Source organism: Trachurus trachurus, assembly GCF_905171665.1.
Source record: "Trachurus trachurus genome assembly, chromosome: 9".
Taxonomy (NCBI): Eukaryota; Metazoa; Chordata; class Actinopteri; order Carangiformes; family Carangidae; genus Trachurus; species Trachurus trachurus.
The window spans coordinates 29768719-29912897 of record NC_139895.1 but is presented as its reverse complement, the minus strand read 5'-3'; the positions used below and the strand labels follow the sequence as shown (position 1 = coordinate 29912897).

The window sequence follows — 144179 nt, the reverse complement described above, 5'->3', positions numbered from 1 at the left end:
AGATTGAAAAAAAACGGCAATTCCCCTTTAACTTTGATAGCCCCTTTCTGCCAAGTGACAATGTAAACATGCCAGTGAAGCAAGGTGATACACCTAAAATGGACAGATGGATGGACAGATGGACAGACAGATGGATGGATGGATGAAGGGATGGATGGATGGACGGATGGACGGACAGACGAACAGATGGATGGATGAATGGACGGACAGACAGATTTATGGATGGATACATGGATGGAGGGATGGATGAGCCCATAAGGGAAATAAAATTTATGGTTTACAAACAAAAAAGCAAGCCATCTACGTGTTTTTTTTTTAGCTACAGATTTTTTTTTAGCCCTGCAGATACACAATTATGCTGTAGATACTGTATGGTGAATCTTGTATTCGTCTTTTGCATCCTCCAGAGCTTTACAAATCTTGACTATAGGGAGAAGGACTCACACTTCCCCTTACAAAGCAATTGAATGCACTGGAAGCTATAATTCCTCTTAAAGCAGAAGTAAGCGGAATTTTTGTGTTAACATAAGTCTTAAATAGTTATATCTTCCGACGGCAATCACTTACATAGAGTGTTTGGTCTGAAACACTGGTCTGTCAGTCACTCTGCTCTGCTGTAAGCCGAGGAGACCTGTCGAAAACCTGTCGTTTTCCAGCAATTACACACTGCTCAAGACAAAGTCCCTATCACTTTGCTGTGGCTGCTCATTGTTATATCACCGCGATAAGCAAATGCCAGTCAAAAGGTAAGCTAGTGTGTCATCAAGTATCTACAGCAAATAAATGTAACGTTTGACTTTCTTTTTTGTCATCTTTTCACGTTTGACTGACCTGGTTCATCCAGTGCCTCAGCCTGGCGTACTGTAGCTCCTCCGGTGCCAGTCTTTAATAAAGTGCCTTTAATAGCTTGTTGCTCTGTGTCAGTTTGAAGGAAACCCACTGAAACCCCTGAGGAAGCTGTAACCAGGCAACTGAAGCAGGCTGTGGGCTAAATGTTTTCTTCTGATCAAGGAAAATGGAGGGTCAGACACAAGGGCCAGACCCTAAATTATCAGGCCAAGAGTGTGTGAGAGAGTTTGCGTTTCCCTGCCTGCCTGCCTGCCTGCCTGCCTATCCATCCATCCATCCATCCATCCATCCATCCATCCATCCATCCATCCATCCATCCATCCATCCATCCATCCATCCATCCATCCATCCATCCATCCAGTCTGTCTGTCTAGTCTTGTTTTATCTTTTGGACAGTGTTTCACAAAACTAATCCTGAGGAAAAACTGGTTGACACCAATCAGGGGCTTGCTATTCCTGGCTGTCAAGTCTACTTGTGTTATGCAAGACAAAACTGTGTGTGTCTGTGTGTGTTATTAGTCCTACAGAAGACACAGAGGAAATTAAGGACCAGAAATATCTTCCAGTATACAAGTCACATGTCAAGATATTTCAAAAGCATTAGACATGTGGAGACTGTCAATTTATTCTAAAGGATTATTGTGGGGACACAACATTCTTGCTGTTATGATCTCCAAAACCATAGATAAGTCAAACCTGGCAATACCCCTTGAAATAAACACTCCCTGACACATCTGATGAATCAGGAAATATCTGATACAAGGCAGAACAATTAGGGCAATTCAATAGAAAGATAAGACGGCAAGGAAATTATTGACTGAGCTGATCTATGTGTTGGACTCTTCTGTGAGCTACCTGCCTGTTTCAGTGTGTCCTGAGATACACTAAGATGTTGTGTGTATAATAGCATGATTAGCATTCCAGTGTCAGACTCCTTTGACCTTTTCATATGCCAAAACAAAAAAGATTAGCTCTCTCTCACAAGGGATCAAAGTGCATGAGGCCGATGAATATCTGTTTTTTTAGCTGAAAAGTCATTTTGTATTCTGCATTCAGACTCATTACATAACTTCTCACCATTCTTCAGGCTCAGCACAGGCCCTGCAGATACACAATTATGCTGTAGATACTGTATGGTGAATCTCGTATTCGTCTTTTGCATCCTTCAGAGCTTTACAAATCTTGACTATAGGGAGAAGGACTCACACTTCCCCTTACAAAGCAATTGAATGCACTGGAAGCTATAATTCCTCTTAATATGGGAACAAGGCAAAAATGTGATGAATAATCTTACAGTAATAAGACAAAAGACGTGACTGGAGAGAATTTAAATGCTCAAAAGAACAGCTTGAGTAAATCACAGACCATCTATGCCGCTCATGTTGTTCCTGCCATCTGCAGAAATTGTTTATTGTGTTTGATAATCACTCTTAAATTACAATGCACAGAGCCGGTATGCTAATCTTTCTGGAACTGTTCCACAGACAAGTAGAGACTGGCCCTGTGGAGTCATTAAGCGTACGTCTCCAGCTGAGCTTCATTTCATAGCACATTAATGTGCCCATAGTCTCTTAACAGTTACTTGAGAAACAATGTTCAATGGCACCATTTAAGTTCCACTCATTGTCAAGTATCACTGGAGTCCATCAGCACCTCCGGCATCTCCAAAACCATAGATAAGTCAAACCTGGCAATACCCCTTGAAATAAACACTCCCTGACACATCTGATGGATCAGGAAGTATCTGATACAAGGCAGAACAATTAGGGCAATCCAATAGAAAGATAAGACGGCAAGGAAATTATTGACTGAGCTGATCTATGTGTTGGACTCTTCTGTGAGCTACCTGCCTGTTTCAGTGTGTCTTGAGATGCACTAAGATGTTGTGTGTATAATAACATGATTAGGATTCCAGTGTCAGACTACTTTGACCTTTTCATATGCCAAAACAAAAAAGATTAGCTCCCTCTCACAAGGGATCAAAGTGCATGAGGCCGATGAATATCTGTTTTTTTTAGCTGAAAAGTCATTTTGTATTCTGCATTCAGACTCATTACATAACTTCTCACCATTCTTCAGGCTCAGCACAGGCCCTGCAGATACACAATTATGCTGTAGATACTGTATGGTGAATCCTGTATTCGTCTTTTGCATCCTGAGCTTTACAAATCTTGACTATAGGGAGAAGGACTCACACTTCCCCTTACAAAGCAATTGAATACACTGGAAGCTATAATTCCTCTTAAAGCAGAAGTAAGCGGAATTTTTGTGTTAACATAAGTCTTAAATAGTTATATCTTCCGACGGCAATCACTTACATAGAGTGTTTGGTCTGAAACACTGGTCTGTCAGTCACTCTGCTCTGCTGTAAGCCGAGGAGAAAACTTTCCTTGTATCCTACAGCCTTTATCCAATGAGGAGAGAGAACGGCATAAAGGGGCGGTCCTCTCTGTGTGTGCAGCCAAGGGATGCGCGTGAATGTGGTGACGTAGGGACGAGGGCGGGGACTGCTAACTCCATCGGCTGACAAGAAGTTAGCCAAAACCACCGGAACAAGGCAAAATGTGATGAATAATCTTACAGTAATAAGACAAAAGACGTGACTGGAGAGAATTTAAATGCTCAAAAGCTAGAGTAAATCGCAGGCCAACTATGCCGCAGCCAACTATACAGCAGAGCAGAGTGACTGACAGACTCATGTTGTTCCTGCGATCTGCAGAAATTGTTTATTGTGTTTGATAATCACTCTTAAATTACAATGCACAGAGCCGGTATGCTAATCTTTCTGGAACTGTTCCACAGACAAGTAGAGACTGGCCCTGTGGAGTCATTAAGCGTCCGTCTCCAGCTGAGCTTCATTTCATAGCACATTAATGTGCCCGTAGTCTCTTAACAGTTACTTGAGAAACAATGTTCAATGGCACCATTTAAGTTCCACTCATTGTCAAGTATCACTGGAATCCATCAGCACCTCCGGCATCTCGGGTCCTTCATTCCACACAAAATGAACACTGCTACTTCATTCAGTGGCGTTTGAAAAGGAAAAGCGGTAAAGGAGAGGGGATTGACAGCCTGGAAAGGTCGGATGGGCCGAGGCAGCAGAAGCACACAGTCAATTATACCGACAAGGACCTCTGAGAGCTCTCTTGCCCTTACCAAACAGGTTTGACTTTCTCCAAGGTGTAAAACCGTCTTACACTTGACCTCAACACACATCAAAACAGCAAAGTCTCAGACAGCAAAAACCTTACCTTCTCTTTCCCGCTTCGATGATGTGCTTCTTATTTCAGGGAGATAAAAGCAGAGCTGTTAGCATTCATTCCCTCAGAATGAATATTTAGCACAATCCTCATTGATCTCTCATCCAGTTTTTTTCTTCCTCCTCCCCATGCTGTTTCACGTCTATGGCACCAAACACAACACTGATTTATTCAACACTACCAGCCCATCTAAAATGTGTTGTGATCTCAGACTTCCTCCTGAATAATGCACACAGAGGCAGAGCACTGGATTTGACCTCTGACAGAAACAATACTTCACATATCAAATGTTAAGAAGTTTTTTTTTTTTTTTTTTTTTTTTTTTAATCCATCACATACTAAAACATTGGCATGTAATACCAGTCTGGACTAGCTCATGTTTTAGCACAGCAGTATATGGATCCCACTCTGTTTCCTACTGAGGATGTGGTGCAGTCTGCTCTGAATGTGCCATTTTGTCTTTCATGGGAAATCAATTATCAGTTAAAAGCTGAGAATTATGTGGGTGAAGTGACCTACAAAGTGACAGTAAAAAATCAATTTTGGTTGAACACACAGACACTCAGACAGCAAGGTGGACATGAAGTTTGCCAGACAAAAAGAGAATTGTGACACATCAAAACTAAATATCACAACACAGTTAAAGACAATAGTAAATATTTTAATTTAGTTCAATACCACAAGGTGAAGTGAGTAACAACAGGTTTCCTAGGAGATCTCCGCTATGCTACACAGTGCTCTTTATTGCCGACCACACCATAGACTGTGTCATATCTTCTACAGGCCATACATGTATTCAGTAATGTTATATACAGCAGAAGAGCACTGCTCTGAAAAAGTCATTTACTGATGCTTTTATTTTATTTCATGGCACTTGATATACGGTTGATGTATGTAACATTTTATGAGAAAACCATCCACGCATACGCACACGGTACACTGGAACGCAGACCTTGGCAGACAGCAGAAATGTATATAGCTCAAGCCAAGGTTCATTGTAAAAGATCATTACATTGTTTCTGGTGATTCTAGGTAATAAGAAATGCATTAAGATGATGCTAGTAAACCGAACGAAACCCCTGGAGCCACATTTAATGCACTAATGTTCTCTCATTTAGTTGTGTATTAAGATACTCAGTCAGTAATCACTAACACATCACGGTTTACAATCCCTTAACATTTTCATCAATACTATTAACATAAAAGAGCAAAACTGAAAAACCCATCCACCCCTTAACCCTTTGTCCTCTCAGTACTCTCCATCATTCACATTTACAACGGACAAAAGTGTGACAAGCAAAACTCAATACATCTGATAGCAGTTGAGAAAGAAAACATGTCATTTTTATAGCATATCAAATACTTTCTCTTCATTCATGTGTCCACAGCACACAGGGAATGGACTGTACAGACTGCAGTTTCCACTGTGAAGTGTCCTCTGTCGCCCAACAGTACTTAAACTTGTCCAACCTTTGCACCATCATTTTGTTATCTACTTCCTCTTACATGTGAACTTGTGCTGAATTGAGGGCACTGCGCCACCGGTGAAGTATCTTCAGTCTGCTCCCTCTGGACTGCTATTGTGAGGTTTATAACTTTGTAAATGTCAACCTCGCTTTTGCGCGCAATGAAGCAGGAAAAGCTCTAGAGGGTGACACAATGAGGGCTGGAGAGGCCCCAGTAGTTTTTTTGTCTTTTGCTGAATAGGCTTGGAGTTAAGTATTGATGCTAATAGATCCATTGCTCAAGATCGACCCCTTGGTGACCTCCGTGCTGACGGTGGAGAGTGGGACCGTCTCGTACCTCTCCGCCACCCCCCAGCAGCGGCAGCGCAACAGAGTGGATTTGAGGTGTTTCTGGAAATTGCTGTTGAGGAAACCATAGATGACGGGGTTGATGCAGGTGGAGGCCATCGCCGTGAGGTGGCAGAATGAGAAGATGACGTCGTGGCTACAGGACGGGATGGCCTCGTGGTTCCAGTCAAACACTGCGTTGAAGACGTTGAGAGGGAGCCAGGAGAGGCTGAACGCCACCACGATGGAGATCAACATGGCGTTGATCCTCGTGGAACCCTTGTTTTTCTTTTGAGTGGCGTTCCTGCCGCGCTCCACCATGTCCTTCCTCCTCCTCAGACGCAGGTAGATGTTCAAGTAGCAGACCATGATGAGGACCAGCGGGAGGAAGTACTGGAAGACCAGCAGGGAGGTGGTGTAGGCTCGCCGTTCCTGAACCGACGGCCACCCCTCCATGCAGACGGGGTGATCGTTGACCGGGAAGGGCATGCTCATGTTCTGGAAAGGCAAATTGAGTACGCTGTATAAAGGGAAAGGCACTGAGATCACACAGGCCACGATCCAGGTGACAGCCACGGCCAGGTAGGACTGGAACACCATCGGCTTCCATCCAGTCGGGTGGACAATGAGCTGGTAGCGCTCCATGGCGATAAGGACGAGGGAATAGATGGAGACGGTGACTGATATGCACTGTATGAAGGGTGTGAGTTTACAGAGGGTGTCTCCAAGGATCCAGTGGTCCATCAGAGTGTAGATGATGGTGACCGGCAGGCACACGATGCACATGAGGATGTCAGAACAGGACAGGTTGACGATGAAGATGTTGGTGACGTTGCGCATCTCCTTGTGTCGCGTGATGACAAACACCAGGCAAGAGTTCCCAATGAGACCCACGGCCATGACCGTGCTGTACGCGACGATGAGAAAGGTGGTGCCGCTCACCGAGAGTGAGCAGTCCTCTGTGAAATCCCACGGTATCTCTTTCCACAAGGCTTGGTTGTGGTTGGTGCTGTGCTGCAGCTCCATGTTGGTTTTTTCCTTGGCTCACTTCAAAGGCTGGGAACTAATTAAACTAATTTGTTGGGTCACACCTTCTGTAATTACTTTATGAATAACATTTGCATTTTTTTCAGCTTTCCTTCATCCTCAATCTTTGGCGGGTTTTACAGCAGTCTTCATTTTCTGCCTGAAAAGCAAAGAAAAAGAAATGATTTACCTTCAACAGTTTTCCAGGTGTGAAAGGTTTATTTCTAAACTTACGAACCTCTTGAGATATTTAAGTTGGTTTATCATTTAAATTGAAAGTGTGGCTCCAGTGAAAGCCGCAACATGAAAGGAAAGTGACCCTCACTTACTGAAAAAGCTCATTTCATCATTAAACTAACTCCTTTTAAATGAGAATGTGTGGCAGAGAGTGATTCTCTTGCTGCGGGATAGGATTATAAATTCACAGCTCTTCTCCTGGATGTAATTCCACAAGTTTCTTTTTGTTGGCGAGATGTATTTAGTGGTCCAATTTCACCTTTGCGCACGCTGACTGTGGATTCAAAATTACAAAAACAGAGATTTATGAAAGGAATAATTAATGTGGATATGCAGATATCACAAGTCTGTTGGCGGAGCGCAGATGATCTATTTCCTCAAATACAGGCTATAAGAATAAACGATGCGCTGATGGCATATAATCAAGAAAACAGCACAGATCCAGACTTTGTGGCATCACTATAATGGCACGCTGGTTTAAATTTCCATCACAATAACGGTGATAATGACTGCTCCTTCAGAGACAATCATTCCCTCTCACTGTTTTCTCCCCTTCTGACAGCAGGAATGTATTCTGTTTCTGTCCATAAAGGAACTGACACCGCTCGTCGCCACTGAACATTCACAATAGCCGGCTGGATTCTAAAGCACATGTGGTCCTTACAATGTCTAACAAATTAATGTAGTGGAAAACAGAAGCACAATGTTGTTACACCAAGACCGACACTTTGTGTGGATGTGTGTGTAGATACTCGTACGTGAGTGTGTGAGTGCGTGAACACACTACAGTGAAAGCAGCACTGATTAACTGAGATGTTGTGCCCATGGCTCAATTGCCCAGAAATTAGTTTTGCAACATGGCTACGCAAACAGACTGAAACCTACAGGATATAGAGGATTTATCATTTTTAATTGACACCTCCTTAACACTGACAAATACTGATAGGTAGGGGATTAATTGCTTGTGGCTGTCTCTGTTGTGTGCAGTAATATTATTAAATTGTGCTGTTTCATCCGTGCTAATTACAAACAAAGCGAGAGCATTCATAATAGAAGGAAAGACTTGTACATGGAGCTAAGTGTGGTAATGCCACTTAAATTACAGTGTGTGGATAATGAATCTCCTCCTGGATGTGTGCCTGACTAAAACTGGCTGCTTTTCTGTATATGTGGCCTGAATATCTCGCTGATGCTGCAGCCTTGATGCTGATCATCTATGGCACAAATTAGACACTTAAAGTGATGCATTGCTTGTGTTGTGTCTGCTGGTAGGGGACAGCCCAAGCAATGTAACAAGGAAATCTACCAAGGGCATTATTAATATTTAACATGAGGCTTGTTATAAATTATACTGGTCATCTGCAGATTATAAATAATAGCCTACGGAAACATTAAAAATACACTATGTGAGAGGAACTGTGAAAAACCAGACAAAGACACTACAGCTCATGGGAATTTGTCTCATCTGGAAAAAAAAAATGTTGGCAAATTGTAAACAACATGTTTGATCCTCACCATCAGCTCTGTTCAGTCTCCACCTTTGCCATGTCACAACAACATGCAGCCACATAGTTAGACATCACGCGCCGGCGGGTGAAAAACACATGAATGGATGCAAAGTGTTAGAGTGGTTAGTGTTGAGTGTGTCTGCAGCTGTCCTGGATCCACTGAGGCGGACTGACTCTCAGCTCCGGACAGGTGGAGGAAGAGACTCCATCCACCGTGTGCGCTCTGTGCTCCATCCTCACTCATCTCTCGCTCAATGCCCACTAAACAGCGCCACTTAACACTTTCAGCATCTCACATGCAGAGAGTGGGATACTCTAAACCCCACAGGGACGACTCCCACAGCCTCACATACCAGCACGCGCGACCCGGCTGTTAAAACTCATTATAGACGCATTAAAACCCAACAAGACACATAAGACTGAAACATTAGAGTCTTTAGAGCTCCGGTCAAGAGAAACACTGCAGACCCCATAAGAAAATCTAATTTCTTACTTTCAGGTAACCAAGCACCTTCATGAAAAGAGTTCCAGCACATAATGCCGTGTATCAGTCAGCAGACATCAGCCATCGTTTCTTACCGGGATTCTTGTTTCCTCTGGGACTTGGAGCGCTGCTCTGCATCAGGTGAGACACCACAGAGTTTTTGGTCGAGGAGACGGTAGGAGGTGTCCTGCCTGGATCACTGATAGCAGCTGATAGCTCTTAAAGCGACCTTACGCCTCACACTCAGGCAGGGATGAACATGTTACATAATCATTTCTCTGCGACTCGCACGCACGCACGCACGCACGGACAGACGCGAAGGCACGCGCAAGGGGGTGGGGGGGTTTGAGTTAGCCTGTTTGAAATTTGCACACATGGTCTCACTTCACCCACCTGAAGCCCGGAGACGCGTGAGTGGGCGACATGAGACACTTTATTTAGTCTGCTGCAGTGGGACATGATGAACCTTCATCTAATGAGCCAAGTTTCATACGTTCCACGCGCGAAAATATCATATGTAATATGATCATGACGTATTAAATGATGGTAGTGCAGTACCTCCTATGGGGGTTTCTAAGGTTGATGTACATTATGGTTTCTATAGGATATCAAACCTGTGAAACACACTGAGTCCTGGTTTCCAATAGGGAGCATTTTGAACTGCAGTGAACAGTGTTAGAGAAATTCAGACAGATTTTTTTCCTGTAAGTTTTCACACCCTGTGAGAGTTGGTGGAGCTCTCATGAATAGCTGTTTGTTGAAGAAGACAGACACAGTGTCTCAGTTGCAGATGACTTCTTCTTCCCATTTCACTTAAAGTATAATTTATCACCCAAAACACTATGATGCATAAATCAGTATAAAAGAGTCCAAATCATTTTTTTTCCCTGCCAGCATTTGATAATGAATATTGATGGATACTGACTAAGTGTGCATGTTTTCTCACCAAGACCATATATGGACTTTCTATTGCTTTTAATAATGATAAACATTGTCTCTAATGTCTCAAATACCTAAAGCCAGGTCTCATGTTTTCTGCTTAAACTATACCAAACAGCATCACGATTAAAATCCACATCCCTCCACAGATAACACTTGGAACTATTTTAAACCTGTTTTTTTAGCACCTCTCTTGCTTGAGCAGCAGATTGTTAACTGCTTCTTCACACTGTCCCCACACACTCCTGTTTCAAGTGGAGGCTGCTTGAGAGAACAGTGATAGATGTTTTTCTGAGAGGCAGAACAGTGAAATGACTTACCACCACCAACAACAGCTCCATGGGTGTTTACTTGACACAGAGACACGGGTGTCACGTCACTCAACGTGATTAATCAATGCACATATTTTTTCCTGGAAAACCTGGGTCGCTGAGAAATTTGGATGCACTGTACCTCAGGGGGAGTTCTTTTTTCTTGCCTCTATAAAATAAAACTATTCAATAAATTGGGACTTGGAATGGATGTTGTACCTGTCCCCTTGTGCAATCTCCACTGCTGTCACTCACATTTTGATTTTCCCTTGGTCTGTTTTGACAGAAGGAGAGCGGAAATCATTTCTGGGAGTATGTCTGAAATGTCTAGACAACTGAGCACCATGGTGACAAGAAATTGTTTTTTTTGACAGTGTGTCCACCAGTTTAATGTCACTGATAAGTGACAAGTTGATGGGCTCAAGGATGTTGGTGCATGGAAAAGGAACGAGGTCTCCAAAACTAACATTTCTGTTTAAGAACACATGCACATAAACAAAGAGACAGCAGATTAGTTTTGTTCCATCTGAAATGACAAGGTGGAACCAGAAGAGATAACATGTTACAAACATTTTGGAAACATTATCTTGCTTGAGTTCTTTTATTAGGTACACTCTATCAACTGTTTAGACTCCCATCCTGTGATCATTTACACAATACAGTACATAATGTAGCTTTATTCAAATATGACCATATTTGGATTCAGTGCGAGACTCATATTACATAATGAATTTGTACAACTTGTTCTTGTGGGAAAAATGTTAATAGTTTTATGCCTCGGTGACAGTGTAAATCAATAAAGTACTCTGCCCCATTAACAATGAATTGTCCCCCTGCTGTAGCTCACCAGATCCATGTTTAATAGTATTTGGGGAATGATCGTTCCTGTGTATTTTTAAGCTCAAAGCCTGTTTTTTTCTGATATATTTGTGTTGACAAAAACTCTCACTTTCACAGACTTTTGATATCGTCTGCACTGCAGTGGGGCTTCAAAATAGATTTTAACACCAGCCAGGCAGAACATGGTGGCTCTCTGTAACTTCACACTTAGTTCAGCTGTGTTTAGAGGAGGTGAAAGAAAGAAAGAAAGAAAGAAAGAAAGAAAGAAAGAAAGAAAGAAAGAAAGAAAGAAAGAAAGAAAAAAAGAAAGGATATTCATTTTATAAGGTTTTTTATATTTGTAATGAACAACAGTTTATTGTATGAGTTCAAGGTTGATGGTTCTGTTAGGATGGATAACACATGTCTATCAATACTAGCATTGATAAATATAGGCATAAAGACCCATTTAACAATAATCAATGTAAATTAGACGTTGAGCACCAAGGTCAAATATTTCCTAGCTGAAGTCATGGATAAGGGAGATGCAGCACACATTGTGATGACATTTTGATAGTGACAATGTTATTAAATAACCTTTGTCACCATTATGATTTATAACCCGGTGAACGACAACTTTATGTAAATGTTATCTGTTACACTAAAATGAGGTCCGGGTCTGTGCTCCTGTTTCTAGCTCATTGTGTTGGTGTAAAAATGTCAGTAAGAAAAGATTTACAGCTGCTAACCTCAAACATAATGCCATGGGGATGAGATTCTATGCCAACATTTTTTTAGTGCTATATTGGTTGGCATGAACGTAGCCATATGTCAGGCAGTGATAAGGAGCCTTATGCATACATGTATGTGCAGATTGTATGAGCCAGAGAATATCGTAATTACACTAATCAATCAAAACCTGCTCACCCTGTCCTTCAGCCACAGTCTCTTTGTTCCTTTGGAGAACAGCTGACTCGGACCTTTATTTAGTTATCCATGTTTTATTGGGATGAGTTTGTCAGTGTGAGTATGATTTATGATTTTTATGTGATGTGTAGGCTATGTGTGTGATATGTATTCAGTTTGATATTTACTGTTTCACTACTGGCCCACAGGAGACACTGTACGATACTACTTGACAGGGATTCTTCATGAAAGAAAAGAAAGAAAGAAAGAAAGAAAGAAAGAAAGAAAGAAAGAAAGAAAGAAAGAAAGAAAGAAGAAGGGTTATTTATTATGAATTATATGTTTGTGTCATTGTTCACCATGCTCACCACATATGAGCAGTAAAACGACTCCAGGAGACAAAAAAAAAAAAAAAACCCAGAACATCTGAATACGGCTGATGTTGATTCCAATTTGTCAACTTTTCAAATCAATGAAAATCAGACACTGGAACATGGAAAACCATATTGATCAGGTGGCTCTTTTTTTTTTTTTTTGCTTCCAACTCCCTTATTGCAGAGCCATTCATTGACTCCACTGCAGTAACAGCCTCTTACATGAACCAAGTTGAAGTGATCCCTGACACCATCACTGCAGCACAGTCCCATAAATCCCCGGGGCTGTAAATAACCCCAGCCAAGAACAAATGCCACGATGCCTCAGGTAGCCGTAGATGACAAACAATCCAGTCAGTTGCACAGATCACATCTGACACAGAAGCTCACCCTGATGCTCTTCTCTTAAATGTGACTTTTAGGAGCAGCACATAAGCTACTGGTGTTTGTTACAGAAAAAGAGTTCATATACAGTGAAATTGCATCATTTTTCAGTAGTTCTTTTCACTTTCACATCTGATTTTGATCCTTTGAGAGTAGTTAAGGAAATATTCAACAATATGTGTGGCTGAATGGGTACCACAAACATTAAGCCCCCTTCACTTTTTTTGTGTCTAGATCAGATCATTGTTTTGGTTTTGTAGCCTATATCTTTTGTGTTTCAGTTCATTCTCACCACACCTATAAACCTTGTTATTGTCTGCATTTGCAAGTTGATACAAAAGCGCTGATAAACCCTGAGAGATAAAGAGCTTGATATTTCTATCAATTGTTGGTGGAGACCATTAATGGACAAATAGGAGAGTTTTCATAGGGTTTTACATTCATCAGAGGGTAAACATACGTCTGAATGAACACTAATGTTTCTCCATATCTGCTGCATGTGTAGCCACTGTAAATAGGTAGCTGTTTGCTTTACTTAAAGGTTGAGTGCTAGGATTGACTGGAGTGTTGCTGACCTGGTTCCACTGCCCACAAGTAGCTAAAAACTCAATCATTGCAGATTTACAGCTTAGCCTAGTACCTTATAATTGTGCTGAAAGGAATAATTTGGCAGTTTGGGAAATATCTTTTCCTGTATTACTTTTCTGTAGTCTGATAAGTATATAGGCTACTAATGTTTTTGATTGTTTAAAAAACCCTTTTGGGTAACACTTTACTTGACACCTATCTATATAACGCATTATAACCATACTTATAAGGAGTTATAATGCAGTTATAGCACTGTATAACTAGAGTTATAGACACTCATAAATGATCATAATGCTTTATAACAATAATCATAACACACTATAAAGCATTTTATCATGACTTATAAGGTCCGGTATTATAATACGTTATAATTGTTAGTAACTGGCTGACAATGCCTACATCGATAATGCATTATAAATATAGTTATAATGTGTTATAATTGGCTTATACACGTGTATAACTATCATTATAAACACTCGTAAATTATCATAAGGATTTATAACAATAATCATAATACATCATAGAGCATGTTATAATGTGCTATAATGTGTTTTGCTGTTGTTATAAAGTATTATGATAACTTATGAGTGTTTATAATGATAGTTATATACGTTTATAAGCACATTATAACTATATTTATAATACATTATCAATGTGGGTATTGTCAGCGAGTTACTAAAAATTATGCATTATAATACCTGACCTTATAAGTCATGATAAAATGCTTTATAGTGTGTTATGATGATAATTTATGAGTGTTTATAACTATAGTTATACAGTGCTATAACTGCATTATAACTCATTATAAGTATGGTTATAATGCGTTATAGTGATAGGTGTCAAATAAAATGTTACCCAATTGGGTACTGAATATCAACAACTGGAACATTTTAGTGTTTAACAATCACCAGGACTTGGGACCATCTCTGACAAACCAGACCATTTGTTGACACAATCAAAGACTGGAAATTGGGATTGGCTACCTTGGTTCTTTACAAAGTCAACAAAAAACACTTACCGACAGTGTTTTGTACTGAACAAACAAGATAAAATATGTTTATTGCTGCATTAATTTAGATGTGATGGAAGGCAGATTTCATTACCATTGGATAAAGCCATGTTTTCTTTTCTTTTCTTTTTTTCCAAGCTGTCTCATTAACATTTACAGAGATGGGAGTGGTATCAAACTTCACATTTATCTTTTTTTTCTTATTACCAACATGTCATACTATTTTTATAAACTCAGTGTCAAAACCAGATTTCTCCACAATCATTCCTAATGTGTTTCCAAGTCATGGTCAAAATGAAAACTTAGTGTTATCATTTTGGAGCATGAAGTCTACCAAGCATGAAATGAAACAAAGGTGAAAAAAAGAAAAGAAAAAAACAATTTCAAATCTGGTCTATGTTATTTCAAGAATTACATTCAGTAAAGTGGAATAACTTGATTTCAAGTAGAGAAAAGAGAAAAGAGCAGGAGAGAGAGAGAGAGAGATAGACGAGATTGGGGATCTATTAAAACGCAATTGCATTAGTAGACCAAATGGTAGGATCAATTGTGCACTAGACCTGCTGACCTTGATTCTTTAATTCATATAAATGTTCTGTATGTCCTTCCTGCTTTCTGAAGCTCTGTTGAGATTCTGCTCAACTCCAGTCACATCTGTGAGCTGCACAGCCAATCCTTTTACTGCCTCACTTCTCCCTCTGTGTTCCTCAGTGACGGCGTATGATTCAGAGTTTACACTAACGTTGTCACAGCGAATAAGATGGTGGATGTCACACACCAAAATAGCCCTTATCCCAATAGCAAGAGGTGAAAACAGAATTCAGAGGCGGCAGAAACGTGATAGAGGGAGGACAGCACGTTGCTATTGATCCCCAGAAGTCCAGATCCACTGACACATGGCAGATATGACCAACCACCCACGCAGGTTCTCGGTCATTGTAGCTTTATCCCAATTAAAATTTGATCCGCCATCAGTCCCATTCTAGTTGGCCTCATTGCAAGGATGGCTGTTACCACGGTTACTGTACATGGGTATGTTTCTGAAATCTCTTCTGAGATCTTATAGAAAATATTTACTAATCCTGCGCTGAGGAGCATACTAATGTAAATTAGTAATTTCCCCATCAATGTCAAACTGGGGACATTAAGCTATTTCCATCACCTCTGGTATTCCATTAGCAGCGCAGGCAAATGGTGCACAATGCAGATGAGCCCTCTCCTTTGAGAGCAGCTGTCAAAGCACTGTCCAGCGGAGCTATTTGGTGTTATCATGTCTCTGCTTGTTGTCTCGTGAAATCTTTTCCACTGGGAAATGCCAGTTTCCTGCCATGTGTGGGCCATGTGAGAAAAAGACGTGATGATCTACCTTCTGTTTTTCTAAGCAGGAAGCTATAAAGTTGTGTCCAGCCTTTTACAATCTTTGAATAAGCGCTGACAAACAAGCATGTGGAACAACGGGACAAAATGTGATTTTACTTCCCGTTTTCCTCTTTATACCAACACCAACTGATAATCTCTGCTGTCATGTAGAGCAGCACATACTGTTGGGAGGCTTAAATATTTCAGCAACATTGGTTTGTTGTCTCTAAGTCCCCAGTGTGGTGGGAAAATCTCCCAGCGTTTTCCAAAGATGACTCTGACCTCTGAGAGAGGAATAAAGAGTCACTGCTGCAGCTGACTTGGGAGTTACCATTTTAACCAAACAATAAATGTCAATATTTTCCAAGTGGTAGGCCTAATTTGAATTTCCCTGATTCCTTATTGAATATAGAGTGCAATCACATTGTGGTCATTTCCATTTCACACAAAATGATTCATAATCACCACAAAACGTAACGAGGCAGATCTGTCCAAATCCTGTAACAGTGTGAATGACTCCCCCACCCTCTGTTTATCATTTTTTGGAGAATTATGTATCACCCAGCAGCTTCCATCTTACGATGGCTGGCAGCCTCTATCTAACAACAGTACTGGAAGATGTTGTGTTAGAGGATTTTGGTGCAGAGGAAAATTGATTGCTCGCTCCACAATAACCGAGCAGCCACAGCAGAATTGCACCTGCCAGGACTGTACCTCAGCCACTCTGCACCCATCTATTCAACTTCACAGAGCTTTCACACAGCTCCTGTTCCTGCATGATCCGTCCAGTCTTACAAAGATTTGCAGTCTTTCAGCTCAGTGTTGATACATTCTGCTTTACCCCCCAAAAATGAACAAACATTGAGGATATTTAAGATTTCAGCTTTTTCAAACATAGCACAGATCTGTAGATGAGAAGAGGTCAAGTACAAATACACAGAGAGTGCTTTTTTCTTTTTCTTATTTTATTCTATTATTAATTAATTTTTTCTTTCTTTCTTTGACGTTCAAATTGCCTGTGCCACACTACAGATGACAGACAGTTGGCATGGAAACCATCTTAGGTGGTGTGCGAACAGAATGAATAGCACCACTGGAGCTCTGCTGTCCCAATCTAATCAATCCTATTGTCCCCTGGTCTGCCAGTTTCTCCTCTTATCAGATGAAGGATTCAAAAGCCATGCTGGGGAGCATGGCTTGTATGTTCACTTTTTACCAGCAACCTGCTGCACTGCACAATTCATTGTAAGAGGCCATTGCATAACCCTCCTTGCCACTCACAAAACCCACATCAATGGCCAGTAATAGCATCATAAGATGGTCTCCTTCAGCAATTATTTGAATGAAGGTCAAGCGTCTTAGTAATTGCAGGATTTGTGTAACAGGGATGCTTGTAAAAGCTCAAGGTCAAGGATTATTTCATGTCTTGGAAACTGCAACTGCCAACATGGCTTTGTAAAGTCTGTTTGCAGCTTATGTTGAAAGTTATTCTGTAAATTCAGCCCACCTTATTCTCATTTGATTATCATCTCTTCCTGTGGCCTGTGGGGCTCCTGCTGTTCAGCCTTCCTCCGATAAGATGGGACGGTCTGCTGCTAATGTCCTGGAATGCTCCGGTCTCAGAAATAGAAAAAAAAAAAAAACAAGCTCCCTGTGACCTTCAAGATACCCATTCAGGGAACATGGAGGGAACATGCAGGGAACATGGAGGAAACATGGAGGAAACATGGGAAACATGGAGGAAACAGGGAGGGAACATTGAGGGAACATGAAGGATACATGGAGGAAACATGGAGGAAAATTTTAGGAAATATTGAGGGAACTTGGAGGGAAGATTCAGGTAACAGTAGCACAACCCTATTCATGTATGCGGATAATATATTACTCACTTTAAATAAACCAGCATCCTCTATACCAGCAGTTCTTGAATTGGTTAATTCATTCAGCAGTTTTTCTGGTTATAACATTAATTGGAGCAAAAGTGAGGCAATCCCACTTAACTCCTATACATTTAAATCTGATTTAAAGGACGCCCCCTTTCTTTGGAAAACAAATGGAATGAAATACTTAGGCATTACTATATCACTAAAATCTTCAGTCTAAATGGTCCCACCATTCTCCAGTCCATCAAGAATGACATCATCAGATGGACAGCTCTGCCACTGTCTCTGTGGGGCAGAGCTGAAATACTGAAAATGAATGTCTTACCAAGACTTGCTCATACCATCACCTCTATTCCTCTTAAATTCCCTCACAGCTGGTTCAGTGACATTGAATCCCTTTTCATCCGTTTTCTTTGGAATAATAAAAAACCTAGAATTTCTTTCAAGAAACTAACTATACCCAATGGTTGGAGGAAAATATTCTTTCATGTAATAAGACCATATCATTGGCATCCCTATGGTACTATCCCAATCCCCCACCACAGCTGGACAATATCATTATCAGGTTTTCCTGCTTTATCGTGAAGCAGCTGCACAGGAGACTTGGTATTGAGGGGCTCTCTCTCCCATCATGCCCAATCTGGTGTAACCCCATTTTATCAACCAGAGATGGCACCTTAAATAACAAAAGCTGGCAGCAACATGGCATACTAACGGTTGGTCAAATCTTTAGTGATTCTCTTCTATCTTTTTAACAAATTGAACGGTAACACTTTACAATAAGGTACACAAAATTAGAGTAGTTAATGAGGAACTAATGAGGAACTGATGAGTAGTTAGTGAGGAATTGAGGTACACAAAATTACAGTAGTTACTGAGGAACTAAGGTACACAACATTAGAGTAGTTACTGAGGAACTACTGATTAATTAACTATTAGTTAATGGTCAGTTCTTCAGGAACCCCTGATCAAATTTCAGAGGAGTAGTTACTGAGGAACTAATGAGTAGTTAGTTAGGGAACTGAGGTACACAAAAGTAGAGTAGTTACTGAGGAACTAATGATTAACTAACTATTAGTTAATGGTCAGTTCTTCAGGAACCCCTGATCAAATTTCATACGAGTAGTTACTGAGGAACTAATGAGGAACTATTAATGATCAGTTCTTCATTAACTTGTGATCAAATTTCATAGATAGTTAATCACAACTTGATGATTAGTGAACTAGTTACTTCATCAGTACAGAATCATTACTCAATAACATGTCCAGTAGTTAACCTTTATGACCTAAAGTGACACATAATGAGTGGTTTTTCATTTCTTCATCTTCATCTTTACATTAGTAGCCTAGTTCCTTAAAAAAACCACAGACAGCAGGATTCTTGAGAAGATTTTATTCATTAATTTCAGACCACATACACATCAATATGACCATCCATGTTGCCTTCGAAATAAATATGATGTTTGTCACATGTTTGGTAGGCTAAATGAATGTATCATGGGGCTGTGTGTAAAGTAGGCTATACTGTATACTGATCACACCGTGGTTCACAGTAAAGTTGTTTGAGGTGCACAAAATTTAGAGTAGTTATTTACTATGAAACAAATTTGGAATGAATGAGGAACTCAATATTAGTTAATGGTGAGTTCTTCAGTAACTCCTAATCAAATTACTGAGGAACTAACTATTACTTAATCATTAGTTACCCTTTTTGTGTACCTTAAGGTAAAGTGAGACATCAAAATGAGTAGGTAATGAGTACTGAATCATTACTTAATACTTAACTTAACGTGCTGCTGACGTGTCATTTATCAGCTATTTATCGGCCAGCCGATACGTCAGCAGCACGTCGGATGACGCTTCTGAGGAAGACTGGAGTCACAGTCGAAACTGTCAAGCAGGTAACATCACCCTTGATTTCATTGTCTGAACACAAGAAAAATATAACTAAGGGTAACTAATGATTAAGTAATGATTCAGTACTCATTACCTACTCATTTTGATGTTTACCTTAAGGTACACAAAAAGGGTAACTAATGATTAAGTAATAGTTAGTTCTTCAGTAATTTGATTAGGAGTTACTGAAGAACTCACCATTAACTAATATTGAGTTCCTCATTCATTCCAAATTTGTTTCATAGTAAATAACTACTCTAAATTTTGTGCACCTCAAACAACTTTACTGTGAACCACGGTGTGATCAGTATACAGTAGCCTACTTTACACACAGCCCCATGATACATTCATTTAGCCTACCAAACATGTGACAAACATCATATTTATTTCGAAGGCAACATGGATGGTCATATTGATGTGTATGTGGTCTGAAATTAATGAATAAAATCTTCTCAATAATCCTGCTGTCTGTGGTTTTTTTTAAGGAACTAGGCTACTAATGTAAAGATGAAGATGAAGAAATGAAAAACCACTCATTATGTGTCACTTTAGGCCATAAAGGTTAAAGCAGAAGTAAGTGATATATTTGTGTTAATATAAGTCTTAAATAGTTATATCTTCCGACAGCAATCACTTACATAGAGTGTTTGGTCTGAATCACGGGTCTGTCAGTCCCTCTGCTCTGCTCTGAGTCGAGGAGAAAACATTTATCGTATCCTACAGTTTTTATCCAATGAGGAGAGAGAACGGCATGCAGGGCTGTGTGTGCAGCCAAGGGACGCCGTGAATGTGGTGACGTAGGGACGAGGACTGTTATGGTGCGTTCAAGGAAACTCGTTTTTTTCCGACCTGTGAAGTCGTACCAGTTCGATCTGGTACATAGACTGTACAAAAAGACGTACTGGTACGATTTCACGGGTCGGAAGTTATAGTGGCCGTTATAGTGACTTTCACCGGTAAAACAGGTCGGAAAAACAGGAGTGGGTTGCCTGGAACGCTACAAAGTCGTAAGTTGTGACTTGAAGCTGTAATTTATGATTTCAAAAGCCTGCCTGGAACGCAGCATTAGCGAAAACGACCGGATCACTCACTTCTGCTTTAACTACTGGACATGTTGCTGAGTAATGATTCTGTACTGATGAAGTAACTAGTTCACTAATCATCAAGTTGTGATTAACTATCTATGAAATTTGATCACAAGTTAATGAAGAACTGATCATTAATAGTTCCTCATTAGTTCCTCATTAACTACTCCTCTGAAATTTGATCAGGGGTTCCTGAAGAACTGACCATTAACTAATAGTTAGTTAATCATTAGTTCCTCAGTTACTACTCTAATTTTGTGTACCTCAGTTCCCTAACTAACTACTCATTAGTTCCTCAGTAACTACTCCTCTGAAATTTGATCAGGGGTTCCTGAAGAACTGACCATTAACTAATAGTTAATTAATCAGTAGTTCCTCAGTAACTACTCTAATGTTGTGTACCTTAGTTCCTCAGTAACTACTGTAATTTTGTGTACCTCAATTCCTCACTAACTACTCATTAGTTCCTCATTAGTTCTTCATTAGTTCCTCATTAACTACTCTAATTTTGTGTACCTTATTGTAAAGTGTTACCAATTGAACATTTATTTCATATCACAAAGTCCTCATTTTTAACATATGCGCAGATAGCATCCATCATGAATAGGAATTGTAAAGAAGGCGCTGTTCCTGCCTCCTGCCCTGATTGGGATGCACTATTAAGGAAGGCAACCCTGTCGAAAGGCACAGTCTCCAACATCTATAGCTTACTGTTTAGACCTGCCCCCGGTGCCTATGCTCCTGTTCAGATGGCTTGGGAACATGAACTTAATACATCGTTAACACCTTCTCAGTGGAATGGTATCTGGAGATCTGCATTGTATGCTTCGAAATGTGTGAGATTTAGAATTGTAAAGTACAAGATTTTATGCAGAGCTTACATTACCCCAGTTACATTATCCAAAATGATAAGGAACACCAAGACTTATGCTGGCATAACTGTGGCACCCGAGGCACACTGCTCCATCTACTGTGGCACTGTCCAGCAGTTAAATCTCTCTGGTTAGACGCTATATCATATATGTCATCCCTTTTCAAGGTCAAGTTCCCCATTTGTCCAACAATCTGCCTACTTAGTATGAGACCAGTCAACACTGCGGGAGCCACAGTGGACTGGCTCTGGACTTTGGGCTGTCTTACCATCAAAAGACTTATTCTTATGAATTGGAAAGTCCGCAAAACCGGGATGTTTCACCAGAGAGTCATGGTTGGGAAAATTCTTAGATCCCCTGAATATGGAAAGGGCAGCATGCCTGCTAAAAGACTTTGACAAAAAACTGGATGACCACTGGGACATTATTTATAACAGCCTCATGAATTGATTTGCATATCCTTCTTTATTTCTTTTTCATTTTCTTCTTTATGAACATTGAATGACACTCTTGCTACCCCCCCCCCCCCCTTTTTTTTTTTTTTTGAGTCTGAGTCTGTCCTGTAGCTATGTGAAAATGATTTAAAATTCATGCTGAACAATTTAAAAGTGAGGTTGATCTCTGTGTGTTGTGTATGATATTCTCTACTTTGATGGTTTGACAATTCATTTTTCAGGGTAAGAGTAATAAAGTCAGTAATCAAGAATCATCTTTCTGGTCAGTTTTCCTGTCAGGTTGTGCCCTTGGATGCATTTAGCAAATATTTTCACATTGATTAATCCTTGTATGATTTTCTCAATTAAAAAAGTAATTATCTGGTTTATGTCCATCTGTGTTCTGTGTGCTTATTTTGGATTATTCATAATGGCATTAGACCAAAAACTGGAAGAAGAATATATATCTGTAATTTTCACTTTCAAAAAGAATTATCAAGATGCATTACCTGATCATATACTACTCAAATAATGAAGTAATAGTTTTAGGTCCAGCTTTCGGAAAACCTGATATGAAATTATCGAAGCAAAGTAAGTGCAGTGCATAGTAGTGCGTTTGTTTGCCAATTTCGGAGCTGCATTAGGTTCTATCACTGACGGAATTATGGGAAGGCATTTCTTCTTTTTTTTTTTTTTTTTAAACATATCTTTATTAGTTTTTATATTCATACAACAACATATAACACTTTAAACATATGGCAGTAATACAAATAATAATGAAAATACAGAAAAAGTAAATAAATAAATTGTCATAATAAAATAAATAATTAAAAAGGGATAAATTAAATAAAAATTGGTCAGAAAAATTACTGAGCAATAAATAATTAAAAAAAAAAAAAATCATATAAAATAGTAATAATAATAATATTCTTAATATAGGTTACATCGTATAGGTACTCCTATCAACACATTCAATATTTTTATTATCTCATTCTCCCATTGCTTCCTCTAAATCTCCATCCTTCATGGGAAGGCATTTCTCAGCCAGATGATGAAGTGGTGACAATATGTCAGGGGGAGACGTATTATTTTTTTTATATGAAAGGGCACTTCTGCACCCAAGACGAAAAAAAGCCAGGGGAGATTTCCCCTGTCAATTCTCTATGGTTTCTCTACTGCAACATATACATTAGACTGGGAAATAAATCAAGTGATGGATTATTCCAACAGTGTTTTTGCGGGTGGAAAAATCTCTACTCTTCATGTCAGGAAATGATGTATGCAAATTGAAACCAGCGGAAGATGAATGAGATTGTGAAATCATAAGCAAAACAGAAGCTTCAATTTTTTTTTTATAAAAAAGAGCATCATAACTGCATGGCTGCCTTAGGAAATCCATCTGGCAGTGGTAAAAAATCAATCTGAAAAGTGTTTGATTAGCTGGAGACCAAACACTGTAGGGACAGAAATGATAAATACAATAGGAGTTGGCAAGAATGATACAAACTTTAGTCCCTGCTAAGTTCTTGTTATTGATAAATGCATTATTTAAATACAAAGATACACTGAATATACTTGTTTATTTATTGTAATAAACAGATTATACCATTTGTTGTTTTTATAGGCACCAGTAAGTGGAGAAAGAGAGTAGCAATTCACTAACATTGTACTTCAGCACTACAAACAGCTATTTGTTCCCTATATTATGTAAGCAAAGTAAGAGTGGGCAACTCATCACAAAGAAACACCCTTTTACAATGTGAAATTATTTGAGTGTGATTTGTTTCAGTGTAGCCCACTCAGGTGGTCCTTTGCCTAATTACTTAACTTGTTGTGTTGTTAATTAGTTTGTGTAATGACGAGTAAGTGGTGATCCTAATAAAAAAAGACAAAAAAATAAATAAATAAAAAGAAAATAACATTACTTACCCCCAACTGCAGTGGAATCAAAAATGAAAATCACTCTCTCAAGTTAAGATCCAGTGCTTACAAAGTTAAACACAGGCAGAAAATCGGTATTTGGGGTTACTTTCAAGCTCTGGTGCTAGTAGCCTACCGCACTACACGCAGACACAGAGAACCTTTAGAAACAACCTTACAGACAATTGAGCAGGAAGCAGCGTCCTCTTGTGGTTGACAACGAGAGTCACATTAGATATCTGGATTCATTTCACTAAATCGTCAGATTTTATCAGTGTAAATCACCAGAAACTAAACAAGGGATATATCTAATAATATCGTCAATTGTGAACAATTAGAAACACGGACAAAACTATAACTATCATATTATTCACCTGCAATGTCACACGCGTCTGTGATTGGCTCGTTCTTGGAGACTGGGCGGGACAATAGGCAGCCACGACCAATAGCGTTTGAGCTCACCGCCCTCACACCAAAAAGTAAACAGACTTGTTTTGATGTGTCAAAAATCATACGACAGTGAAGAAGATTGAACAACGGAGCCGGCGGTGTCAGTGTGATAAGACAGTTCGTGTAGGACGGTTTGTTTCCTGTCAGCACTAATATACTGTTTTGCAGCCGGTTAGTTTCAGTTTTTAAGAGTGTAACTTTCTGTTTTGATAGTGCGTTACATCGGCTAGCAGGCTAACAGCTGTTAGCACTGTTATCTGACTCCGTGTGTAAAGTTCACATTAGCCGACGGCTCAGCTAAGTTACGCACTGGCAGCTAGCGGTAGGTCGACTGTAGGACGTGTGTAGATAAACAAGTATTTTCAGTGGCACGTATTTCCTGTTGCTCTGTGCGTTGAGCTGCAGCGGTAACTAGAGGCTCTATGTCTGTGCAGTGACATTGTAAACAACCCCCCCCCCCCCCCCGGAACCACCCTTGGTTTTTAGCCGCTAGCTGCAAGCCGAGTCTTCCTCCTCCACATGTCGACTGACAAGCTCTGACAAGTATGTGAAGATTCTCCTTTTGCGCGATGTTAGCACTGGGCAGATAAAAAAGCGATGAAGCCTGAACAGCAGTGTCTCGCCATGGCTGAGGATGGAGAGCTGAGTCCGGTGGTCGGAGGCGCCGGAGCATCAGGCCGTCCGGGCCGACAGACCTACAGAAGTTCAGCCCATTTCCGCAGCCTGCTGGACGGCCTGCTGGCTCTCAGACAGAGCGCCATCCTGTTTGACGTGGTGCTGCTGGTGGAGGGTCGACCCATCCAAGCCCACCGTATACTACTGGCAGCCTCTTGCGATTATTTTAGGTAAAATGTCACAACAGGGTGAATTGTTATTCACTTTCACTTTCTGTTTTTAATTCACTTGGTTTATTTGTGTCATAGCAGCACAACAACAACAAAAATCCAAACTTCTTCTATTCTTTGTTTTCCATTCATGGCACCACAGCAATTTAAAGAAAGTATTCACATGCATACAATAGACAGTGTCCAAATGGTAACAGGCCCTCAGGCTACTAAATCTCTCCCCAGCTTCACTTTTCCACACATTTAACATATTGTATTCCTAACTTACATCTCCATACACAAAAGCACAATGTAATCAGTGAGTACAAGTGTCTTCAGCCTTGTGTCACAAGACCCTGACAGCTCGGTGCGGACTGACTCAAAGTTGACTCTCTTGTGCACTCTCCTGCAGCTTCTCATTGTCATATGATCATCAGCCTCTACTTGCGTAGTGTTTGTTTACTTGTGATGTCTTTGTATTTTCTAATCTGATTACATCATGACTACATCAACCTTCTGCACTGTGAAATTGGCCCACACGCGGCCAGCAGTGTGCGTGACGTACAGATAAGTGTATTGATTGAATGATGAGCGTAATGTACCGTGTAATGGTCTGCAGGCTTCTTTACCAAGGGGCAAGAGACAGTGTTTCTATGGGATGTGGTTTAAATTGTGCTGGTAAACCAGAGCTCTGCTTTTGGTAGGTAGCCCTACAATCCCATTATGATGCTAAAAGTAGGTTGAGACAAGGTACTAACATCCCTTCACACACATGCCTTTAATTTGGGTGTACTGTTGGGTGTGCTTTGTGCCAGTAGTTAAAGGGAATAACAACTGAAGCTCAGTGTGTTCAACACAGATTTGTGTGAAAGCAAATGAAGGTTTTGTCACGGCTACAGGAATCCCTTTAGGGGGATTTGTCTGCTTAACATAAACCCCCTCGTGTGGGGTTTTGTCTTCATTGGACAGCTCAGAGTGGAAAATGACACCACATGAGGGAGAGAGAGGTGGACACTGCACAGCAAGAATGTGGCAGAATCTGTGTTATGGATGATGTTGTTGTCACTATGTTATTCTTCTCCACCAGGGGGATGTTTGCAGGAGGCCTTCGGGAGATGCAGCAAAATGAGATTCCAATTCATGGAGTATCCTACATGTCCATGAAAAAAATCCTTGACTACATCTACACGGCAGAGATTGAGTTAGACCTGGAGTGTGTTCAGGAAGTCCTGATAGCTGCCACACTGGTACAGGTAGGCTCTTTGTTGACCTCTTCGCTAAATTGAATTGTTTCATGTTTCACTTTTTTCAGCTTGACCTTTGTCCTTCGTCCTTTCATGTTTTAAAGCTGGAGAACGTCATCGGCTTCTGCTGTGATTTCCTCTTCTCGTGGCTGGATGAGAGCAACATTTTAGAAGTGCATAATCTAGCCGATCTGTATGGACTGCAGCAGCTCAATGCCAGTCTGCGCTCCTACATCCTCAGGAACATTCAGACTTTGTCTCGCGCTGACGTGTACAGACAGCTCCCCCAAGACGAAGTCTTCAAGGCGCTGAGCAGCGACGAGCTTCAGGTCAACAGTGAGAACGAGGTGTATGAAGCCGCACTTCACTACCACTACAGTCCTGAGCAGGTGGAGACTGACCAGGTGCACTTGCAGGTCAGTCCTAAGGTGTGTCTGCATTTTGTATTCATCTCACTTTATCCACATACAGTACGTCCAGATATATAATGCCGTATTAAAGCAGAAGTAAGCGATCCAGTGGTTTTGGCTAACTTCCTGTCAGCCGATGGAGTTAGCAGTCCCCGCCCTCGTCCCTACATCACCACATTCACGCGCATCCCTTGGCTGCACACACAGAGAGGACAGCCCCTTTATGCCGTTCTCTCTCCTCATTGGATAAAGGTTGTAGGATACAAGGAACGTTTTCTCCTCGGCTTACAGCAGAGCAGAGTGACTGACAGACCCGTGTTTCAGACCAAACACTCTATATAAGTGATTGCTGTCGGAAGATATAACTATTTAAGACTTATATTAACACAAACATTCCGCTTACTCCTGCTTTAACTATAATAAGAACAGGGAATGACTGTTACTGATGATATATGTTGTCATCTTTATTTATAATCCCTCTGACCTCAAGGACAATCTCAAAATGCTCGATGCTGTGCGTTTCTGCCTGATTGAGAAGCAAGTGTTGCAGAGACTGCATAGCAGACTGAACCAGTGTCCGCTGAAGGATTCGGTTGCAGCTGCCTTGCAGTACCACGAGCAGGAGATCTGGCAGCCAGTCCTGCAGACTGCCCTCACCCAGCCGCGCTCCACCTTCCACTGTATATTGGGCTTCGGGGGGATGTTCAGCAGCTCCCACACAGACAACGAGCACTTGTTTCAGGTGTTCCACCCGAGCTGGCGGGAGTGGAGGACTCTCACTGCAGCTCACGCACCCAGAATGTCCAACCAGGGCGTCGCTGTGCTCAACAACTTTGTTTATCTTATTGGAGGGGACAAGAACACCAGCGGATTTCGTGCAGAGTCTCGCTGCTGGAGGTGAGATCCCGACAGAACATTTGTGCACTTGAAAAGAGCAAAGATTTGACATTGTTATACATATACATTATCCATTTACCATGCTGCTCTGAGATACATAACAGGCTCAGCCTTCAGAACCCACCATTGCACTTTATACACACTTACAGGATTTTCTTCCCTTAATACTCGAAGGGTATTGCACTGGTACACCTTAATTTACAAAGCTATTTTAGGCAAGCTGCCGCATTACATCTGCTCTAAGTTTATTGCTGTCCAGTTGACACACAATCTTAGAGCCAACAGTTGGCTGCGATTTAAGGTCCCCCATATGAGGACCGAGTTAGGGATGAAGACCCTCTCCCATTTTGGGCCATGGTCGTGGAATGACCTACAAGCCAGGCTGAGATTGGGCTCTCTCATCCCTCTTTCTTGCATCAAATGCTCAATCTCAGAACTTTTAGTCACCAGCTGCACCTGTGACAATTAACTTAATTCTGTAATTGTGCTGCTTGTTTTTGATGTCTGATGTCTCTTGTTACCTTGATCTTGTTGTGTATGTTTGCTTGTATCTGTATTTCCTCAGGACATCCTTGAAAAAGAGATTTTAATCTCAATGGATCATTCCTGAATAAATAAAGGTTAAAAAAAAAAAAAAAAAAAATTAAAGGCTACAAATATCAAAACATTCCATTATTGGTAACTTTTTTTAGCTTAATAAAGTAATTGTTGAGTCCAGAGTATATAGTCAGATATGACACAGTGTCCAAGAGCCCACAGTGCCTGGACCTCAGATACATAATGTTATTTGTAACCAAAGCTATGGCCTTTGATTGGTTGATCTACAGTATGTAATTTATTTGATTGTCTAATTGTTGTAGCACAAATTCTTTTCCTTTTTACAAAATGTTCTTTAACTCAATTTAAAGTTGAAAAGAAAACAGTGGGAACAGCAGTTTAGAAAATAACCTCACCTCAAAGTCCATTTGCTAGCTGTTCTGGAGCTTTTGATTCAATCACTGGATCCTCTCCAAGTGAAAAATTGCTCAGAAAATAAAAAGGAACTTTAAACATCTGCATTTCTAAAACTCCATCTGCTGATGAAAATAACACGGTCAAATGCTGTATTGACGCATTTCCAAATTTCCCAGATACGACCCTCGTCACAACAGGTGGTGCTCCATCCAGCCTCTGCAGCAGCAGCATGCCGATCACTGTGTTTGTGTGGTGGGGGGCCACGTTTATGCCATCGGAGGGAGAGACTACAGTAATGAACTGGACTCAGTGGAGCGCTATGATCCACACACCAACACCTGGGAGTTTCTGTCACCTCTAAAGAGAGAGGTATGAGATGAAAAATTAAATAGAAATGCATGCAGTACCTTATACATCCACATGATGGTGCTCCATACTCACCTGAGTACTATTCATGGGACTTTCCTGCTGTACACCTGGCATTCCCCCATTGAAATTCCTTTAATGGCGCTCTAACTTCCCCTCAGGTGTACGCCCATGCTGGAGCAGTGATGGATGGCAAAATCTACATAACCTGTGGGCGCAGAGGACTGGCGTACCTCAGAGAGACCTACTGTTTTGACCCTGCAGCCAATCAATGGGGTGGGTGTGCAGAAGGGCCGGTGGAGCGGGCATGGCACGGCATGGCTGCTGTGAATGGACGCGTCTACGTTGTTGGTGGAAGCAATGACGAGCGTGGATATCGGCGAGATGTCCTGAAGGTACAGTGGTGTTTAACCTGCACAATGATGGCAGTGTTTCCATTTGTAAAGAGTCTGTCCTGCAGTTTTTTCTTGCTGTTACAAGTTTAAATTAGAAAATGTTTTATAGTCTGTTAAATCAAACCTTATCACACATTTTAATGCAGGCTCATGACCTGACTTTGACTTACTGAATTAAGTAAATTGGCTGTGTAAGAGCCAGGAGGCACCTTTTGACAGAGGTTATTATTATAGACAGCACTTTTATTAATTAAAGCCCTCCTCCTTTTTTTTTTCAGGTGGGATGTTTTGACCCTACAGCCAACTCTTGGTCTTTAATGACCCCACTCCCAGCTGGACATGGAGAACCCGGAATAGCCGCGTTGGACAGTCGCATCTACATCCTGGGCGGACGCTCTCATGACAAAGGCAACAGGATGAAATATGTCCACGTGTACAACACCGACACAGATGAGTGGGAGAATGAGACGGAGTTTAAGGAGCGCGTCTCTGGCCTGGCAGCCTGCGTGGCGCTCATGCCTCCTGCTTTGATCGGCCAGGCCAGGAGTTGGGAGCAGCTCACCAAGGCCTCATGGGAAGACGTGGACATAGAGAACTCAGAGGACTCTAGTGAAGACTGAGGCAACTGTGAACTGAAACTGTGTGAAATGAAGTCTGGCACTGGAGACTGTCACTGCACTGTTTTTTTTAATGGGCATGGTGAATTTGGTTATGGCAGAATTGTGTCCTTTTTTGGATGTTGACCCTTTTGAGTGCCTTAGTAGGGTTCCTGGACACTCAGTCATTTCAAATTGATGCAAAAGTTTCGTTTTCACTTCTAATTGGAAGATGAGGGTCTAAAGAACAATTTTGGTTTGAGTGTCAGATTCAGATTGAAAATTATTTTTCAAAATGCTCACAAAAGAAATATGAGTCTTTGAAAAATGCCTTCATTTTCACACAATTGCTGTGAAATATTCTTTTAAGTCAATGTTGTGTTTTTTTTTAGAATTATGCTTAACTTCTATCCCATTGAGCCTAAAATGGTGATTTGGTGCCTATACCTATGTTTTCGTGAATGAGTAATTGAATAAAAATAAAATAAAAATGATTGGAGCATATGTTGATAAACAATATTTTACACAATTGAGACAATATAGCAAATATGTAGGGAACTATGCGAATAAGATTAGACTCTCCATGTTTTATTTTGTATTTACATTTTATAATGTACACTTATTCTGTCACTAGAGAACACTGTAATTGTCCTGGTTTGGTAGCTTGTTAGTTAAAGGGATATTGAAACATTTTGGCGACTCGCAGTAGCAGTAGGTTCATTACCTTTAATTGTCGTTGCATGTTGTTGTAGATCGGCGGGGCAGAGACAGAATCGCACGGTATTTCCACGTTCGTACCGTTACGAGACAGAGTTGTTTTCGAGGCAATTACCATAATTTGGTAAGACTGGTGGGACTTTGGGAACTGGTGCCCACCCCAGGGGCCAATTTTTAGTCTGAACATTTGACACTCGAACCAGAATTGCTCTATAGACCCTTAACTTCAAGTTAGAGGTGAAATCAAAATTTTCACATCAACATTGAATGAAAACTACAAATTACCTGGCCCCCCACTACAGGACATTACAGGGTTCTACTGGTAGCTCCCAGGTGGCCAGGGAGGCCTTGGTTTGCGGCTCTTCTCCGTCTTGGAGGAGTTAGATGAGACGGTGTTACAAACCATACGTCGTGCTCAAGCTTCTTCTACACAGGCTAGCTACAGTCAGAAATGGAGTATGTTCTCTAACTGGTGTCACAATCAGCAAGTAGACCCTTTCACTTGTTCTGTGCACCTAGTCCTATGCTTCCTTCAGTCCCTTTTGGATTCAGGGAAGGCGTCTAGCACTGTTAGGTTGTATGCAGTGGCAATTTTTGCCTTACATGAGTCGGTGGGGGGTGTCTCGGTGGGGAGACACCCCTTGGTCTTGCAGTTTGTTAAGCATACCGTTTGCATCCGGGCAGGTTGCTTAGAGCTCCATCACTGACTCAAGCCCCTTATGAGCCAACGGAACAGGCAGATTTGAAGTCCCTTTCTCATAAGACATTGTTCCTTTTGGTGATCTGTTCTGCCAAAAGAGTCAGTGAGTTCCATGCTTTGTCCACAGTGAGCAGTGTTTGAGATGGAAGGCCGGTGACTCAGGGGTGTCATTGTGGCCTAATCCTGCGTTCCTGCCTAAGGTAGTGAACTCCCAGACAGCGAATCAGGTGATTGAGATCAGCTTGTTTCACCCAGACCCAACTTCTGATGAAAGGGACATCGCCTTGCACATTGTGTCCGGTGAGGGCATTGAGGGCCTACTTGGCATGCACCCAATCTTTGAGACACTCACACTCCCAGCTGTTTGTCTGTTATGGTGGTAACTGGTAACAAGCTGGGGGCTGTTGTGTCTAAACAGCGCTTGTCACACTGGGTGGTGGACACTGTCTCACAGGCTTATCAGGGACAGGGTCTTCCTGTTCCTGGTAATCTGGTGGCACATTCTACCAGGAGTATGGCAACCTCCGGGGCTGCCTGAAAGAGAGTGTCTACTGTGGAGATTTGTGCTGCAGCATCTTGGAACACCCCATGGACATTTGCTCGGTTCTATAAGGTCAGCCAGCGCCTCGGGGTTTGGCCGTGCTTTCAGCTGCTGGACGGAGCCGTGATGGGGTGGAGTCCCCAGTTCTTTCACAACCCTGATGGTATGAGTCATCCAAGGTGAAGGCCATGACGGTCTGAGTGAGGTCGAAATAGATCATAAGTTATACCTATAACTATGGTGTGATTGTTTGGGATCGTAAGTTAAATGTTTGACTCCTCTTGAAAATAGCACAGAACCTGCCTATGTGAACTTGTCACCATCTAATGTAAGGCAAGATATTTTGTATAGTCTGCACTGGTGTTACTGAAAGGATCGTGAAGCCCATGATGGTTTTCCACCTTGCACTGTTGTGATTAAGACCAAAGAAATATGAAGGGGGAAAAAACAAAATCACTGAAGTGAAACAGAGCATGAGTTGAAGTGGGGAAAAAAAATTATAAACCAGTACCAAATGATTTTGAACTTTGACCAACATTAATTGCATGATGTTGATCTGTAGTAGACACTGAAATGTGTTGCTGTCACCCTCTGAAGCTCCGCCTCCTACATAATGATTTTAATTACTGCATTCTTAATTAACAGAACTACAGTAAATAATATCTGATAAGTGAAATAAATAATATCTGGCAAAGTGCAAATTTGTTCCAACCAGCTTCCTCCAACACTGTTATGTCGGTGAATCTGTCAAGTGAGATCGCTTACACTGTCAGCTGCGGAAAAAAAACTATGAGAGCTTTGCAGCCTTTCAAATGCATTAATTACCAGTGGTTCTTTTTATTTTCATGTGTAGAAATGACTTTAATGAATAACCACAGTTGTCTCCATACATATAGTGAAAAAAGTGAGCCATCAAAGAGCTGCCTGGATTCCTATCAGCCTTTTGCAAATACCCTAATAACATGACAGCGTGGGTCTGAACTTTTTCTCTCTTTATAGTGAATATTTTGATAAATACTACTGCTATCAACTTTGTGGTTTGTAATGCAAATGCTATATTGTATTTTGTATAAAGTCAATTCATGATTTAAACCTTGAATCATGAATCCAAACCATTACCTATGTTATTAGGTTGGGGCCCAATGACACTTGCTTCACTTAAAATGTGTAACAAGACACAGTTTCAACATTTTGGTGATTTTAACAACAATAAGTTATGTGCAACTTTGAAAACCGCTATGCATCCATTTAAGTACCATTTAAATGTCCCACTAAAAGCCATGCCACCATGGAACAGCAACTTACATGTGATCTTGAAATAGCAGGAAAAAAACATGCCTGCTGTCAGAAAGATGTATAACTTGAGGCTTGAGTTGCTTTTTCTTAGATTTGAGGGAAATTACTAAACTACTGTTGTCAAGGGAAAGTCTTCTTTGGAAAGGATTGTTACACCATCTGCTGGTAAAGAGCTGCACTTTTTTTTTTCTGAACACACGAGTGGCATCAGTCTGCCTCATGTCCAGGTGTTGTTATGTAGCTTCCTTATGTCTGCAAATTCCTGCAAATCTGGTTGTAGTGTCAATCATCAGGGCCAGAAATGCTCAACAGAGAGTTATCTAAACTTTCCAATTAATTCAAATGTAATGCATGTATTTTTCTTCCCATGACGTGTCTCAGTATCTGCGGTGAACAAGGTTTACTACTGGTTTGAGATCAGACGTCCTACCCTAGACAGAAATGCTGTCTTTGTGTGTGTTCATAGTGTGTATTACTGCTGTACTACCACCACACAGGGACACATTGCTTACAACCACAATGTGATTTTTTTTTTGGCCACTTGGGGGCAGATGAACAAGCTAAAAACACAACACTAAGATACACACAAAAAAACTTTGGAAGTTTGTGAGTATCTCCTGGAACAAGGTATGGAGCAATTTGCATTAAAGTCATGTTTCTGGCAACCAGATAAATGTAGGCCCACTTTTTGCAGGTGTGTGCTATGTGGAGCTGTGGCTATTAGATGCTCTACGTGAATCCCTACCTGCTCCAGTGCTGATGCTACTTCTAGCCGCTGAGCCCATATTGTTTCCTGTCACTGTAGCTACTTCTGTGTTAATCATGGAGAAAAACCTTTTAGTGTGGAGGACTCATAGCTGCGTACGTTTATTCTTTCAAGACTTACTGGCAGAGTTTCTTCTGAAGTTTTTAGTTTAGACTTTAGTTCATCAGGCAGCTGTCACCCTGTTATTCTACAAATTAGTCACAAATCGTTGCATCGAAACTACTGAATAATCATTGGGCTTTGAAATCTTGTGCCTTTTTGTGGTCACACTGAAATGTGTGTAATTTGTGTATCAATGTATGTTAAGTTGCAGATGAGACTTGTGCTTCCAATATCACAGATAGTTGACAACAAACAACAAAACTGGTGCTGCCTGTTGTTGACCCCATCTCTGTGTTGCCATGTCTGTGAATTAGTTAGAACTGTCAAGTCTTGATATCAGTGTGAAAACCAAATCATCATGGTAATGTTTTTGTATTGATTCTTCTGCCATGCTGTGTTTTAGTCCATGGAAAAATCCAAAGAGCACAATGAGTAGTTGTAGGATCCCTGTTGGCAAGTTTTAGCTTTGCTCTGTGCTTCTGTTTGTTGCCTCAGTTGACTGTTAACGCTGTTTAATATAGTCAGATAATTTGTTAACCCACTCCTCCACCATCTTTTATTTCTGACACTAAAAAACTTCAGGTACAAGTCATTTTTAAAATGTAGGTTGTCTTTTTATTAAGAGGGAGTGCAACACACTGTCACTGATATGTAATAGTTATTGCAACAGTTTCCTATAATGAGATAAGCTTTCTGATTTAATAAAAAGTATCTATGGCATATCAGTTTTGTCACGCATGTGCATTTGGGGTCAAGGATGCAGCTCTACCATAATACTTGCTAAAGTCATTTGCTCAGATGTTTTTTTTTTTTTTTAGGGCAAATCTCATGCAGTGATATTACAAGATTAAAAACCTACATGTGTTGGGTTTTATTTATTGTTGTACATTTTTTGTTGCTTGTGAGTAGTAAAAGTCTTTCCTGCTGCAGATTTAGAAAAAAATGTGCAGAAAATATCACTGAAAACTTAAATAAGTATTTTTTTCTTTTTTGCATGGATGGGTTTGAGCTGTGTCTCTAAAGGTCTTGCTAAGACCTCAAAGGTTTTTAAAGTCATGTCTTCACTCTTTTAGAAAATGTCCATATTCATTTTCATTGTGTTTGGGTAACTCAACATAATAGATGTAATGTTAACTCTCCACAGGTGATTGTCCTCCTTTGAACTGCTTACTGGAGGTTCCTGTCTTGTGCCCTTTATTCCACCCAGTCTCTACCAGTTCCTCTCCATTTGGCCCCATACTCCATCAGCTTTATGAAGGCTGACTGCTGTTTCATCTGCATCTGTTACCCCCTGCCAGCTCTAAGTGAGTGCCCCTCCACCCTTCTCTGTTTCACACTCTCCAAGTTGTCTGGTTGGATCTGCTGACACCAGCACTGATCATTCAGGATCAACAATCTGCTGTGTTTATGCATCACTCTTTTCACCCTAGAGCTGGAGTACCACCTGGGGGATACTTAAGACATATGTCGTGCACTTAACCACTTCAGCAGCCTTTTCAGAGTGCAGGTCGATCCGCTGCTCTTTGCTGGACCATTATCAGAGCAATTAAAAGCTCCAAATCACTCATTGATGTGCAGCTATGCAGATTAAGCCCAGAGGAGTTGTGGACATGCGTGTCGAGGGAATTTTACTAAGTGCTCGTTTTCATTCTCTTTTCTCCTGCTGCATAGGAGGGGAGGACAATGTCTAAATTCCAGCAATGAGTCAATAAAGAACAAAGGGAGTCACGTGACTCAAAAGCACTTCTTTTCCATAGTGTGTATTTGCTCCATATGTTATCATACATACAGTATGCAATATGTTTTCATCACCATGTGATCAACTGATCAGAAGAAACTATAACTTCTGTCAAAAAGCTCAGAATGCATTTTATCCATTGCATTATAAGTTCCTCAAGTAAAGCATCACTAAATACGCTCATTTGTTCAAAATACTGTGATCAAAAAAGTATTTTTCAGCTCTGAATTATACCCTGAAGGATACTTCACTTCAGATGTTTCATTTAATGTTTCACTTGTCAGTTTTCATCGGAGTGAGTTCCTTCATTATGCTTTGTGTCCTCCGAGTACAGCTCTACTTTAAATTATTCAGCAGCTGTATAACCAATTCCACAGCTGTCCATTTCATATCTTTATTACACTTGTCACACCATATTAATGTATATAACTTAACTAGGTGGTGCGAATACTCACAATACACCATACAATGTAATACAGACACAATAAGCTTCACTCTTACGATCAAATATACCAAAAGTAATCATGAATAAATAAAACGTGTAAAAGGAAAATCAAAATGAAATAATTCAGCCAAGAATATCAACTGAAACTTTCCTCTGGAGTACTAAAACAAAATGAATGATATGACTGGGTAATATTTATGGAGAGGTCTGAACATGACATTTCAAAAAAAGTTACGATCTTGCCCTTTAGATATTTGTTATCACTCATTTAAAGGGCAAGATCGTAACTTTACATTTCCAGTCACCCCCCAATGATGATGAGATTCCATTAAGTACAGTTACAGGCAATTATATATTTCCCCCCAAAAGCATCATCACTTTAATAGTTCTGTTTTGTCACCTGCTTCAAGTGAGTTCAAACTCAAACCTCTATTCTCTATTGCACTGAGACAAATATTACCACTTGTTTTTGCATGTCTGTAAATACAGATTATATGCGTATGGGAAGTGGTGACAAAGTCCCTCATGTATTACAGTGTAAGATAGTAAACACTGTCCTCTGGCCAAAGCTCTTTTACCAGGATTGTATTTCCCCATTTCTTCATGATATGATTTTTACTGCCTCAGTTTAATTTTAAGAACCAACCTCTGGGATATAACACCCCCTCCCTCTCAACCAGCCATAGAGAGTCCTGCATGGATACCTCTGCTCCTATGCTCATTATAATGAATAAATGAAGTGTGTGCAGAGCTGGGGAAGTCTGGGACTGGACACACTGGTTCAAGAAGCCTCCAAACTAATGAATCACACTGAAACAAATCCACTCCAGAATTGTTCCTGAGGGATGACCTCCCCGTCCCCGTCCCCCTCCCCCCTCCTCCTGCCCCTTCCTCCCCCACCCCCCACCCCCTGGACTTTACAACAGTCATTAGCAGCTCATATCCACCCGGGGCGGAGGCGATGGGCACAGTCTGTGTTTTTCAGTGGTGAAAAGGAGCCAACAGCCCCCGTTTTCATGCTTTTTAAGGCTCATTGAGATGGAGAACGAGAGTCGTGCAATGCTTTATGATGTTGGTGGGTAAACCTCAGCAGGTGAGCTGGAGTCACAGTAATACAATGCCTTTAATGCATGCTGGGCCTGTCGAAACTACTCATTAGATCGACAATGAGGAAATACAAACAAACGCCACCAAAGGATGTGCTGCTTATCAGAGGTGGCCAGGGTACAACGCACACACGTGTACTCACAGACAACACTTCCACAATACACTCACTCACTCACTCACACACTGCAGGATGTGGATTGGGCAAAAATCAAAATTATAGGCAGGTATTTGAAACTTGGTGGCTGGCACAGCTAAGGTAGCCCACTACGTGGATTTAAGATAAGTAAAGATATTAAGACCTGGGATGTAATGGTTCTGTTTTCTTTGTCTCTTAAAGAAATGAGAATCACAACTTGTATTGAAAGATAATGAGTAAGAAGGAAAACCACCTTTAAACCATCCAGTCCTGTTATAAGTTCTACCCTTTCCAGTGTATCTTGTATTTCATTACTGTCTGGCCCCATATATCTGATTTAACACACACACACACACACACACACACACACACACACACACACACACACACACACACACACACACACACACACACACACACACACACACACACACACACACACACACACACACACACACCCACACACATCCTTGTAAATCTATCTTTGTGAGGACATGTCAATAATGTAGCCTATTCCCTAGCCCCTTACCCTAACCTTAACCATCCTAAACAAATGTCTAACCTTAACCATTACTCTAAACCTAATTTAAACCTAATTATAACCTAACGTCTTAACCCTCAAACAGCCCTTGGAAAAAGTGAGGACCGGCCAAAATGTCCTCACTTCCCAAAAATGTCCTCACTCTGTTGGTTAAAAACTCGTTCCGGTCCTCACAACGTAGCATGTACAAGAACACACACACTCAGAGAAGAGTTACATTACTTTCAGGCTTTTATTCTTAGATCACATCACAGTTTGAAGACAAATATAAATTGCACACTTATGTTTTATTCTTCCCTTTTTTTTTCTTTTTCTTTTCTTTTTTTTTTTACAAAAATAATATTTACACTGGAACATGGGATGAAATACAAAATAAATAGACAATTAATAAAACAATCTCTCAGTGTGGCGCGAATAACTGGAGTCTGAATCCTGCCAGTTTGAACAGAAAACAGAGACAGGCTCCTTGTAGCTACTTTGTTTTTCATCTTTCAGTTGTTCTCTTCTTGTGGCCGGCCTCTGGCCCTCAGCCGGGTCTGGACATGCAGGATCAGCAGCCTGGTATCAGCATCAGCATCAGCATCAGCATCAGTTAGAGTCACTCTCAGCTCTCAGTCAGTTCACACTGAAGATCCCTTCACCAGCACGAATAAGAGAACAGTGGGTACTGGCTCCACTCAGCCACGTTGCCATGGTGATAGCCGTGGTGCACAGCTTGTGTGGTGTAGTCGGCGGTCAGATGGTGTGGAGGGGGGTACTGGGCGGGGCCGGGGCCGCTCCACTGGCCCAGCGGCTGCTCGGCGCCGTAGGGGCTGTAGATGTGGTGGCCGATGACGCCCGGCTTGCTGGCCGGGGCCATGGTCATGTTGAGGACCCCGGTGTAGTCCTGAGGGCCGGGGTGGTGCTGGGGGCCACAGGGGGATGGGCCGCCGGCCTCGTGCGTACGGGGCTTTGAGGAGTCGTGGTCGGGGACGGTCGCCACATCAGGGACTCTGGACTCGAAGCTGCTGCGTCCCGAACTGCTGTTGCTGCTGCCGATGCTGGAGGACGGAGAGGGAGACTTCCCATACTCATGGAACCTGAGGAGGAAGAAGGAAGGTGGTCAGCGCTTTGGTTGTCAGGATATCTTAAGACGATTCTCTGAAATGTTACATAATCATCAGTATTCACCTGTAGGGCTGGTAGGAAGCTGGAGCAGGAACAAGCTGCTCTGCGTTGTACATATCTCTGGTGTCTGGCCCGGCAGGTGATTCAGTCCTCACTCTGTGCTCCCTCTCGGCAGCCCACGGGGAGTAGCGCTCCTCTTTGACGCCATCGGCCTCTTTCCTTTTAGGCAGCTCTCCTTCCTCTCCGTCATAACTCTCGTACGATGACTGGCAGAAATCTGGGGAGACAGAAATCATCAGATAAACTTAGGGAAACAGGACAAGAGAGTAAAAACAAAACGTCAACAGGCAGAGGAGGGAATGGAGTCTGTACCTTGTGGGCTGTCGTCCTCAGAATCCCTGTTCATCATGTCTGACATCTTTGCTCGCTTCTCAAGGCAGGCTGGGTTCTTGTTTGTACGCCTGTAGAGAAACATGAGGTCAATCAAAACTTTATTCCACACAGAAGGGGAAACTGAACGTTGTGGGCCCTCTGCAGCCGTGGAGCCATGTAACTGCTGTGATACCAACCTCTTCTTAGTAGTGCCTTCATCCCGGAAACCCTTGGCAAATGGGTTGTGATCGATCTTCAGCTTTGTAATCTGCAAGGGTGAGAGTTTAGGGAGTTGAGTTAAAATCTCAGTAGTGTGTGCCATGCTACCAGCAGCTGGTGTTGGTTTAAAGTGTTGTGAACGGACCTTGGTGTTCTGGTAGGCGGTGACCGCTGTGAATGAAGTCTCAGGGAAGGTGAAGGTCTGGAAAACACTCCAGCGGACGCTGAAGAGGTCGTCTGCCTGGACGATGTGGAAGCGCGGGTGGTACCGATGCATGGAGTGCAAAATGATCTGCAGAGGGAAAGAGAGTTGTTAATTCTGGGTAATGCATTTCAAACACTTGACGCACGCAGCCAAAGTGTCCAGTTAATTATCCAACACCCTTCAAAAAAGTGGATGTCATTTCAAGCGCTCTCACTTACATGGCCGTGCTGGTCGAGTGTATTGTTGGTGAGCTTGAGCTTGAGGAAGGAGACGGACTGCTTCATCCAGTGGCTCCCCGGGGCGGGGGAGTCTGGGTGGAGGTAGGTCCTGCAGGGAGGCTGGGGCTCCGCTTTTCCTGCCACCTCCCATTTCTCTTTATTCCACTGTAGGAAGGAGACAGGTAGTCAGTCAGTCAGTCTGTCTGTCACAGAGCAAGGTGATTTACAGAGTCGGGAGTAGATAGAGTGGAGAGTGATGGCTGTGCCAGCACCACCCACAGAGATAGGGGGTAGTACAGTGGACTCCCAGCAGGGGATAGAAAAACAGGAAGAGATAGCAGCCTTTGATGTACAATGTCAGGAGAGAGGAGGGGGGGTGTTAAACTGGGGGTGTCTTGTCTGGAGATAGTGGTAACCACTCTGGGATATCTACAGCCAAAGCCATGATGGTTGTGAGTCAAGGATACTTTTTTTGTGTTGGAAATTATTCTCAGGTAAAAACTACTGAGTCAGCATTATCCAGAGTGAAGGATAAAGTGCTGCTGTCCTACCTTATACCTGAAGCCATCCTCAGGAACCATGTCAACCAGCAGGATGTACTTGGCACATGGAATAAGGCCAGAGAGATTCACTTTACAGTGTGGAAACATCCTCCTACAAAATATGAAGGAAAACACATCAGTGTGTAAGAAGGACATGCAGACATGAACTCAGGGCACAACTCTAAAAAAAAAAAGTGCATTAAATCTACATATTTATGTCGTCTTACCTTCCTGGTTTAGTGATGATCATCTCTGTTCCTATTTCATGAAAGGTCTTCCAGAGTTCAGGGTCCTCCAGAGTCAGCCTGATGTTACCCTGGAGATAAGCATCTGGACCCGCAGCCATGGAGGAAGGAGGAGGGCCGTTGAAATTGGGCTTCAAGTCTAGAACATGATAAGATTCATCAGCAATGCTCCACCAAAAATGACAGATAAAGAATGCTGTGACACGATAGACAAGATTAAAAAAAGAAAATAAATAAAAGACAAACCAGTTTGGAAACTGGAGTGACTAGTTGAAAAGCTCTGTGTGAATCTAAAAGGAGTCAGCACTCACCTCTGATTGACTGCATTCTTCAGGTTCAGGAGTAGCACAGGAAATGTTTGAAAGGGTTCATGCACTGGGGGCGAGTAAGAAATCCAAGTAACAGTGAAATCCAAAGTGTTTCTTAAGCTCTGCTCTCCCTCCTTTGTGTGTAAAAAAAAACAAAAGCCCAACAGATATCCAGCAGCGCGGGAGGTCAGAAGCTTAGTCAGTCTTGTTGCAGCAGGTAATTCAAAGATCTTGAGTCCTGCAGGACGGGGTGACCATGACTTTTAAGGGTAGCCCCGGAGTGGGTGGGGTCAAGGGAACCATTCCCAGGCTTTGAAGTGGCACAATCATGAGTCAATGTTCCACTGTGATTGGAGGGTGCTGGAAATCAAAGAGACTTAACAGAGCGTTGATACCATCCCCACAGGAAGGGCCACGGAGGAAATGCATCTTTATTAACTGCTAAGAGACTTTAAAACAAATATGGACGGACTTCTCCACTGCGGATCAGGGCTCGCAGCGGCACCACAGTCTGTGTAAATATCATTCACACAGATATAACCACACACGAAAATGTCATTTAGTGTGTTTGTGCAATGTAGTAAATACCCAGTGTGATTCATTTGACACAGCAGAGACAACTGCAGTGGAGGGTAGATTTAAATGGTTTGTGTTTGCACCACAGTAGTTTTCAACGGATTTCTTACATGTTATTCTCACATTTATCACTGTACATATAATGTATTAACCCGTGATTTAAAAAAAAAACAAACAATAGAAATGTGTCATTTTTATGTGATTGCCTTCATCCATTTCAAAATTCTCAGCTTTCTCCGTGACAGAAATTACACAGTGGGTGGGAAACACTGTGTAAACCCATAATGGTGATAATGATGATAACACGCACTCTTTCCACAGGTAACTTTTACCTGGGGGCATCGTCTGCAGGGCCGAAGGACTGCAGTCAGTGGTGGGGGGTGGGGTTGTGTATTGGGGTGTCTAGACAGGCCCCTGCTCTGATAGATAATCTCATTAAGCCAGTTTCCCTTGAAGGAGCTAGTTTCTGCATGTGGAGAAAGCCTCGTGTATGGCCAGGCAATTAACAGCCAGTTAGCACCACAAGCCCAAGTCAGCCTTGAATGGGACAGGAGGGGTCTGAGAATAAAAAACACCCCACCCTGCCTCCCACCATCCCACATCCAGCCAGAACCCACGGGCGTCAGTATTCATGGGCCCGTCTCGGCCTGCGGCGTGCCATGTTACCACAGGCAAAACATATGCTAAACACTGACAACATTAGCATAGAGGGAGAAAAAAACAAAACAATAACCAAAGCAGAGTTCCTGTCTACTTTCCACTGACATGAACATTTGAATTGAGGAGACTTTCACATGTCATTCAAGCCGTTTCCTAGCACAGACCCACCACTTCCATTTCCACTTCTCATTGTATGCTCATGTCTGTGTGCTGCATACACTGCCCTCTGTGAGCTCAGCTCTCTAGTACAAACACAAAGGCTTGTTTTGCTATTGTGTGATTGTATGGAAAGCAAACTAAAACCAGTGTATAATGCATAGTGTGGAATTTTAAAAGCCATGTTTGCCGCATTAGAAACCCCCACGGTGCTCAGTATAGAATCAGCACTTAAGTGTGCATAAAGATTTTTACTGCAAGAAAGTCTTTCCTGTGAATATATTGACTGGCTTCTTTGTGTCAAGTCGATGTTAAATAAAATGGTTGGTAACATTGTGGCTGTAATGATGCACTTAAAGAGCTTGGTGCTATCATTTTAGAAGGTTAAATGCCGGATGATGCAGCTCCCTCCCTCCATCCACTCTTCTTCCTCCCCCTGTGGAACGTGGTGGCACAACATTGGCCTTGAGGAAGTGTGATGTGTTTTTATCCTCCTTATGTGAAACCAGTTGTTGTGGAGGAGTTATTAATCACAGGTTCAGTGTTGCTGTCCTCACTTACCCGTGTGGGGGATCGCCTCAAACTGTTTCATGGGTCAACAGAGCTCACACAACTTTTTTTCTTTCTTAAGAGCAAGATGGCACGAGAAATGAAAAAAGATTGTGTTGATAAATCCTCTGCAGGTCGCCTCTGCTCTGGCAGTGGGAGAAAAAAAAAAGTGTGTCAGTGTGAGAGCTGAGGTGTACATTTCAGCAGCAGCAGTGTCAATCCCATTACACACCGGGTCTGGAGGTGACAGGTGTGACTGGTAAAAGGACTTGGGACATGGCCCGGGGACAAAGTCCTGGGATGTAGAGGGATGACAGTGAGCAATGTCTTATGTTAAAGCCAGTCAGGATGACACATCTGGAGGTTGTGTGGAGAAAACTGACAGAGAGTGGAGTTGCTTACTGATATTTACCTCGTGTGAACGTTCAGGGCTGATTGTAATGATCAGACACAAGAAACAAAACACATACTGATCAGTTTCCTTCAGTTATGTAACTCTGCTGACATCTCCTGCTTCGTTCCACTGGTGCTCTCCTTCCACGGTGATGTTCAAACCTCCCAGGTGTCAGTCTTTGGCCATTTGCTTTAACTGCACAGATCCCCTTGTGCTCAACAGTTAACAGCTGCCAATATACAGCCAGAGCCCAGGGATCAGACGGCTCTCCAGCAGCCCAATAAAGAGCCCCTGGAGTGGACTGACGAGAAATCTCACACCTTTCGCTCACATTAGCCATGCAGCATGCCCTTTTGATGCTTAATTGGCCACTTTGAGGGGTTTGTAGAGATAGCAACCCCATGGCTGGAAACAACGTGATGTCACAGGAGACTGAACAATCTCACACGGCAAGAGAGCAGGTCGATTTTAGTTTTACTTTGTATACTTAAAAATACTGCTGCATACAAATAAGATGACACCAGGCCTATATCTATCCTATATTTGTCTATTTTCTTACTAATGAGTCTGATTTCATTAGGTATAGCTCAGTGCATCATTTATAATTTGTAGAAAATATGAAAAATAAGAATATAACAAAAAGGAAGCTGAAATGAGAAGTCTTGTCTGGCCTCCCTGTCCCCATCCCAGAGTGACTGTGATCTCACATGCAGCGACTAGGGGCCGGGTGAGCTCACATTTGGTCGCCCGCATAGGAAAACAAACCTCAAATCTAGCTTGCCTGGCAAAGGGGGCAAATGACAACTTCACAGCACTTCATAAGAAACTCCTGGAAGTTGCTAATGAAGACTAATGACTTCCCTCGTGTCGGAGACTTCACACCAGAGTGTACAAGCCCTTTGAGCACAAAGTCAATGTGGTCAGCAGGGTGGTCTGGCTACAGGACCAGAGACTCCACTGGAAACATGGTGACTCCAACCAGAGGCTTTTCATCATCTTACGCCTGGAGTTCAAAATAATTGAAAAAGGATAGAGATTATATTAAGTCTCTTTTTGAATTGTTTAAGGCTTTGTCAAAGCTTAAATCATCATTCTTTTATTTTGACAGTATGGACATTTGTTCAGTGTTTCACAATCAGGATTTAAAAAATGCCCTTTACTGAATATGTGTAAATAACACACTCAGTAAATTAATGTAAATAACATTTCATTTCATGTTTAATGTTTTTGCCACATGCAAGATGAGAAAAAATGCAGTTGTATGTTTTTATTATCAACTCTTATGATGCAGAGGACAAGCTGCATAGATATATATATGTGTGTGTGTGTGTGTGTATGCATGTGCTGCCTTCTGGCTAGTTTTTTCAAAAAATAGAATTTGATTTCCTTGATTAAATGAAGGAAAATCAGTCAATACAGTAAAATGTGATTGGTGTGACAGGTGAGCAGTGACACTGTTAAATAACAGAGAAATGTTTTCATTCAGAGTGAAAATGTCTAAAGAAACACTCCAGCTCTACAACACTGGTTCCTGTCGTGTTTATAAAAGCATCGCTGTCAGACTGGAGCTTTAAACTGTGACTAAAGAAACTGACTTAAATTGTTCAAACTAGCAGTAAATCCTCAGCCATGTCTGCACTGAGTAAAGCAATGCACTTGGTTTTTTAGGTTCCTGAACACAACACAGGTAACAAGTGTCTGTGCTTCATATGGACACACAACACATCTGTATCCAATGAGGCTGCAAACATGCAACAAGGTATTATGAGTGTTTACAGGATATGAAAACTTCCTGTAAGTGCAAGATAGTTAAGCATGTTCTGGTATCCCTGGAGACGTAATGTGTTGATTTTGCAGCATCAGTGTTGAATTGTGTGTTCTTATAATAACCCATAGTTATAGCAATAACTGACGGTGCTATCAAACCTCTCAGACCTCGCTGTTCTTCTGCTAACGGTTCAGACACACAATAAACAAAAGCGCTTTTATCTGATGCGAGGACCCCTGAGGGTTCATGTTTGAAGTAGGACACAGAACAAATATGTTTCTCAAATATATTTTTGGTTTGACATCTATAATGCATTCAGTCCAGACATAGAGAACAGTTCTCCTCCAGCAGCCAGGGGAGCCGGGCTGAGCTGAAGCCTTTCACCCCGATTCCTCTTTAGCTGTGGTACATTCCCAAAAGCTCAGCAGAACAATAGAAAACCATCTTACAGCAAAGGAGAAACAAAGAGAACTAAAAAATAAGGAAAATAAATACAAAACATTTTTAATCAAGGGTGATAGTTTACAATTATTTGTGTCTTTTTTTAAATTATCTTTAGACATCTTTCAAGAAACATAATCAGTAAATATCTTTCTTTTTTTATATAGAAAACAATCTGTAAAAAACATTCTATTGTCTTCCTCTGAGTTAAGCTAGAATTGTGACAAATTTACCAAAATGGTTTTGAATGGAAAGGCATCTGTATTAGAAAGTCCTCTGCGCCATGCATTTCAATTCCACTGAAGCCAGGAAAGATCACGGAAAGTGTCTTGTTAACGGTGAGTCGTTTCCTGAGTTGATTGGAATCAAAGCGACCCTCACCTTAATGTTTACACTCTCACACATGCACACACTTCTCCAGCTTAATACTCAACCCATTAAAGCCAAACACATTGGAAAGATATTTGGATCATGATATGTACAAAAGCTAAATTTCTAATAACCGAAGCCCCCAAATTTCTGTATCATTCAGATCAGTGCTGGTGACAGGACGTCTTCCTGGTAAGAACTGTTCCTCTTAGCTACAAATGCACGCAAAAACCGAAGAAAAATATATAGGACAATTATTATTACAAGAAATACATTGAGTACAAAAATAGCACAAAGTTAAGTGCTGACTGAATAACATCCCAAATGTTAAGTGTAAACATTTCCAATCTGCTACAGGCTGTGAGGCCGTGTGCGACCGGCGGCCACATGGACGAACCTCGATTGCAGCCGATTGTCCTTATACCACGTCATGTTGGTTCAAATATCTCATGTATCAAGGTAACGTGCCTTGCAGGTGAAAATCTCATGCCGAAGGAAAAGATGGAAGCGGAGGACAGCAGGTTCATGCTGTTCAGCGTCAGTCCAGACTGAGGCACCTCAGATTGGCCAGTTTCTCGGGGGAAGGGGGAAGGGGGTTTAGCTGCAGCGTCGAGATAAAAGTTTCCACACAACACTGAAAAAGATGCATAAACACAGGACTGGTTCTGGTTGGCTGTAAAAAGGCGGACAGACAGTCTTTCTGGCCAAATCCAGTGTACAGTTGGGTGCACGCAAGCTCAATAAGCCGATGTGTGATATGCATAAAATGGCACATTACAGACATGCTGTGAGACTAAAGCCATCATGGTCTGTCATGCACACCATCACTGTTGACGAGCACAGCAACACAGTGACATGACAGGCAATGACAATACTGCATTTTATTCAATTTAGGAGTGTTTCTACTTTGTAATGCACGTGAGGGAACAAAAGCATCAACAAAGACGGCTGCAGAGACATGTACCATTCCTTTTTTTTTTCTGTAAAGACGGGCACAGGGATTGGCAGAGTCAGGCCAGGTAGTGAGTAGAGTTCAGTGTGAGTGTGCACACCGGCTCTCAGATGTCCATGTAATCGTCCTCCTCGTCCGACTCGCTCTCCAGAGACGACTCCTGGCTGGACGTCTCCTGCACCTCCAGCGCCGGCTGACTCAGAGTGTCCTTTTTGACTGTGGCTGCGGACTGAGACGACAGGATGACGTTCTGTACAGGAGCAGACAGCAGGGGGCACTGTTTAGAGTGCTGGACAGTTCAAACACATGAAGTTCTGTGCTGCACGGTTAGTTACACACTCACTCACTCACAGGCATTGGCGTTTAGAGGCAGACTGCGTACCTTAAGTCTTTGTTTGGTTTCCTCTGAGATGCTGCCTTTGGGTGAGAGAAGTGTGGGCGTCGGAGGCGTTACTGTGATTTCTGGTGGGAACTTAGTGACTGTGGAAGGGATGAAAAGCTTTGGCATGTTGGCTGGAACGCGGGAGCGTATTCGGCTGGGGTCTGGAAGCTTCGACTGTTCATTGCTGGCATACTGCTGCTGGTCTGAGAGAGGAGAATATAAATATTTAAAAACCTTTTCAAAGCAGATCAAGTCTCTTTGCTGTCACACCTTGGACACAAAGGGTCTGACCTGGGCACGGTTGTGCGGTGCTACATGTGGCAGTTTCCTCCTGGAACCATCCTGCTGCTGCTGCTGCTGCTGCTGCTGCTGCTGCTGCTGCTGCTGCCGCTGCCTCTTGCCCTTGAGAAACAGTGGCAAGTTTCATCTGCTGACAAAGGTGTGACTCCTGCTGTCTGTATGAAAGTCCCTCCGACAGCTCCTCCCGCTCCTCTGTGGGCAAAAATGATACAACAAAATACATGTTACCAACATTGATACTGAGCTGCCCAGGTATTTTGGTGATTTTGTAAATACAGAAATAAACACAATTAATTCAGTTCAGTTTGATTTTTGTGTCATGGAACAACATTTCTATGCATTTTGTCTGTGGGACCTGATTAACAAAAGACATTTAAGACATTCAGCCTTGATTCTCAGTATTAAAGTTGAATACAACCTCTGACTTTAACTGAATCAAGATGTTTGAACTGTGTTCATGGATAGGACACCATACAAAAAAAAATCTCAATATATTTCTACAAGTGAATGTCCAATGTACACAAGTCACTGTGTACACCCACGTAAGACATAACCACCGAGGACACACTGTTTTCCAGGACACAGTAGAGGTTACAGTATTTTATGTAAGAATATAATAGAAATACATCCTGCACATCATTTTCAAGTCACTATCGAATTAATTTACAGGTCAGTGTTTGTGTTGCTGCCATGTGAAATAACTGCAGCTCAGAGTGACACAGAAAAAACAAAAATGATCTAATACTCTTCCAGGCTACTCCATTAATGTTGCCAAGGAAACCATTACATAACAGACATTGGTGCAGTATTGCTTGATGTTAACCTGTGTGTACGTGTATGCGCGTGTGTGTATGCAAACTTGCTTCAGCATATTTCTTCACAGATCCACACAAATTCAAATAATTGACGTAATGAGTGAGTATGGATTAAAAAAAAAAAACTTTTTTCTTCATCCGACGGGTTCAGTGAATTTACCACAGTGTGGATGTAAGGAGGAGATAAAATTGACTTTTCTCAAAGCTGAAATTATGCTCAGTTCTGTTCTGACTTCCCAATTAAGAACAAAAACAAGGCTCTGCAACGTTGCTGTGCTCTGACAGCTAATTCATTAAAGGTTTGGACTTTCCACCCTCGTATAGCCTGATATAAATTCTGCTCAAGAGGAAGCTGAGCCACAAACCAAACCATGAAACTAAAGTAACTCTGGTAATAAATTATAATGAGACATTCGTTTGTATTGTGGGATCTGTCCACAGAAAGCAGCCTCACACACTCACTGATTTCAAGAGATTATGTCAACGTGAGGACAATCATTGCTTCAATCTAATCAAAAATAAACACATAATCTTGTTTCCTGCCACAGACAGAAACATCTTGTTCTTCTTATCCATAAAATAATCATCAAGAGGCCAATCACTCATCACACCTGTCACTAAATTGCAAGTATATTTTTTGTAAGACGGTTCTGCCTGATTTTAAGAGTTCAAGTTAAGGCCTCATAGCAATTATTTGGGTCCAAACTCAATCTAAAAGGAACAGCTGTGTCAAGTTCGTCGGCTACAAAACATCTGGAGAAATCAAAGTGGTAAAATTAAGCTACGGGTTCAGAGACTGCAGTAAAAAGCCAATGTCCATTAACTGAAAATGGACAAAAACAGAAGAGGCATCTGGACGAGAGCCAAATGCAATGGCTCCACTTACTGAGCACTTAGCTGACAGAAAAGAAATGAAAGCTGCCTCGACAACAACAGCAGGACTGACTTCAGTGTCTCTTTGTCCAATAGCCACAGTGACCTCATACAGGAAACAAAATAATCATGAAAACATCATAAATATCAATTCAATCTAATGACAAGAAAGAAGTGGTAGAAATACTAGAGTGGAACACAGGATAGTGAATGACTGAGATTCAGGCTCTGTGACTGAGCTGGTGGTTTAATGTTTCCATTTTAAACCTTAGAGAATATCAGAGGGACTATTTCTCTGCAGAATATTCATTACGAGCATCAGCAGTGATTGTGCCAAACCCCTCCAGAAGCTCATGTGGGCAGAAAAAGAGTCACAATCTGGTGGACACTGATTTCTAAAACTCTTGTTGGGGGACTGTCAAAACCCAAAAGGCAGAATATAACAAGGCCAGAGTCTGCTGTTATGTAATAGATCCATAGAAGTCCACAGGCGCCCCCTGCTGGTCCCCTGAGCCATCAGGACCACTGCACACTAAACTGACAACCTCAGCAGCAGTTCATTTTAAACACAAAGAGCATTCCAGTTTTTAAAATCAGTGTAGCATTAGAGGAGGCAGTAACTATTGTTAGGTGTGTGAGGATTTAATTGTGGCAAAAAAACACTTACAACTCTGGAAAAAATAAAGAGACCACTCCAAAATGTTAATAAATCAGCTTCTCTATATGTATGGCAGCCATCGATTCCAATGTCTATTGAACTCCAACACAAGCACATGTCACTCTACTGAGCTGATCACCTGAACCAAATCATGGTTTGGGATTATTCCACCAATTTTGATTTCTAAACTCTTCCTAAGTTTAAAAAGTAGTGTTGTGTTGTTTTAAAATGAATATGAACTTGTTTTATTTGCATTATACAAGGTCTGAAAACACCAGAACTTTTTTGTTATTTTGACCTGTTGGCATTTTCTGCAAATAAATGCTCTAAATGACAATATTTTTATTTCAAATTTGGGAGAAATTTTGTCAGTAGGTTACAGAATGAAACAAGTGGGTATGGAGTACAAGTGTTCACTTTACCCAAACACATAGCTATGAATAGTAAAACCAGAGGAACTGATCATTTTGAAGTGGTGTCATCTGTATATAGTGCTGAGAAAGAAGGTGTGAATGCAGGCCGTACCTGTGTGTGGTAGGAAGGCCATGGCTGCAGCCGGGTGGCCGGCTGGTCTCTGGAAGCTGGAGGCTTGAGGTCTGGACAGCTTGCTCAGGGGCTCGTACAGCACTTTGGCTTGGCCGTCCGGGCTGGACAACGGGTGGCAGGTGGAGTGGCTGAGCAGGACGGGCGTCTGCAGGGAGGCTGGGAAGAAGATGTCTCGGTGCTCCTTGGTGTACTTCAGTGCGGTCGGGGCGTCGCCTGTAGACTGCTGGAGACAGAAGGACAGTGCTGGGTGTGAGGAGGTGGGACTGACCTTGGGGATCCATCTGCGGCCAGAACCATCCTCAGGTAGATCTCTGACAAGTACACATCCTCTTCCACACAGAATAAATCTGGTTTGAGACTCAGCGCCAAAAAACAAAAACGGAGTCTTTTCACTTTTCAAACAACGCACATCAGCAGCATTAGCCTCGGCTCTTGCGTTAAGTACGGATATCCTTCAGAGAGGTTCGATGCCGGTCCCCCAGGGGGGTCGGAGGCTTACTTGTGTACAGGACTGTGTGTGTTGGGTGCTGGCGAGGAGCACGGCTCTACACCACATCAAATCCCTCTGAGCCACTTTCCTGGGTGTCCTTTTGAGGACCACTTATAAACACAAGAGCTGCACAAACAACCTGTGACAACAGCCGCCCTGCTCCCACGGCCGCTGTCATGGCAACAGAGGAGCACAGTTAAAAGAAGTGAATACACCTTCTCTAGTTTTCAGTTCAAAATGGATGAAAAGTTGGATGGAAACTCGTCCTTTCAGCCTTAAAATCCAGCTCTTCCAGTCTTATTTATCAACTGAGGGGAAATGTATTGAGCTCAAGACATAATGAATTTTATATGAAGTCAAAGGCGACACATAACTGCATCAGTGCAATTATATAGATATATTAAAAAATAAAATGACTTCATATTTTCCATACAGACTTTTGAGATCAAATTTCAAAAGCCTTGAGGCAGCGTTCAGGAGAACATTACAGTCCTGTCATGACAAGCAGCCTCTGACAGATGTAGTATGTCAGTACCAGATACTCTGGCACTAACACAGCTCTCACACAGGTTTTTTTCTCAGGTTCTCTCTGCAGGGAGCTGAAGTTAAATTGTGCTCTGATGAAACTCCCCGTGGGATTAACGCCGCCGAGCGCACGCAAATCAAACAAACAAGAGTAACCTTCCGAAACCTCAGTCGGCAGCGGATCATTCGGTCCAACAAGGAGCTTCACAGCAGCTTGGAGCATGAACCGGCTCCAGAGCAGCTCTCTGATGATTCACATCTCATGAATTATACATCACCGACAAAGACACCAACAAGTCAGCGGGACCGTGTGCATTAAGACTCACACTGTACCTGGGGATAAAGCAGCACATGGCACGCAGCCGGTCTTCAGGGTCTTTAAGTTGCTCAATGAGAGGTGTGAGTGGGCTGCTGGCAGCCAACCGGAGGCACAATGTGAATTGAAAGACGCTTCTTTGCAATTATCCAGATTGGGCTTTAAATCAGATTAGAGCAGCTGTAGATGCCGTGTACAGGTTGGGTCATCTTTCCAACACAATTGAAAGACCGGCCAACCGAACATTTTAATTAAATTGCCTGCCCAAAGGGAACCGACACTGGAGCTGTTTGTGGAGCAGAAATTCATATCGAAGAATGAGACCTTAATAATATTGTTCCAACTCTGCTGATATACAGAGGGCAGACTGCCCTCTCAGTGTTTTAATGAAGTACCTCCAGTAAAAAAAAAAAAAATATATATATATACACATATATATATTTATTTTTTTCCAGACCTTGGCTGCTTGACAGTAACAAAGAGCACAGGTCAATTAGCCCAAACATTATTCTTCTCTCCTGATGTGGCATCAAACAGCACCCAGAGCACAACACAGCTGATTTTCCGCCTCAGCACTCGACAGCCTCATCTCGCTCTGCGCTTGTGGGGGCTCCAAGGAATGTGTGAATCTGTAAGAATTTTTTATGACCACGAACTGAGAACGCCAACGTGCCTGCTCACATTTCCTACTACTGTATATATACAAGTGTAACCAAACGCAAACCATGACATGAGCCTGTGGTGGCACAGTAATTACACTAAAGCAGCAGTTCAATTAGACTGCAGAGTGAGCTTGTGTATGGAGGCACCCTGTTAGAATACAGACCAAGATAAATATCAAATGAACAATGATGCTACTGACTGAAATAACTGCAGTGAAGTCATATTTATCCATCCATGTTGATAAGTAGAAGTTATTTCTGTCAAAATCTTTCCCGGCTTAGCTATTTGTGAATTGATTGCTTGGTGACACTTATTTCTATTTAAGTGTCTTGAATTTCTGTCTGACTGCAGAAAGTGTTTAACTCTAAATGGGAGTTAAATGCAGTTTCATTTGAAACAAAACAACACAAACCCTAAGAGTCGTTTTAAGTTAAACTAGATTGTCGTTCTAACCAGGTTTTTACACATTTGAGAAATGTGGCTCGTAGCTCTGTGTCTCATCCACGCCATTATCTCCATGTGGCGTGTTTATTCATGACAATTAGACAAATGAATGAGAAGACGAAACGAACAAAGGAGACAAAAGAATCATGCGGAAAATAAGATGATATGACAAGTGAACAAGAAAAAGGGATTTATTTTGCCCATAGCTACGTCTCATGAGCCTGAGGTTTCGGGGAACATCACCGTGACAACAGGATGTGGGCAGAGAAACCCTTGATGACTGTGTGGGCAGGGGGGGGGAGTCACCGACACAGGATGAAGCAGCGCAATTAGAGATTTGATGACAAATATGAAGACAAAGCCCACGCTGAACTGAATTACATTTACTACAGTTAGACACACTTACTTTGTGTTTTTTAGATATTTACAATCCGTCATTTTGCCCAAAATATCTGTGCAAATGAGCTGCATGCATACCAGTGCTCAGTTATAAAAATGATGACAAGTTTGGCAACTGGCATGTGAGGCTGAAGAGACAACAGGGTGCATTCACATCACGCTTTGGGCTATATTTAGTACTGGCAGGCTGGAGTAGGACAGACATGAATAAGTCTGGGAATTACCAAGTTACTCATTGGTTTGGCACATGTTACTACAGATGCTGCATGTCACTTTCCCACATACGACAGAACATCTACGCTTTAGCTGGTTTTAATGAGTAGCATTTAACCTACTTGGATTGGCAGATGGGTGGGATTACATGAGGACAATTCAGTGTAACAGTCAGTTACACAGCGGTAACATGTCGTATTACACTTAGACAAAATCTATGCTCGATTTGTTGGAATAAATGAAACCCAGCGTCTGTGTTCACCTCTGAGGGATCCTCATTATAAAGGGGGTTTGTTTACCTCTCCCCGTCTGAGACATCACCATCAGAGAAGTTTTCTTGTGTTAGCTTTTCTGTTCAGAGTTCAAATTGTCGGCTTAACCTTATTATACAGTAATATGCTAACGGACCAGATCATGTTAAAGTTAAATGGTCACAACTGACTGGAGGATTTTGTCATTTACCTCTTTCGACAGGGATGCTTCCTGTGTTTTAATAAACTCAACACACAACATGCCCTTTTTGCTGTAGCGCTCCATGGGAAACAAAGTATACAACGACATCCTGCCCTTTTCATCATATCACAACGCACACAACAGTACACCCCAACCATCCATCAATATTGCTTATCTGTGCAGGGTCACATGAGGCTGCAGCCAATACTGATACCGACATAGTGTCGGCCCTAGTCTGCACGTCTTTGGACTTTGGACCGTGGGAGGCGGCCGGACTACACTGAGACAACCCACGTAGGCACAGTGAGAACCAAACTCTACACAAAGTCAGGGATCGAATCCAGAACGTTCCTGCTGTGCAGTGCTAACCACTGCACCACCGTGTCGGCCCATCCTACCTAGTAGTTATATTTAATGGATCATTTTATCTTGGTTGGCCAAGTATAGATTCTTCATGCTGGAGACCAGACATTTTAAATAATGAGTCCTGAGTGCATCAGTTTAGTTCGAAGATGGTTTCAGCTTATCAGAAATGATCTTTACCAGCTGCGATCAATAACTTTATTGTAATGATAATTCCACAAGGACTTTTTTTCCCCCTCTTGGCATCGGTTTCAAGTCAAATATTGCTGTTGTATCATGAAGCCTTAAAGGGATAGTTCAACATTTTGGCAAATTGGCCCATTGCCATAATCAACTCTGTCTGGTAACGTTCTGTTATTATCTCATATTGTGGTGAATGTGCAGGTCACAACTTGTCCACCAGAGCGTTTTGGAGTTGTTGGATTGTGTATTTGATGAGTTTGATGAGGGAAACAAATAAATCCCATGAGCCTCCGTAGTGTAGCTCTGAGCAGCTCGCGGCTCTGCTCCGCCGTTCTAAAAATAGCTTGCACCGACAAATAAAGGTAACAAACAAACTATAGGAATTATGGCAATGGGCCAATTTGCCAAAATGTTGAACTAACCCTTTAAATAGCTGAAGATTTACATTGCAAATCTGCTCCCATTACATGAGTGATAAAACATAAGTGGCATCAACTTGGATAAAAAAAGAGGTATACAGGGAATAATCATTGAACTGTAAATACATAAATGCACAGGAGGGAGACAGACATTGCCTTACCTGTCTTTGGGCAGAAGTGGCCAACTGTACCTGGCAGAACTTCACAGCTTGCTCCAAAGCTACATCCTCATCAACCTGGAGAGAGAACATGCAGAACACAAGGGCATTAAGGCACAGCAACATAATTATCCTCATATGCCTGTGGGTTATATAACCCACAGCCTTCAATATTTTCACAATCTTTTATTTCAGAAAAAAAAAACTCAATCAACACTGGTGCAGCACGTGTGCAGCTGCAAATTGATCACACGTTTCTAAGGCGACCTCGCCTATGATATATACCATGTTACATCCCCACGCTGCTGCCATACCAACAACAAATTCTTCCGATTCTGTCTGAGAGCAAGTGGGATTTTCCTCCGAGCCTCTCCCTCTGATCGTAGCAGCAGTGAAGAAAGACTCACATTAAGGCCCCTGTTCAATGAGTGGGTGTGTGAGTGCTGGCGAGCTGAGCTACGGCACAACATTGTACATTTAGCAGTAATCTTGTTCACACAGCTGTTATGTTCTCTCCAGCAGCTTGTTGTGTGCAGCGGTTCAGGGACCCCCACAGGGAGGGGTTTTACAGCAGCCTCATTCCACATTTCACATTATTCCGATTGTTAAATGGACTGAGTCAAGCTTGGGTGCGTCACAGAGGACGGCCCCTCTGCTTTCAGCTCATTCTAACCCACTGCAAACTTTCCCTTTCAACCCCCCCCCCCCACACACACACACACACTTGCCCATGGTGTTTTCTAAATGTCACATAGTGATTACAATACAACAGGACATCTCCATCACATCTCTCTCTAAAATGGAACCACTCACAGGACAGGGCACACTGCATTCAATAGTATTTTGTATTTGAATTAGTTTTTCTCGTTAGTCCCAAAAAAGGGGCTCAGTTTGGAGGACAAACGTGATTTTTCAGAGATGGAGGAGCTGCTTTGCTGTCATTAACACCCCCGAGTGATTTGAACACATGCTGAGGCGATGCTTTGGGCCATAAAAATGCGGGAAGGGCTGGTGGCGCGATGATATGCAATTGAGCTTCTTTATGGATAAAACTGAGTAGCTTTTATGCTTCACTTCAGGTCGAAAATACTGGCAATGATGATGGCAGGAAATGCTGTGTCTATGTAGAACACACAATTTAGTGGCTCCTTGAATTTTTTTTTTTTACCACGTTAACAGAGATGTGAAATAAAGAAAAACATCAGACTGCATAGACATAAACAAAAAAATGAAAATGATGCATGGTACAGATTTAAGGTGCAATGTGTGTGCAGCTGTGCAATGCAACCGACCACAAAACCACAAAGCATCTGCTGTTTGTGCAAGTAGATGCACACACACACACACACACGCACACCGAAGATGCTTCTGGAAGATGTCCAAACATATTAATTGCATAACTCATCTGGTTGTACAGTAGGAATCATGTCAGGGCTTATTCTGGTTACTCTATCTCAGGGTGCGCCTGGGAAAATATTCACTTTGCTTTCTCTTGAAGAACACAGAAAAACAACTTAACCCAAGTACCTAAAAAAAACAAAACAACTGCTGCCCAATCTCTTTGGATTTCTCCTCCTCTGCTGTCCCTCGCCTACCGCCCTCCCACTCCAACTACAGCTCTTTGGCATTACACAGCCAGTGACATTGCAGCTTCTCTAGGGCCAGCATTGATCTTCAGCTCAATATGGCTATACAAGCTGATGTGGGCTGCTGTGCAACTACATCATCAGTGCCAGAGAAACCACTGAAGTTGGACTTCATTTCAACAACTGAGGAACTTTTGCTGTGGAGAAACTTCTTTGACAATTCCTTCACAGGAAAAGGTTAATGTAATGATTTTCGACCAACCTCTTCCTGCCTCGTCTTTAAACTATGGGCAGTAGTACATCATTAGAAAATGTATAATATGAAATGTATAATATAAAGTTTTCAAAACATATATGCTTAGAAGATATAAGGCCTAAAACTTTGCAATAATCTTATAATACAGATTGTGTCAGACCTTTGCCCCTGCAATGGCACTATGCCACTACACATTTTTACTCTTTGGCACCAGATCTCACCATTACATTAACAGGGCTTTCACCGTTTCATTTGGGAGCAAAAACTGGCTGACATCGACACTAAAATGATTCAGCACTTGCTTTTGAATTAAATCTCTGTGCCAATAACTGCAATTTCTAAATTACGTGACTGCAGTGGTTAGATGCATAAAGTTCACAAGCTCAATTTAATGAATCAACTGTGACTGATCCACTGCTCCTCACTTATCTGCAACAAGATTTAAAAAACTATTATTTATCTTTAAAATACCCAGTAGGGGCTGCATTTAGAGTCAGCAACTTGTTTCACAACTACCAGCAGAGACCAAAGTCACAGAGGTCGAATGTGGGTTACTGACAGTCAAAGCAAAACCACATTATTTGTGCTGGATGTGCGGCTGTGTTTGAAAGAGGGAAAGTCCCTTTTCTACAGTGGGTGTTGTGTTTCTAATTCAGTTAGAAAAGGGGTTTCTCAAGTCAAAATTATTTTAGGCGGGCTCATGACAAGCATGTATGACTTTGCAAAAAAACAACACTATATTGTATTGGCAGCACATATATTTAAAACAATATTGTTATGTGTATGCAGACAGCACATATGCCCCATCTGGTGTGACACATCTTGAAGAAGTATACCTGTTTTATGAGCATATACGTCTCTGACATGATCTTCTCAATGCGTGCCAGGTCGTAGGTCATGACTTTCTGGCCTTGCTGCCACACCCTGTAGGCATCAAGCAGGAGGGTTTTTCCGGACTCGATGTCCTCCAGAAGCTTCCTTTTCCTGTTTGGCCTTCGTAGTAAACCCTGATCAGCCCCGCTCGCTGCCAGACTGACTTTAGGGGCTGATGCTTGAGGCTGCTGCTGCTGCCTGGAACTGATACTTAGCTCCTCCAGAGATAACTCTGCTGTCCGGCTGCTGTCAGTCACTTTTGGCTGAGGCTCCGCGGCGGCGCTCAGGGAAGTCTCAGCCTCCGTTTGGTTGCCCTGAGAATCTGTGGTAATAGAGGGCTTCCTCCAGTGGCTGGTGTCCAGCTCCATGGGTTCCTCTGGCCCCGTTTTGTGCTCCTCGCTCCCTGCAGTCTCAACCTTCCCAGGGTAGCCCTCCTGAACCTTACTCCCTTTATCTGTGGATGGTAGTGGTGTGGTGAGCTGTGCCTGTGAGGCCTCCCTGGGTCCTGCGTCGGTGGCGCAGACTCCCTCGGTGAGCCCAGGCTTCTTTGGCAGTGCATGCTTGCTGTCCTCTGAACTGGGCCTGTTGGATGTGTCAGTTGTGGTCATCTCCCCCATTGAGGACGCAGGCGCTTTGAGAAGCTGCTCAGACACCTGAAAGAGAACAGAACCTGTCAAAACATGAAGTGGGTGCATGCCAGACGTCTAACACACTGAGCGCTGCTCGGCTCTTAGTGTGCGTGTCTACAACGAGTTGTGTTTCCTTACCCCAGTGAGACTGTTCAGATTGTCCTCCAGGACTTTTACAGTGAGGAAAAATGCTCTCTTGGCCAGAACCTGGCGATCAACATCCCGTAAATACTTCCTTCATGGATGAGAAAGAAGCGAGGTGAGAAGTCATGGAACAAATGCATAATACGGAACAGAAACAGCAGTATCATGCGACACTGGTCCTTACTTTCCCTGGTCAGGGGTTCTCTGCAGCATGAAAGAGACTTTCAGCAGAGTGTCGTGATCCTTAAGCTGAGACAGCACCTCCAGCAAGAGAACAATGGATCGGTTCATATGAGATGCAAAACTTCCTGGGCGATCAATCTCATCTACTGGAATACGCCAGATGCCCTGGAAAAGTTGAGGGGGAAAATAAGGAAGAAGGACAATTAGGAGTTAGACTGTGCAACCAACACATAGGAAAAATGTATTTTCTAAAAACTGCGGTTCAAACACTGGTTCAAAACATGGTACTACAGTTACAAATCTCAACTGGACAAGAAGGCCAAACGGAGGAACAGTCCAGTTACCTGGTTACACATACAACAAAGAGCAAAAAAGCCAATGTGTTCATTCCTGAACGTTTACATTTTCATTGCTATGCTCTGTTGCTACGCTAAGCTTTCGAAGGCATATGGAGGGGATGCCACACAGAAACAATAAGACAAACAAACAAAACAGAAAGAAAAATAAGTAGAGAAATTAGTGTGAGTTTCATGGCATTCAAAGCAGAGATCCCTAATGAGGGTATGGAGAGGCTGCAAGAGAGATCTCGCGAACTGGCTGGCCATGTAGGAGGTGGGAAAGGAGGGAGGGATGGGGGGGGCGTGGGGTTCTCTCTGGGCACACATGATAGGCAGCCTCATTAGTGGTCAGCTCTGTCCAAGCAATGCAACAGACCAGCAGACCGGCTGCCAACAAGCAGTCCTCGTTTGCAGGACGCATGATGAGATGTTTTTTTGATGGAAAAGTCCACCTTTTTCAGCGAGCACATGTCCTCTCAGCAGGTGAGGGCGAGGCCAGGTTCTGCACTCTGAAGCTACTGATGCGAGTGCAGATGGTGGCCGGGCTATGTGCAGCCACAAAGCACATGGCACAGAGTACGGCTGCAGCGTCGGAAAATGTGTGAGAAACAGAACGAAGATGACCGTATCAGATCGGAACAAAACAAATGAGATGGCTCTATCAGCCGCTGAAGGCACCGGGGAGGCTGATGCTCCTCCTAATAGACAGAACCACATTATCAGATGACATTTTCAAAGCCACTGGAGAGGAAGAAAGCAGGAGAGAGAGAGAGGATAAATAAACCAAAACAAAACGCATTCCTGAGCATGGACTTAGAGCCTGCTCACTGAGAAAGTGTGACCCTGGGAACTCCAAACCTCCCTTCCCTTCCCCAAGTTCTCACTCAAAGATGTTTCAAGGGGGATAGCAAGGTTTTTTTGTTGAAATGCACTTCTTAAAATCCATTTCTAAAATAATATATACATGAATCACTTCAATTATGTTACTGGATCCAATTTAAGAACGTGGAATGACCCCAATTTGGAGCCAGTGGTTCTGAGGACCGAGCGTATGGCTCCAATGCCTGTGAAAATCAGAAGATTATTATTATTATATGATGATGCAAACAGACAGGGCTTGGGAGGGTTTTAACCTTTCAATGCACAGATTACCAAAAGCCTCCAACAAGAGTGGGACAAGTACGGGGGTGAGCTCGGCTCACTTAGGAAGACATCTCTAATGGAGGAGAGTTATTCTTCATCAGACTACCATCCAACCACAACAAATCTGTTTAGGGAAACCAGAGCCATGGCTTTATACAGATTATGCTGTAGCACAACAGCTAAAGCAGATTTGTAAGACTTAAATGCAATGATTTTAAGCAACCCCCCCACCCCCCTCCTTTTTTTTAAATGACTGAAAAAATATGATCACTGCTTGATATCTGGAGCAACAGCTTTGGCACAGATGTGGCCAATACATCACGCAAGAACCAGACAGAGATTAAGATGCACAAAAAAAACAAAGGGTTGAACAAGAGATAAATATACAACAAGAGAAACCCCCAGGTTCAAGAATTTCTTTGTTTGTTTGTAGAGAATAAAAGGAGGGAAGATAGTCAGTGGACAAGCATCATCATAAAGTTATCACAATAAGTTGGTATTACAAAGGGATAAAGAAAAAAGACAATGGAAAGCATGTACTACATTCAGATTGTCTGATTACTTCTTATTGTGTCAAAACAACATACCGGTACTGGCTGTTGCAGGAGAAACATCAACTCTTTGTCTCACCTACTTCATCTGCTCAAGTCCTAACATGCCACCAGTGACAGGAAAGTTTCTGGCCCGAAATTTGCATCGCAGGAAAGTTGCATAAACTGTTGAAGCAACCAGCAGCCGCTGCTGCGTCTTTCATGCAACTAGAATTTCACAATTGTATACAACTTTAAAGTCACTGTCACCGATGGCTTGTTACTCACTTTTGTTGCCACTATCTGCTAGGTGGGTGCAATAACATTTAATCCCCAGAGCAGTAGGAACCTACAGTACCAAGCAAACATCAGAACAACCCTCAAAAGGAACTCTTTCAATGTGCAGTATTGTAGCGATGAGTGCCACTCCAAGTACAACAACAACAACTCGGCTCACTCGAAAACCAGCTGAACTTGTGCTCGATCAGTTAAAGTCTGAAGTAAAGAGAGGAAGCGACTCACCATCACCAAAGAAAGCTACTCCACAGGACCCGTGTTAGTATTCTTTTGGACAGTTTCCTGCTGGCGATAGCAGCACCAGCAGCCCTAGCAGCGCCTCCACCCTGAAAAAGGTTCACGCTCTCAGAGCAAAGGGTGGGCTGCATTTGGGTGCTAGGGCAGCGACAGCAGCGGGAGAGGAGAAGAAGAGGGAAGCACAGCTGCACACGGGAGGACAGGAATAGAAGAGGAGAATGGCAGATGCCTTGGCAAGAGAAGAAGCAGCTCTGGAGTCAGGGCCTATAAGCTCACTATGCCACTGACAGACAAGCTGACTCGTTCCTCTCCTGCTCTCAAACACAGCCATCTCAAAACAAAAACACCCACGCACTCCATCTCCGCTCTCCCCTGACCCCAGCTCGCTGGAGTTCTTTCTCCCACCCCCCTCCCCTCCCCACGCCTCCCTTGCTTTCTCTCGCACTATACACAGCACGCAGCCAATCGTTGTTGGCTTCTGCCAGCCAATCGGAGGCGAGCGGAGAAACTCCCGCCCATTAGTGCACACCCACACAATACACACACAAACAGAGGAGTGAGAGAGAGTAATGAGGAAACAGAGCGAGTGCAACAGAGAGAGGAGATGAGCAGAGCGAATAAAAAGCCAGGGGGAGGGGTAGAGCGTGATCACCCTGAAGACGGAGCAACAGGAAAAGAGCTAGAGAACATTAACTGGCTGAAAAATGAACTCAGCGCAGCAATGCCAGTGTAGTGGGATGTATGAAGAGGATGGCAAGGAGGATGGAAAAGAACCACACAAAAAAAACCTGAGGGAAAAAACACAGGTTTGCATAGATAAAGCCTTCATTAACTACAAAAGACACAGGCTGAAGAACAGATAAGATTGTGGTGTTCACACATAAGGTATTTTCCTCAGGCAGCAGTGTCGCAACAACAGCCCTCACCTTCTTCCTTTCCTCTCTTTCAACTCTGGTCGTGTCTCTCCTGCTGGTCACCATAAACATACTAAGCAAACACACCTTGTTTTTCCTGCTTCCTGTTGTGTGAGTGAAGGAAAAAAAAAAAAAAAAAACAACGGCTGAAAAATGTCAAGCTCAGTCGAACACAGAGCAGAAGAAGCCAATGGAAAACAAACTGGCAGTCAGGGTTAACCCTCCAACATGCAAATCAAAATATCAACTTCTGTAAAATGTATTCATTGGGCCAATACTCCTCCCCGAAGGGAGAGAAAAAAACAACAGAAAAAAAAACAGGTTGAGTGGAGCTCCACCTACAGCAAATTGCACAGCTGAACACACAAATGTTTGAGTCATGCATCACAAAAAGGCACGTAATGCAAGTGTAAAAGCTCCCCAGAAGATTTCCTGACCTAATATAATGAGACGCCGAGCCCTACCTACAAGCAAAGTTGCGTTAAAGCAGTCAAATCAAACATGAAAGCTTGTTCTGAATAGACACCATCAGTGCAAAACGTGTTCCACGAAAAGTTACAAGACCAGAATGGATTTACGTTTGTCTGAAATGTAGCAACAAGGACATCCATTTTCTCTGGAGCTTCGTAGAGAGTGAACAACGTGTGAGTGGGTGGAAGAATATGTAAGCAAGAGTATTGTGTGCGGTGTGAAGGGAGGAGGTAACGCTGTGCCTGAGTGAGTGCACGGGGACTCCTCACGATCACTCCACAGTAGTCTGTCTGAACTCTAGCCTTAGCCGTTAGAGGCTTTGGCAGTATGACAGCAATATGACCAACAACATTAGATTCAGCCTTATATTCTTAAAGCCAATAATTGTGTTGATAATTCCATTGTAAACAACAATGGATGTATAGCTTTACAACAATAACTAAAGCAGGGAGCAGAGCAAGGAGAGTCTAAGCCTTCTTAAAGCACACACTGGACAGGATTATGAACATAATATGCCATCATTTATAACGTCAAATAGCCAAAGCCACTTCCTCAGTATCACCATAGACTGTACAATAACATAATACAATATTCATTACATGTCCCACGTCTGTCTCTTCAAGTATCAACCTCACTTCATCTACATTAACTTTATTAACCCAGTGTGCCTATTATTAGTTTATCATCAGTGTAAAAGGAAGCTGGTCCTCCTACAAAGTACTCGTACTGACAACCACATCCATAAATTATGCAACACAAACTCATGTGGATCATTTATAAACAGCAGTATATCGGTTATATACTGTAGGTCCCAGTTAATATAACCCAGCCAAAGCATGGAGGAAAAGTAGGCCATCATGACCTACATTAGGGAAGTCAGTATTCACCATCAGGCTCAGTGAGGTGGGGATTCTGCTGACAGTCAAGTCTCCTTGACATCAAGGTGAAGTTTGTCAACCCATACAGATGTTACTGGTTCAAATTTGCGGGGTTTGTCCTGCACTGCAGGATCGCGTGATCGCGTGACTTTTCACCACAACTGTTTTCCTCTAGGTGGCAGCACCGTACTAAATACTGCTCAGACGTTTTGGGGACAATGCTGACAGCCTGATAGCCGCGATTAGGAGTGGCGCTGTTCATGATACAGAATACAAGAGGATGAAAGGAGAACTAGCTGCAGACAGTAAATAATATAGTAGCCTCGTTTTTCAATGACAAAATGTAACGACGGCAGCTACAGTAGACTATAGCCCACGTCTCACTCTCTTTTTTCGGTCATCTGTCTCGTCATCTCCAAAATGTGTTTTTAAAATGAGCCAACTACAGTACTGTGCAGTAGTGCCGCAGATTTCTCACTCCGCACCTTGTTTGAGAGTGCAGCTGGATGATTTCTTGTGAATGAACGGGTCTGTGTCACTTTGGGGCTGGGCGATAAAACATAGGATAAATAACTTTCCCTCGATAGAAGACGCGGCCGATACAAAGTGACACCGTCAGCCATGCAGCCGGCCTGGACTTTTTATTTTTAATTATGAAGGATCATCTACGCAAGGCAAAGATGATAGCATCAACAAAACACGGCGTAACACACGCGGCTGTATGGGACAGGCTTTTATTTAATTCAGAACAAACCGCTTAGCAAAAATGGAAAATATAGTCTATAATAATTAATTGATCTGTTGTTTGGCCACTGTTTGAAAATAACCCGAATTATGAGCAAATAATCTGATCCAGAACAGCAGTCATAATCAGACTTCTTCTAAATAAACCTAAACATTAAATAACTGGGTCAGGTCGGACCATGGGGTTATTTTTTCTCTTCTTCTTCACAGGAGAAGAGGAGGCTATGTGCAAAGTACCACATTAACATCTCTATTCATATAACGCCCATCGAAACAGCTGATTTACATGTCGGCCGTTAAGGCAAGGCAATTTTATTTGTATAGCCCGTTTTTACAAACAGTTTGTCTCAAAGGGCTTCACATGGCATCGTAGCAACATCCTCTGTCCTTAGACCCTCACATCGACTGAGGAAAAACTCCATGGAAACCCTTTTAACAGGGAAAAACAGGAGAAACCTCAGGGTGAGCAACAGAGGAGGGATCCCTCACCCAGGACGGACAGACGTGCAATAGATGTTGTTACAGACAAGAAAACAGTTTACAGTTTGTCACAGAATGTGCGGAATATGGAAATGTTAACACATGGCGATTGGCCATTCACGCGGCTTTGTTCTTGGTTTCGGCCAATCAGCTTATAAGCACATGGCTAATTATCAGCTTTCAACCAATCGCACTGTTTTAATGTGTGTGTGTGAAAGTTATTTTCTTTAGTTCATTTTCGTTTCTTTTGGATTTTTTTTACAACAATGTATCAATATAATATTGTTTTCGTTTCATTTCGTTATAAAAATCAATCCATTTTCTTTGAAACAATGAGATTGAGCAGCTAAAACTCAATAAACTCAACCATGGCTTGTCTTATTGTTAATCTGAACGCACATGTATAAAGGGCAGAGTCAAGGCAGCAGATAAATCACAAAACATCAACGCGTCCGTGAGCGCAGCGCACCTCCTCTTCTCCTGTGAAGAAGAAGAGAAAAAATAACCCCATGGTCCGACCTGACCCAGTTATTTAATGTTTAGGTTTATTTAGAAGAAGTCTGATTATGACTGCTGTTCTGGATCAGATTATTTGCTCATAATTCGGGTTATTTTCAAACAGTGGCCAAACAACAGATCAATTAATTATTATAGACTATATTTTCCATTTTTGCTAAGCGGTTTGTTCTGAATTAAATAAAAGCCTGTCCCATACAGCCGCGTGTGTTACGCCGTGTTTTGTTGATGCTATCATCTTTGCCTTGCGCAGATGATCCTTCATAATTAAAAATAAAAAGTCCAGGCCGGCTGCATGGCTGACGGTGTCACTTTGTATCGGCCGCGTCTTCTATCGAGGGAAAGTTATTTATCCTATGTTTTATCGCCCAGCCCCAAAGTGACACAGACCCGTTCATTCACAAGAAATCATCCAGCTGCACTCTCAAACAAGGTGCGGAGTGAGAAATCTGCGGCACTACTGCACAGTACTGTAGTTGGCTCATTTTAAAAACACATTTTGGAGATGACGAGACAGATGACCGAAAAAAGAGAGTGAGACGTGGGCTATAGTCTACTGTAGCTGCCGTCGTTACATTTTGTCATTGAAAAACTAGGCTACTATATTATTTACTGTCTGCAGCTAGTTCTCCTTTCATCCTCTTGTATTCTGTATCATGAACAGCGCCACTCCTAATCGCGGCGATATGTGATACATAATCATCAAGTCATAAAGCAAGACAGGCTTTATCATATTACAATAGTTTCTGTGATTTAGGCAGTGTATACAGTAGTTAGTTCTAGTTTAATAGCCTAGAGTTTAAGCTGTGGATTACTGCACAGATCACTGAGTCATCCGCCTGTCGTCCTCCGTTCTCACAGATGCCACCTGGCGGTTGTTTTGGCACATTGAGGCTTTTCATTAAAACCTCTTGTCTCGCCAAAGAAAAAAAATGCATGAGTCTTGTGCCGTCTCGCGTGGACCACGCGTGAAGTCCGCAAATTTGAACCAGTAACATCTGTACGTATGTTTGATGTGATCAATGCATTCACATTCGTGCCAACTCCTGGCTACTCATGTGGTCAACATCTAACAATTATAATAATAAGGGTCAAATGTGTGTGCAGGTTAGAGAAGCTGGATTGAAAGATTCTGGTCCAGAGACAACACCCACCTGGCAGAAAACTGGGTGCTGAACAACTTTCTCTCCAACTAGATTTGAGAAAAAAACCCATACCTGATGAAGGCTCTTATCCACTCTTACTCTCGAGGCTGACGATGTTAAAATAATAATGTAGTGTACTGATGTGCAGTATTAACAGCCCCGAACTCATAAACTTTCTGAAAACAGGCATGTTTGGTGAATTTTCTACAAAGGTTTGCATTGTCCTATGGTAGAGAAAGAGGACTTGGTTTGCAGGGAACGGTAAAGCTCCAACAGTTGGCATGTCAGGGTGGCAGGTTTGCCTCCAGAAGGGGCTCTGTGAGAACCCAGTGGGAGCCAGAGCGCTGCAGAGCTCTCCTCCAGCTCAGACCTGGCCCACATCACTTCTACAGTCTGTTACCACCAGCTTTCTGGAGTCCACGTTCCACTCTGCAGCCTACATATACGAAATAATGTACACCGACAAAATCTGCCCTGACAGTTGAGTGATATGAAGTGCTAATGTGATGTGACATTCTAACTGTATGAGCTGCTCTGTAACAGAAAAACAAGAGCATTTAGGCCTTGACAAATCGCTCATGGAACAAATTAAGAAGCCAAGCACTGAAAAGACATTATCAGCGTCAAGTGGAGAGAAGTAAATAAATTGAAATGCAAAACAGATGACAGGTTGAGACAGTAATCTCCTCTGCCGGAACCCAACAGAGGCCTTGTAATTCTGAAAGGCAGATTATTCAACAACCTCACACTGTGCGACTCCATTATAGCAGCACTTGCAAGTAGATTTCCATGTTTTTGGATATTATTGATTTTGTGTATTCCATTGAATTATGTAGATGATATGTATGTAAAGTGTAAACATAGGAGTAGTATAGCAAACATTCATGCACAGCAAACAGAGAGAGTATTAGTCACCTACACCTCCGATTTTTATTTTAGGCTACTCTGATGCCACATTAACGATGATATATACCAAAACTTTATAATGTCACAACGATGAAACCAAGAAGTAAACGATTTCGACATTAACATAGAACATGAGAGAAAATTATCCTAAGTACAATAGAATGTTTTCTTTTGTTAACATTTAAGAACACTCTTGTCATTGCTCTTGTTAAGTCCATCAGGTCAGTCTTAAAACTGACTCAGCATCGTTTTGTCCTTCAGAGTTAATATTCAGGAAGGCTGACATCCCAGCTCTACAGTGCAATAAGGTTTTAGCCATAAGACATCTTTGGTTCATTATGAAAACATGGCAGGACAAATTAGACTGCAGCAGAGTGTGTCAGTGGGCGGTCCTTCAGTGTAGCCCGAGACACATTTGCATTCGCCACATGTTGCCCACACGACCTGCAGTTGTGATGTTCCATCTCAGATGTGTCAATGTGTCAATGCATCATAGCTACATTAGGTATGTTCACACCTGTACTTCAAGCTGTCCACTTGTGATGACCTCACCTGAGATGGATGTTAATAGCTGGTCTGAGCAGGCCTCAAACACAGGAGGTACTACAGATCTGAGGTGGTGGCACTGTATATTAATTCTGGTATTGGTCTAAACCAGAGACCTGATAGAAAATTAAACTTAATTATGATACATCTGTGGCTGTAGAGCTTTTCTCTTATAGGGGAACTAGTCTGTTCCCTGGTCACTTTTGTCTCTGTTTTGGTCGTCTTTTTACCGCTTACCCTCCTTCCTCCCCTCCTGGCCATGCGCATTTGTTTCCAACAAAGCCGGCGAGAAGGCAATCCATGGAGCGATGTCTACCAAGGTGGGTAACGTTAAGATTACGGATGTAATCGGGAGTGTTTGTGTCGTAGTGCAGCAAAGCATTCTATGTTTCTTGCGAGACAAGATCTAGGACACCGGGTCGGAGGTGCTGATCTTGCAAACTTGGTTTTTGACCAAGAGACCCGAGGTGGAGGGCAGAGAGCCTCCATTCTCCCCATAACAAGTCACTTAAAGGGATAGTTCACCCTAGAATGATATTTCGCTCATTATCTACTCACCCTCATGTTGACTAAGGGCTGGAAGAAGTTTCGGAGCCCACCGTCCCTTCTCTGAGTTACAGGGGGTCTTAGCGTAGCAGTGCATTTCAATGCCACGGTAGCAAAGGGACACCAGAGCTCTTCGTAAAAAAAAACACACACAAAAAAACATCCAAATACCTCCATGATGCTCGTATGTAATGTCCGTCTTGTGCTGAAGCCCCAAATTGCGGAATTGTCCCGAAAAAAATTAAATAAGTCCACATTCCAAGCATGTTTGTAGCATTAGCTCCCAGTGTTGTTGTCCGGTCTTCCGCTGCCAGCGCGCATGCGCAATGTTCGCACTGAGACTCGAGTCGGTCTCAGTGCTCTCATGTGCTCTTGCTGACAGCGGAAGACCGGACAACAACACTGGGAGCTAATGCTACAAACATGCTTGGAATGTGGACTTATTTAATTTTTTTCGGGACAATTCCGCAATTTGGGGCTTCAGCACAAGACGGACATTACATACGAGCATCATGGAGGTATTTGGATGTTTTTTTGTGTGTGTTTTTTTACGAAGAGCTCTGGTGTCCCTTTGCTACCGTGGCATTGAAATGCACTGCTACGCTAAGACCCCCTGTAACTCAGAGAAGGGACGGTGGGCTCCGAAACTTCTTCCAGCCCTTAGTCAACATGAGGGTGAGTAGATAATGAGCGAAATATCATTCTAGGGTGAACTATCCCTTTAACCAAAACAAAATTACTGAAGATGTTTAATTAAAGTGCAAATCTTGCAAAGTTCCCATTTAAAGGAACTGCACTTACATTACAATATGGAGTTACATTAGAAATGATGAATTTATTAAACATAACTGCTTTAGGCCCTGAGCCAATTCAGTCAAAAATTTTCTCTTACTTCTGTCTCATGTGAATAATGTTAATGAAATCTTAACAATTATAAAATTGCCAATAAATACAGTGATGACAGGTGTCAAGAGAGGTATTGAGCAATGTGTGATAACATAATGATATATGCAAAGTAGGGATGTCACAATTACTCGGTTACACAATTAATTGTGATATTAAGTGCTACGGTTAACTGATCGTAATGTTTCATGAATACCGTCAGGAAATATAATGACGGAACCATAGTTAAGTGCATAAATTTAACATTTGGTATAGATGACAATTCATGACTTAAATAATTTAAACAATTCTCCTGGGGGATTAATGATCGGTCCTATATAAATAGATACTTAAATATATAAATACAAATAGTGAGTCATATGACTAGGAAGGTAATTATATTTTGACAGTTGACATGACACAGCCCAAATAAAGCTCAACTGGGTGTTGGAAATTAATTTTCTCTTTTCTCATTCACCGACACCTTCATAGTGTTGTGAAATCAATTAACGCATAATTAATTATCGTGATTATCGTAATATCGTGATAAATTCTCTGACAATAATCGTACCAAGGAAATCTGTAATCGTGACATCCCTGATGCAAAGCAGAAAAAACACATGTAGGCATGTTGATGTCTGACTTACATTGAACAGGTTTGTCTTGTTTCTTTCACAGAAAAGTCCTTGTGCTGGCATGTGCTTCAGCTGTTGCCATGGGACACTGCTTCCTAGCAACACATCACGGGCCCACTGTAGGTTCTGTGTCAGGAAATAAATAAATAAATGAGAAAAAACACATATAATTTGAATGTACATTTTTACATACACATCACAACAGAATCCCTAGGGGAAAAAACCCAGAGGACTTCCCTCCTTCGCCAGAGGAGACTGACAGATGCAGAATTTAATTTCTGCTGAAAAAAGGATAGCATGACACTCATTTACAATCAGGAAAATGCAGACCTCCTTTTGCAGTGGGATGACTCACAAATCCATGTCTACACAAAATACCCTGTTTCAAACGATAGCTAACTAACGCCACTTCATGTTATCTCTGACAATACCACTAGTCCATAGCATGAAATTACAGGGTCCCTCTCCCTCCATCTCTGGAGCGGGGATAAAGATGGCCAGTCAGATGTGAGTAGAGCGTTTGTCCTGAGAACAAAAGGAACACAGAGGCTTTTAACACTGGATCTGTCAGGTTGCGAGGAAGCAACTGAAGTCAACAGGATCGCATCAAGCGACTGTGTCATCATCTCACTGCCAGAGAGCGCTGGCTTTCATCCAGGCAGGCTGCTGAAAACACCACTGGAGGCAAAAACTGAGGGAAACCTCCCCAACTGTCTGAGCCTCAATCAAAAATTATTCTGCATTTAATTGTGTCTCATGGAAATTACTTACTTGAACTGATTTTTGCGCTTGTGACTGCTGATAGAATATAATGTAGAACAAAGAGAATGAAGAAGACACTATCCGTGTGAGCCATAAAGTCAATGGTGCTGCTAAGACTGCACGCTGAGGTCAAATGAGCATTTTAAAATGTGAGCTTGGACCTTTACAGGCTCAATTCACCCTCACGGCGCAGAGTAGAGTAGAAACATAGGCCAATTTCAAAAGGCTCGACAAACAGAGTGCTGACAGAAGGATGCCACCACAGTAAAGCTCAACGCAATCTCCCTGTGCCAAACTGGCTGAGAGTGCACTGTGCTACCACCCACACACACCTCTGCCCACAGAGCCTCATAGCCAACACAAGCTGTTTCAGCAACTCGTGCATCACTGCAGAGCGCACAGGCCCCCTGAGAAAAATCCAAGACAGAAATACGTAATGGCCATCCAAGCTCTGATACACTTTATTGCTACTGAAATAGACAATGCATGTGTCTTCTGAGGAAATAACAGGGAATCTTCAGTGGCACTCATATTCTCTAAAAGTCACCGTTAATGGCGGAGGGATACTGATTGTAGGTGTACGGCTTTGGTTTAATGGATGACTTGACCTTTGAAATGCAATGAGAGTGGACTAGAACCGCCAGTTAACAGGGCTGGACTGACCTGGTGAGACTTGCTGTTGGTGTAGAAGAAGGCCAGGCGATAGAGACTCTTGTAGTGCTGAGGGAAGCGGCCGAGGCAGAGGAACAGAGCGCGGTTGCACATTTCCACCAGCATGCGCCTCTGGTCTACACAATCTGCAGGCAGGGCCTTGGGCACCTCGATCACCTCGGCTGGGGGCTCTGGCTTCCTCTTAACCTCACTGCCTGGGGTCTGAGAAGCAGCCTGTTGGGCGGGGGCTGACTTCGGAGGGGTGGCCGGGACAAGAAGAGGAAAGGGGTCCGCAGAGGCCTTGGGGGTTGAAGTCTCAGGGATGATCACCACCACAGAATCTACCGCTTCCTGAATAAGTTTCTCTTCAGTCTGGATGCCCGTGTGCTCTCCATGGGATGCTGGAGTTAAGACACATTCAAATATTAAAAAGCCTGTGCATCACACGGAACACGTCAGAGATATAGAGCAGTTCAGGAGGAGGAAAGGGTGTGCAAGTCATCCTGTGCATGCTCAGGTGGATGAAGTGTGAAGATGAGAGATGTTTATTACATGTAGCCATTTTTGTGAAAGGATAAGGAAGCATACATGAAACAGAGAGACAGAATGTAAAAATTGTTTGTCTAAATGGATTAGAGTTTTATATGAACAGTTAAACATTTGATTTATCACAGAACTTCATCTGCAAGTTCATATCAAATATGACTTTCTGACTGCTTATTGTGAAGCATGAAAACAAGTCACCACTTTGGATGAATCCTCGTGTAGCCGTGTCCTCAGATGCTTGTTGCCCATCCTTCACCGGGGTTGTACTTTCTGATGACAATGAACTGACTTTCCCAGAGGCAGGTTTGTGGCTGCTGTCTTGTGAGCTGGTGGGGTCTGTGAAGGCATCCTGGGTGGAGTTGGAATCAGAGAGCATCACCACCTCACTGTCCTGACTGCGCTCTGCCAAAACAACAAGAAACAACATGGGTCAGGCAGCCAAATGCAATGTCACAGATACAGAGAAAAAAAAAATCCTTTGGAATATTATGGATAAATATACATAACTTTTCTTTCCAAAAAGTTGGGTTTACGTTAAAAAAATCTGTAAACTTAAAATTTCAAATGGGATCATCTTTCATTAAGCAAGTACGATTTTCACCAGTAATCCAAAATGTGTAACTTTAAAATGTATAGCTCACTGTGTAGGCCTCTTGTGTCACTATTGGTTGGTGACTTGCTTAGAAATGCCCAAAATTCCAAATTGTAATAATATATATATGTGTAAGTGTACATGTGTTGGGGGGCAGGGGGTAATAAAAGATAATTATGGAACAAAAAATAGGTCATGAGCCACAAATACTTAATAGTCCATTACTAATGACTCATGTTCAAAAAGACAATACAGTTTGTTTTTGTAAGTGGTCCAAAACCAAAATGCCAGCATTCCTCTTAAATGCCATTTTGGGCAGTGTCAGCAAAAATAAATGGTCCTTGGCAGAGAACTGTAAATAACAGAATCAAGGGGGCAACAGTTTTTGTTATTTCAGAGAATAATGCACACATGGGACTTAATAAAAATCACAATCACAAGTTAACAGCAAAGTTACTGTGGTACAATAAGATTTGTATGAACTGTGTATTCAGTAGTTCCTATGAGAATACACTTCACTTTGGATTAAAAACATAGCCTCTTAAAGAGTCTGGTGGGTTTGAAGATCAGTACCATTCAGGGAAGCCAGCCACATTGAAGACCTGGGCAGGCAGTAATCATGGTCAAACTCTGGTGAGGCTGTTGGAGATATGGGGAGCTGGTTTTAAAATATTATCAAGCAAAACTGCACCTCCAAACTTGTTAAGAAATAATCTGCAATTGCCTTCAAAAATCATTTACCTTTTCTTGACAAAGGAGCAGAGATTTAATGCCACTCCCTTGAATCTGTAGAACCTGATTCAGACACGCATCTATTTCTGAGACCACACAAAATGTGCAGTGCATGCGTTTCGATACCATTTCAACAGTTTGGCAGAGTTCAGTTTTTCTCAAAAATCTATATTCCCCCTGCAGCCTGAAATAACTTTCACTGTGATATGATCAGTAAATAAAGCCTAGAGTTGCTTCTGCAGGAATGTGGCAAATACACTTAAACTTGTGTTCATAACCTCAGAAGAGGGGGAAAAAAATCACCTTGGCTTCTGTTATTTTGCCCAATGACGGATCTCCTGTTTAAATGTCAATAGAGAGGCAACATAAAGAAAAGCCATGGTACAAATCCAGGAGAATTTCTAAGATGTATTTGATGAACAGGAGATCATAACAGGACTATCTTCTCCCATAATGATTTGATCGATGCATGTCTGAATCTGGCCCTACAGTCTTACCACCGTGATGTGCTTTAAGCAGGACTCAAGCCAGAGAGACTGGACACCTACAAGCAAACATGTGCATGGTGGGGTATTTTCTGGTTGAACAGCAATAATAGGCTAGCCACATTCTTCCTGACTTGACATTTTCTCACTAATTGACCATAATTGGAAATTATAACCAATTAGTGGGAAAAAAAGCAAACACATGATTCAGGCAAGAGTTTGAAATATCTCCAGGGAGTTTGACTTTTTGTCAACTTAAGCCCACACCAAATAAATGCGACCACATGATACACCAGACAATTAAGTGGATTGTGATTAAAGACTGACTTTGTCCAGTTGTGAAGACATTCACCCCATTTGAACTACATGCATATACATGGCAAAGCAGGTGGTAAAAGCAAGCAGGCAAAGAGGTAGCAGGCAGGTAGGTAGGTAGGTAGGTAGGTAGGAAGGAATCTGGAAAGGGTGACAAAACTGGCAACATGGGCAATATGGCTGCGTTATTTGCACATTCAAGCTAAACATGACACATGGGGCGGGTGAACAGATGTCCCTGTTTTTGTCATATGGAAAGAATGGCCAGGACTGTTTTCTCCAAACAACATTAAGGCTTCTGTTTCACAAAAACCCTACACAGGTACAGTTATTGACACTTTCAATTACTGACATTTTAATCCATGCTGCTTTACTCTGAGGATACTCAATATGAGAGAGGATGGTTTTTGGTTAACTCACTATGAAACACAACTAAAACTTTAACAGGCATACTGAAAAGCATCTTCTCAAACTCAAACAAACACAGTTATGACTGCAACACATTAAAATAAAGATGTGCATGTTTTAACATGGTGCACAGTGTACTGGATGAATACTGTGTTAGTCATGTAGAGTTCTCAAACATGAAGACAGTATCCTTGTCATGAAATGCCCAAATTGTCATTGTTTTGCTGCTTTCAGGCAAAGTTAGTGTGATCAACAGTTGTAATGCTACAGGTAAATACTGACATAGGCCAAGATCATCTTCTATCACTTTTCACAATTTAAACTGTTTCATTAGTTTAAATATCATTAAACTAAAATAATTTTAACTTTTAATTTTTAATACATTTGTAGAGATGTCTGGGATGGTTTCTGATGCTGTTTGTGGTATGTGCTTGTGTGTGGCTAGTCTGTTTTCCTATGCTGTACACTGTAGACTCTTTCTTGATTTAAATAACTTACCTGTACAAGTACAGGCTGTTATAGTAACGTAGGTGCCCACTGATAAATTTGTAACCAGTTTGTATCACCATTTGGCTGCTACTGGGAAACCTGATTAGAATCAAGGACCTCTGTAAATGCAAACCACTTTGTTTAATCAACTGAGCTTGCACATCAGTAGATTTCAGCATTAAGGCTGAAATCTACTAAAATCTAAACAAGCCAGTGATACTGTAAGTGTCCCCCTGTGAGGTTATAAGCTTCAGGAAGTTACAATAAAGACAACTGTAACATATTAGGAGAGCAAGATGATTGGTAAGGGAAGAAAATTAACACCAGCAACAAAGCAGCGAATAGAAATGGATGTTATTTCACACACACACACCTGCACGCACTCACACATACACTCACACAAACAGGCCTTAATGCACTCTGCAAAACTCAATCTTGAAAACCATTTGTTTCAACACAGATTTGTCATGCATAGTAAATCAGTCAAATAATCAGTAGCCATATTGCCCATTTCACCACATCACAATCACCCAAATGCATGGGGATCCTTGGAACTGAAACCAAAGCCATTAAGCATGGTGATTAGCAATCTGAGCGCTCCCCAGTGGGCTTCCTGTCCCAGTGCAGAAAGGTCAAAGAGCCCAACCCCAGAGACAGTGTCTAGGACTGGGACTGTACCATCAGCCTGCTGCTCTTCATGCCGCTGCTGCTGCCACTGCTGCCGTCGAAGTGTTTTGCGTTTGGCGTAATCATGGTCAAACGGCGTGGCCACGTAAGGAGGGGATGTCAGACCTGGGGTGGCAGCTGACGGGAGGGATGAGCTGTGGACGTTCCCTATACAAACTGACGAGCAATTAAAGTCTTCATCCGTCATGGAGGGAGGTTTCTCTCTGCAGTGAATCAAGAACAATGTTCAGAATCAGTGATTGGCCGTAACATAAAAAAAAAAAACCTTTTTCATAACTCATGCCAGGGTGGGTTTCTGAAGCTTACTTTTCGTGGGACCTTGGCATGCTTGGCATACTCTTCTCTTCACCCCTCGCAAACGGCCCTGTGGCTGCCTCCACCAGCAAACCGAACAAGCGCTCGTGTTCCAGATCAGGAGGCTCAACAGCCTCCAGCAGTTTTAGGATGGAGGCGCTCAAACGGAAATGCAACTATAGGAAATAAGGAAGAGTTAGAATTTGAATGGTCCACAGTATGTGTGCAGTGTCTTTAAGTGTGATTGCATCTTACATAACATCGCATGAATGTAATTGACACATATCAGATAGATATTACTCGAGCTGCCAGCCACAGGTCATTTACCTCCAGGGCTTCCATGGCGAGGTCAGGAGGATTATGGTAATGGATTTTCCGAGGGTATCTGGCAGCTTCTTCATGCAGATAGTTTGCTGCCTAGAAATATAATACATACAAGGAGGGAATCAACAATTCAGCACTATCATCTGGCATCAAAAAATCAACTCCTAAAATCGAAGGAGGGAGAGGTATAAGGAGGAGATGACTGATATGTATGCTTGCGTGAGTGTTCGCTACGTTCTCACTGACCCGCATGACACAGTGTTTCATCCACGGTTCGACTCCACTGATCTAATCAGAACTACAGAGCTATGACTAACTCCATACATTGTTCTTGCTTGGAAAACAACATCTTGTGAGGGTGGAAGGGCAATGATCTTCCTGTAGGCAGATTATGAAACAACTCCATGTAGAGCAAGCGCAAGAAAAATGTCTGCAATCAGCTTAAGCATTATTACACCTACATCCAGCTAAGGATTTTATTTCCCTTCTTTTCATCATGAAAATATCATTTAATTTTCCTTCAACACACACACAGGTTTTTAGCTCAACACACTGTAGTGCTAAGAACGTATCTGGTTTTCATAAGGGAAAATTTGGAGATAATTAAAAACAATGGTGTGCAGAAAGCATAAGCATTCCTTGTTTAATGAAGACCTTCCAGGAATGGATTGATTTCAAAAGCACAGACACAATGTGCAGCTCACGTTGTTCTGTGTATGTTAGATGTTTTTATATATACTTGTATTTCTACATCTGACTTTGTGGCTTTATGGCACGTCAAGTACAAATCCTACCAAGATATCCTGCACTGCAAAACCAGTGAACACACCTTCTAATGATTTGTTAGTAACTGACACATTTTACCTGCTGTCAGAGCAAACAAACACCTCAGCAGTGCCAAACTTTGTTATCAAAAGCTGAATCACTGACTGAATTTCTTGAATATGTGGCCTGAGGTCTTCACAGCTGTTTACCTTTTTGTAAAGCTGCAGATATTCCACTGGCGGATGTTTGCGTTTCTCAGCTATTTTCCCCAGCATGTAGTGAATGAGCCACTCTTCTTCGTCACTGTCACCCTCACAACGGGAAGCCCCCTGGAAACACTGGAACGCCGTCTCCAACATGGAGTCTCTCCTCTCTTCCATCTGAAAACACACACAAACAGAGAGTGGAGGTTTAATGAGAAATGCAGCTGAAGGCGACAGATCAATTTACTCTACAACAAATTCACACAAGTAACAAGCAAAAGAAACTGAATGTGACATCGGCTTTCACTCTCTCACACAAAAATCTTGACATTAAAAACATATAATGTGAACTGACAGGGACTAATGATGAGCACCGAGGTGAATGTTCGTATTAACATGTGCTTTACCTGTTTGACCACCTCTGGAGGGAGCTCGCTGTGCCACTGCTTGAGCTGCCGTGAAGCAAACGAATGCAGTGCATACGATATGGTACCGTATTCGATCCACAGGGACAGGTTGGAGGTGTCTATCTCCAGGGCCCTCTTAAAACAGTTAAGCACCGCCTGGGAGTGTTTCCATATAGGAACGTCACTTTTCAGCTCATTGGAGTTGAGCTTGTCCTGGATACGGCTGGCCCTAGCTAAAGCCATACCTGCCCAGGAGTCAAACCTGAGGAAAGACACACACTTGTGAAGTCAGTGCACTCCACACATGGACATTGAATCATGTTCATTGCATAAATCATGTTAAAAAGTTTGGTTACTGTAGATAAATAATAATAATACCTTTATTTGAATAGGGACAGTGCATATTAATGTACAATAGTAAATATGCCATATTATAACAGTGTAGTTAATTTACATCCGCAGTCCCTAATAAATAAATAAAACACAAATAACAATACACTACATAGAATGAAAACAATTAAAATACAGACAGACAGAATAAGAATGAAAAATGAGTTACCTGTTGGGACACACACAGATGTCATGCATATAGAACTTGATGGCTTTGCTCTGCTCCTTGTTTTTGAAATGGTAATCAGCCAGCAGGTAGTAGATCTCATTTATGATGGCAGGTGCAGGAGCGCTACCCTCAGGAAGGCATGGGGCCTAGAGAAAATAAGTCAACATTTCTCTTAACAGTCATGATTCTCAGTGCAATCGGGTAAAAGTTAAAGGGATAGTTCAACATTTTGGCAAATTGGCCCATTGCCATAATCCTTATAGCAGTGTTTTTCAACCTTGGGGTCGGGACCCCACGTGGGGTCGCCTGGAATTCAAATGGGGTCCCCTGAAATATCTAGTAATTGATAAAAAAAATTAAAAAAATACTGACAAAAATATAAAAATATTATGATTAAAAAACACCACACACTATCTTAAACAGCTGCATTATATACTTAGTCTATACTATGAATCGAGTTCAAATAAAATGCAGCATATAAAAATATCTGAGTTGGCGCATCTTGATTAAGGGCCACAATCACGTGATGCGGGGTCGCCAGAAATTTGTGATGTCAAAATGGGGTCACAAGCCAATAAAGGTTGGGAACCACTGCCCTATAGTCTTAGTTCGTTACCTTTAAATGTCGGTGCGAGCTATTTGCTACAGAGGCTAATGGGATTTCTTGGTTTCCCTCATCAAACTCATCAAATACACAATCCAACAACTCGACAAGTTGTGACCTGCACATTCACCACGCGATGAGATAATAACGGAACGTTACCAGAGTTGTTTTCGAGGCAAATGCAGAGAAAAACTACCCCTGACGGCAACACGCATCGGCTGTTTTGCATGAATTTGCCTCGAAAACAACGCTGTCTCGTAACGTAACGTTCCGTTATTATCTCATAGCGTGGTGTATTTGATGCGTTTGATGAGGGAAACCAAGAAATCCCATTAGCCTCCGTAGCGTAGCTCTGAGCAGCTCACAACTTGGCTCGGCCGTTCTAAAAATAGCTTGCACCAACAAATAAAGGTAACGAATCTACTGCTAATGACTATAGGGATTATGGCTATGCCAAAATGTTGAACTATCCATTTAAAGGTGACATAAAGGCAAAACAAGAGTTAAAAAGAACACCACTGGAACAAGAACACTGTTTAGCATGTATGACTCACTGGAGCTCGAACATGCAGCGTGTGCCCACTGACTGACCTTTTCTGCCATGCCCTCGATGTAGGCTGCCACTTCTTCCATGGTGAGGGTGGGAGTGTCACTTGAGGGGGCAATGCCAGCAAACCTCCTGAGCAGATTAGCCAACTCCGCAGATACTGTGCTGGTCTTATAGCTGTCAAACTCAGGCAGTGACTTTGGTTTGAAATACTGAAACATGAAGAGGGCCTCACTCCACAACAGCTCAACCTGCAGAACACAGATTAAGTCCGCAGGAAACATGAGTGTTATAGTCTATTGTGTAAGAGCGTAACACACTGCACCAGAGCCAGTTAGTGGTAACAAGGTCTCCCAAGGGCTTCTCTCTCGCAGTGTGATATTGCATGAACGCAGTCACAGGGTAGTTTATCTTAATGCAATAATGTACAGCAGTGGGAATGACACCCACCTGGTGGCTGGACACATGCATTACAAAAATCTAAGGACACCATAGGGTGTAGCAACAAAGATTCCAGCTCGCAGGACTCTTATGAAATATCAGACTCTTAGCACATTGTCTCTAACTTTTATTTTCCAAATACGCATCAAATTTAGCTGTTCATAAGGAAACAAATGCTAGATTAAGAAAATGTTTTGTTTTTTGTAATCTCATTTTCTTTGAAGAAATGAAAAGGCTCTAAAAACATAGAGACAGAACAGTCGTACAAATACAAAATGAAAATGAGATACTAAAGTGATCCAGAGCAGAATTTTGTGGGAATGGTGTTTGTGGTTAATTTAAATGCGTTCCTACTTTTCACTCAGTAAATTAATGCCATTATGCCATTAATGCCATTTCACAACCTCATTTATTTCAATGACACCTGACCTTGTAAGCCTACAAAACAACATTAATGGATGAAGGACACGTTCTCTGTGACGTGAGGGTCAGTGACGGAACATGTTTGTTGTTAACATTATGCTGCTGTTCAAATGCAATTCATGTATGTTTCCCGCTATGTGTGGAAAAGTCGTCAGAGCAATTGTAATCACCTCTTCTCTGTTTTACTATTGTACCTGCTCAGCCACATTCGTAGTTTTTCAGTTTCACGTTTTTAATTAAATACAACACTGGTGAAAAACAGTTGAACTAATCTTTGCTGAGACTGACCCTGTGGCTTTCTCTTGATGAAGTCACTTCAAGCTAATGCAACAAATTATAGTAAACTGAAGCAAATGCATAATAAGAAATAAGAAGACAAAAAACAAGAAAGTATTTGACCTGTGGAGATGAGTGGTCCTCAAGGTAGCGGGCCTTGCTCTTCTTACTGGGGTATCCATAAAGGCAGAAGAAGCACTGTTCCAGTGCCATCTCCAACTCCTCTTTGTAGGGATGCGCCACATTGCTGGGAGAAGCTGCAAACTCTTTTTCTAGGACTCGAACCTCCAGGGAAACAAAAGAATGAAACTTGGTCAAACTGTTTAAATGGTCTCTATACAAATTCATGTAGTCACATTAACAAAAAAACATAAGTTACGGTCTTTATTTGGTATCCCAGAGCAGGAATATATGACAGAGCTATGAATATAGAATAGAAGTAATCTTTACATTTGTTCTTGAACTTAAAATGAATGCATGTAAGCTGTGCATCCATGCATCACTTTGGACATAATACAGTAGAGAAGTCTGCAAACAGACTTACAAAGAACTTGAGGAGTGCACCGTCAGAGCTGCAGCACAAGGAGCGGCGGCCAAGATATTCATGGGCTGTGTTCAGAAGCATCAGGGAGGAGGGCAGCATCGGAGTGTCTGAGTCATCTGAAAATGAGACTTGATGAGGTCATTTACTGTAACAGCTACCATGGTATGGACACCAAGAGGAAACCAGAGGCACGGAAACAAGTCAACAAACCTTCATCATCCCCTATAGACATATGCTGTCGAAGCATACAGTCAAAAGCTGCCTCCTCATGTTTGATAATGCGATACAGTATAATCCACGGCAGCACAGAGAAAAAATAAGGCTCCTTGGGATCGTCGGAAACGGACATGCTGAGATCGATCAGCTGAAAACATAATAGAAATCACACAATGACTTAGAAATGTCTTATTATAGGAGCAGTTCTTTGTTAGTCGTGTTGTTTTCAGCTCTCCTCTTACCTGAATTAAATTGTTTGCCAGTCGAGCCATACTAGAGAAGTGGGGGACATTGCTCAGAAGCTCCAAGTCTTTGGTGAAACAGACCTCGATGCCATCCAGCAATTTTCCAATGGTGCTGACCCATTCCTCCTTACTAGGGGGAGAGCCGCTTGAAGCAGAGTTGAGCTGCTGCAGGGCTTCATTCAGAGCCAGCTCGCTGCACTCCAAACACTGCTGGTAGTCCTGCAGCTTCAAGAGCGAGTTCTAGGCCAGACAGTTACAATTCAGAGGATAAGACGTGTCAACCTTAGTCCATTTTTTGAAATATAGTGTATATACAGCAAGTTCGTTAATATTACTGTAGCATATCTAACCTGCAGTAACATTAGCTGAGCAGGCCGCTCTGGTGCTGAGCTCACAAACTCCAGGGGTTTACTCCTGCTGCCATAATTAAGAGTGGGCTGCAGCAGACGGACGACAGATTCAAAGTCTGCAGATTCAAAGAGTCGCTGGATCTCCTCCAAAGACTGACAGCGCTCCAGAGACTTCAGCCTCTTGTCAATCTATCAAAGGGGACAGGAGACACAGAAATGAAATCAATGTTAAAGCAGCAATGGTTCTCAAATATTAAGTAATCAAATTATTATTAATTATTCTTGCTTCTTCTTCTATCACACATGTTAACAGTTTTGTATGGTACAATATAAACTTTTTTTTCTTTTCATAACTCATGAAGCACTGACCTCCTCCACAGAGATCGCTGCATCTACGCGAAGGTTTGGCAGGTTGATGGTGTAGTGTTTCCCTTCAGGAGACTTCGGTTTGCTCTGCAACAGGCCTATACACACATCGTAGCTCTCCAGGGCCAACTCCATGTCTCCCTGACAAAAGACCAGACAGAATTGCAAGTCACATCCGTCTGCACTGAGCGAAATAAAAAAAGTTTTCAGAGAAAAGCAAAAGAGGAGATCCTACCTGTAGGGCCAAGAATCGTGCCTTGAGCCAGTAGACACGCACCATGACATCCAGCCAGTCATCCTCAAACAGGTCTCTTTGGGATGAACCTAAGGCCAGGAGAAATAAATCACCCTGGAAGTGCTGCCCAGGAAATTCTGAGTCAGCCGCGTCATTACCAGGACCAACGCTGCTTCTTCTTGGAGATACTAGACGAATGGAAAAACAAAACAAAACAAATCCATTGAAAGCATGTCATTGTGACATGTGATCTAATAATAACTGATGAATCCCATGTGTCATTTTGCTTAGGACAGTTCAGGCCCATCAGTGGTATCTGTGATACGACATAAGACAAACACTGCAGCAGCTGTGGTTTCCACAACAATATAATACATGATTCATCTAAGCTTTGTGAGTTCACTCATTGTTACTCACCAGTCTTCCCTTTTTTGTGTAACCACTGCTCCAACTGCAACTCCATACATGCTAAGCTCATTGCCAGCATTTCCTGTACGTGGCAGATTTACACATGTAAGAGATCATATTAGAGATCAGTGGGTTCAGTTGTGATGAAAAGCTAGGGCTGTTTTCTTGGTCACAATGTAAGATCCTGGAAAAAATGATCATTAAGAAATTCATCCTTATCAATAATGATAATATTGATAAAATAATAAAGCCCTTTTTCAAAGCATTGTTTAAAAAGCAGTCGACATCCTCTGTACATTTCAAAAACAAGACACAAAAAAGCACACATAAAACATAAAAGGGGAGGGCGATCAATAAGGAAAATTGAAAGCATGTCATACAAAAAGATAAAGGGCGAAATCATAAAAGCACATCTATAACAGCAAGTTTTTAAAGACTTAGAAGTGTGTTCTGAATCTGTGAGCCTCAGATCCTCTGGCAGACTTGTTTTATAAAAGCCTGGGCGCCTTTTTTTTTTTATTAGTCTGGAGTTTTGAGCAGTAAGTACAAATGCGCCAGAGGATATAAGGCTGCTCACTGGTTCATTCGTACAAATTCCATTCAGTGGTGTTTTTCTTGTCATTTACCCTGATGTGTTTGTTGCTGCAGTCCCGAAGCAAAGGGTTTGGAAGACCACAGCTGTACTTTCTCCAGGTCTGATAGACTTCCATCACCACAGCCGCCAGCCCCTGTGGCCACTCCTTCATGAACTTCTGACCCACTGCTTTCAGGTAGTGCAACATCAGGTCCAGTATACCGCCGTTGGTCATATTACTGAGCAGGTAGCTGTGGACATCCTGTTGCTCTACAGAAGGGAACACATGTTTCATTAATATGACATAAAAACATTTTTCAGCAGTGTAAATGTATATACACATACTGTAGCACTACATACCAGATTCCATGTATTCAACTGAGTCAACAGGCAAACAGCTCCCAAGAAGAGGCTGTATGCTCTCCTTCCCATCACACTGTGTCTCAAGATTACTCAGACTCTCCTCGTCATTATCAGGATCAAACTTCTTTAGCCTAAGACAAACCAGCAAAAAAAGCATTTGAATCTAAAGAATTATAACAAGCTGCATATGCATGGATATTATCTAGGGGTGAGCTACCTGGAGGGTAGATATTTAAAGAGCAGTTCCTGAAAGTCAATCTTCTCTTCCTTCTTGCATTTTGTGTTACGAACACGTGCTGAGCGTCGCTTGGCCGTCTCCCCACTATCTTCTATCGCACGTTTCCTCTTTGGGGCTTTCTTCGCTTTATCTGTCAGGGAAACATCCATTGCTGTAGCTGAGGAGATACCGGGGGATTTAAAAAAAAAACAAAAAAACGTTAAATTCTGCAACAAATAATGTTTATACAGATGCACTTTTAATTACAAAAACTTGTCTAAACAACTAACCAACAGGGGGAGCAGAGGTGGTGATTTCCACAGTGGTCTGACTGGTGGTAATCGGCAGTTGAGTGCCACCCTGGGAAAGCACTATTGGCTCAGAGAAGGTGACTGGAGGCAGAGATGAGCTGGGGCTGCTGCTCAGCACAGTGGTCTGACCCGTGCTGACAGGGCTGCTGGGCTGGGGAAGGTTCTGGAGGAAGTTGGGGTCACTGTACTCCGACAAGTCAATCCTGTGGCCCAGGCTCGGCCGCGGTGGCTCACATGTGGTCTGATGTCTGTACATTGCGAGAAGGCTTTCGCCTACATGTTTCCATCTGAGATATTAAAAACACAAAAAGAGTTCATTCATGTTAGAATAAACTGTCTTACCAAACAAACGACAGATCAACCTGCCTTCAGTGGTTACAGCTAGAAAAAAACATTCAATTCAAAGTCAGTGGAGCTCAAAGAATTTCAGTGCAGTATATGCCGTTTCTGCATTTTCAAGCATTGTAAGAAAACTTGTGTGAGTGTTAATTGATCCATCCTCAGAGAGGCATAAGACATGGTGAAATATTGACTTTTATTCCAACTTAAAATAAAAAGTGACAGGCTGGTTTCAACTGATCTACCCAAACAGAAGAAGAATTAATAATTCCCAGAGACATAACAGCACAGTACTCACGACAGGCAGCGGATGGGCTGAATCAGGACAAGGTCTGGTTTTGGTTCACAGTGAGAGAGCGCCTGTCTGCGTTTCCGAATCTCCAGGGCCTCTTCCACAACGGATTTGCGCTCCTCTTCATCCACTTCCACATAATGAATAGACATATCGCTGCAAACATCACAGCACAGAGTCATTGATGTGAAAATATGGAGCTGCAGCTACAACACATTCCAGACAGGAAAAGAGATAAAAATGTGAGCGGGCATCACCATTTTGTGAACATCTGCATTGTGTCCCTCTTCAGACATGGCTGCTCCTCAAAGATTTTCTCCTTCAGTACCAAGCCTTTAGTGTAACAATGATCCTTCTCCAGGGCTTTGGCGATGAAGTACAAGCACCCTAGAAAAATGTACACAGATGCCAATTACATCTCTTTCTTTACCTGAGCTCTCATACTATTGATGACATGCAAAAAGCTCATGAGGATGTATCACTTACATGTGTAGTCACTGAGTGTGTACAGGATAGTTATGAGGTTGTCAAGGCAAGGCCAGTGGTCTGGGTTACAGTTCAATCCCTCCTCAAAAGCATGTCGAGCCAGAGGAATGCGCACCAGTCGGACGGCCACCTGACCGATTTTGTACCACATGTTCACATCAGTGGAATCCAAAATAACAGCCTGAGAAAAAACAAGACAGGAAAGATTATATTGGCCTTCAGTGCAGTGTTATTCATGTGTTTAACTAGTATATAACTGGCACAGTTTTGTTGTCTCACCTCCAAGTAAAACTCCATGGCAGTCTCCAGGTCATCCCGCAATGCAGACATGGTGGCCAAGTTTTTAAAAGTAGAATATTTCAGCATCAGTCCAGGATGCTTGAGACCCACTCTCTGATCATCGGAGGGCATGGCCTAAAATATCAGAGGACACATCAAATTTGGCACCAACCAGAGTGTAATGCAGATTCATCCTGAGCCAAAACAAGTGATCCTCCTCACTAAAAATGGGCATATAACCAAAATATTGTGAGAGTACACTGCTCTCAATTACATCCCAGATACACAGCATTGTGGATGGTACAGGTACATTAGCAGATTGTGATGAGACTATTTACTGTGTGATGTTTTACCTCTTTGAGCAGTGGAGTTTTGAGAAGCTCATGATAGGCCTTACTGGACTCCTCAAACTTGTCATGTTTTTGAAGATCTAAAGCTTTGTGGTATAAAGCAAAAGCCTCGGCTTCCTGTGGACAGAAATAAAAAGCAACATCTTGATACTTGCACATAAGAAAATAATTGCAAAGTAGAAGATATTGTTGACTCACTATTACATACAACATACCTGAGCCTCTTTTGTCTGACTTTTGCTACTTCTCAAAGGGTCTTGAGACTCATCTGCAGCTGCTGCAGAGGCATTCAGCGCTGCTATGCGAATCTGTAATCGACACAGAGAACAGAGGTGAAACACTTTAGCAAGCAGATGCATGAGTAAGGGAGTTCAAACGTCTGCAGGTCTGCAGGATCATGAGATGTACTGATACAAAATGAAGAACTTGCACTCGATAACAGAAAAACCCTTACCATTTTAATATCAGGAAAGGAGAGCTTCACTCTCACGTTTTGCAGACTATGATGGGATCTATGGAAATGTGGGGAAACCACAGAAGCACAAAAGCATTGCATTTATCAACTGGGCGACTTAATATGAATCATGACATGTTGTGTCTCGTAACCAGTCACCTCCTGCAAACACTGACCCAGGCTGCGGAGCTGACAACAGTTACTCTCTCATTTACCAAAGCCAGTCTACAGCCTCGTCTCCAACAGCCTGTTGTTCGTTCAGTTTAGGCAATGCTACTGAGCCTCTCGGGTTGAATTAACCCCAAATCATCGGAGGATGTCGAGAGGGGCTCCGGACAACGAGCGTCCCTTCCCCAAATCTTACTCTAAACATAGCACGGTTAGCTTAGCTCTATAGTGGGACATTGCTGTAGCTTGTACAGGTGAATATTGTAACCACAGCTCCGGGCAGCAGGTGGTAACTGTATGTTTCTCATGGGCTAGCAGAGACAACAAGCTAACGGCTCTGGTAACTGCCGCAGCTCGTTGTTATCCACTGGCACGTCAAATGAGCTAACATTAGCTGCTGCTGCACCGGCTTGACCATCACCTGCAAAGCTGGGTGACTGATGATGACCTACCGTTTATTCCGGTTTCAGCTGCATTCGTAACGTTGTTATTGCCGCAGCATGGCACAAAGTCGCCCACACACCGCAGACATTAACAGACACGAAGCACAAAGCGAGTTTGAAACTTCATTTCTCCATCATCCTTTGTTGTTGTCAACGCTGGGAGCGTTTGCGTCACAGCGCGACGTTTGCTACCCGCCAAGGAGTAAGGTCGTCTCTCATTGGTCAATACACTGAGGGTGTACTCAGGTGACCAATAATATGTTCCGATATTGCTGTAACACACTAACGTCATTTAGCACATTGGTGAATGATGTTAAGTTACCTGTTAGCGACAAAGACTTAGGTAACTATTTTAATTATGTAGACATAATTAACAAATTAACTATTTTATTTTATTTATTTATTTATTTTTGCCTTAACTGATGGATGCACATAGGCTACTTCTATGAATATTTTTATTAGGCTACTAAACAGGTCACAGCAGCCTGTGTAGGGCAGTTTTCACTAACGTTGCAGGTCGCACCCATCCATCCATATATTTTTCAGAACTGTAGGGTGGAAATAATATTGTCTTTTTTTCCTTCTCTTTTTAATTCGCAGAGTCATGCAACCACATTAGCTACACTGTCTCTACAGCACAAGGGGCACAACACTACAGTAGACTGTGAAACGTTAGGTTAATTATGCAAAAATGTGTAGGTTGTACGCATGGTACAGTACTGTCAGCACTTGTATGCAACTTGCAAGATAAGCGAATCACCACTAGAGGGCAAACTTTTATTATAATAATGTAAAATTGTTTCTTTGATATTTAGGGTGTTGTTTATTCGCAGGATTTTCCAAAATGCTACATCTTCTGCCGATTTGCTCTGCATTTACTTCATGTAGTATTGTAGTGGGATATGTAGAGCATTGCAATGGTGATTGTCAACAATATTCTTTATAACAGAAGATGACCAGACATTTCAAAATGGTGCAAAGCAATGTCATCTTTTATAGTGGGTGTTTTTCATCCCCTCCTCCATCATGCAATATTTTAGAGCTACATGACAGACATACTGTGTCTTTGTCAGGATTTATGGTGGCAGAATGTAATAACTTCTGCAGTTTTTAGGAGTAACACTATACTGTTTTTGTCCTCAGTGACCCTGGCCGTTGCAGTCCCTTGTTGCTCGAGCGCATATCCCCGCCTCCTCCACCCACAACACTGAGTCTTACCCCACCCTATCTTTCCTTGGCTGAGACTGGCTGGCTGGCACCATTATCAATTCCTTCTGTCAGCATGCCTGAAGAAAAAAAAAGCTGACGTCACAGTCATTACTGGCTCTATAAAAGCCAGAGTAATGCAGATTCACTGTGCAGTCAACCCAGCTACATTCCTAGACACAGAACAGTCTGTCTCTGAGTCATGACTTCCATCGGCTTTGACCCTTACTTCCCCTCTACCTACAAGAGGAGAGTGGTGGTGCGCAGTACAGGATATGGAGGAGGAATAGGCTCTAGGTCTGCCTACTCCAGCCACGCCGCCCCATTAACTTCCTATGCATCCTCTCGCAGAAGTTATCCAACACACGCCCGAGTTACCTCCAGCTACTCCTCCGTGCTTTCTGCTCCAGTGTCTGCAGCTGCCACTGAGCTCCGCCTTGACCAAGCTGCCCAGGTCAGCTCTGAGTTCAAAAATCTACGGACCCAGGAGAAGGCTGAGCTGCAGGGCCTGAATGACCGCTTTGCAAGCTTCATTGAGAGGGTCCATGAGCTGGAACAGCAGAACAAGTTGCTGGAGACCGAACTCCTGCTGCTCAGGCAGAGGCAGACGGAGCCATCCAACCTCAGGGCCCTGTACGAGCATGAGATCCGCCAGCTCCGTGCCGCTGTAGACGAGGCTCGCCATGAAAAGCAAGCAGCCCAGGATCACAAGGATGAGATGGAAGATGTGCTGAGGGACCTGCAGCATCGCTTTGAGGATGAAGTGATGGGCAGAGCAGAAGCAGAGGGCAGGCTCATGGATGCCAGGAAGGGAGCAGCTGACGCTTCTCTGAACCGGGCCGAGCTTGAGAAAAGAGTAAGAACCCTGCTGGATGAGCTGGACTTCCTGAAGCGCCTGTGTGAGAGCGAGATTGTAGAGCTGCAGGCCCAAATACAGTACAGAGCCGATGTGTCTGTGGAGATGGAGGTCGCCAAACCTGACCTATCCGCTGCTCTCCGTGACATCCGAGCACAGTACGAGAAGCTGGCACAACGCAACCTCCAGTCAGCCGAAGAGTGGTTCTGCGATAAGATGAATGTGATGACAGTAGGCACCGTTCGCAACACTGAGAGTGCAAGAAATGCCAAAGATGAGGCAGCAGAATACCGCCAGCTCCTCAAAGCCAGGACACTGGAGATTGATGCCTGCCGTGAGATGAACCAAGCACTGGAAAATCAACTACAGGATGTGGAGGAAAAACAGAGCGCTGAGATCTCTGCACTGCAGGTGTGGAACAGATTGACTCTAAGTTACAGGAACAGGACAGAAAATATCAATAAAAACACAAAAAAACGGAAAATTGATTTTAGTGAAATGAATTTCTGTTCATTGACAATTCAAATGAATCACTCTGCATGATCAATTATCGGAATTTGTATCTAATACAATTATGCTCTAATGTATGTCATTTTTTCTATACAGGATACAATAAGTCAACTGGAAGATGAGTTGAGGGCAAACAAGAATGACATGGCTCGCTACTTGAAAGATTATCAGGATCTCTTGAATGTGAAGATGGCCTTGGATATTGAAATTGCAGCCTACAGGTCGAGTAAAATCAATTTAGCATTGAGTCTTTCCTGTGTTTGCCTACTGTACCATATCCTGGCTTGAATCTCACTCTGCAAAAAACTCACTACTTTCTTTCATGTCCTTTGTTCCAATAGGAAGCTCCTTGAAGGAGAAGAGAATCGTTTGAATGTGGCAAGTCTGGGCTCTGTCACCTCTTACTCCCAGGCCATGTACGCTGCTCCATCCTATGGAAGAACACAGATCACCATGCAGGCTGCAGCTCCATACCTGCTGAGCTCCCGCTTGTACACTTCATTGATCTCAAAAGAGGAGACAATAACCGCAAGCCAAGCGCAGCAGGCGGAGGCCAGCGCCCCTCAAGAGGAGGAGGAAGAGCAGGTGGAAGAGGAAGAGGAGGAGGAGCAGGGAGAGGAGAAGGAAGAGGAGGCAGAGGAAGAGCAGGGAGAGGAGGGTGAGGAGGAGGAGGAAAAACAAGAAGATGGAGAGGAAGAGGCAGAGGCAGATGAACAAGGTTAGTGTTGTAATTGTTTAACATGTGCATCTGTTTAGTTGTAGACTCAGTCTAACCTTTATCCTTCCTCACGTCTTTTTCTGATTGAAGGAGGTGAAGCAGAGGATGAAGCTAAAGAAGATGACGAGCAAGGAGGAGATGAACCCCAAGAAGAGGACGACGCTGAGCAGAAGGAGGGAGAGGGTGATGATGAGGATGGCGAGAAAGGGGAGAAGGAGGAAGTGGAGGCTGAAGAGAAAAAACCAACAGATAAAAAAGTTTAAATTTACCTGCTTAAAAAAAAACCTGCTAGCTTGTAGCTAAAGGATCTCCGGTGCTTTAAATACAGAGATTTTTTGTCTCGATGAAACCTCAAAGAATCTCTTGAATTCAAAAGAATGTCAGTGAACCTTACCCTGTGTATGAACAGTTTGAGTGACATATAGCATGTATGTACACATGCAAACTGTGCCATCAAAGAAACTTAAAAGCTAATTAATTAACTGATGAGGGCAGGATGTGTTTGGAGTAGAAATTCTGCTTTGTGGAGATGTGTTTGCAAAACACCTGTGTGCTTTACTACCACCAAAACATGCCTGTAATTGACTGTCTGTATGTGCAATATCCACTTTGAAATGCCTTACTCACGGAGTGCTTTTAGTCCTTGATGTGCTGCACTGAACTCCAATAAAGCCTTGAAGCCTTGACAACCTTGAGCTGGCATCAGGATTTTCATTTGTATTTATGAACACTTGCACTGGAGTGTCAAATCAAGTCATATTTAGCACAAATAAACGCATTAGCAGAAAATGATATTCAATGTCCACGCTCTGTGACTCAATTTCACAAGCAAAGCGAAGAGATTTTATAACTAGCTAATTAGCCACAGGCTCCTTTTTCACTCAGGGTTTATAACAAAATGTTCCTCTCTCGACAGAATGTTAATAGGGGTTAATGGAAAAAGTCCATAGATGGCTGCCAAAGAGCTCCTGCTTCTATCCATATTGATAAATCTGTCTGGAAGCGAGGGCTGCAGCGAACAGCAAAGTCAGCAAGACTGGCTTGTTTTTATTATTTTTCAGTAAATGATACCAAGCTAATGAAAAAAACATGAAAAACAAGTAATGAAACAAGAAAACACTGCATCAAACCGAATTTAGTTTCACGCCGTCAACATTAGATTTCGCTTGACTTGGCTAAACCGAAGTCTAGACTGAAAGAGATAAATTACAATGGCGTTTTTGTCTTTATCTCAAGTCAGCAGGTCGCCTCTGCTCTGATGTGCCCACAGTCTCTGTGTGATCAGTGAGCTGACACCAGTGTTTTTCCTGCTGCCTCACCCTCATCCACATCACTGTCCATAAATCAGGACGCACTGAAACCTTTATGACTCAGCTAGTCTGCTGCACCAAAGAATCTGGCCAAGTGTCAACTCACGCAGGACAGCAAGAGAGAGAGAGAGAGAGGGCAATTTCATTATGCCATTAAGGAGAGAAAGAGAGATTGAGGGAGAATCAGGCGGGAGAGCAAAGTATCTCACTGCATGAAACCTTGGAAGAGGACAGACTGATTTTTTTTGTTTTTTTTTACTCAGCAAAGAGGTGGAGATATGGGAGCTTCCTTTAAGCATCTGCAGAGATGCAATCCCTATAACACCAAACACTCGTGGAGAAAGCACACTCTGAAATGTTGAATCATCTTATGCTAATACCTGCACTTTCTGCACATTTGGTACATGAACCATATGCATCTCCTCTCTCCTCTCCCCCTCCATCCACCTTGCCCTTGGTTTACCCCGCCTTGAGTTAGACTACATTATCCTGCTGCCACGGCTCTCAGCTGCTACAGTTAGACTTGAGCCAGTCCAGTGGAGCACTCAGTTTAATCATTAGAAATTCTACTTTGCAATGACTTTGGCTTCGCTTACACACACCTCTCCCCACTCAAAGTGGGAGCAATATTGTAAATGTTTTCTTATTGATTAAAAGTGCACCAGTGATATATTGCTGGCTGGATTTGAACACAAACTACCAGCAGAGAGGATGCTGAAGCAGTGACAGAGCGCTTCATAATAAATACTGTGAACCAGCGGTAGGATATATGCTGTAGCTAGATACTCCCCAGGGTGCTCATATGTATCACTTGTGTTGTGTCACATGCAGTTAGGGGAGAGTTGCAGGTCTCAACATGTGTGTGTGTGTCTTTGTGTGTATTGGGGTGTCTCGGGGCAGAGCGGAAAACTGATCTCCTGAAAATATCATATCACAAAAAGCTGTATTTTTCTTTCTTTCATCTTTTATTGAGTTTCACCCCCTGTTTCATCTGTCACATTTGGCCTGTGAACAGAGTGGTATATAAATCTTATAACTCTCCCCCTCTTGTGGACATGCACTATGTGAAAGGGAGGGAGGCCCATCACCCTCAGAGATCCCAGATCCTTTGATGAAAACACAAAGAACAGAAGGTGCAGCGGGAGACGCTGACAGCTGAGTTTCCTGTAAAAAGCCAAAACAAAAAGTGTTGTACAGTAAGTATTGTACAGTAACCCTAAAGTAGATTTGATTGTTTTTAGTGTTAACGCTGCTGTTTTGGTCTCACCACACTAAATAGCTATAACACTTATGTTCCAGCTGTACCTGTGGAGATATTCATATCCATAAGATCTCCATATCGGACGACTTACAGCATCATCAGATATAGAAGCAAAAACAAGAATTCAAACCTAAAAAGTCATTAAACACTATATCTTCATGAGTACAAGAACATAAAGTTTCAATCAGAACAAACACATATTATATTTTGGGGCAGGGTTTTGGACTCAGTGTCAGGAATCGAATCTGCAACTCAGAGTGTCAGCAAAGCCAACCGTTATTTGCACTCAGGCCCACATGACAACCTTTAGCTTTATGACCGAGGTGATGATGAGGTGAAATCTTGCACTTCAGTGTACACAGATGTCAGCACCTGCAAAAGACAGCATATATTTGCATCCATTACCTTTTAATTTATTCATGGTGATTAGAATCAAAAACCAGAATTACTGCTATCTGAGTCTTTAGACAGATGATGACGTCTTCACTTTGAGGAGAGTGATTGTTGTACCAGTTCAGTTGTGCTTTTTAAACTGAAGTTGGGGTGTGTACCCTCCTCTTGGACTCTAGGCTGTGGTCCAGACTGCAGGCTGGGTGGTCACACTGCAGTCTGCCTTTTTTCTGTTGTCACACAGCAACGCTTTGTCTGCACAAAGAAATGGAAATCTCAGATAAGAGTTGTGGCTCCCTCTGCTGATCTCAAAGAACCACCTAATTAAAAGCCTCTGTGGAACGAGCCTTTGCATTGGCCTGGCAGACAGCGGGCTATTTCATTTAAAGATGTGGCGCTCTTACTCTAAAAATAGACACTTGTTTCTCTTGGTGTACATACCCACTACAGTGCTACAAAGGATGCTTCACTGAGTCAGATGGAGACAAATGGGGGAGCCTCAGGGCACATCCTTTGTCGTACATCACAACCTAGATATTAGATGTTAGACTTGTGGGAGTAAATGTACTAACCCTAACTTTCCTGCAGAGGACTGGCTCTGTGATCACATGCATTAACGCTACATATGTCCCACTGCTTGCATTTCTTCAGGCTGGGCTGCAAATGAAACCCATCTGTGCAAAATAACTGTGTTTATCTGACCATAACATCAGACGATAGATCACAAGCAGAGCAAATGTGGATGAATTCATGTAGGTGTCGAAATAACTACAGAAAAATACCGACAGCTCGCATCATTACACAGTGACCATGGCGACTTCACGCAGCAAGAGCATGAAAAAGGCATCTTTTATTTATCATTCTGCAGAAGTAGAAAAGTTTGAATATATGACTTCCAGCACCAAAAGTCAACTGCAAGTCAACTTCTGCCCCAGGAGGTTGAGTCCTTGTGCAGAGATAGTGCATTGATCTATCTGCATGGCATTGTAGGAGCGCGCTATATTACCTGATTCTGCTGCCAGACAGTCAGGTGGGTGTTATGGCCCAATTTGCCTTTGGCGTCATGCGGTCCTGGCAGTGGACCCATAAATCCATTAGGGCCTTTTGTCTGCTTTTGTCTCAGGAACCAAACACCTCGGTGGGGGCTACGACCACAGTCTGACCACTCAGAAGTCTCTTAAGCGCTGTCGTCGTTGCCCGCACCGTGGAAGTCACAGTTGACTGAGTTTGTTAATGTCAGTAACAATGGAGTCAAGTCAGGTCAAGCTTTATTCACATGGTACATTTCATACATATAAATGCTTCACTTCATTTTTATTTGCATCCCATGAAAATAAAACAAACACACACACACGCAAGCACGTATACCTGCAAATACTGTGCGGGAAGATATTATTTCAATTGTCTGTCATGCTAAATGTTTATTCATAGCTTGTTATGACACACTGAGAGACCCTCAGGCAAAGTAAACAGACTCTACTCTTGTTTCAGGACAAAAACACCAGCCTCATCTTATTTCGAACAATAACCACAGCCCACACTTCCTCACTTTCATGTGAGAGCTTCAGAATTTTACATTCAGCTGTTCTGACTTTGTGTCCACATGCACCTTTACCCCCCCACAACGTAGGAGTTTTCTTTTCTTCATTGTTTTTACCAATGGTGAACCCAGTTGGAGAGTTTTACTGTAAAAGAAGACACAATCTGGTCTGTGTTAGAAGACGAGGGGAGCAGATTTTCTGTTAAGACTTAGTCACAGCTGTCACACATTGATGCAAAACACGCAGAGGCACACAAACACCGGCCCACCACCATGTGAACTGCAGATTTCCCTTTAAAGGCTTTAAAGACAGGGGATGAGTTCATTAGGTTATAGATGTAGATATCCAAAACACTTTGCCACTACTCCAGTTTACTGTTTGCAATAGCACGAAGCAGTCAGGTGATGGCAATATTGTATTCCTTTTTGCAGATTTGATTGTTTTTTTCTAACTCTTGATCGCCTCAAAGAATCTCCTCACATTTGATATGACGGGTGAGGGAATTTTCCAGAGATATGAGGAGAATTAGAGGCAAGCACCTACAGCTTAGCTCAGAACTCGGCCACAAAATAACCATGTGAAACAGCTCAACTTATAAGCTTGGAAGCTGTTCAACTAGCTGCAAAATGCATCTCTGGCTTGCAGAATAAGGCCAGTCAGTGCGTTTCAGTCCTCTAGCTCTGTTAGAATTGTCAATCACAGGCTAAATTACGTAAAAGACTGTGGGTCAGAGAACCAGTGATGGAATAAAAACGATTAACGTTGCCTTGTAACTATTTTCAATGCTGAAGTTCGAAATCTTATCTGAGGGTATAATTTCCAAGAAGAAGAGAAAAAACGTTTTCTTGATTATAGCTTTGGCCAACAACAAACATCTCAAAGTGCTGTACCCCTATGTTCAACAGTTCTGTATTTTTCTAAATAATAAGATTCAATAATGGCTTTCAGTCACGGTGTTGTGTTGTACAGTGCTAAATTCACCACAAGCTGCGTTTTAAAGCAGCCACATCACAATAGGTGGAGAAAAAAAATTATCATCCTGTCAAGGAAAACAACAAAAGCATTGGATGGCTGAACATTATTGACAGCACCATTTGGCTGACCACGCACACACACAGACACACAACCCACACACACATGATGGGCAAACACAAACAAAAGGCTAAGTGGGCTACCAGGTGTCAGCCAGCAGCTGTAAATTACTTCACTGGGCAGAGAAGGAGGGTGGTGCTCTATGTGTGATATACTGACCATGATGAAACCACAATAAAATCAAAGCCAACGGCCTCATTGATGGATTTTCAACACAACTGATTCCTGCATATTTATGCTTTTCTGATCAGTTATTTGTGTTGTTTGCATGAAGGGTCCACACAGCCAAATCATATAGCTATATTCAGTGGCATGCAAAAGTTTGGGCACCCCCGGTCAAAATTGCTGTTAATGTGAACAGTTAATCAAGGGGAAGATGAAATGATCTCCAAAAGGCATAGAATTACAGATGACACCTTCCCTTTACATTTACTTCTTTCTTTTTTTTTCATCTTTTACATTTTCAAAATGCCATAAAAGTAACCGTGGAAACTATCACAGCATGTAAACAGTAAAAAGATTGTCTGATACCTTGGTCAAAGTTATCTGAGAGCACAAGTCTCCTGGGTTTCCCATTACTTTGCAGGCTGCTTTGTTTCCTCTTTTCACTCTCAGATCACAGAAAACACAAATAATACATTGCTTAAAATATTGCAAAAGGGTGTTCCATATTTAACTTTTATGCCCTTTGGAGATCATTTAATCTTCCACTTGCTTCACTGACTTACCAGAGTTTTTTATAAGGGGGTGTCCAAATTTTTGCATGCCACTGTGCCAGTCCCAGGTCTACTCTCTCAGAGTTACTGAGGGTCTATTTAAAGTCTGCAGTGTGAGCAGCAGCAGCAGCAGCAGCAGCAGCAGCAGTTTTCAATTCAATCTCATTTTAAATTAAAAACAATAACCTGGTGATAATTTATTTATGACACGGGTGATTTAGAAATCGGGTTTAGATTAATTATTCTCCTCTAGATTGTCAAAAGCGCGTGTCAGTGTAGTTCTGAGACTGAGGTGAACACCATCAGGAGTCCTTGAAGCAAAAACGACGGAGAGTTCACTCACTGTAATTTCTCTAAATTCAATTTTAGCTCATTTGAGGATTTATGAGGAATTGTTACAGGTATCGATTGACTGGCGTCTCGGGCAGAAGAAAGAAAAAGCTCCTCGGACAAGGTTCTCCCAGACTAAGCCATGATGAAGTGAGTGTCTGCTGGTGCTGTAATGTGCTGGACGTGTGTTGTTGTTGTTGTGTGTGTGTGTGTGTGTGTGTGTGTGAGTGTGTGTCTATAGTGAGGGAGGAGGAGGGGTGGTGGTGGTTCACGCCTATCCCCTTCACTCCTCTCTCAGCCGTGTGTGCCCTCCTCTCCTCTCCTCCCCCCTCCCCTCCCCGTTCACAAGTCATGATGGCGGAACTCTAGACCTCTCGGTATGAGCAGAGTGCACCGCCCGTCCTCGCGTAGAAACTGTACATAGTTATTTATTTATTCAGCCGAGTTCATATCTTTCCGCCACGCAATGACCCGTTGGATTCCCACCAAAAAAGAGAAGTACGGAGTCGGTAAGCTCTTCCATTTCTCCAGAAGGTGTGTTTTGTTGGGGGGTGGAGGGGGGGGAGAGCTCGCCGAGTGAACTCCCAGCAACTTCACCAAACAACTTCAAAGGAAAAGGGGCTCGGTCCAGTTGGGAAAGAGGCGACTTTGTTATTGTTGCTGTTGTTATTGCTGGGACATGGCGGGTAAAGCACCAGTGGTCCAACTGGTTTCCACTAACTTTTCCCTTGTTCCAGGCAACTTGATATTTACTCTCCGCGTTGTCCCAGTGACTCCAGATATTAAGTTGTAGCCTAATAGGAAGAAAATGCTTTTATGGCAGTCTATAATAGGTGGTGAGGAAACCTGGAAACGAGCCAAGAGTTCAATGAGCATACCAGTGATTGTTGCACTTCATCTAAGTAAGCTGACTTGCTGTAGTTACAGTGAACTTAAATGAATCCTCACTTAGCTGGAAGGTCCCTTAAAGCCCCCCTCAGGACTCCTGTAGGGCCCCACATGGGAGCCACTGCTATATTTGAGATAAGAAAATTAAATTTGCATAGCCATTGGGTTGACAAGTGGTAGTATTTGACTATGCTTACACAGGACTTTGCTGTATCAATGTAATGAACTAGATCTGTTAAGCATATTTAAACTTAATTTTTCATGTTTCTAAACTTAAAACTTAGCTACATTATGTTGTGAGATTTGACTCCAGTGGCTTGTATTAAGGTGTGGCAATGATACCTGCATGTATGTGGGTGTTTATGGGCTCACATATTACTGTGCATGCATGTTCATGCATTATCAGGTAGACCTCCACGCCCTCAAAGCAAATTGACACAGCCGCTCAATCTCTGTCTGGTTTACAGACTTTATGACTTTGTAGCGACACAGGTAAGCTGGTCATTGGATACCATTCTGACTCAAGGCTGTGCTTGCTGTGGTTTAAAGCTACAGACACTTGAGACAGACAGTGTTTCCTGGTGTGCAGCAGATGTTAAAAGAACGCTGCATGTGGGAATAGTGAATACACCTAGTGTGTAGCTTTTCTGGCGTAGGTGTGAATCAGAGCCCAGGACTCAAAATACCTTGCCTTTGCTCGATCCTCTCACTGACTTCACGTCAGGTTGTGTGCCTTGTTGTTGTGACTAAGAAATCATTATGGAACCCACTGTTCGGGTAGACTGGTTGTGCAGCAAAACACTTGGTCAAGTACGACCTTGTTTTAGCAGCTGATGTAGGGGATTTTTTTCTTTTCTTTGTGTTAATCCTTTTAGATCCCCGTAGCCTACGACGTTCACAAATGTTTCTCAGCAGGATTCTGTACACTGTGCTGTTCTCTTGACATTGGCATCAGAAACAGGGCAGGAGTCACTAACACTGTACTTAATCCTTAAAATACCATTGGACCTTAGGTCTTACATTTTTAATCCGATTAGTCAAACCAGGCTGCGCTCAAATACAGGCAACTACATTTTGAGATGAAAGAAGAGATCGCAAGGTTTCTGATAGTATCAGTTATATCATGTTAGCTAACAGGGAAATATGGATAATATGCAGCTTAAGATATCACTATCTTTTATGGTGAATTTGTGACACCATAATAAAAAGCTTCTCAATTTCCTTAAGAGAAACACTGTACTGGATGCTTAAATGAAGCACAGGAACCAGCAGGTGCAAACACATGCATCTCCGTTTGGAAGTTATTTGCATCTATAATGGCATCCTGTGGCTTTATTAGATTTCATGGCAAGGTCTCCTTAAGTAGGAGCAAATGCTTACATGAATTTAAACAAACCAAGATGCAGCTCCAATTATTGACCGCTTCCGTCACCAGCATTACACATCTGCGGTTCACAGATGCCGTCACTAATAATAACATTAACTAACCCATGAAGTTTAAAAGGAACTCTGCAGATTTTTTTGCACGTCATCATGTGTGTTGTGTGAGGTGTTGAGGAAGACTACCTAATACATATGAGAAAAGTTGTGTAAAGCTTAAAGCCTCTGGCTGCAGAGGAAGCTCTATTAAATCATCCCAAATGCTCTGACCTGAGTCTGACTCAGTTGGGTCCACAAATGTGAAAATGAAAATAAATAAATAAAATGTATGGGTGTAGAGTCAGACCTCTGTAGCCCGTCTTTAGGGTAGTGGCTTCTGGGTACACAAACCTCTTTTAGCATGGCACCATAGTCTTTTAAAGACTATGGGACACACCTGATTTCTTTAAAATGCAAACACACTTTAATTCAAAAGTTAACCAGTGACACCCTTCAAATGTTGAACTCCTACTTCACTGAAAAGTCTGTAAAAGTGATGTGATAAATCCTCCTTGTATGTAATAATCTTAAACTAAGGTGAGGGCAGAGAAACCTTTCTCTTTTGACAGACGAATGTGAGAACATACTTCTACTGTCAAACTGGCAAAGCACATTTTGAGGGAGAATTAATTGTACCAATCATTTTATTAGACTCACAGCCGCAAACCTTCTGGCTTTACTTTCTTATATATTCTATATTAACAAGCTGCACTTCTCGCTCCTATTATTACCATCAGTTTTCCTCGGGGAGCTGCCTTTCAATCCATCCAAGTCCTTAAAGACTGACTTCTGTTTGAGGCTGTGTGAACTCTGTTATCACCAACCTTCTCTTGGTGACATTTATGCAAAAGGTTTTAATTTAATGAGTTTTCTTAAAATATTGCACAGCTTCAAGTTGTTGTCTGGGCGGGTGTTCCACGTCTTATTACTAAAACAAATCTGAAGCGGTTGAGATTTGCAGCCTCCATCGATCGCAATCAATGTCAAACCTGATTGCAGCAGGTGATTTGGAGATTGGAGGTGTTGACCTTGTTCTCAGTTTTGATGGACTGACCAGACGGTTGGTCAGCCGGTGACTTCTAAAACTTAATTTCAGAATAATTCTCCAACACCCTGAGGAGAGGCATTTGCTCCCCCCCCCCCCCTCTTTGCTCCTGCTTCAGATAACACGGTTTTAATTTTCTTTCTGTGAAATGTTGCAGCAGGGTTTTTTTTTCTTTTTCTTTTTACCAGAATTAAAAGATGAGCCTGCACTGGTCTCATTTTGTCCCTTTTGCACTGTTAGCTTAGGACTTGGGAATTAACTTCCTGATTTATGGATAACCTATAAGGACTTATCATCTGGAGCCTAGTTTTAAGAGCTACAGATCGTTCCGGCTGTCTAGACAGTGGACGGCGAGGTGAAAGGCTTCTCTGCAGAGGTCTTAATGTTTTGAAGCGTCCTGCCTGAAGAGATTTGGCTGAAAAACAAGCTTTAATAGACTTGCTTTTATCTAATGACTTTTTGTTGAGAAACTGTACTTCTTTCTGCTTAAGTATCACAAATTTCTCCGCTTGAATACAAATATTATAAGAAATACATGGTATATCACCGAGTAGTATCTACCGGAGAACCTTTACGAATTCATAAATGAGTTTTCATGTAATACCTGTATCCGTTTGGTTTGAAGTACAAACTTCCAATTGTATTATTTTTCATTTTTCAAATAGTTTGGTGTGTGGAATGGTTTGCTTTCAGGCACTTTTCTACAAACAAAAGTGAAGGTTGCTGTTTTTGTTACATCAGGCCCTGTTTGTGCAGCATAACATATGTCTGCTCCATTACTGCTGTTATAATTCAGTTTCTTTCATGTGTTGGACTGAAGGTTTTCAGCTGAGAGTTGGACTGGGTTCAGCACACCCACCTCTTTGTACAATTGTATGTCCAAGGGTTCATTCTTGTACCTCACATCATTTTATCAGGTTTTTTTTTCTTCTTCTCACTTGCGTTATTCGTCGGTCCGATTTTTCCATCAGGGCCATGACTTGGAAAATTTGTTTATGTTTTGCTTTTCACACTCAGCCAGTGATGAGGACAATAGATTCTCGTTGCATTGTGTTAACTTTGATGAGCTGCCAACAGCTGCTCAAACTGTTCAGCCCTGCTGTTCTTAAATTGTTGGCTAATCCACTTCTATGTTAAATCATTTGGAGTGAATTAGCCTGACTTTGATTTAACATTAGTATGCACATTAATTTGAACCTGAGCAGATAGAGGTTTTATTGGAATTTACAACACCAGCTCCAGCCTCAGTATTTCAAGTTTAAGAGGAAGATAATGCGTCTCAGCGTTGCACAGATGGGGCGGTGCTGCAAAGGCCTAAACTGCTGACTTTAGTTGAGACAGTGTGGCATCACAACACGCTCAACTGGGTCTCTGCCACTGGCGTATTGCCATGCCGTTGCCAGGCCTCTACACTGTGTCAAGTTGGTGAATGGACCATTGTCACTCTCGGCGTGACCAGAGGCAGATGTCATTTCTTCACTGCACGTTTTATTTCCTGGTCAAAACAAATACTCTTTTCAAGAGCATCCACACCATGCCAGTGATTCTTCTTATATAAAACGACACATACTGTGTTGTTGTAGGGATGAACTTCTTGCTCTTAAAGCCGCAGTATGTAACTTATTTGGCTTTTTATTAGCAAAAAAATCAAATATGTCTTTCATAAATACGTATTTCACTGAAGTGGAATCACACCTGCATACAAATGAAAGCTTTCTCGTACCTTAGAATGAGTTGTTACAAGTTGTTACAAATACATAAATGGGCGACGCACCGAACCGAGGCGGCCATGTTGCATCGCCATTTTTTACGTTGAGTGGAAGCGTGACCGTAGGTAACCATGGAAACTCAGCGGAGCTGTCGGCTCGGGGAGAAAGTTTTCCAGGTAGCGCCTGTTAAAACTGTCACCACTGTGTAGTGTGAGGAAGGACGGAGGCACTGGTGTTGCATTCAGGTGCAGTCAGGCAGACGGCCGTCGGCAAACCAACCGGATGTCATTTTACTCCACCAGAGAAAGACGGTAAAGTGAGTCAGGTAAACAATACGACATCACCATGACAACATATTGTCACGCCTGTATTGTTTTGCCTCGTGCTGGCGGACGCTTGTTTACATAGACGCTTGTTTATCCTGTTACATGCAGCGTCTGTTGTCTGTCTGACGTCTGCCCGATTTCACGTGAATGCAACATCAAGAATACGTTCAGATATGCAACCGCACCGCTAGATGGGGGGGAATTCCCTCATATTATACCTTTAATATTGCGGCTTCTGTTTTCAGAAATGATAACCACCATGTGAAGCAATGTGTTTTTATAAAAGTAATATAAATAATAATAAAAGTATAATAAAAACATTTATAGAATAATAATAAGTATAGAATAAAAGTAAGAAAAAACCTAATTTGTATTGCAGGGGTATTTGTTTTCCACATCCACAGGAACCAGTTCAGGTGATCCTAACAGCACAGCCAGCATGGTTGTAACCTAATATTAGAAGAGCCCACATGCCTGTTACAAAGCAGAGTGTCAGACTAAAAATCTGATTCCCTGTGTTGATGTATGTCCGTGCAAATTTCTTTTATTCAAAGTTTGAAAAACATGTCAGCGAGGAGGAGGTCGTGGAGAGAAAATGGTCGTCGCGTTCACTGTTTTGTCAGGTTTTGGTATTCAGACTGAGGTGTGATAAGCCGAGCCAGTTGAAGCGTGCTCAGAAATCTGGCCTGGAGCAACGAGCATTATCACCATGCAAGTCAGGGCAGAGCTCTGCTCATGGTTCCTCTTTCTGACGATGAGAATGAGTGCCTTTGCGTTATTGCAGCTCCCTCAAGTCATGACAAAGACCTTTGCTACAGTATTGTTAGGCAAGGTTTGCCTTTTGCAATGCCTGTCTGGTTTTTGCGTGTGCGCTCGTCTTATCCGACCCGTGTGCATCCTGGTTGGAATGTTAAAGAGGAAACGGCAGGAGATGCCTCCAGGAAAGCTGCCAGGTTAATAAACTGATAGAGGGAAGGGCAAGGCTGGCAGGTGAGCTGTTTAGCAGAAAGGAAACTTGTGACCGAAGGCCACAGTGATGTCAGAAATATAGAGTGTGATACCGTCACCTTCTTTTTAAACTCTGCCTCTCACTGTTGACACTGAGGATACCTGCTCAAGAGCAGTCCATTTGCTGAAACATTAAACACAGCCTCGGGGCTTCCATTTCAATTAAGAGTCATCAAAATGCTTTAGAGGTTTGAGTCGCACAGTCTCTCTGCTCAGCTCGCAGTCTGCTGTGAGACAGAGCACCGAGATGAGGAATAAATCAAAGATCAAGATCCTCTATGCCTGAGAGTCCAAGTTCTGTGACAAGGCGGTCGAATTGGTTTCCTTTTCCAGGGAGAGAAGGAAAACCTCTGATCCAAAACTTTTTAAAAAACATGCTCCCTCTTACGTGTTAGCGGTTATTGAAAAGGGAATTTGGGGTTTCTATTAATCCGCTGGACCTTGAGGAGAAGGAAAACCTGTCAGTCAAACTGTCGACCGAAACCTTTTTATTATCAGCTGTAGTTACTGGATGTTTTGTGTGTTTCTCATAATGAGACAGCCCTGTTTTTTTTGTTTTTTTTACCCCAGCAATCTACAATTATGATCCCAGTGGTGAGCAGGAGCTGTGTCTACAGGTGGGGGACACGGTGCACATACTTGAGAAATTGGAAGGTGAGTGTAGCTGAACACAGAACGTGCCCCGACACATCCCCGTCTTCTCTCTCTCCCTTTCTGTTTTGAGCTGACTCAGGAACTTAGATGAGATGTTGAATTAGCCGGCGATCAATATGCAATACATAACAATGTAAATGAGTTCCACATACACACATTGTCCTCCTGACAGGTTGCACTGTCATCACTCCTACCTCGTCCACTACGTCTCCCTCACTGTAATTCGTTTCTCTATTAATTTATTTCTCCTCAGGCTGGTACAGGGGCTACACGCTACGAAAGAAATCGCACAAGGTAAGGGCTTAATTAGTGCTCCGTTATCTTATAACCTGTACTGTCTTTTCTATTTGCATATGCTAATAGTGCCTCATTGTTTCCACAGGGCATTTTCCCAGCCTCTTACATCCACTTAAAGGAGGCAACAGTTGAGGGAACAGGGTGAGATCATGTATCAGTAAACATATCATCTTAATGATAATTCACTTTGCTTTTGATTTGCTACCCTGCCTTGTCATTTGCCAATAACGTAGCAGCGTTCTTGTAATTATCATAAGTGAGGATTCAGTAATGCTTTACTTGGCCGTGTGAGGAAGCCATCCAACTATTTATCCTGAATAGAAATGCACTTGAATTTGTCCAAATAATGTGACATGATGTTTGAGCGATGAGCCACTTGTTAAGTATCTTATTATTCTCTTCTTGTGGCTGGTAGCCAGCAGGAAATAATTATTCCAGCAGATTTACCCCTGGTGCAGGAGCTCGGGGCAACTCTGAGGGAATGGGCGCAGATATGGCACAAGCTCTTCGTGGTATGTGCAGATTGCCTCTCTCTTATCAGCCTCTCTGTTTCTCCTACACACAGTCTTGTTCCCGTCTCTGATCTGCCCCACTTCTACTCAGTTTTGTTTTGTTTCATCCCTTCTGACGGTTACGTTGCCATAAGTTTATTTCTGTTTATCTGACAGGCGAACAAAACGACCCTGTTCAGGAGCGTTCAGCAGATGGCCTACAGCCTCATCGAATATCGATCTCAGATAGTGTCAGGAACGCTGCCCAAGGATGACCTTGTGGAGCTGAAAAAGAAAGTCACGGCAAAGATTGATTATGGAAACCGGTATGAATCCTGCTCCCTCATTGTGCTGCTATGAAAAGCCTTTTGACATAAACACCATTGTAAATTTTTATACGCCTGAGTCATCGCTCTGAGATTGTCGCTGTAAACTCATCCGATGCTGTTTGAACTTCTGTGCCGCTCAGGATCCTGGGCTTGGACCTGGTGGTACGAGATGAAGCAGGAAACATACTTGATCCTGAACGGACCAGTACGGTCAGTCTGTTCCGGGCGCACGAGACCGCGTCCCGCAGTGTTGACGACAGGATACAAGAAGAGAAGGCACGAAGCTGATTTATTGATTCTATCAGTCGTTGTGCTCCATTGTAACTGTGCATTTAAACTAATATCTCTCTCCACGCACTGCCTGGGGGTTTTGTTTTCATGCAGACACGGCTGCAGAACCTGGAAATGAGGCGTCAGACACTGTTCAGCACAGTGCACACCTACAGTCTACTCATGAACCTCAAGAACTTTGTATGCAACATTGGAGAAGATGCTGAGCTGCTCATGTCCCTGTATGACCCCGACCAGTCTGAATTCATCAGGTTAGCGTCTCGCTTTTCTCGTCATTCCACATTTAAGTATCAAGTTCAAGTTGTTTGTCTGTGTTGGATCATTAAATTGACTTATGTGTCTGCATTTTTGTAGGTTTTGTTGCAGTGGTCTGTTAATCAAAGAAATGTCAAACTCCCTTTAAGTTGCAGGGCACAGAAGGCAGAGAGTGTTCACAGTTATGTAACATAGAAACACAGTGTTTCTTCCAGCATGATACAAAGAATAACATCAGTCCCCCGCAACAAAACTTATCTCAGTGTGACGCAAATTGTTGTTGATGTACCTCACATGTCAAGAATTAAAGGGATAGTTCAACTTTTTGGCAAACCCGCCCATTGCCATAATCCCTATGGTCATAGCAGTAGGTTTGTTAGCTTTAATTGTCGGTGCATGTTTTTTTCGATCGGCGGGGCAGAGATACGAGCTGCTCAGAGCTACCCTACGGAGGCTCATGGGATTTCTTGGTTTCCCTCATCAAATACACAATCCAACAACTCCAAAACAAGTTGTGACCTGCACATTCACCACGCTAGAGAGATAATAATGTATAATAATTATTTAACATTACGACATACGAAGCAAATACTCGGAACTACAGTACTTGCACTTTTGAAGTCACTCTGCCAAGCAGCCATGTCTGGGATGTAGTTCCGGCTACGCATTTGCCTCGAAAACAACTCCGTCTCGTCCATTATTATTTCATAGCGTGGTGAATGTGCAGGTCACAATTTGTCCACCAGAGCGTTTTGAAGTTGTTGGATTGTGTATTTGATGAGTTTGATGAGGGAAATACCATATGCCTCCGTAGCGTTAGCTGAGCGGCTCGGATCTCTGCCCCGCCAATCGAAAGAAAGCTTGCACCGACAATTAGAAGTAAAGAACCTACCCCTAAGACTACAGGGATTATAGCAATGGCCCAATTTGCCAAAATGTTGAAATATCCTTTTAACAGAGAGGAAATAAAAAAAACACACACAGCCACTCTCATTTCTTATGCTACAGTAATTACTACTACTTTGACACTTTATAGCTCTATAATTAGTTGTACTATGGGGATAATGAATAATGATGACAGGGGGTTGTGCATTATTGTCACATAAGGCTACACAGCTCTGATATAGCAGAAATGAAGGTGCGAAGCTTGAACGCTGCTTGTTTCAGGCGTTTATTAAGCTGCTGCTGCCTTCACTGCCCGCTAGAGTAGAGAGGTAACATCTCTGTTCCAAGCTTGGTAAAATGGTGTCAGCATAAATGATGGAAGAGATTAAAAGAAACCCCTAACACATTTAAAATATTAATTACAAGGTTTCATAAATGTTAATGGTGTAAAACTTGAACACTGAAAACGCTGTGTCACCTTGAGTTTGTAGGGCGCTGTTCAACAGCTGACCTCTGACCTCCCTGGAGGAGGTGAGGGTGAAGGTCACATTAAACAGACAGTTGGATGTTTCATCGCAGAAACATTACACATCTAACTAATACCTAGTTAATTGTGTTAATTTCAGTCATGATCTGTGTATTGTGTATATGTGTATATAAATAAATTATCAGCCAGGATCAATACACTCCAGATATGTAACTGTCTTAGGTTTTCTTTTCCTCAGCTAAAATCCACTGTTCACATTAGTTACTTTTACATTTTTGTATTTCTCCTGATAGCTTCCATAATGTGAGCTCTAACTGTGTTTCTTATTTAAATTCATGCAGCGAGAACTTCCTGGTGCGCTGGGACAGTATGGGGATGCCTAAAGAAATTGAAAAACTCAACAACCTGCCAGCACTATTCACGGTAACCAAATCCCAACACACTCGCTGTATTCCCTGCGCTCAGGATTTAAACAATCCAAGCGTTGCCTGAAATCTGTTACAAAGAGAACAATTTGTTCCTGGATTGCTCCTAATTTACTAAAAGTTTCGCTGAATGGCTCACATTCACGGCACATCTTTGGAAATTTGAATACATTTGCCACTATTGTGTTGCTGCTGTTTATGCAATGACACAGGCAGCAGTTCCGCTGCAAACAAGTCATTGTGGTAACCTGCATCTCTGCCACCAGGAATTAGTGGTTCAGAATGTGATAAAGCCACATTAATTAAAGCTGGAAATTTAGAGTAACACTGCACTTCACACTGACTCGAAGAAGCACCCAGAAAAATAAACACACACAAAGATGTTGGGAAGGTGATATGTGTGAGGATTTTTCTGCATGCTTTCATCCTGTAATATTTTCCATCTGGTCTGCAGCTCCAGCACTGTGAATGCATGCACATATTGACAGGCCGCTGACATGTACAGTCAACTGGCCTTTTGTGTCCACCTTATCACTCAATATGCCGTAATAAATCATCTTTGTTTGACCTTGCATCCAGGACCTGAGCAGCAGTGACTTAATGAGGCAGCGACTCTTCCTGGTTTGTCAAATCATCAGAGTGGGCAGCATGGAGCTCAAGGAGGGCAAGAAACACACAGGCGGGCTGAGGAGGCCGTTCGGTGTGGCCGGTGAGCAGCTTTCCTAATGTCCTAATGTTTGTTGAAGCAATTCAAAAGTCAATTCAACAAAAAAAATGCCACTCCTCTCTGGTGGCGTAGTTGCATGAATAGTCCTGTCGAGGTGTAAAAATGAAGGATCCAAGTGCTGAATGAAATGGGAACACCTGCTTTCTGACCTAGAAAATGCCTCCACTCTGCCTTGGCAAAGTGAGTCGGTGGAAATTGGTTTAGCAACGGTCTTTTTGTTTTTGGCCAGATGATTAGTGGATTTGATGAGAAATGGTTTCCTCTGGTGTTCGAGCAAATGGACTGAAACCAGAGTCAGAAAGAACGTTTAACTCAGAAGTCAAATCGTTCTTAGCCAGGAAAAAAAAAAAAGAAAAGAAAAAAGTAGCAGTTTAGAAAATGAGCTGGGTGGAATGAACGATCCAGAAGCGTTTGCAAGCTGGAGATCAAGAACCCTCAATCTGTCTTATTATCCTGGCTGTCTGCTGTGCCAGGCAACAGGTGAGTGAGAGCCAACACCTGGCTCGGCGTCTGTTTCAAAAGTAGAACATATAGTTTCTTAAGTTACAACCAGTAAATGAACTTTTATTGAAAATAGGAAATTCCACCATTCACTGTTGCTTTGGCAACAACCAGAAAACTGCATTACATCTGTTGAATGAGTTTACCCTTGAGTGTGTGGCCTCACTGTGATGCTCCTCATGTCTTTATCGTTGCAGTGATGGACGTTACAGATATTGCCCATGGCAAGGCAGACGATGAGGACAAGCAGCATTTCATCCCCTTTCAGCAGTAAGTCTTTTGATGTTGCAGCTCTTGTTCTGCTGTTAACAGGCTCGGTTTTGTTTTCAATTTAACACAGTCCAATAATGAAAAAGAAAGGGAATAGGACTCAGGTTATATTTACTTAGAACATCCCGCATCTTTTTCAAGGATGCATTTCAGCCTTTTCTATGTTGCATTTCAAGGGCAAACATAAAAACTTTGTGCAAGAGTGTTAGCTCTTCACAAAGACAGGCTTCAAGGCCATAGCACCTGCACACAGGGGGGATGAGGACAAATACATTCACTAGGATTCTAGATAGAGGAGGCACAAAAATATCTTGACTGATTCCTGATGTCTAAACCAAATTCTACCCAAGGTTTATCCTCTATTTGTCTTTGTGTCACAGTTCATGGTGTCTTCTTGAGGAGGTACAGACAAAAACACATTTTTAGAATTCTTATCAGGCCTCATAAAACGTCTGGATGATTGTTTTAAATGCACATTTTTATGACATTTATCCAGCCTGAAAAAGAGGACTATATATTTATCCAGGCCTTCAGCATAGTTTCTCTTCCTGAAGTGACTAAAGGTTTCGTGCCATTTTCTACTGTTCACTAAATGCCAGTTGTCTAACTGTCTTCCTCACGAAAACCAAATTGTACCACAGAAGAACTTGTTATGATCTGTGGCCTTGACAAATTAATTTAGATTTTATTAACACTGGGTGACTAATCTGCCACCAGTAAATCATGAAATAGATAATTACAAGATATACAAATTATAAGTTACAAAAACCGGAAATGGAAAAAATATACTTTTAAATAGTATCTAAACACTAATATTGTACTTGACATTATATTTTAAATGTCCGTCCTTTCTGAAATGTGCAATTACCACTTCCGTCCACACAGTGCAGCACAACACTTAATTTGTACCTCAGAAGGTCGTCATTGAAAATGTTAAAGTCATGAGTAAATAAGTAAATAATAATCAGGTTAATTACTGTTCCTGAAATGACAACTCCTCTAATTGTTCCTCAACAAAAGAGGTCAGCTGAAGACATTTATTTTTCAGTATTGTGCAGCCAATTATCCACTGCAGGGAGCTGAATGGTTTTCATCAAGACTCAGATCAGCTGTACAAATAGTGTTAACATCTATTCATAGAAACCTCCTCAAAATAATGAACACTAGTAATAATATATATATATACAAACATGATGTCAATGCACAGAAACCTTGCCTTACATGTCTCTGCTGTGATGTCCATACAGGCAACATATAGACTGTGTCCTCTTTCCTTCTCTCCCCCTGTCAACCTCTCCCTCCTACCACTCCACCGCAGTTCACTTTGATATATTCCCTTTTGTTGTGAGTTGTCCCTGTTTGATGTTTGCCTTATCCTTGTCCACTAACTGTGGTAGAGAAAACTCAGTTTCACCCCATTTAAAGTAAATTTGAATTGCATGAGTTGCACCTGTGAAATATATATATATATTTTAAAAACACAGAGAACACACAGAAACATGTGGAGTAACATGCAGCTCAGATGTACTCTGTGTTAAGTTTGCAAATGTTAGCATGAGCTAAAATCGTAAACATGGCAAACATTTTGACGTTTAGCATTTAGCTCAGAGTATAGCCGATCAGAGCCAGTGATTGAAAGGTTACAACAACTGGCCCAAGCATTTTGCTTTTGGTTTTGAGTATTTCCACACGCTGTCCTTCTGGCTCCTCTGTCCATTTGTCCGTCACCTGTCAGAGATGCTGGCAGCTGATTGTCTTTCCTCTCGTCCCAATGCTTCTCACTCAGGATAGCTATGGAAACCTACATCCGTCAGAGGCAGCTCATCATGTCTCCGCTCATACCATCTCGAGTCATTGGAGAGAATGAGCCGCTCACTGCTGTCTTCAACAAAGTCATTGCCACGCGGGAGGTCAATCACAAAGGCCAGGGTAAAATGAAGTGCTTACAGACACTGCCCCCCTCCCCCTGTGATTTCAGTGGGCTGCTCTAAATTGACCTTTTTGTTTTGAGGGGAATAAATGATGTGTGAGGGGTCTATAGGGTGTATGCCTTCAGTGTCTGCCTCATTGAATTTCTTTACATGTTCCCTGGCAGGGCTCTTTGTGACCCTGAAGCTCCTCCCAGGGGACCTTGCCCAAGTCAGGAAGGACTACCCCCACTTTGTAGATCGTAGCACAGCCATCGTGAGGAAAATGGGCTTCCCAGAGATCATCCTCCCAGGTGGATGAAAGTCTTTGTTGCTGGGCGCGGCTCTGCATACACCACAGTCATGTTCATTTGACTCGCTTACGAAGCCATGAGCAGGGTTCATAAGTTGTTAGCTCACCCACCTGATCATCTCTTGTCCTTTCTCCAGGAAACGTGAGGAATGATATTTACGTAACCTTGCTGCAGGGAGAGTTTGATCGTGGTAAGAAGAAGACCCCTAAAAATGTCGAGGTCATACTGACAGTGCACGATGATGAGGGCAATCCTATGGAGGTAAAATAAACCAGTGAATGCAACAAGTTATCCTTTTATTATTTTTAATTACACTTTATGTGATTAACTGTGTTAGTGTTTTCTCATAAAACGTCTTGTAATTTTGCTGTAGCGTCGCTCCCAGCGGTTCAGGAGAGCAGTATCAGGCAGGGTCATACTAGCTTAATACTTGATGGACTCCCATGAAATTCTGTACCACCATTCAGTCTCCAGAGGAGAAATCCCACTGACTTTGCTAGTCTCCCCACGTTCCCTCCAGCTCTACCATGAGGATCTGCTTGTTGCTTTAAGTGAAAATTCTCACTGATTTTGGACATTGGTCATTAAATTTCACAGGCAGATCAGTTGTTTCACTAGATGAATTATAACTTTGATGATCTTATAACTTCTCATTTAGTTTTTGACAAAATATCAGCAAACTAGATAGATAGATAGATAGATAGATAGATAGATAGATAGATAGATAGATAGATAGATAGATAGATAGATAGATAGATAGATAGATAGATAGATAGATAGATACCCACACTGAATATGTGGAGAATTCAGATAATGTAAAATGAAAAAAAAAACATTGGGGGGGAGATTGAACTGGCGGATTTTCTGGAGACTCAGAGTGTATCGCGTCAAGGCCTTATACTTTGCCTTGAATAATGGACTGCCTTTCATCATACTGATGTCTGTTGGTATTTGTTGAGTCACCTACCTGCCTGTCTATTGATGCAATAATGAAAGCTTTGAATTACCAAAAAAAAAACAATAAAACTACAGGGCACAAGACAGAAGCAGAATAACTGAAACTTACAAAAACAGAAGGCTAAAATGTCAAACACTGGCACAAGGATAGGGGAAACAAAAAAAGGGAAGGTCCATACACTAACCACCCACGACACTGCAGAACAATAAAAAAAAAAAGATCATGAAGCAAACCACCATCAGGGACTGAATTGTCACTTTAGTTCCATGGCACCTGTTTGATGAGGAGAGTTAAAAACAAGCCACAAAGTGCAAGACATGACTGTGCAGACAATAATCCATATTGAAAAGGAAAAAAGAAAAAAACTAATTCAAATGGTTGCAAATACCATGAATATCAAGACAAAACGCAAACTAAACTGATAGTACATGCGTGTGTGTGTCAATATTTGAAAATTCAGCATTGATTTTAGACCAGGTTTCCGTTGGTCAGTTGCATAATTTTCCACTGCCACAAGATAGAGAGGCGCCAACAAAATCCTTGACCACACCTCATTTTAAAACCATGGGAGCTCTGACGGGCACAACTGTGTTTGCTGTTTTAACTTGGACTAATGAGAACTGTGTTTGATAGTAGCATTTTGCTTGACGCTGCTTGGCACCAGTTGTAGGATATGGCCTTTGTTCTTGTCCTCTGTATTCCTAGGGCTGTAGGGCTGGTCAGGACTGGTGACTGTGGTACTTTTTGATTGCAAATGGATCAAAGAACAAATTGACATTCTGCTGATCTCCATTCTTTCATTTCTGTAGAAAGCCATATTTCCTGGGGCTGGCTATGATGGCATCACAGAGTACAAGTCTGTCATCTACTACCAGGTGAAGCAGCCTTGCTGGAATGAAACGGTGAAGGTAAGCTAGTGTAAGATCATGTCAAGGACCCACATTGGCTGCTCTGAGCTTGGAAACATGATATCTCATGGTCTCTAATTAGTTCTTCAAATGGATTTTGTGTGGCTCAGTATAATGAAATAATCTTCTGAGGAAGATACCAGTGCAGAATGTGCTACTCATACAAATTCCTTTACCAGATAACTTTTCTTCCATGTATAATCCTGTATTCACACTCCTGTTTTTAATTCCCCTGACTTTTCTCCTCTGCCTTCAAGGTGACGATTCCCATTGAAGATGTGTGCCGCTCTCACCTCAGGGTGATGTTTCGACACAGATCCTCCCAGGACTGTGAGTGACTGTGCCTTATTTGTATGACAAACACCCAGATGTAATTCTTCTACTATATTAAATACAGCTAGTGAGCGGATATGTTCCTGTCTTACGCCCTGTGCCTTCCTCAGCTCGGGACAAATCGGAGAAACCCTTTGGCATGGCCTTCGTGCGGCTCATGAGAGGAGATGGGACCACACTTAAAGATGGCAGGCACGAACTTATCGTCTATAAGGTGTGTCCACAGGATGTTTGCGTATCTTTATTTTGTATGAAATTGAATTCATTGTGCTTATCTTTAAAATAAGGAGGAGATTGTTTATTGCTTTTATCTAATTACACAAGACCTGGTGTCTTGAATAGCTGACGGCCAGTAGACAGATTATGCACAAATCCCTCCTCAGTCAATAAATATGACATTAGAACTCCATCGATCAATATGCTTCATGATTCATCCCGTACTTTATGCATTTCTCAGGTTGATGTGAAAAAAGCTGAGGATGCAAAGGTTTATCTCACCTTGCCAGCGACCTGGGATGAAGTGGAGGAGAAGGAAAAGCAAACAGGGAAGCAGTTCCACCACTCCGGAGTGATTCCTGTGACTAAAGACAGCTTCCAGCTCGCAACGCTCACCTGCTCCACTAAACTCACTCAGAACGGTACTGCAGGGCACGTTTCTGTTTTTCCCAATCCTCCAATCTGCTAACACTGTGATAAGTAAATGACATCTTTAAGAAATGAAGCTGATTCTACAGCAGATAGACGTCCTGTGACACCATTGTTTCCTCCCCTCAGATTGCCTTGAAATTAATTAAGCCCATCTGTGTTGTTAATATTTTGCTGACATGCTCACGTTGATTGATGCAGTTTTAATAAGGTTTATATTGAAATTTCAGGCTTGCAACACAATTATCATAACTAATGTTGTGAAAGAGGAGGTGTTGCTGCCACCGTGTTTATTCTGATGTGCTTGTGTGTGTGTTTTCCAGTGGATCTGCTCGGCCTGTTAAACTGGAGGTCTAACCCTGAAGATCTTGACCAGATTCTGCAGAGACTGATGGAAGTTGAGGGAGGGGAGATTGTAAAAGTGAGTTCTGCTCTGTTCTGCACAAACGCTGCACTACAGTGAATATGTAATTTTCTGCTAGATTTTATAGATGTTGCATAATGTCCTTATTAATGGCACTTTTTAAATAGATTTCTGTTTTATGGACAGTTTCTCCAGGACACTCTTGATGCCCTGTTCAACATCATGATGGACACCTCGGAGAAAGACACATATGACACCCTGGTCTTCAATGCCTTGGTTAGTATTTGGTAAATCCAAATTATCAGTGGTGATAATCCATGACGTGATGACATCACACTACACAGTGCATTCAGGAAGTATTCAGAACCCTTCACTTTCTCACACTCTGTTATGTCGCAGTGTTACACTAAAATAAATTACTTTTCCTATCGCCAAATGACACAATGACAAAGCAGAAACAGTGAAAAATTGAAAAATCTCACTGATATACTGTAGATATCCAGAGCCTTTCCAAGACCCAGCCAAGATAATGCAGTAGTCGCTTTTGGACCACTTTGTCCTTGAGTGACCCAGCCCAAACACTGACCAACTGTCCCCATCTGACTCAACAGAGCTTGAGATTATCTGCAGAAAATCCCCAGATCCAGGTGTTCAAAGCTTGACAAGTTTTACCCAAGACAGCTTGAGTCAAGTGCTGAGTTAAGGATCTCGATACTTATGTCAATATGACATTTGTGGTGGCTTGTCTGCTGAATTCTGTTCTCACCTAGCCATTATGGGGATATTGACTGTTCTTAAATTAGGAGAAAAATAATTTTGAATATTTTAGAATGAAGTTGCTACATAACAAAATATGAAAATAATGAAATGTACATACCTGTGGTTCTCAGGGTGAAGAACCCCGGTGACCAACTCAAGATTTACCTTAAAAGAACACAGGGACTGAATTCAGTTTTTTTTTTTTTTTTGTTGTTTATCTTGTTTTGTTTTTTTTCTAAATTCTCCAATCTAATACAATTCAGAAAATTCCGTTACAATCAGCACCAACCCAAGCATCAATAATAGTAACAATAATTATAATAGACCCCTGTGTTTGGAGCATTCAATGCTTTTATACTCAGGATTGCTGCTCAGATGATCGAACAGCCTCCTTGTTTGTCTTTGATTGTTGCCCTTCAGAATAACTGTAACCACTTTGCCTTTGTATGCACCTTAACAACATGTTGCACAAACTTGTTCTTTTGTGGAAAAACACAGCAATCAATGTGAAGTGGTGGAAGAATTATAAACAAGAAGAATGAGGCTGATATCAGTTGCATAGAGTTATAAACAGTAATGCTGAAATAATTACATACTGCACACATGGCCATCTAAAGCATCAAAAATGTATTTCATGAAAATATTTGAAGGTCCCATTTTTACACTTATCCATTGTGTCCATAGAAGATATATTTGTTGAAGAAGCAAAAACCACCTCAGTGTAGTTACAGATCTCATCTCTAAGGCCTCTCCCTCTCTCTGGAACTCTAGCATTGAAAGGTCAATGAGTTTTCTGAGTGATTGAATAAAAATAAAGCAGATCTCAAAGAAACAAAATCCTGTAAAGTTGGATGTTGGGGCTCGGGGCATGGCTGAAAGCAGTGATATCACAAAGGTATAGGAGTCCTGACAGCTCATTTTAGGCATAGTTTCTGAATACATACTGTACATTTTTCTCTGTGGACTTAGCACTTTGATACTTTCACAGGATTTCTATAGAACCTAGACCTGCTTATAATAAAACAAAATATTACTTGATACAATACAGGACCTTCACGTCACCGAAAAAACTGTCTGGAAGCACCGACATACATTATTCAGAAGACAGTGATTCAGCATCGACAAGGCCCTGATTTCATTTCCTCCTCTTGTTTATGCAGGTATTTATAATCACACTTATTGGCGACATCAAATTCCAGCATTTCAACCCGGTCCTGGAAACCTACATCAACAAGCACTTCAGCGCCACTTTGGCTTACATGTGAGTCTCCGTTCTGTATTTCCCATCTTTGATGACTTCACGCTGTTTATTTTTAGAGCTTCTTTTGCTCCTCTTCTCCACCTACACCCAAATTACCAGCAGACCTTGATGCCTGACTCACTCCCTTTTTCAGGAAGCTAACCAGGGTGCTTAACTACTATGTGGGCCACGCCGAGGAGCCCCTCCTGACTGAGAAGCTCTACGTAGCACTCAAAGCCCTCAAGTACCTGTTCAGGTTCATCGTGCAGTCCCGGGTCCTGTATCTCAGGTATCAGAAACGCTGCCATCTAAGAATACAATTTGCACTCTTTTATTCTAAGGAAAATTTCTTTTGATGCAATGCCTGGCCTTTGATTCTCAGATTCTATGGCAACAGTGAAGATGGGGATGCGTTTTTCAACTCCATTCGCACCCTTTTCTTATCTTTCAACACTCTGATGGACAGACCACTTGACGAAGGAGTGAAGATAAAGGTAACCTGCATACTGTAGTGGTAGTTGTACCCTAAATGTTTTACAGTTTCACCACTTTATTGCTTTTTTTCTCTTTTTAGCTTGGAAATAAAACTAAATTGCACCCAGTCGGCCTTGCTTTAATTTTCAGTCTTGGCATTTGTCGGAGTATGCATGTAAATGACTGCAGTAGTCCAGCTGTGAAAATGAGTTCCACTATTTCATTGACAAGTTATTGAAAAGTTTTACAAATTAACTGCAGAAAAGGTGCAGGCTTCCTGTCGGTAGTCTCACTGAGGTGAGGAGAAAGAATCTGGTAAAAGCTTGTTTTACCAGATAATGGAAAAAACATCCTTCAGTCTGATGAGACCAGATTCTTCTCTTTTTCAGGGGGCAATATTGAAATACCTGCCCAGCATCATTAACGACATCCAGACTGTGTTTGATCCCGTGGAGCTCAGGTAACTCTCCAGAGGCTCTGCGCAGCAGGAAATGATAATTGCCTGTCTCAGTGCAAATTATCGTATTTACTTCAGAGTAAAGGAGGTGTTATTCTCAATTCTCAATGCTATAAAATTAGCCCATCATGTGTGCTGCTCATTAGTCCTCTGTGACAATAATTGCTAGATGTGAAATGTGAATAGGATTAAACTTGTCGGAGCTACTCCTTTACCGCTTTCCTTACATTCTCTTTTCAGCGTCCTCCTCGCAAAGTTTATTGAGAGCATTCCTGACTCTCAGCTTGTGCGTCAGAAGCTGGGCTGCATGTGTAAAATGGTGGAGAGTGACCTTTTCAAGCAGCCAGGTAGGAGTCCTCAAGGCTCAAAAACCACATAATGACATTTTGCACAAGATGAAGGGGGAAAAAAAGAGCCCTGCTCGGCATGACACCTACATACAAGTTTGTCAGGTCAGCTCCATTAACAGAAAATGTGATGTTTGATCCAGCGAGCTCTGTGTTGTTTTTTCCCTCTGTTCTGTTGGCACAGATTGTCGAGATGTGCTTCTGCCACTTGTTACTGACCAGCTGAGTGGGCAGCTGGATGACCACTCGAGTAAGCCTGACCATGAGGCCTGCGTCCAGCTGCTCAGCACGGTGTTGGACAATTTGGACCGCAAGGATGTGGTGAGGAATTCACCCTCAGACACACAGACACAGAGATAACGAGTGCAAAGGGTCATTACATCCAAATTACTGAAAAAGAAACATTTAGTCAGAATGACATTGTGGATATAAGCTAAGAAAATGAGCTTCCTGGGCAGGGATGGCACGACTCATTTGAAATGAGGTGAAGAGCTCAGGCGTCCGTGGGGAGCTGTTTGCAGCTGTTTGGCGTTGAAAGGAGTCAGTTGAAGTGATTGGGGCCTCTCTCTGTAGAGGTTGTCCAGGCATGTCCGTCTGCAGGAACGCCTCAGGGCAGACCCAGAGCACTCCGGGGGGGCGTTTAGCTCCCATCTGGCCTGGGAGCATCTTGGGATGGCCCTGCAGGAGCTGGAGGACAGAGCTAAAGAGAGGAACATCTGGGCTACTCTGCCCAGGCTGTTACCACTGTGAACAAAACCCAGCTAAGTGGGTCTAGGTCACAGTGGATGTGAAACTGAAGTAGGTGAAGTGGGTGGAGAATCTATTTATTTTGTCCATACTTTGAACCGTCTCTCTTGGAGATTTCTGCCACCCAGAGGTCAATGGAATCCAACTGACATTATCATTTAAAAACAGCAAAAAAGCAGCGACACTAGTCATAAAAGTGCATCACAATGATATGAAGAAAATCAATGTAAGAATTCAAATAAAAATACATTCAGACAGTTGGTTTGGTTTGCTTGCAAAACGTTTTTCACTTCCATCATCACTTAAACCAATTAATTTCTACCCCTAAGTTTTAATTAATGCATCAGAAAATGGCAACCCGAAGGAACACCGTTTCCTAAAGGGCGAGGTGACATGTCAGAAAATTATTAAACTATCATCCAGGACAAGGGAAAAATATTAAATCCTCACAAATTAATTAGAGGGTGTTTGTTTGATACAGATGTGATTTGTAGTTGTAAAATGACTCAAAGAAATAATTTATTATCAGGACAAGTTATTTCTATTCTAGTTTGTCTCATCTGTCTGCTTATATCCATGGTAACTGATACAATCTTTCTAAGAAGACGTGGCACAGTTAATTTTTAAGTGTTAAATGTCAGATATGTCAGAAAATTGGCAGCACTTTAAAAGATGTGAAAAAAATAGCGTTTTTATATATTTTTTTTAATAATCCGCCCTTTAATGGTGACAGTGCTGTGCTGTCTGTCTCTGGCAGCGTGTTTCAGCTGGTTATCATACCTGAGGCTGTTCTGTCGTTGCAGGGTCCAACCAGAGGGCACGTTCAGCTGATAATGGAGCGGCTGCTGCGCAGGGTTAATCGCACTGTCATCAGCATGGATAGATCCTCCTCTCTCATCGTAAGACAGTGTGATGCTACAGCCCAAATATGTCCCTGACATTTACATTCTCAGTATCAATTCTAATATTCATAACAGTGACCATCAGCTACAGCTAAATATAGTATTATCCTAATGTATCAATAACTAAAATACAACATGTGCAGGTTTTTGGGGGATATTTTATTCTCAAATCCAGAGAGTAATAGTGGACTTTTTTGTTGCAGGGCCACTATCTTGCCTGCATGACAGCAATCCTGAAGCAAATGGATGACTTGCATTACGCCCACTACATCGGCACCTTCAAGACAAGACAGGATATCATTGTAAGTGTCCCCGTTCCTCCCCTGTTGGCTACATCTTGTCCTGGAACATCTCATCAATAACAGGCATTAAACCACCCAGGCCACTTACTGCTCCTTAAGAGAATATTGATTATAGACATTTCATGCAGTGGATTGGAGTGGCATGATGAGGATGTCACAGAGCCTCCATTAAGCTGTAGGAGCCTTATGTCTGTGTCTGATATGTAGCGGCATGGCTGTGGATTGGCTTCGTTTGGTTTAAACAGATATTACTGACTGTGTTTCTTCAGAGCAGCAGTGTGCGTGCACTTTCTCTAAAGCTGCTACTTTCCCCTCAGGACTTCCTCATGGAGACATTCATCATGTTTAAAGACCTCATGGGAAACGTCTTCCCCGCTGACTGGATGAACATGAACCTGGTGCAGATGCAGGTCTTCCTGAGGGCCATCAACCAGTACTCAGACGTCCTCAATATGTATTTTCTGGATCAGGCACATTTTGAACTACAGGTGCGTCTCATGTCCTCCCCCGCCTCGGTAGAGGTTGCATTTTTTATTAAACACAAAATCAAAAGCTTGTGTTATGAGAAGTTAATTATGATATTAATATTTGAAAACCCTGCTCCCCTCACAGCTGTGGAATAACTACTTTCATTTGACCGTGGCGTTCCTCACTCACAAGACACTGCAGCTGGAATCCTTCTCTCAAGAGAGACGAAATAAGATACTGAACAAGTAAGATCATTTACGATTCATCAAAAAGATTATTTAAATGAAGAAAAGTAAATTCGAAAGTAATTTGGTTTGACTCTGCCACAGATATGGAGACATGAGGAAGACGATTGGATTTAAGATCAGAGATATGTGGTACAATCTCGGTGAGTCCGATAATGCTGCGATTATCATAAGAGTTTGAGAAATTGTTTATTTTTACCTGTCAGTTATGCAAGTTGAATAACAAGACAATATTTTTATTGTCCACTTTCACTGTGTGTTGTTGTTCTGTTTATTACATTATTAGATTTGGCCTCTGTTTGTTAAGAGATGAAAACGCCTCCTATAATGCAGCCTCTCAAATCGTATTATGATATTTCTGTGTGATAATATTTTGTTGTCCCTCAGGCCCACACAAAATGAAGTTCATCCCAGCAATGGTCGGACCCATGCTGCAGGTCACACTGGTGCCTGAGCCTGAACTGAGGAAAGCTACCATCCCCATATTCTTTGATATGATGCAGTGTGAGCATAACTTCAGCCCTGGACGAACATTTGAAACGGTAAAAAGCTATCTCAGAAGTTCAGCACTTTCTTGTTTTCTGTTTGAGCCTGACAGAAGCCGCTCCTGGCTAAATATGACATTTGTGATGTGTATGATGGTGTTTTTTTAAATTCCCTTCTTATCTTTGCAGTTTGAAAACGAACTGATAACAAAATTGGATCAAGAGGTAGAGGGGGGCCAAGGGGATGAGCAGTACAAAGTCCTCCTGGAGAAAACGTAAGGCAGAGGAGCAGATCAAATAGAAAATGTTCTTTTATTCTAAGGGTTCTATAAGTTGTACAACGCACGGATCATAAATCCCTAACTCCTGTATAATGGGGAATTCATAAAGGATTATTCCTCAAATACAACAAAGGATTTTCTGATTGTCCTCTTGGTACTAGAAGGACAAGAGGGTCTGGGTCTGTTAGTTGTGAGCAACCTCTAATCGATAGTAAACACTTGAGGACTGTATGTACGACCCCAGACAAAAACATCAGATTGTAATGTTCTTGTCAAGAGAAAAAAACTGGCAAACTAAACTAGAAATAACCTTTTGCAGCCAGATAGCAGTGTGTGAGGAAAATGTGTTTGAATGTGCAGGTTACTGGAGCACTGCAGGCGCCACAGATACCTGTCACAGTCAGGAGAGGAGCTGGCTCTGCTGCTGAGCAGCCTCCTGGAGAATCTGCTGGCGTATCGCACCATCACTCATGACGAAAGTCCAGAGCACCGAATGAGCTGCACCGTCAATGTGCTGGTATGCTCTGGGCCCTGTAACCAAAGGGTTAACACTATTTGTACATGCACATAAAGCAAGTGCAAATTGCCTGAGGGAGAATGTTTTCACATAAATGCTTTTTATTTATTTTTTTCCTGCAGAATTTCTACAAAGAAAAGAAGAGGGAGGACATTTACATCCGGTGAGTGAGATAGACACATGCAGTGTGTGGTGTGTGGACCAAATTGCTACCTTTATCTAACTGATGTCCTTCTGCGACCAGGTACTTGTACAAGCTGAGAGATCTGCACCTGGACTGTGAGAACTACACAGAGGCAGCCTACACTTTGCTGCTACACGCTGAATTACTGGAGGTCTCTGACATATAAGTCTTTTTTTCATTTTAAACAAGATGGGATTTTATTATGTTGTAGCTGTTTCACCTTCTAAATGTTAATGTGAGTGTTGATTTAATGCCTCATACATTTGTATCCACAGTGGTCTGACAAGCCCTGTGCCCCTCATTTGATACCTCGAGACGGGGAGCATGTGTGGACCCAACAGGAGCTGAAAGAGAGGCTCATCCAGGAGATTATATGTTACCTGGACAAGGGAAAGGTGGGTTTTCACCGTTCTGCTGCTGGCCTGGCCCCAAATAAATCATGAATTACCCCAAATAATGTATGAAACCTTGTCAGTTAACATTGTGACACTCCAGAGGAAGTTACTAAAGCTCACACCCCAGCCACAGGTTCTTCTGCTGCTCATTGGCTCCTGCAGACTGACAGTTTTCTCTCCAAGCGGCGAGGTGGAGGATTTTGTAGAGGACAGCCGCGGGAGCCAGATGGCAAAGTCTAGCATGTGCTCCTGTGTTTTTATGTTCGTGTTTTTTATATCCCTTTTTAACTGAGCGATGCACATGTCTTCTCAGATGTGGGAGAAGGCCATTGAGCTGGGCAAGCAGCTGGCCAAGATGCATGAGAGCCACATGTTTGACTTCATGGAGCTCAGCCAGCTGCTGGTAAGAGGATATGTACATTGTAATTCAGCGCTACACAACACAAATACTGTCACTGCCAAATCTCTAAAATACCCCTGAAAGAAAGGCAGAAGTGGTTATGAAAACAACTTGAATGCAAATGATTTTATTGTTTCTGCCTGGTTTATGCTATTGAAATGAGGGGGATGAGTGTAGTGGACAGGGATTGTGTGCTGGTTTGAGTGTGATTTGTTGACAAAAAATAACTCAATGCTAGGAAGAGGAGATAAGTATTTGTTAGTCTGTTTACTGAACTCATTTTTACCCTGATAGTGCCTGCTGATTCTGGATTTGGGTTGTATTATGAAGGATCTAATTCTCTAATTGCTCAGTATGACTGTGCTTCAAAAATCTACCCACAAAAGAAAATGAGTCCTAACCATTTTTTTGTCTTTGCTTTGTGTTCTTTTTATTCTCTGAATTGTTTAATTCATTTTTTCCAACTACTAACAGACAAATTACAAGAAACTGTGTGTGTACAACAGCCTTGTCATCTCCCTTTTGCTCTGTCACAGAAAAAACAAGCCAAGTTCTATGAAAATATCATGCATGCGATGCGACCACAGCCGGAGTACTTTGCTGTAGGATATTATGGCCTTGGATTCCCTTCTTTCCTCAGGGTAAGAAAATGATTACCAGTTTCAATAAATAGAGACTTAGAGAGACCCTCATGTGTCTGTGCTTGTGCAGTGTGCTGGGTTTTGAAACATTTCTCAGGGCAATGTGCAATAATGCCGATAAAGGTTATTGGCTTTTTGATGACACAAAAGAATGTCAGGATGAATACCGACCTGTCAAGGCGCTGAACATGAACACCTCTCATGTATTATGGAAAATGAGCTCCATCATAATTCTAGCTTTTTGTTCCGTTTCATTCGTTGTATTACGTGCGTCCACTGCAGAACAAGATGTTCATCTACCGAGGGAAAGAGTACGAGTGGCTGGAAGACTTCAGCTTGAAGTTGCTCTCTCAGTTCCCCAACGCGGTGCGGATGACCAGCACAGCCGCCCCTGGAGACGACATCAGCAGCTCTCCTGGACAGCGTATCCTCAATTAATGAGTCGCACCAAGGCTTTTTAATTATCAAGATTTCTTTAGCCATGTTAGCCACACAGCTCTGGGGAAGCACGTTCAAGATGAATTGTAAGAACTTGTCATCTAGCGACCTCATCAGATCAATATTTAATTTGTCCAGCAGGTTTATGACCAAACACCCTACAAAACCAATTCCCATCAGCCTCAGCTGTAATTATCTGTTTATTGCTAATTAGCAGCTGTTAGCATGCTAATACACCATACTAAGATGGTGAACATGTTTAACAGTGCGCCTGCTTAATATTAGCATGTTTAGCATTGTCACAATGAGCGTGCAGACATGAATATTTAGAGTGCAGTCTGACAAAGCTGCTCACATGGCTTTAGACCCTTGTTTGACAATTACAGGAAAAAAAAACCTCATCCTGTACAACTTGTCGTTATCTGCTCTTCCACGCTGTTTCTGGTCTTATCCTTAGCTGAACTCCACAGACATCCAGTGCTTTACTGTCAAGCCTGTTCTCACTGTGCCGCACCAGTTTAAAGACAAGGGGGTTCCAGAGCAGATATTAAAGTGCGTAACAGAACACTTAAAGGCTGATTTATTTTCTCGTGAACACGCTGGGATTTATAGTTCTCTGGTCAAACCACTAACTCATTGCTGTCCTTCCCTGTTCTATTGCAGCTATTACAGAACCAATGAAGTGGACCAGTTCCAGTACTCCAGACCCTTTAGGAAAGGTGAAAAGGACCCAGACAATGAATTTGCAGTAAGCACTTTTTAAATTTACTTTTAATTACTAATCTTAAAAAAAAAAAGTATAAACAACTCTGTGTTTGCACATACCTCACTCTGAAGACTAATAAAGACATTAACAACAACAGCTTTTATTGTGTTATTGATATTTACTCTGCCCTGCAGACAATGTGGATTGAGAGAACAACCTACATTACTGCCTATCGCTTCCCTGGGATCCTGAAATGGTTTGAAGTCAAATCAGTCTCAGTGGTAAGAAGCAAGCGGGATGCTCTAACTGTGTATTTTTTCCCTGTGTTTTTTCTCTTTAGTCATTCCTCTAATTCGTATTATTCCTCATGTAATTCTCCCGGTGGCAGGAGGAGAACAGTCCTTTGGAGAACGCCGTAGAAACAATGGAGATGGCCAATGAAAAGCTGAGTAACCTTGTCCAGCATCAAGCCTGTGATCGCTCACTGTCCATCAACCCGCTGTCCATGATGCTCAGCGGCATCGTCGACCCAGCTGTCATGGGCGGCTTCTCCAACTATGAGAAGGTCTTAATTCTTTAACATGATTACTCGTTTGTCTGTTCCTGCACTTTGCTAAAAAAAATCAGTCAGCGTTTTTAATCAGGTCATTTTTACTTAGATTGCAATATCCTTGAAGCGAACACATGCAAAAAAAATTACAACAACAATTCCCACTTTACTTGCTACATGCAGAGAAATAAAAGTAATTACATCTACCATAGCCATCAATCACAAAAATTGTGACTCTATCGCTCCACAGACTGAACCTGCTAAATCAGCTTCAGGTTGTTTGCACAGTTAGTTCTAAAGTCATTGATTTGGAATAATGCACTGATATAAAATGTTGCAAAGCTAAACTAATAACATATAAGTAAAACAACTGCAATATTACATGAATTTGTGGATTCTTTTTTTTTCCATTAATGTGACTTTTAGCTGGCCTCAAGCCTCTTATGAGCAGCAAAGTTTTATTCATGAGGGAGCCACCGTGGCCTCTTTTGTCATGCTGTGAAAACCTTTTCATTGTTGCTCGCAGCCATGTTTAAAGCAAAAGGGTGTTTAAAGTTTCCATCCTGTTTTCATCCTCTGTAGGCGTTCTTCACAGACACCTACATCCAAGAGCACCCACAGGACCACGAGCGCATCGAGGTCCTCAAACACCTCATTGCTCTACAGGTAAATCCCCTCCGCTGTGGTCCTCACTTACCCTGCTCTGAAAGTAGAAGATGTTCTCGTAACGCTCAAGTGCCCATCTTCCCCCTTTCAGATCCCTCTCTTGGCAGATGGGATTCGCATCCACGGGGAGAAGGCGACGGAGCAGCTGAAGCCCTTACACAACCGTCTGGTTACTTGTTTCCAAGACCTTCGGGAAAAAGTGGAGAAGCATTATGGCGTCATAACCTTGGTGCGTTGCCAGCCGCAAACTCAATTTAATGTAAGAGGGTGCCAACTTAAGCTATTGGCCCTCTTGCCTTCCTATCAAACGCTTCTCATTCAAAGCAGAGTGTACATTATATTAGCGCAGGACCATAAATCTTCCTTTAGCCAGCCCAGTGCGACCCGTGTTGTGCCTGTCATTGTGCTCCTCCCCTGCCAAGATTCCCCGATGACGCTTAATCCCATTTGTGTGTCCCAGCCCTGCTCTCTCACTGAGAAGAAGAAGAGTCGCGTGGGCTCGGTGGTGATGCCCTACATCATGTCCTCCACCCTGCGCCGCATGTCCACCGTCTCAACCCTCTCCAACGCCTCCTCAGGCCTCTCCAGCGGCTCGGCGTCCTCCGACGGGCCCTCCTGCATCTCCTCCCAGGAGTCAGTCCCTTCATCTTTCCCCTGCTTCACTTTTCCCTCCTGTCTGGTTTTGGAGTTTGTGTTCCTGTGTTGTGTCTCCACCGGGGAGACCGCTTACTTCAAACACTGATTTTTGTCTTTGCTCAAATCAAAAGCTCTGTATGTCGCTGATTGTACGTTTCTATCTCCACCTCTGATTGTTCGCGTGCAGTTCCTTGTTGTCCCGTCCCACCGATCGCAGGGCGTCTGTCCTGTCCCGCTCAGAGGAGGACAACAGGATCGCCAGAAAAAACAGGAAGGAATGGAGCGTGAGCAAATCCCAGGTCTTACTGGAGCGACAGTCAGACACAGATGAGGTACAACTTTAATGTACAGGAGCTATTTTGATACAACTGTTTTCAGTGCAGTGTAAAACATACAGTACCTCAACTCAGGTGATTATATAAACTGAGACTAGGAGACCTTATTTCATCCTAATAATACACTTCTATTTTATAGCTGTGAATTGGGAATAGCTCCATTTCTCTTTTACATGAATTTCTTTGCTTTCCACTTGTATCCAGACGCCTCCGGAGAAGCAGCAAAGGCCCAAGAGTTTACAGATAGAAGGCCGACGACTCACCCTCTCCCTGTTCCAGGGTGTTTCATCCCAGCTCAATCTGTCCGGCCCTCTCAGCCCGCTGCCTGGCTCTCCACACACACCACAGACACCACGCAGTTACAGTACGTAGCAAACTAAAAGTTACCTTGTGACAAACAATACAGCCTTACTGTTTGTCTTGTTATTTTCTTTAAAAAATAATAATAAAAGGAAAAGAGGACTGCCATGTCTGCTAACTGTGTGTAACCGCCTCCTGGTGTATAGCACTAATCAGGTCACACACAGCCTGAAAAGCTCTCATTTCCTTTCTCCTGTGGTAGGCTACTCTTCGCTTCTCAGTGACAATGATGTCAATACGATTGACACCCCAGGGACACCACCACCCATGCCTCCCAAGAAACACCCGCACGAGATTGACAACCTCAGGATGTCTTCAGAGGTACGGCTGCTTGCAGAAAATAGCACACTCACACTGTTGCATATTTAATGGCATGTAAACGTTAAAATATTCTGTTTTTATTTCTATTTGAAGTCTTAGCCTGAACTCCTCTTTTCTCACAGTTCACTCCACCGCTGCCAATGAAAATCGAGAGCAAGCCTCCTCCACCCCCTCCGAAAACGCGGAAGTCGATGTTCCCCTCGTACGAGCACACCCCCCAGTAAGGCTACACCTACGCACAGGCCTTAAAGATTTCATTAATTCTCTGATTTGGCTGAGATGAGAAGTGCAGCCTCATTGGTGGCACTGTGCAAACGCCACAGTGGAGCGCGGATGCAGGGCCATCTACGTGGGATGTATACCAGATATTCAGCAGGGGAAAAAGTTCTTTCTGATGCAAGTCAGTAATAATTCCAAGCAGGCCTTTTGTTCTCGAGTTTCAGCAGTTTAGTTTTTAAGCCGCGAGGCAGGATGTGTATGGGGTTACTGTCGTATTAATGTACAACTGTAGAGCAATGATTCTGGGTGCAAAAGGTCACGACAGCCTTTGGATTCAGTTTTTGTTTTTTAAGCGGTAACGAAACAGTGATTAGATGATTTTATTCTTTATTCTTATTCTGGAAGAGAAGTCACTACGGTGTTCTTTTTATCACTAGCAGGGAAAAGGAATGACCAATGTTGCAATGTAATATTTTTTTTTTATGTGTGGAAGTGACACTGGATGACTTATCCCCCCACCCCCCAACCCCCACCTCCTCGCTGTGTACTGGCATTCCATATCCGAACAGGAAAAAAAAGCTGCATTAGACACAATGTCAACTTGATCAAGAGCAGGGAACACAATGTACAGAATGTAACTGATGTTTGGAAATGTGGTTATTTTGTGTTTGACGGTGGTGTCGAGTAACAACACTATGATCAAACCCGATTTCTCTAAACCGCAAAGTTTCAGAAACACTGGATGGCAATATTGAATGTGGTACAGATGACATATTTGTTTTGATGTGTACGATGAACTGAATACTGTAACTGATGCTTCCGAACTGCATCACATTGATGTTGATGCTCAGTGGATGTTTCTCCTTGAAGGAATAGTTCAGCATTTTGGGAAATGGCCTGATCTGCTTTCCTGTCCAGTCAGATGATAGATACCACTCTTGATGCACAGATAGCCTACATGTGTCTGGAAGGATAAATACAGAGCTGGAGCCAGCAGTTTGTGAGCTTAGCGTGGCATAAAAACGGGAACGGAGGAGAACAGCTAGCCTGGACAAAAGCATTTCAGCGCGCACCTTGGTTTTTGCACAGATCAAACAAATAAACATGAGGTGTTGATTAGTGAGCTCTCATAACGCTGGATTTAGTTTCCAGTGGATGGAGACATGCTAGCTGTTCCTCTCTTTTAGCCAAGCTAAGGTCAGGAGCTTTCCCCTTCATCAGCATATTTACTCCACAGACATGAGGTCGGTACCTGTCTCTGGACCAGGAAAGGGATAGTTCAACATTTTGGCAAATTTGCCTATTGCCATAATCCCTATAGTCATAGGAGTAGGTTCATTACCGTTAATTGTTGGTGCGTGTTGTTTTGCAGGGCAGAGACAGAGCTGCTCAGTGAACAGATACACAATCCAACAACTCCAAAATTCACCACGCTATTAGATAATGTAACATTACAACACATGAAGCAACTTCTGCGAACTACTTGCGCTTTTGAAATCACTCCGCCCAGAAGCCGTGTCTGTAGTTCCGGCTACGCATTTGCCTTAAAAACAACTCTGATCTCGTAATGTTACATTATGATTTCATAACGTGGTGAATGTGCAGTTTGCGTTTTGGAGTTGTTAGATTGTGTATTTGATTAGTTTTGAGTGACAGGGGACCTGTACTGTTCACCTCCATTGTGTTAGCTGAGCAGCTCACGTCTCTGCCCCGCCCATCTCAAAACAACATGCACCAATAATTAAAGGTAAAGAACCTACTGCTATGACTATAGGGATCATGGTAATAGGCAAATTTGCCAAAATGTTGAACTATCATTTTCAGAAGCACATTGACTAAAATTTTGAGCCGGTCCTAAAGGATGCTAACCGCTGTACGGTACAAATATAAATGCCTTTGAAGTTCACTTTAGTTTTATATTTCAGGTGTAGATAGATTGTCTGTTCATTATTGAAATTTAAATTATTGCACCTCATTAAAATTTTAATATTTCCATTGTTTCACACCCAGTGTGTATAGAGATGGTTTATTTGTATGCAGAGTAATTTGGGTCTAATTTCAGCGCAGCGCTCTAATGTGCTCTGTTTAATTTTGTATGTGCCTTCAGAGTGCTTAATCTATGCATGCAAGCTGTTTTGAAAAGGATCAAGTTGAATTTATAATTAAGCTGTCAGTATTTTAGATATATTTTTAAATTTTAAATTGTTTTACAAGGGATAAACTCTTTTGTACAATACACTTTTCCTAATAAGGATCAAAGAAACTTTATACAAACAATGCCTCAAGAGATGTATAATGATGTTTTTTTATGAACAAACTGTTGACTGAACACAAATAAAGACGTGTTAATAAGAGCAGAAAATATCTGTGGTTTTTGGTGTCGCTCGTTAATTTCGAGGACTCTTCATCTCTTAGGTCCAATCCCGTCCACACAGTGAAGACGGGTCACTCCCTGTGGCCTCACTGAAAACTTGCCGCTCCCACAGTCATTTAGATGCTAATGATGGTTTGAAAAACGATCCATTCAAGCTCAAAACATCGAACAAACTGGGATGAATCTGTTATGTATTTTAGATACACTTCCAGTAGGTGTGGGAAAACGATGGCTCTTTAGCTCACGTTGATGCTCATGCTAAAGAGTCCGCAGGGAGGAGTTTATGCAATGTTTATAGGAGTTGTGTGATGGGTGCTGGTCTTCCTAATCTGAGTTGTTAATGGCCTGTTCCTTCCTGTCAGATAGAGAGGTAAAAGATATCACTCTCCCTGCAAGTCTCAGGAGAAATGACTATTTGAAGCGATGTTCACCCATGCAAGAGAAGCAGCCCTGCAACTGGCAGCTTTAGCTGGATGCACAGGGGCATCTCCATAGAAACAATCTCCTTACTGTAAACATGTTTACAAATTCATGCTGTATAGAAATATGAGGACATCAATCATGACAGCTTCCCTCTTTTCCATTATATTACAGATACCTGTCCAGCCAGCTTTTACTGACGATCAGCCACTGACACGTCTATGTCTAATTTTAAATTGTCATAGTCGGACATTTCCCCTACTTTCAGACAGACCTCGGTGGAAAGTTGTACTCAGTTGGAAGTTGTTTTTCCCAGCAGATGGCTTCAAACTCTTTAAGTATTATTTCCCTGTGGTGCGCTTAAGTGCAGTTTTTATATGCCTGCACTGCCCCTCTACAATTCAGAGGGAAACATTCCTTTAACTCCACTACATTTATCTTGCAGCTGATTTTCTGATGAAGAATTTACATGAAAACATGACACAGAATTCAAATCACTGTTTAGCCTTTTGTGAGCCCTTACAGACAGACAGTGTCTAAGTTAATATACTATAGCACGTCTTTCAGCTGCTCCACCAAAGATATAATCACTGGCAACCTTGTCGATGGTTTCATTAAAGAAGCTTTTCACTCTAAAGAGGTGAAATTATCCAATAGTTCACAGAATAAAAATCCAAGGCCAAGCCAAAAAGTTAAGAACTCAAAATTGTATCAAAACGTAAAAAGCTGCTTAAACATGAATGAAACAAAATATATATTTTTGGATTATGAATAATCTAAATACCTCTTCAGACAGAAAGAGTGAAGAGTAAAGTCAGCGACTAGTGTTCCACCATTGTGTCCATGTTGCCCAGTGTTTGGAGCTGCTCTCCCCCTGTTATGCTAAAGCCGGCCCCCTCCCCTACAGAGAGAGACAGACAGGAGGGGTCGAAGCTGCAGGAGGCCTTGGTGCAACTTAACTTCCTGCATCAAAGGATAAAATATGCCCTCTCTTACTTTGTCCATTTAGTTGCTGGAGGGATCCGGCGCCTGTGTGTGCAGTGGGATTAGCTGCACTATTGTATCTCTGCTTTGAACCTCACTAGGTGGTGCCAGAGGGTGTGAACTAATGGAGCCTCGCAAAGAGATCTGCTGCATTTTTTAAACCTCTATTTACACAGGGTAGGTTTGCTGGGCATGAGTGCACTTTTCAGGAACGCCCAGCTTCACACACACACACACACACACACACACACACACACACACACACACACACACACACACACACACACACACACACACACACACACACACACACACACACACACACACACAAACAGAGCTACAGTGATACAAAGTCACACCTGGGAGCTGTCAAGTGTAGGCGCAACACACCTCTGTTGAGGACCAGTGAACAGACAAACAAGAGAAAGTGGTCATTATACATGCATTTCCCCATCAAGTCCTTTTTTTGTGTCACCTCTCTTGACTGGTACAGGAGTTTGGTGCAGCAACTCTCCAGTTACAAACACACACACACACACACACAGTCAGTCAGGTAGCAGCTTTAAACCATCTGCAACCTGACTGTGGAAAAACCTCTTAAAACCTCTGCGATGATAGAAAAAAAAAAGAAAGACTCCAGGTTGTGCATACTTTCTTGTTTTATTAATATGCTCTGTACTCACACCAAAGTCACATGTATTTTTCAACATTTTTAGATGGGTCCTGAGTTGCATCATGTCCTGGAAAACATCCTTTTGGATCTATTTTACAGCCTCTACTATTATTTGTCCTAATGAAATATTAATATTCATAGGTGAGATGAGTTTGTGATTTGGGCGGTGAGGAGGTTACCTGGCTGTGATCTGTGTCTTTCCTGCTCCTACTGACTAACAGCTGAATTACCTCGTGGATGTTAAAAAATTGTAATAAATGGTGATACATCAGGACAGTAGTCATTACTGAAATTGCTAGCACAAAAGATAAAAGAATAAGTTACCTCAAAGTTTTTAATAAATTCGAACAATGACCAATTGATTTGAGCACAAAGACCTCCACTGCAAAGCAATCTGGCTTTTTCATTTTTTCACTTTTGCAGGAGAGCTGGGTTTAGCTTTCTGTTCAGGCACCTTGAGGCAGGACAAACACGGGAACTCATCCAGGCAAATATTAACGTCGTGTATCAGAGCTTTCCAGAAAGTCTTCTTCCCGTAGATCAGCACCATGGCGCTGACGGTGGTGTAGATGGCCGTGAAGCAGAAGGTGAGCGTGAGGATGTTCTCGTGGTTCACGGTCATCTGGTAGTTCACGTACAGGTCGACCACGAGAAAGAGGGCGAAGACGGCCACCAGGGACAGGGCCATCTTGATCACCCTCATCTGAGAGCCCAGCTTGGGGGCGTGGGCTCCGTTGCTGCTGGCTTTCATGTGACGCAGATGGATGGCCAAGTGGATGGAGATGGAGATGCAGCATTTGGCCATGAGAAAACCCGGGAGAACATCAGATAGGAGCAGGTAAATGATTTCGTAAACCTGGCCGGAGGTGGTGTCGGGCATCAGAACCCCGCAGTCTCTGTTCACGCTGGTGTCGTTGTAGGTGTGAAACACCACCAGCATGGGCATGCAGGTGCCCAGGCCACAGAGAAGGATGAGGAAAACCGCTAGGGTCACGTGCTTGAGGATGATGGCCTGGATCTGTGTGTAGCAGCGGTTGGGTGTGCTCACCAGCTTGGTGCTGTAGTAGAAAGTGAGGAAGCCGGTGTCCCACATGATGGTGAACTTGAGGCTGTAGACGACCAGAAGCAAGACGGTGTAGAACGTCTGAGCGATGCGACACGTGGCGTCCACCTCATCCATGGTCATCCAGAAGTAACAGAGCAGCTGGTGAGCCACGTTGGCCACAGACAGAGCCACTATGATGGTCTCACTGGGACTCCACTGTTTCTTCTCTCTGTAGTTCAACAGACTCCTCAGGAGGATGTATGTGTTAAAGAAGACAGTGGTGACACTAAACAGACCTGTCAGTGCCCACAGCGCCACTTTATTTGCCCCCAACATAATGCTAATCGTTTACCCCGTACACATTGGCAGTGTAAACTTTTATGAGAAAAACTTAATCTTTCTACCTCTGTGCAGCACTCAGCAGTCTGTGTGGGGCTCTGAAGTGTTTTGTTTTGGCTGTGTTCAAAGAGATGACAAGAAGGCAGAAAATTATGCACACACACTCCAAACCAGACGATTCTTCATTTCCACCACAGAATGGAATCAGTCACAGTTTGTCACCGGGGCCTAGGGGAAAACATTCACACATTTAGCTTTTTGCAATGTGTAAAACAAATCCAAATATTCTCAATTAAAATATTCCATTATGGCTCCAATATATTAGAATTCTGCAGTTCAGGTGGCCGTACGCAAGGAGCAGCTGAGTTAAGAAGGTTTGAGCGATTAATAAAGAAACATCTTCCGTCTTTACCTCAAAGCTCCCCCGGGTCGGACCAGGCTTTTTATCACTCTCAATCCCACTCAAGCTTCCTGCTTACATTCTGTCTGCCTGCTCGTCCTCACAATACGTTGTCTGACTCAATACCTTTGGTTGCAGCTGAGGAATCCTTTGTTTTGTTTATCCAAGCTTTAAGCCTAGCCTGGAGTTGTCTGCCGGATGCACACAGCAAGGTGAAGTCCTTGGATTTAAATGTTTCTTGACTGGGATTTATATATAAGCATTAGATATGATTTGCATCAGTGCAGACCGCAGGTGGAGGTGGAGGTGTATTTGCATTGACATGATGTGGGCAGGATATGTGCTCATTATGGATCTCCAGTGACTTTACTGTATGTTGATCAGTGCAGCGTGACACATGCAAATGGCTGTTCCTGCTTGGTCACGAATTTACAAACACCAAACCACACACACACACACACACACACACACACACACACACACACACACACACACACACACACACACACACACACACACACACACACACACACACACACACACACACACACACACACACACACACACACACCTATTTACCAGATAAGAAAAGCAAATCACCTTTGAATCACCTTCAGCAGCCTGGTTGTAGTAATGTAACACCTTATCACTGTAGTTTGTGCCGCGGGGGACGCTAACTTTGTCAACAGATGTTTAACATGACTCTGACTTAAATTATATTACACTTTCACTTTTTGTTCCTCCTTTGTCTGATTTACCTACACAACTATCCTGTCAAAACAAGGTTTTATAAACTAATCTAATATGGCTTCATGAATAATACTTTAATTTAAATGCAGCCTGTTAATGTTGTGATTAGCCAATTTTATAACAAACGAGTAAGAACCAAATTTTATGCCCAGATTTTTTTGCCTTTTTGGACAATAGCATGAAACAATCTCTTTTTTATGCAAAAAGCTCTTTGAATCTGGATGTGAAGGCAAACTCTGCAGTGGGAGCCCTTCAAATAATTACTCTGCTAATGCTGTTAAAAGTTCTGCCTTCTAAGAAACTTATTAAAAGAAGAGATTATATGGTTTCCGACTGAGGTTCTCAGACAAGTATTTGTAATTAATTATTGTGTCTATTGGCCCAGTTCAAGCATGGATCAAAGGATGTGTTAGCACATAAAACAGGCTTTTGTTCACAGAGAACTGGTGCTTCAGATGGATGCGAACTTTGAAGCAAAAAGAAAGATTCAGACATGGATCTGTACACACAGAAAATGTGACTAGTTTTAATTTGTCTTTATGTGACACTTATCTTTTGTGTGTGTGTGTGTGTGTGTGTGTGTGTGTGTGTGTGTGCTCTCACTGTAAAAGAAACACAACAAAAACCTCACTGTTTAGAAATAAGTGAATTTTATGGTTAAATTTATTTCCAGGGGCCCAACAAACCTCCACCACTTCTAGCAGCTCCTATTAATTCATCACAAATACACCTTTTGAAGATAGGTCCAGGCCAACTGAGGCTCTTTTGAAGCGAGGCGGGGGCCGCAGGCACAGTGCTGACTCTGGCTGCTGAGGGTGGCAGCTGCAGGTTAGTGCCTCAACTATGAGCCGCTCCTCTATTAACTCGTTTACTGGCTGCTTTGCAAAAGCTGGAGCAATGCACCGCACAAACAAGGCAATTTTGCAGCGTGTTGTTCTGCAAATGGCAAATTTTCCAGGAGGCAAATTCACATGAAATTCAAAATTGACTTCACTGTTTCCAGATATTGTGACTCGGGAGCAGCTCTGGGTTTGAATTTGTATTGATCCAATTACACAAGAGAAAAATATCCAGTCTCCTCGCTGCGAGACACCAAAACAAGATCTGCTTGTCTGGCCATGTTTATGCAAAAAGATCAGACTTCTAAATCAAAGTTTTGCACCAAGTTTATTTTTTAATGATCTCTCCAAACACTCAAACATAACTACCCTTTCCAATTAAATTCTATTTGAACCTTTGGCCATGTAAATAATGTGACAGTTTAAATTCTGAGTGTGGGAAACATGTTTCTAATGTTTTTCTATTGTGTATCCGTTGTGTCATGGAGCCAGGACACAAATATCCAAACAGACGACATCCATCAGTTCTCCCTTTGTAGAATAATGTTTTTAATTTAAATATTTAATATATCAAAATGAATCAAATGATTCAGCTATGCATCATAGAAAATAATTAAATAAAAATATGTAATTCAGCTATATACATGTACACACTGCTTACGCTAAATCAGGTTAGTAATGTTAACAAACCTGTTCTTGTTCACAAAAGTGATGTAGCTACTGTACCACAGTGCAACCTGAAAACCAGCCATTTGCTCACGTTTGTCCAAGGGCTCGGGTTAGATTCCCCCAATATGTACACTATATACCAGATACATACTATTGTTCTACAGTTAAATATATGATACTGTACCATTTGTCACAAATATACTGTACATACTTTACAAAATATTTTCTCTTCAAAATAAAAGTATTTTCTTCAGAGGGTGTTTGATACAGAAGATACAGAATCAAACTATACCCAAGTAAACAGTTAATGGATTTGCACTTATACAGCACTTTTTTAGTTGCTTTACATTGTTAGTCACGGTCACTCACACACACACACACACACACATTCATACAGCGCTAGTAGCTATATTGCGCTTGGCATTCACACACTGATGATACATCAGGGGGAACTGTGGTCTATCTTAGCCAAGGACATTTCCACATGTGAACCAGCGACCCTCTGGTCAGTGGACGACCTCCTCCACCTCCTGAGCAACAGCCAATAGTCTTTCTTTCTTTCATGCTCCTGGATTGTGGCTACACAGGGTATCCATATTTATGGTCGTATTGAAGAGGAGCAGGATTCCGTCCTGACGTCCTGTTGCTCCCGCCTGTGTAGACGGAACCACGTCCAGATTCATGGACACTGGGCAGGTGGTTCCCCATCGTGTACTGCACCCCTGGGTGGGTGCGGTAGCCCATCACTGAGCGGAGGCTGGAGGCCCTGCTGGAGGGGCGGCTCTCTGGGGCCGGGGCGTCTTCCCTGAGGAGACAGAAATACATTTTTTTAAATATATATATATATATATATTAGGGGCTTTTCCGCCTTTAATGTACAGGACAGTTGAGAGAGACAGGAAATGGGAGGCAGAGGGAGGGGGAATGACATGCAGGACAGGGCCGCTCGGCATGGGACTCGAACCGGGGCCACCTGCAGAGGACTATAGCCTCAACACATGGGGCGGGTGCTCTACCAAGTGAGCTAAACACGGCCTCCATTAATACATTTTTAATCTTCCTGAAAAAAATTCCTTCCTGAGAAAAATAATATTTTGGAGTCATGGTTGATGAAGTTTGGCAAATATCAGAATTTTATCACAAAAACTGAATTTTTGAGAACATTTTGAATTCTGCTCTCATGGGAACAACTGCAGTCAATGTAAGAGTGGCATTTTTAAACATCAGATTTTCTCTTGTGAAGCAAAACACTTATCGTTAAAAACAAATCACCAACATTTCCATGCTGTCATGATGCAATTTATGTATTATCAGATTTTTGTTTAGTTAACATAATTTCTGACATTTTGACCATTTTTGAAATCTTGACAGTTGTTGCCCAGACAGTGACTCCCTGAGTTGATATATGAAGCTACACAGTAGGTCTCACTACCAGCCAATTAGCTCAGTGAGTTAAGAGCTGGTTCTTGGCCACAGAGGATGTGGGTTCAAGACCCAACAAAATTGAATTTTCTCTTTACACTGGTTTCAAATCTGCCCGCATGACAGTGAATGGCTTACTCAATTTGTGAAGCCACTGTTGAGCTACTACTTGCCAATTAGCTCAGTGTGATAGACAATGGTCTTTGGATCCGGAAGTTGCAGTTTATTGTAACTGGATCTGTGTATTATTATTTTATTTTGAACTTTTGAAAAGGACCCCAGGAAGACTAGCCTGGCGTTTGTGCGTCGGCTAATGGGGATCCTCAATAAACAATAAACAATAAACTGTTTCCAACACTGATGCAGTACCTTATCTCATTTGCGACCTCTTTCTGATAGCGGCGCTTATGGCAACAGCAGACCAGGAGCCAGATGAGAAGCAGGAGGAGGAGGAGGAGCAGGAAGGCCCCTATCACTGCTCCAGCGATGACACCCGCCCTATTGGTGGCTAAAACAGAGGACATGGTGGTTTAAGATCAAACAGATGCTGCTCTTTATTCTTTACAGTTATGGTTTCCAGTTTCCTCAAAAGGCTTCCACGTGATTTTGCCACTTGCATCACACTCAAACCATGCAGAAGCAAAATAAAAAGGTTCTTTTAGTATATAAAAACATTACGTACTAAGAGTAAAATTAGATGATGATATAATAGACTTACGGTTGTATGCATGCAGTACATATTTACACTGTGCACTGCCAACAGCATTTTTCGCCTCACACATGTAAGTTCCAGTGTAGCTGTCGGTATGGTTACTTATCAAAAGCTCCCCAGTCTGTTGGTCTGAATGAAAGAGGAGAGCATTCAGCGCAAGTATATTACACAAATACAGCACCATGAATGTGTTTTGGATGATTATAGAAAGGCCTTTTTGTCCGATAGGCTGCTTCCTTACTATTGGTTGCAGTGGCTGGTATTGCACCACCGCTCTCTCTGATCCATGTGTAAGAGAGAGGAGTAGATCCCTTAGAGGATTTGCAGCGGAGGGAGACTGTGCCGCCTCTCTCCTCACCACCTTCCACCCAACACTTTGGCTTTGATGGGGGAACTAGAGAGAGGAAATAAAGAAACACATGGAACACAAAAACTTCCTTTTTTTGAGAGTAATGTGTCAGTGCTCTGGCTCAGGGGGAGTTATGGGTGTGAAGGACCAGAACAAGTCTGGGTGGAGGGAAAGGTGTGATCACTGACTGTGAGGGAGGAGAAAAACGACAAAGAAATCAGACATTCCTTCTGAATGACAGCAACGGTTTAAGAGAGGACCGAAAGTGTGCTGAGAAAATGAACAAGTAAAACCAGTATTAAGGAATTCCTCCTCACCCATCACCACCAGAGTGACTTTTCGTGTATCAACACCCGGGGCTTTCTTGACTTTACACTGGTAGGTAGCTGTGTCTGAGAGCCTCACGTCGGCGATGGCAATGGAAGCGTCTCCCATTTTGGGATCTCCTGTGAAGCGGAGCCTTTTGGAGAGGCTGCTGCTCCCGTAGTAGTACGTCTGCCCCCCTGTATATGATAAGAGCTGAGATGCAAAGACAGCACTCAGTGATCTTCAAAGCAGATTTCTACAGAGCCAAGAGGCAAAAGATAGCCCCCCGCCCCCCTCTGAATGAATCCATGCTAAAGTTGACCTTGTGCCTCTGTCCTCTCAAACACCTACCAGTGTGTCTCTCTGCGTCATGTCTGGGCTGACGTTGAACCACTCCACATCCAGCTCTCCGTTGTCTCCTGAGGCGGGGGTGAAGGTGCATCCCAGGTTGACTGTGTCCCACTCAGGTTTTTGAATGGTTTGTGGCCCTGAGGAAGTTATCTGCAACGCCTCCGACACATCTGATGGGCCAGAACATTTTTTTGGTCAGATCTCATAATAGAGGCGACAGTTCATCCTCCCTCTGACTTTCAGAATCATCCACCGTGGCCAAAAGACAAAACATGAAAAAAATAATTTCTCTCTCAATGCATTAATATTTTTTTCCCCACTTAATGACATTCAAGCTCTGGGCCTGTGCTCATAAACAGTCTCAGAGTGGAGTAAGCCTGCTGATCTGTGTCTAATTGGCCTCTTAAGTCAAACTGAAGATTTGAGCGTTTGGAGCTGAAATAAGAGTAAAAGCGGTATTTTGGTTGAAATGAGTTATGTATTAATTTAAAAACTCTCCGGCGTCATTAATTGTCAGAAATGTATTGGTAAATGACGATGAAAACTGAATAGATGAGCAGACATGAAAAACATACTTGACAAGTGGCACAAACCCTGCTGACTCACTGTTTATGGCTGTAGGAATTAATTATTCCTGATAGCTTGTCGTTTATAGAAAGGACGCAATGCTAATTATTATTATGCAGAAGCACTTTTCCACAGATCTGAGTTATTTATCTTGATAATGTAGTCATTCAACTTTTTAGATGTTTAACCCTCACTAAATATCCAAATGGAGCATGTGGATAAATCAAATCAGATTCTCATCATTAAATCAACTAGAACGCTGTGAAAGCACTTTAATGCTGCCGCGACAAAACAAAGTATGTCAGAGGTATTTATGAAAGCGTGTAAACCGCAGATGTGATGAAGGGAGTCTGAAAAAAGCTCACATTAGTCACTCAAATGTTTACACTGTGAAAGCCCTCCTGGGCAAAGCACTGTGATCTACAGAAGACGTGTTTCCTATGTGCAGAGGCAGCTAAGCTAACTTGCCAAGTGAACACAGCCACTAAGCTTAATACAAAGAGCTGCAAATATTCAAATCCTGTGCACCTCCTCAGCAGCACAGACAGCGCGCTCGGTTACACTTTGCATTCAAGAAAGTCACACTACAAGAATCAAAGAATCAATCAAATCTTTAAACACGAGCAACAACAGCACCAAACCACTGATCTGATGATGGTGCAAAATGAAGAGTTGAGAGGTTTCCGCAGGATGAGAGTTTTGCAGGTAGACTACTTACATGTGTACTTTCTTTCCTCTACATTGCATTTGCTTTCACTTTTGTATTTACGCTGTTTGTTTATACAACTGAGCCTAATTATCAAATCAAATAAATCAAAATTGGAATGGAAATTTGTCGTGGGCATAATACAGCTGCTTTGTACTTGTAAAAACATACATACACCATACATTACAGTAGTAACACTGGCACACATATCAAAGAGAGAAAAGAGAGAAAAAGAAAAAAAGTGCAGGGAGTGCAATAAATAGTTTAAAATACTCATAAAACAAGTTCAAATAAAAAACATACTAAAAAACTAAAAGATCTCAATAGTCTAGTAGGAAGGAGGGGTCCCAATGTCCCCGAGACAAACATTTTTGAAACATGGTTTTTAAGGACCCTTAAGGTGTCTACTTAAGCTTTTTGCTTGTTGTCAACTAATGTCCCATGGGGGTTTTTTGGCGACCATTTTGAATTTATGTCCGCACGAATGGTGAAAACATGGAATGAGTGACAAAGCTAAAAGTGTGGGAGTGACCAGTTTAGAATTCTTAGAATTTCAAACATAATTCTAAATTGGTGGCTCCCACAGGTTTTTCACTCATTCCATGAATACACAATCCTTACAAGTTGTACCTCGTTGGAAAGGTGACTAATCAGGCTTTCCATCAGTCTAAAAGGCAACACCAACCGGAATTATTAAAAAGGGAGAAATTATGGCCTGAAAAAACATTTCCGAACTTTTTTTGAGTAATTTATACTAAAATACTATTCAGAGTTCATTTTTCTCTGATAAAGAGTGGTTTTATCATCCCAGTGACCTTTCCATTTAATTCCTGGTGTCAAAATTATCAGAAAAGGTGTGTTCATTTGTCTTTGTATGATGTCTGGTTTAGGAGTTGTGAAAATTGGCGTTTTCGCCATTCGTACGGACATAAATTCAAAATGTTGACCCGGACAAAAAGAAAAAATAAGTAGACACCTTAAGGGTCCTTAAAAACCATGTTTTAAAAATGTTTGTTTCGGGGACATTGGGACCCCTCCTTCCTACTCGACAATGGAGACAATAGAATTTCTCAAGGTCTTATATTTTTACAAATAGAAACGCCATTTAACCCTTATCAACGGCAAAAGAGATATGGATATGTTGGATATATACATTTGTAATATATATCCTATATATGTGTGTGTGTGTGTGTGTGTGTGTGTGTGTGTGGCGTGCGGGTGTACGTGTGTGCTACATGGTTCGCTGAGTGTCTGCTATGCAGTTCACTCAGTGACATTCAGATGGTTGTCTCAGAGCCTGTCAGGCGGGCTGGGCTATCGCATGAATAACTGATCCAGGAACCACCCAGAAAAAAACAAAACACCTGTTCTGTGAGTGATCGCATCCTCTCCACTTTGCATGTTTAGCATATTGAAGTCAGATAAAAGAACAGTGAAGGTGCAAATGAGGTCAAATCAGAGTAGTGCCAGGCGTTATAGTTGATTTGGCCTGCGATATGAACTAAGACTCACCTGTCCCCAGCTGGGTTGTTAACAGCAACAGCACAGCCAGTTTAAGCTTCACCACTGCCACTACCGGCTCCATTATGACCCTGAGAGCAAATATAACATGAGGTGAGGAAATTACTCTCATAACGTCCTCTCAGCAACTGTCTGATATATATACTGTATACATTTTTTTGTCTCTTATTTGATTTCATACTGGTGAAGAGTTCTGTGACAGCATAGTTGTCATCCACCTTCCTCAATACAGTCATATTAAATCTAACATGCACCCTGGAATGAAAGAATATCAATGGGAAACAAAAAGTACTTACACAAACTGTTTCTGTCCTCAGCCCACACTGCAGAGATAATTTAATGGAGTTCTGTAGAGCAATAAAGAAGTAAAGGGAGAAAAAAAAGTAGCTCTGACAAACCTTCAAATGAAGAAATAATCCAAAGTATGTGCTTCAAGCCCAGTCAGTGTTTCAGTACTGGTAAAGCTAGCTTATTTACCTCTCAGGTGAAACTCGGAAGCAGTAAGGGTGGCCCCACCCTCTCAGTCCATAGTTCAACTCTAGGCCACTCCTTAACATGTCAAACCTAATGCAGTTTCGTGAAAGAAAGGTTTCGGCCTTAGAAACTTGTGTCTGTTGGTTGGGAACATGTTTTTATTTATTAAAAATAAGAATCAGAAATCAGAAGAATATGCTTTTCTTGGTCTTACTCTGATACAAAGTCTTTTACATATTGAAAAAAGGAATCAGAAATCAGAAGAATTGGGTTTTCTTGGTTCAACTGTGGAGATAGTTTACATATTAAAAATAAGCATCAGAAATCAGAAAATAAGATTTAATTTGTCTGTACTGGTGGAACATGTTTTTACATGTCCAAAATAAGAATCAGGAAAATAGTTTCCATGGTCTTACTGTGGTAAACATGTTCCCTAATCACATACAGTGAACAGTAGCCGATGACAGAGATTAATGATTAACTTCTCTGAGTTAAAGTTAAATAACTTTTTTTGCTGTGCTGATTTTTTTCTTCTTCTCCTTTTTAAAGAAATACAGGTCAGCATCTCGTTGTTCAGTCATAATGCAGATCATGACTTCTTGTGTGCAGCTGTGCCTTAATAAAACACGGTTTACTCTGGATTTAATGTGGTTTGGATAAAATGGAATTTATTTCTCAAACTGGTGTTGTTTTTAAGGAGATATTCTTCTCTAAAATAAAGTCACCTTCATATTTGAGAACACAGATGCATTTCCTCCCACAACACACCCTCCTGACACACCCATGGAAACAAACTTTGTTATTTTTGTTCACAGAGGGATGGATGACAATGAAACGTGTGTTGATTTGTGCATCAGTGGCAACATAGTGACAGAGCTGCAAACTGCAGCACAACTGCTGCGGCACTCAGGCTGTAAATTACGTATTTTTATGATTCATAAATAATCTGAGTTATATGAACCAAGTCACAAGTTCTTATCAGCTGTGAATGATTTACCTACATGGAGAGTTAAAGGGAGTTACATGGAGTGACTGGTCATAGTTTTTTTTTTTTTTTTTTTTAAAGTTTTTTTCATATATGCATCATGATGATCCAAAGACATTTTCAGTGAAGTTAGATAGGCTGGTGAAATGATTCAGTATTGACTGTGTGAGAGTGTACAGTATGTGATGTGAGCATGGAGCATGGCGTTAGCCATTAGGAAACTTAAGTGCTGGGTTAATGCGATCCTGGCAATAATGTTCATTAAGGAGATGAGCAAATTTGTAACGCTCAGGATAAAACATGATCAGCAAGCAAATTTGAGATCAGCATCACCACCTCTTCTGTTGGACCAGCTTCTTGCATGAGTGACAGCATGTCTAT

At 42.2% G+C, this 144179-nt stretch overlaps 8 protein-coding genes across 11 annotated transcripts; 3 read left to right on the top strand and 5 right to left on the bottom strand.

Annotated features, from left to right (window-relative positions):
• Nucleotides 1-5824: 5824 nt before the first annotated feature.
• Nucleotides 5825-6928, bottom strand: npy8br (neuropeptide Y receptor Y8b; the record flags this gene model as incomplete). Its single annotated transcript, XM_083978776.1, has 1 exon — nucleotides 5825-6928. One exon carries the CDS (start codon nucleotides 6926-6928, stop codon nucleotides 5825-5827), a length of 1104 nt encoding a protein of 367 aa, XP_083834902.1.
• Nucleotides 6929-24417: 17489 nt separating this feature from the next.
• On the top strand, nucleotides 24418-35219 carry klhl22 (kelch-like family member 22). 2 transcript variants are annotated; one of them, XM_083979494.1, is made up of 7 exons: nucleotides 24418-25231; nucleotides 26298-26463; nucleotides 26559-26870; nucleotides 27355-27761; nucleotides 28892-29084; nucleotides 29243-29476; nucleotides 29755-35219. In XM_083979494.1, exons 1-7 carry the CDS (start codon nucleotides 24984-24986, stop codon nucleotides 30094-30096), a joined length of 1902 nt encoding a protein of 633 aa, XP_083835620.1. In that variant the 5' UTR covers nucleotides 24418-24983; the 3' UTR covers nucleotides 30097-35219. The 2 variants fall into 2 exon arrangements, with proteins under 2 accessions (XP_083835620.1, XP_083835619.1); XM_083979493.1 differs by having other exon boundaries at nucleotides 26559-26882.
• Nucleotides 35220-38798: 3579 nt separating this feature from the next.
• On the bottom strand, nucleotides 38799-41203 carry tbx16 (T-box transcription factor 16; the record flags this gene model as incomplete). Its single annotated transcript, XM_083978206.1, has 8 exons — nucleotides 41052-41203; nucleotides 40834-40936; nucleotides 40283-40447; nucleotides 40005-40151; nucleotides 39838-39908; nucleotides 39641-39729; nucleotides 39332-39545; nucleotides 38799-39240 (listed from the first exon to the last, which is right to left on the bottom strand). Exons 1-8 carry the CDS (start codon nucleotides 41168-41170, stop codon nucleotides 38799-38801), a joined length of 1350 nt encoding a protein of 449 aa, XP_083834332.1. The 5' UTR covers nucleotides 41171-41203.
• A 4373-nt stretch (nucleotides 41204-45576) lies between these two features.
• Nucleotides 45577-87647, bottom strand: cabin1 (calcineurin binding protein 1). Its single transcript, XM_083979361.1, has 39 exons — nucleotides 87481-87647; nucleotides 86861-86918; nucleotides 86622-86714; nucleotides 86410-86523; nucleotides 86057-86191; nucleotides 85778-85958; nucleotides 85549-85678; nucleotides 85298-85447; nucleotides 84640-84947; nucleotides 84350-84527; nucleotides 84130-84263; nucleotides 83822-84039; nucleotides 83205-83277; nucleotides 82788-82975; nucleotides 82556-82693; nucleotides 82187-82375; nucleotides 81834-82076; nucleotides 81586-81739; nucleotides 81376-81491; nucleotides 80955-81116; nucleotides 79736-79942; nucleotides 78541-78686; nucleotides 77982-78243; nucleotides 77581-77751; nucleotides 76610-76699; nucleotides 76295-76458; nucleotides 75980-76191; nucleotides 73446-73511; nucleotides 72479-72682; nucleotides 71747-72135; nucleotides 70334-70447; nucleotides 59115-59278; nucleotides 58925-59021; nucleotides 58121-58810; nucleotides 55446-55520; nucleotides 50796-51039; nucleotides 47916-48116; nucleotides 47625-47827; nucleotides 45577-47492 (listed from the first exon to the last, which is right to left on the bottom strand). The coding sequence occupies exons 2-39, from the start codon at nucleotides 86861-86863 to the stop codon at nucleotides 47349-47351; spliced, it is 6750 nt and encodes a 2249-aa protein (XP_083835487.1). The 5' UTR covers nucleotides 86864-86918; nucleotides 87481-87647; the 3' UTR covers nucleotides 45577-47348.
• A 1167-nt stretch (nucleotides 87648-88814) lies between these two features.
• Nucleotides 88815-91128, top strand: neflb (neurofilament light chain b; the record flags this gene model as incomplete). The annotated part of the gene is given in 5 exon segments (XM_083978522.1): nucleotides 88815-88875; nucleotides 88878-89944; nucleotides 90140-90264; nucleotides 90385-90761; nucleotides 90852-91128. Coding segments are annotated over 5 exon segments (1803 nt in total). The 3' UTR covers nucleotides 91025-91128.
• Nucleotides 91129-97757: 6629 nt separating this feature from the next.
• Nucleotides 97758-128385, top strand: dock5 (dedicator of cytokinesis 5; the record flags this gene model as incomplete). 3 transcript variants are annotated; one of them, XM_083979369.1, is made up of 51 exons in its annotated part: nucleotides 97758-97910; nucleotides 104367-104450; nucleotides 104704-104744; nucleotides 104833-104888; nucleotides 105163-105259; nucleotides 105416-105564; nucleotides 105708-105843; nucleotides 105952-106109; nucleotides 107827-107908; nucleotides 108490-108619; nucleotides 109336-109408; nucleotides 111195-111337; nucleotides 111504-111629; nucleotides 111766-111890; nucleotides 113397-113495; nucleotides 113753-113825; nucleotides 113939-114042; nucleotides 114286-114466; nucleotides 114797-114894; nucleotides 115024-115113; nucleotides 116757-116857; nucleotides 116991-117125; nucleotides 117219-117330; nucleotides 117700-117770; nucleotides 118008-118114; nucleotides 118299-118435; nucleotides 119665-119760; nucleotides 119967-120065; nucleotides 120383-120553; nucleotides 120678-120778; nucleotides 120863-120921; nucleotides 121166-121320; nucleotides 121453-121538; nucleotides 121905-122061; nucleotides 122184-122224; nucleotides 122306-122396; nucleotides 122521-122640; nucleotides 122954-123043; nucleotides 123577-123681; nucleotides 123964-124105; nucleotides 124590-124671; nucleotides 124783-124867; nucleotides 125020-125106; nucleotides 125214-125390; nucleotides 125958-126041; nucleotides 126133-126270; nucleotides 126502-126650; nucleotides 126865-127009; nucleotides 127217-127376; nucleotides 127575-127693; nucleotides 127816-128385. In XM_083979369.1, the coding sequence occupies 51 exons, from the start codon at nucleotides 97868-97870 to the stop codon at nucleotides 127915-127917; spliced, it is 5592 nt and encodes a 1863-aa protein (XP_083835495.1). In that variant the 3' UTR covers nucleotides 127918-128385. The 3 variants fall into 3 exon arrangements, with proteins under 3 accessions (XP_083835495.1, XP_083835494.1, XP_083835496.1); XM_083979368.1 differs by having other exon boundaries at nucleotides 126502-126674; XM_083979370.1 differs by lacking the exon at nucleotides 97758-97910 and adding an exon at nucleotides 102183-102234 and having other exon boundaries at nucleotides 126502-126674; nucleotides 126895-127009.
• Nucleotides 128386-132766: 4381 nt separating this feature from the next.
• tas2r202 (taste receptor, type 2, member 202) lies at nucleotides 132767-133744 on the bottom strand (the record flags this gene model as incomplete). Its single annotated transcript, XM_083978632.1, has 1 exon — nucleotides 132767-133744. The coding sequence occupies one exon, from the start codon at nucleotides 133742-133744 to the stop codon at nucleotides 132767-132769; it is 978 nt and encodes a 325-aa protein (XP_083834758.1).
• Nucleotides 133745-136984: 3240 nt separating this feature from the next.
• On the bottom strand, nucleotides 136985-142403 carry vsig8b (V-set and immunoglobulin domain containing 8b; the record flags this gene model as incomplete). The annotated part of the gene is made up of 7 exons (XM_083978631.1): nucleotides 136985-137210; nucleotides 138197-138335; nucleotides 138546-138668; nucleotides 138781-138933; nucleotides 139206-139407; nucleotides 139546-139715; nucleotides 142331-142403. 7 exons carry the CDS (start codon nucleotides 142401-142403, stop codon nucleotides 136985-136987), a joined length of 1086 nt encoding a protein of 361 aa, XP_083834757.1.
• Nucleotides 142404-144179: the final 1776 nt, after the last annotated feature.

Coding starts and splice junctions, on each gene's coding strand:
- klhl22 (XM_083979493.1), top strand. CDS start 24,984: ATGAAGCCTGAACAGCAGTGTCTCGCCATGGCTGAGGATGGAGAGCTG. Junction 26,464..26,558: donor TAGCTGCCACACTGGTACAG/GTAGGCTCTTTG, acceptor CATGTTTTAAAG/CTGGAGAACGTCATCGGCTT. Junction 27,762..28,891: donor GCAGAGTCTCGCTGCTGGAG/GTGAGATCCCGA, acceptor CAAATTTCCCAG/ATACGACCCTCGTCACAACA.
- cabin1 (XM_083979361.1), bottom strand. Junction 84,528..84,639: donor CACCTCTGCTCCCCCTGTTG/GTTAGTTGTTTA, acceptor GTATCTCCTCAG/CTACAGCAATGGATGTTTCC. Junction 76,192..76,294: donor ATGCCAAGGTCCCACGAAAA/GTAAGCTTCAGA, acceptor GATTCACTGCAG/AGAGAAACCTCCCTCCATGA.